General features: G+C 36.6%; 10 protein-coding genes across 15 annotated transcripts in view; 6 read left to right on the top strand and 4 right to left on the bottom strand.

The window, feature by feature from the left end:
* The first annotated feature begins 3,370 nt into the window (after positions 1 to 3,370).
* Positions 3,371 to 10,694, top strand: LOC112054105 (CD63 antigen). The gene is made up of 5 exons (XM_024093762.2): positions 3,371 to 4,540; positions 5,645 to 5,833; positions 7,750 to 7,926; positions 9,570 to 9,800; positions 10,560 to 10,694. The coding sequence occupies exons 1-5, from the start codon at positions 4,478 to 4,480 to the stop codon at positions 10,623 to 10,625; spliced, it is 726 nt and encodes a 241-aa protein (XP_023949530.1). The 5' UTR covers positions 3,371 to 4,477; the 3' UTR covers positions 10,626 to 10,694.
* A 1,507-nt stretch (positions 10,695 to 12,201) lies between these two features.
* Positions 12,202 to 21,832, top strand: LOC112054104 (CD63 antigen). 2 transcript variants are annotated; one of them, XM_024093760.2, is made up of 6 exons: positions 12,202 to 12,276; positions 13,174 to 13,427; positions 17,828 to 18,016; positions 18,872 to 19,042; positions 19,843 to 20,097; positions 20,881 to 21,832. In XM_024093760.2, exons 2-6 carry the CDS (start codon positions 13,353 to 13,355, stop codon positions 21,058 to 21,060), a joined length of 870 nt encoding a protein of 289 aa, XP_023949528.1. In that variant the 5' UTR covers positions 12,202 to 12,276; positions 13,174 to 13,352; the 3' UTR covers positions 21,061 to 21,832. The 2 variants fall into 2 exon arrangements, with proteins under 2 accessions (XP_023949528.1, XP_023949529.1); XM_024093761.2 differs by lacking the exon at positions 12,202 to 12,276 and having other exon boundaries at positions 12,918 to 13,427.
* Positions 21,833 to 23,073: 1,241 nt separating this feature from the next.
* On the top strand, positions 23,074 to 30,451 carry LOC112054109 (tetraspanin-14). 3 transcript variants are annotated; one of them, XM_052881552.1, is made up of 6 exons: positions 23,074 to 23,301; positions 25,357 to 25,508; positions 26,110 to 26,310; positions 26,987 to 27,148; positions 27,891 to 28,148; positions 29,025 to 30,451. In XM_052881552.1, the coding sequence occupies exons 2-6, from the start codon at positions 25,428 to 25,430 to the stop codon at positions 29,211 to 29,213; spliced, it is 891 nt and encodes a 296-aa protein (XP_052737512.1). In that variant the 5' UTR covers positions 23,074 to 23,301; positions 25,357 to 25,427; the 3' UTR covers positions 29,214 to 30,451. The 3 variants fall into 3 exon arrangements, with proteins under 3 accessions (XP_052737512.1, XP_052737511.1, XP_052737513.1); XM_052881551.1 differs by lacking the exon at positions 23,074 to 23,301 and adding an exon at positions 23,847 to 23,929; XM_052881553.1 differs by lacking the exon at positions 23,074 to 23,301 and adding an exon at positions 24,037 to 24,147.
* Positions 30,452 to 34,607: 4,156 nt separating this feature from the next.
* Positions 34,608 to 37,932, top strand: LOC112057271 (CD63 antigen). Its single transcript, XM_052881554.1, has 4 exons — positions 34,608 to 34,787; positions 35,312 to 35,473; positions 36,569 to 36,814; positions 37,558 to 37,932. Exons 1-4 carry the CDS (start codon positions 34,611 to 34,613, stop codon positions 37,723 to 37,725), a joined length of 753 nt encoding a protein of 250 aa, XP_052737514.1. The 5' UTR covers positions 34,608 to 34,610; the 3' UTR covers positions 37,726 to 37,932.
* Positions 37,933 to 42,537: 4,605 nt separating this feature from the next.
* Positions 42,538 to 46,276, top strand: LOC112054108 (tetraspanin-33-like). The gene is made up of 5 exons (XM_024093767.2): positions 42,538 to 42,543; positions 42,812 to 43,012; positions 43,915 to 44,076; positions 45,316 to 45,567; positions 46,079 to 46,276. Exons 1-5 carry the CDS (start codon positions 42,538 to 42,540, stop codon positions 46,274 to 46,276), a joined length of 819 nt encoding a protein of 272 aa, XP_023949535.2.
* A 4,583-nt stretch (positions 46,277 to 50,859) lies between these two features.
* On the bottom strand, positions 50,860 to 61,582 carry LOC112054101 (alpha-ketoglutarate-dependent dioxygenase alkB homolog 4). Its single transcript, XM_024093758.2, has 2 exons — positions 60,697 to 61,582; positions 50,860 to 60,036 (listed from the first exon to the last, which is right to left on the bottom strand). Exons 1-2 carry the CDS (start codon positions 61,446 to 61,448, stop codon positions 59,817 to 59,819), a joined length of 972 nt encoding a protein of 323 aa, XP_023949526.2. The 5' UTR covers positions 61,449 to 61,582; the 3' UTR covers positions 50,860 to 59,816.
* Positions 61,583 to 66,863: 5,281 nt separating this feature from the next.
* Positions 66,864 to 103,223, bottom strand: LOC112054100 (echinoderm microtubule-associated protein-like CG42247). Of its 3 annotated transcripts, XM_052881743.1 has the most exons (20): positions 102,911 to 103,223; positions 99,304 to 99,759; positions 80,792 to 80,980; positions 77,778 to 77,894; positions 77,038 to 77,168; positions 76,400 to 76,524; positions 75,613 to 75,751; positions 75,028 to 75,177; positions 74,040 to 74,211; positions 73,605 to 73,700; positions 71,613 to 71,750; positions 71,196 to 71,327; positions 70,986 to 71,114; positions 70,785 to 70,913; positions 70,286 to 70,414; positions 69,780 to 69,942; positions 69,255 to 69,437; positions 69,086 to 69,181; positions 68,392 to 68,506; positions 66,864 to 68,143 (listed from the first exon to the last, which is right to left on the bottom strand). In XM_052881743.1, exons 1-20 carry the CDS (start codon positions 102,944 to 102,946, stop codon positions 67,990 to 67,992), a joined length of 2,979 nt encoding a protein of 992 aa, XP_052737703.1. In that variant the 5' UTR covers positions 102,947 to 103,223; the 3' UTR covers positions 66,864 to 67,989. The 3 variants fall into 3 exon arrangements, with proteins under 3 accessions (XP_052737703.1, XP_023949525.2, XP_052737704.1); XM_024093757.2 differs by lacking the exon at positions 102,911 to 103,223 and having other exon boundaries at positions 99,304 to 99,842; XM_052881744.1 differs by lacking the exons at positions 99,304 to 99,759; positions 102,911 to 103,223 and adding an exon at positions 86,154 to 86,421.
* A 6,428-nt stretch (positions 103,224 to 109,651) lies between these two features.
* On the bottom strand, positions 109,652 to 116,773 carry LOC112054102 (28S rRNA (cytosine-C(5))-methyltransferase). Its single transcript, XM_024093759.2, has 6 exons — positions 116,541 to 116,773; positions 116,204 to 116,456; positions 113,438 to 113,700; positions 112,271 to 112,384; positions 111,667 to 111,841; positions 109,652 to 111,110 (listed from the first exon to the last, which is right to left on the bottom strand). Exons 1-6 carry the CDS (start codon positions 116,661 to 116,663, stop codon positions 109,711 to 109,713), a joined length of 2,328 nt encoding a protein of 775 aa, XP_023949527.2. The 5' UTR covers positions 116,664 to 116,773; the 3' UTR covers positions 109,652 to 109,710.
* Positions 116,774 to 118,267: 1,494 nt separating this feature from the next.
* LOC112054112 (phosphatidylinositol 4,5-bisphosphate 3-kinase catalytic subunit delta isoform) overlaps positions 118,268 to 144,179 on the top strand; it is a 35,989-nt gene continuing 10,077 nt past the window's right edge. The window contains exons 1-16 of the mRNA XM_052881558.1: positions 118,268 to 118,452; positions 118,653 to 118,907; positions 121,578 to 121,809; positions 122,361 to 122,590; positions 128,877 to 128,999; positions 129,828 to 129,951; positions 131,133 to 131,308; positions 132,108 to 132,317; positions 133,000 to 133,202; positions 134,088 to 134,279; positions 135,545 to 135,751; positions 137,267 to 137,410; positions 138,813 to 138,937; positions 139,858 to 140,002; positions 140,796 to 140,984; positions 141,584 to 141,726. Coding sequence (XP_052737518.1) covers positions 118,761 to 118,907; positions 121,578 to 121,809; positions 122,361 to 122,590; positions 128,877 to 128,999; positions 129,828 to 129,951; positions 131,133 to 131,308; positions 132,108 to 132,317; positions 133,000 to 133,202; positions 134,088 to 134,279; positions 135,545 to 135,751; positions 137,267 to 137,410; positions 138,813 to 138,937; positions 139,858 to 140,002; positions 140,796 to 140,984; positions 141,584 to 141,726 — 2,590 coding nt within the window. The 5' untranslated portion in view covers positions 118,268 to 118,452; positions 118,653 to 118,760. The remainder of the gene's footprint in view (positions 118,453 to 118,652; positions 118,908 to 121,577; positions 121,810 to 122,360; positions 122,591 to 128,876; positions 129,000 to 129,827; positions 129,952 to 131,132; positions 131,309 to 132,107; positions 132,318 to 132,999; positions 133,203 to 134,087; positions 134,280 to 135,544; positions 135,752 to 137,266; positions 137,411 to 138,812; positions 138,938 to 139,857; positions 140,003 to 140,795; positions 140,985 to 141,583; positions 141,727 to 144,179) is intronic.
* Positions 122,604 to 127,789, bottom strand: LOC112054630 (leucine-rich repeat-containing protein 23-like). The gene is made up of 4 exons (XM_052881560.1): positions 126,430 to 127,789; positions 125,018 to 125,615; positions 123,781 to 123,956; positions 122,604 to 123,205 (listed from the first exon to the last, which is right to left on the bottom strand). The coding sequence occupies exons 1-4, from the start codon at positions 126,657 to 126,659 to the stop codon at positions 123,106 to 123,108; spliced, it is 1,104 nt and encodes a 367-aa protein (XP_052737520.1). The 5' UTR covers positions 126,660 to 127,789; the 3' UTR covers positions 122,604 to 123,105.

The raw sequence follows: 144,179 nt of genomic DNA on the forward strand, positions 1-144,179 counted from the left end.
TTTTAACAAAAATTACTTACTAAAGGGTGAAACATAACATCATACAGTATTTCCTTCTTTCAGTTCCTCTTCGTTCAGTATGTAGTCCTTTCTATTGATCGGTTTGAAGGTGAAGCAAAAAAAAAAAACAAAATGAACTTTAAGAGCCTATTTGGTGTAGCATCGCTTTCATCATCATTTCATCATTCATTTGTCCAAAAAATAAGTATAAGCACTTGAGAAAACACAGTTATCTTGAAATCACAGACAGACACTTCAATTTTATTTATATGTATTGATAATTTAATTATCTGTTTCAGATTATATTTATAGGCCTGTCTGCTTGGATGACCCACAGATTAAAACATAAACCTTCCAATGCTAACAGGGACTCGCAAAAGATTGTAGCACCGACACGAGTGGTGACTGACTATTCAAAATATTAAAGATATGAAAATAATATTCGGGTTTGGTCTATAATTAAGCTTTTACTTTTTCTATTGTCTTTTAGTCGCTTATTTTTTAATCAATAAATATGCATAACGTACCTTACGAGCGTACTATACTTGTTTTATATTTTTCTTCTTCCTCTACGTTTCCTACTACTTCTTCTTTATGTTTATACTTCGTATTGAAAAATAGGCGGTGGTTTACCACTCAACATCAGGTGGCTATTGCCACATATAGTTTATGAGAATGACAGATGGCTAATTGTTTACAAATAATTACAACTATAACATTTTTTGTACATTTACAAAAAACAATCTGTTTGTTCCATCAACTATTAACTACCTTAATGTACTTACCCTATCTTGTCCTGCCTGCTCTAGGACATTCCGCGTAAAAATAGGGTACATAAGTCACATGATCGAAGCCCGCGTGTGATCTGCCAGAGTCACCAGTCGCTCTTGCCAAATCGGCAAAGACAAGACGACGAGACGACGAGCTTAATGTACTAAAAATAATTATCTGAAAGATACTAAGTTAACGAATAACCCAAGGCTTTAATTTGCATCCCGGAGCTTGAGGATGAACGTATGTAGGTCCAACCACCAATACTCTAAGCTCTATAGAGAAAAATGAAGGTTTTTCTACTAAGCGCTAACTGCCGATGCGTTCTTGTAAAATGATTCAACTAGCGCTTTAGAAAGGTTTAATCTTAGCATTTACTTCCACTGAAAAAAGTGTTATGCATTTTAAAAAGGCATTAAAAATTACGTATGGCTAAACTTGGAGCATCACAAAAGAAGCTGATTAACTTACTCGATGATATTTCTCAATTTCATTTATCCTATTCCTTAACTTTGTACGTGTGATTTATAGTATCCATTTTTTAATACTAACAGAGTATAGTTTACTAGTTTTTATGAAATAAAAGAATTGAGATTATTTTACTATGGTTTTATTTGTAAAAATAGATGTCTGGTACGAAATAAACCGTAACACCAGGCGGTATGTTGAAAATTTTCAGAAAACTGAAAAATATGAATTTCTCTACACTCAGCGATTTTTTTTGTAAATAATAATAAATTAAGGCTTGGTATTTGTAATTTATCTGCTTGCTTATCTTAGTCATACTACTAGTCCGTGCCACTGACAATGCATTCATGGCGGAGGCTGACGATGTTTGGTCTTTAGTCATGTCATAAAATATTATACAGAGATACATACATATTATCTTTGAGTTATAGTCACGACAAGAAAGTATCATAATCACTGATAGGCTATCAAATTGAACCGGAATAAACAAAAGAAAGTACATAGATAGTATAAAATTCTTATTGGCGTATTTTATGTATTTATTACAGATTTATTATAAGTAGGTATAGATTTAAAATTTTCATTTAATGTATGTTTTCAGCTCAAATCCATTTTTTTGTTTTATCGTATTAAATAATTTGAATATTGCGTTTTTAATATAGGTATAGTTTAGTGTGTAAAATGTTTACAAGAAAGCTATTTTTTGCATTAATGTTAAGTGACAGTTAGGTATTTTCAATTTCAATTTACGGTTTCAAATTCAATGATAATTTCATATTGTAACAGTGTTATTAATTTGTAATAGTTGTATTACGATTAATTAACACACAAAATTATCTTTGCGAACATTTGCAATTACTCGTTATAACTTATAACAAAGCATTTTGCAACTAACGCAGTTAGAAGTCAAATCAAGTCATTGTAAACAACTCTCTCAAGAAAGTGGTACATTGGTTTGAAGCTAATAATTGAGTGCTCAATAAGAATAAAACAGAATGCATAAAATTTACACTACCTATCGTCCAGCAAGTAAAAACCAATGTTAAGCTTAGTAATGATGAATTAGATTTGGTTGACACCACTGTGTTTCTTGGAATTACGTTAGATGCTAAGCTATCGAATGGACTCAGCATATGCAGTTAAAAAATCCGTCATATGACTAACATAGACACTGCTAGACTATTGTATTCAAGCTACTTCCACAGCATTATGCCATATGGTATTTTACTATGGGGTAATGCTGTTGATATTGATAGTGTGTTTGTTCTGCAGAAGAGAGCTGTTCGTGCGACATATAAAATGGGGCCTAGAGTCGTTAGGGAGAAATTTAAAGAAATAAAAATAATGACTGTGTATGACAGTATATATTTGAAAATTTTGTATATGTACATAAAAACGTAGGCAATTTTAAAAGGTGTGATTGTAATAATATTAATGTCAGAAATAAAAATAAAATTGTTGCACATCACACTAGGTTACAAAAAATTAGTAATTCTTTTAAGGGTAATTGTATACGTTTTTATAATAACCACATTTGCCACATAAAACCACTGGCATGTCTATCTTTAAGTTCAAAGTTCTTATTAAACGCAAGCTTAAAGAAAAGTTGTATTAAAGTGTTAATGATTACGTAAACGACAAAATTGCTTGGAAATGTACTACATGACAGGCTACTTTTATACCTATTGTTAAATGGTGATAAAAAAGGATAACTCTGGCTGAATTTGTTGTGGACTCTTCTCGGATCAAGGCGCATTTGGAACACTCGTAACTTTAATTTTAAGTTTTCGAATAATTATTATCACCATTATCTTAAGTATAATATTACCTGACGTTTCGAAAGAGCTTGTAAACTAAGACTATTTGAAATAAATGAATTTTGATTAATTGATTGATTGATGTGAGTTGTAACAATCTCCGTCGTACGAGTATTGCTTCACTAAATCAAAAGGCGCAATTTATTTAGAGGTACATACGACTACGAGTACCTACGTACGTTATGCATGTTTTTTTTTCAAAAAATTATACTACACCTTCATGAATGAACACAGAAAATTGTTTATATTTGCTCTCATTTTAAGATTTCAAGTTTAACTAATCGTTTCAACAATTAAAAGTTAATGACAATGCAGCCTGGGTTTTTCCTTCTATGTGTGTGCAGTGACATACTCGTAATATTGTCTTGATAAAGTGTAGTAGCCAGACTTTCTTCATTTTATACCTGCTAAAAGTTTGTCGGCCTATGCTTCTACCATAGGTACGAGTAAGTGCGTTAGGCAACTATGTACCTAATTTGGGTCATTACTTGGTTATTTTGGGACATGATGGTTTCCAGGTAACCAATTTTAAAGGAGCTGATAATTGTTCGAATCTGACTGAATACTTCATCATTAATCATCATATTATACAGCAGAAAATAATATAAGAAAATCATGTCATACTTTCAAGCCTGCTACATCTCAAAGCTTTACTTTTAGTCGGCGTGTAATGTTTATCAACAAAGAAATTAAAAATGAGATATCTTATTAGAGATAAAATGAGATTAATCGCTAGTTATTTCACACCTAATAATAATTATAGTTAACTTATTCTTAAATTAATGAAAATAAACTTGATTAAACAAACAATAGGTAGGTACATAAATTAAAATAAATAACTTATGAAATGACATGCGTTTTCTACCTTCATTTCTAAATTGTTTGTTAGTAAACAGTATCTACAGAAGTCCTACAAGAAGTACAATGTTTTCTAGTAATTTTGACTAAAATTATGATTTTTTTGAGAGGGGTTAGGCCAATAGTCCACCACGCTGACCCAATGCGGATTAGCAGACTTCACGTGAAACACTGACAGACAGACAGACAGACAGACAGACAAAAAATAAAAAAAAGTATTTTAGGCTTCAATATCGATTATATAATGCCCCCCCCCCCCCAAACAAAAAAAATTCAAAATATCTTCAATGTACACAGAGATGGAGCTGCTACAGTTTTATTTTATGTAAATACTCGTATAGATTGTTATCGATACATTAAAAATCAAAGGCAGTTAAGTCTATTCATCGAACGATGTCAAATGAATGCTCGAGCTAGCGCACTGCGTGAGCATCATGAGATAAATCCGCTTGTTTTCCTTATCAAGATTACACTAGTGATAAAAATATCTCGGTGAAAACCACACAAGTGAACGAGCTATTCGTCAATCGTCACGTGGTAGAGCTGCAAACAGACCGGACAAAATGTTGGCTAAAATATTCACCACAGTTAAATATACATTGGTTACAGTTAACTTTCTATTCGTGGTAAGTGCAGTGGAAATGTGTATGCTGTGGAAACTCGATCAACCGGACCCAGTTTGGTTTGGACTTTCATCGATAATACATATAGAAATGTTGAAGTGTCTGTCTGTGATATGTAATATACAAAATAACTGTGTTTTCTCAAGTGCTTTTAGTTTAGTTATCGTGTAAATACAAATACCGAAAGATTTTTTTTTTAATTTTTGTCTGTGTGTTTGTCCGGGCTAATCTCGGGAACTTCTGAACCGATTTTAAAAACACTGTCACTGGAAGATAGAGGAGGTTATTTGTGCAACATATAGACTACTTTTATGACGAAAAATCCATGGTTCCAGCGGGATTTCGGAAAAACTGTAATTCACGCATATATGCATTCGCAGGCGTTCAGATAATTGAATGCATGATGACATACAATTTTTTATCAGTGACTCTAACTTGTGTTTCTTAACTATAGTGACATCTAAAACCCAAGTTAGAAACGACCTTCACCCACCTGGAATTTTTTAGATTTCTTTTTTTTCTTTCTTTGATTGATTTAGATTTGATTTAGATTTGTTTTTTTAACATTCGAGTTCCTACGTTTTAAAGATATAAAATACTTTTCATCCATTATACAGAATATGGGTGAAGGTTTCCGATTAACATGCTCTACAAGTTTAAAATGTTCTCTTAGCTTATTAACCCGCCAATACTCATTGGAGCAGTGTGATGGGTCTTAAAGTCCAGCCGCTCAGAGATTACGTTTCTGACAGGTCGTGATCAAAAGGGACAAACATATTCAATTACAATTGCCTCGTTATAAAGATGAGAAGAGTTTGTCAATTTCGATCACGATTATATTACACTACTAGCTGACGCCTGTGACTTCGTCCGCGTGAAATTTAGTTTTTCACAAATCCCTCGGGAACCATGGATTTCATGGAATCCGGGATGACAATTAGCCGATGCGTTAATCCAGAGTAAAATCAATTTTCTTTCCAAATTTCAGTTAAATCGGTTCAGTAGTTGCGCCGTTAAAGAGTAACAAACATCCATACAATCCTTCGCGTTTATAATATTAGTAGGAAATAGGATGGCTTGAATAACCCGATACTAAATATGTTTCAGATAACAGGCATTATTATATTGTCTGTGGGTAGCTCAGTGCAGTCAGCTTACAACGGGTACCATGCTTTCCTATCAGAGAGGTTCTTCTCGCTGCCCGCCTTCTGCATCGCCACCGGCGTCATCATATTCCTGATCGCCTTCGCCGGGTTCTATGGTGCATTTATGGAGAACTATTACGTTATTATGGCGGTAAGTTTGCTAGAGTTACCTCTTGATCACGTGGGTTTTTAAGGTGCATTTATGAAGAGTAAAATAAAGTTTACTCTTTCATAAATTCACCATAGAATATAGCGACCACAACTTTCTGACAAAGTCAAAGATACAAAATGGAACGAACGAATATGGCCTGCAGCCATGTGGTTTGTCGACTCTTTTTCTACAGTGGAGATGTGATCTACAGCGGAGTGACAGTTCCGATCGACTATTTGATCACGTGACTTGTCGATAGTGAATTTCATTCCCATACATTTTTTAGTTTTCGAAGCGTTACCGTTTGTAGAAAGAGAATCGACGTACCCAATGCTAAGGCCCCTAATCTCTCCTATCTGGTATGTAGTTCCATGACGATAATCTGGTGAAAGCTGAATAAGAAAAATAATAACAAAATACTTGGATCGTACCCACGAGATTACCCCCATGCAATATAATGTTCAACTGTTACTGTACTAATACTCGTTGCACAATCAACGCCAAGTTAACCAAGTCAAAGAGATCAAGAAAACAGACTTTAGAAGGACATTACAAGGTACCTTGCGTATAAAAAGGTTAAGTAACCCAAAATTGTTTGAAACGCTTTGAAACGCATGGTATTATCTATACTATTAGTAAGTTTATATCGTCTAGTGTTATTTAAATACATTTAGCTGGTCCGTAGCTAAAAGCATTCGTCCAAACTGTAACATGTACGGAATTAGACGGTACTAATAACCCTTTATTGTTCAGACGTTGTGGCCTATTTTCGCAACGGAATGCTAGATTGATGCCTAAACTAAATGCTTTAGCTTTATGAAACGTAGAATCTTAAATTTTGGCAATGGTCTGGTACAGTAGCAAAAAGAATATTTAACGAAAGAAACAAAAGATTATTTCAAAAGTTGTGCCACACATCACAATACTTCACTATTGTCTGATGTTGAACCACTTGAGTAAGTCAAGATCAAAACTCAATCAGTTTTTTTTTTTTTATTCTTTACAAGTTAGCCCTTGACTACAATCACACCTGATGGTAAGTGATGATGCAGTCTAAGATGGAAGCGGGCTAACTTGTTAGGAGGAGGATGAAAATCCACACCCCTTTCGGTTTCTACACGACATCGTACCGGAACGCTAAATCGCTTGGCGGTACGTCTTTGTCGGTCATCAGTAGAAGCATCAAACACCACTGTGTCATATTTGGAACAACCTTGAAATAAGAAGAGCCTAAGAATCAGCTCTGCATTGTGCCGCATGATTCAAAGCAATTGCTGGAGCATCATCATCATCATCATTAACAACCTTTATTTGGCTTACGGTTGAGCACGAGTCTCCTCTCGGGATTAGAGGGGTTAGGCCTTAATCCACTTAACGCAATGCGGCACCGTTTGAAATACCGTTTGAGATACCTTTTGAGTTTTTAACGGCCTCCGTGGCGCAGTGGCATGCGCGGTGGATTTATAAAACGGAGGTCCTGGGTTCGATCCCCGGCTGGGCAGGTTGAGATTTTCTCAATTAGTCCAGGTCTGGCTGGTGGAAGGCTTCGGCCGTGGCTAGTTACCACCCTACCGGCAGAGACGTATCGCCGACGACGTATTAGTGATTTAGCGTTCCGGTACGATGACGTGTAGAAACCGAAAGGGATGTGGATTTTCATCCTCCTCCTAACAAGTTAGCCCGTTTCCATCTTAGACTGTATCATCACTTACCATCAGGTGAGATTGTAGTCAAGGGCTAACTTGTAAAGAATAAAAAAAAAGACGTGATATTCTTAAAATGCGAACACATAACTGAAAAGTTGGAGGTGCATGCACCGGATCGGATTCGAACCTACACCCTCCGAATCGAAGGCAGAGGTCATCTCTAGGCTCTAATCTCGAGATTCGCTACAGTAATACATAATTCTGTTCCAGTTTGTGGCGTCCATGCTGCTGATGTTCATCTTCCAGCTGTCAGCATGCATCGGTGGATACGTGCTGCGCGGCAATGCTGTGGCGCTGGTGCAGAAGCAGCTGCTCAACACCATGGTGTTGTACGACCCCCACAAGAACCTCGCCGTCACCACGCTGTGGGACGAAGTGCAGAGAGATGTAATGTTTGCATTGCATTCAATGATATTTTATAATAGAGATAGCTGACGCCGCGCGGTTTCACCCGCGTGGAATACGGGGATAATATATGGCTATCTAACACTGAAATAATTTTTCAAATCGGACCAGTAGTTCCTGAGATTAGTGCGTTCAATCAAACAAACAAACAAACTCTTCAGCTTTATAATATTAGTATAGATGGGGTACTAGCGTATCAAAACTGAGGCGGATAAATGTGGAAAATTGACTTGATTTCATTTAGTCGCTTATTAAACAACGCACGTTATTTAAACAAATAATACCTAAGATATCGTCTACAATGTCGAGTTGTGTGTTCAGGAAGTGTAAAAACTATATAGATAAATACGAGTATATAATGAAATGGAGTCGCTAAATTCGGATCACTTGTTGCGGTGATTTTGTAGGGACGTAAACTATTTAAAGTATAAAACTATCATTGGTTACATTCATTTGTAATAGGGAAGTTGACTCATATAAAATTTAATATAAACAATATTAATTTCACATAGTACATAGAATAAGGATCCGAAAAATCGATATTTATTAATAAAAGTTAGGGATTTCATTCAAAAGATTTTTTCAAATTTTCTAAACGTCAAATAACGCTGTCGTCCATTTTGTGACGTCACAATGTTACTTGATGTACTAAACGTCAAACTAATTGTCAGCTATTATTTTTGTCAAGCGCTCCGTTTGTAAGGGATTCGTTACAGTGACGTCATGAAACAGTTGAAATACAGACCATCATGGCCGACAGGCGTTTTGGCTCGTATAGGTATAAACATATTTAAAAACTTTTCATGTAGATAATTACGTCTCAGTAATCAGTAGAACGATGAAGTATTCAAGACCATTTAAAAAAAAAGTGTCAGCTAGCATATTGTCTATGCCACGCTTTCGCCCGCTAAGATCCTATTCCTAGAGCTAAAAAGTCGGGATAAAAAGGTAGTTAGAGTTAACCTGCTTCAGTCTTAGTCTGCATCGGCAATTAACATCAGAGCCTGTAGTCATGTGGCACGTAAATTCTTTTTCTACAAACGCTGACGCTTCGGAAACTAGCAAAATGTATTTAAATGACATTTGCTATCGACCAAGGTATAATACCATATGGTCACGTGACTAAGTTGTCGATCGGATCTGTCATTATCCTGGTGAGATCGCAGTCAAGACCTTAAACTTGCCAACCCGCATTAGAGCAGCGTAGTGGGTTTAAACTCCTTATTCCCTCACTTATAAAAGGAAGCCTGGCCAGGTTGTGAACCGCAAAATAAGCTGATTACAAGGATATTTATGAGCTTTTTGGTTAGCTTTGACCGTGGCTAGTTACCACCCTACCGGAAAAGACGTACCGCCAAGCGATTTAGCGTTCCGGTACGATGCCGTGTAGAATCGGAAAGGCGTGTCGATTTTCATTCTTCTCTTAACAAGTTAACCCACTTCCATCTTAGATTGCATCATCACTTACCATCAGGTGAGATTGTAGTCAAGGTCTAACTTGTAGGGAATAAAAAAAAAGTACCGTAGCGGATTATTAAAATATCCTACCTATGAGTTACCTGATGAGAGTTAAATGACACGAATATCAGAAATGACTTGAGAAACTTTATATTTCAATTTTCCAGTTCTCATGTTGCGGCGTGGTTGGCCCCAGCGACTGGTTGACCCCGCTGGGAACCAACCAATCCGGGGGCGTCCCCGTGAGCTGCTGCGAGCACCGGTGGGGTACGATCACCACCTTCACGTGCAACACCACTGATGCCTTCTCGCAAGGGTGTGGGGACGCCTTCGGTGGCTGGGTGCAGAAACACGTGGGTGCTATTGGCATATCGGGGATCGTTCTGGTGTTGATGCAGGTAAGCTGCCAGCTGCCATGGTTGCTCAGAACAATTACAGAAGGACCTGTATCGCACTCATAGTCACGAACAAAATTGTCTGTCATTTTCTGAAGAAAACGAGCTTAGATTTGGTATATATCTTATACTAAACTAGAAGTTTTTGCCTGTTTTTTACACAATTAAATTACACAAAAAGGTATTTTTACGGAGCTCTTTAACCAACGAACACGATTACAACTATTTAACATCGATACTATAGAGACAGTTTCTATAATCGCATTAGATCGTTGATCATATACTTTGACAGAAAAGTAACGTCTAGCGAGGCAGGTCCTATACAATAATTGGTCTGAGCATGGTTGTCCCAGATGGGACTTTCTCTAGTCTTTTGAAAGCGAGTAGTTATAAGTCTAATTTTGGTCTTGGTTTTTTGGTGACTTTTTATCCCCATTTTGGTTTGCAAAACACTCGTCCCAAGCTATGCATAATATAAATTGAAATGTGGTTTAGTAGTTTGTCCGTGTGAATAGTATGTTGTTTTATGACTTCCTCTATCTTTCAGTGAAAGAACCCATTAAAATCGGTCCAGCCGCTACAGAAATTGCCTTGGTCAAACTGACAGACAGAAAAATTTAAAAAACTTACTTATGTAAATAACTATAAGTAGGTACTTGTGAAAACTTAACTGTTATAAAACACCAGACAGATGATTCAATTTTAGTTATGTTTTGATGTACCTATTAATGAGTAAACTAAGATTAATGGTTTTTTTTTCAGGCTCTGGCAGTTGCAGGCGCGGTCTGGTTAGCGAATATAACGAGGCAAGAGCGGGAGTTCCCTTAATACTCGTATTTTATTTTATTTAATTAAATTAATTTATTTCTGTTAATTATAAAATAAACGTGTTATGAAGTAACATGTCACTTTAATTATTTAATTATCGTACAATATTGAAGGTGTAAGAGCCGTGATAGCCCAGTGGATATGACCTCTGCCTCCGATTCCGGAGGGTGTGGTTTCGAATCCGATCCGGGGCATGCACCTCCAATTTGTGTACCTACATTTGAAGAAATTAAATATAACATGTCTCGAACGCTGAAGGAAAAACATCGTGAGGAAACCTGCGTATCAGGGAATTTTCTTAATTCTGTGCGTGTGTGAAGTCTGCCAATCCGCATTGGGCCAGCGTGGTGGACTATTGGCCTAACTGCGTAACCCCTCTCATTCTGAGAGGACCCGAATATGGGTTGATAATGAATGATGATGATTAAAGGTGTGTGAAAAATTATTTGCAAAGTATTATTAATGTATGATCTAGGTATTTTTAATTCAAATCCATTCGTGGATATCGGTCCTCATATTTTGCACACACAATTATTTTCCTGCACCAGGTTTTTTTATTAAGTGCTATTTACTGTCATTTTTTTGATTGAGGAACGAGATTGATGTTCTTCTCAAGTAAGTTGTTATGTTTCATGAAGTCCTGGTACTTGATCCGGCTGACTGTAGGTAGTCCGGTCCTTAATCTGATTTTCTGGTATATCCGGAAGTTGTTATTACAGGATTCATGTAGGATGGTGCGGGTGACAGTTCGTTTCACTCTTGAAAGTTTGCCGCAATTCACTATAATAGTATCTTTTTTTTTTTATTCTTTACAAGTTAGCCCTTGACTACAATCTCACCTGATGGTAAGTGATGATGCAGTCTAAGATGAAAGCGGGCTAACTTGTTAGGAGGAGGATGAAAATCCACACTCCTTTCGGTTTCTACACGGCATCGTACCGGAACGCTTGGCGGTACGTCTTTGCCGGCAGGGTGGTAACTAGCCACGGCCGAAGCCTCCCACCAGCCAGACCTGGACAAATTAAGAAAATCTCAATCTACCCAGCCGGGGATCGAACTCAGGACCTCCGTCTTGTAAATCCACCGCGCATACCACTGCGCCACGGAGGCCGTCAAATCAATCAATCAATCAATCAATCGTCAATCTACGTATTACGTACACGCGACTGTCACCGTACCCATGCTATCTGAAAAATTTTATGCTTTAGTTGTTACCTTTTTAGTGAATCTAAGACTTATATGGGAATAAACGAATTATAATAGGTACCTAAACAAAACACTCTGCTAAACTGCTAAATATAAGTACATATCTACCTACTGTTGAAACATACCTACGCATAGAGGCGAATAGAGAATCATTACTTATTCCTTATCTACCTTGTTGTAGTTGTAAGTTTTGTTCAAAAACATTTTTAATATAAAATACTATTTTCAAATAAGCCGCATAGGCTTCGTGTGCTCGTAAATTTCGTGTAAATGTCGTGGTGACGTCATAAATTCAAGGTCAAGCCATGAACAGTGAACTAATGTAACGTGACGGTGTATTTACCATCGCACTTCCATACGCTCACTAATTGGCTAAAGAAAAATCGAGTTATTTTCATTCCACTACAGTCGTAGAAGTGAGGTCGATCCATGCGGTAGCTAATCTGTAATAGCACGCTAATAAGCTTAGTTTTCAAATCGATTCAAAATATATGTAGTTATTTAAACCATAACATATAAAACCACTGAATTTGCACATACTAATTCAGAGCTCATACTGATTTTGTTTTGTAATTGTCTAGATACCATCAGTTTACAAGATGGCGTAGTGTTGGTTTCAATAGATGGCGTTGTTGTCGAGATTGGTGTACATAGTGTATCTGTAGTCTACGTGACGTCAGATCCCGACAATTTCTTTTTATGAAGTTTTAGTAACTTTTCTACTATTGTAAGATAATATTGTGTAATATATTACTTAGTATTATATTCATCATCTGAAAATATAGTCCTCAGGGACCTTATTCGATTTCTCTTCTCGAACCTAGGCACTTTAACTTTAAGTTTTCGACTTTACTTACCACCATTATTAATCATGACATAACTTGACGTTTCAAAACTGCTTGTAAACTGAGCCTAATTGATATAAATAAATTTTTAATTTATTAATTTTTTTTAAATTTTATTGTTTCGACATTTCGTACCCAGTGGGCCTAATAATCTTATCACAGAATTGTTTCGTATAGAAAGAGTTTGTGGCTGTATAAATAAAATAATTTAAACAGTCTATAGAACTTGTATTTGTTCATGGTGATTTAAGTCAGCTCAAGTAAAAAAAAACCTAAATATCGATCGCCATCTACTGGATCCAATTGTAAATCTATACTATGTCATACACCAAAAAATTCCATCAATATCATTCCAGCCATTCTGAAATTACGCACGTACCTACATAAGCTCGATTATCTATTTATACATTTTTCCATTTATTAATTTACGAGTATATGTTTTCCCTAAAACAACATACGTCATTTTCGCCTAATACATTACTCGATTCTGTTAACAGTGCATACCAAAGATAAGTGTTTAAAAGTGAATAAGTGGCTCTACCTTATCAATCGTTGATAACGATCTGAAAACCACCGCAGAAGTATTATCGCTTCAGTGTAGTGTTCACTTTCATCGTGAAAAGGTGTTCACTTGCAGTGCAAGTTTAAATTCCCAAAATTATAAAGGTGTTTTAAAATGGCACGGAACAATCTGGAATTGGGCATGCGATGCATAAAGTACATGCTACTTTGTGTCACTGCCATATTTGTGGTAAGCTTCTATTTTAAATTGCGACATATTTTACCTTGTTATCTAAATGTGACGCATATACCTGTGTAGATTACAATAAACTGTATAGGTACATAAATACTGAGTAGGTATATTGATACATTTTTTTATGTAAGGCATGTTAAGGTAAGGCTACACCTGCGCTGTTTGCGTCCACCGTGACGTCTATGCGTCCTGAATAAGACCGGTCACAAGAAACCTCAGTGTACGCATGTTAGATGCGTTTATATAGTCTACTTTCAGCGTTACTATAAAATTATAGTATAAATAATAATAAATAAATAAATATACTTAAACAATACACATCAGTATCTAGCCCCAAAGTAAGCATACAGAGTAGCTTGTGTTATGGGTGCTAAGATAGTTGATATTATAATATTAATATACAATTATATATTACATATAAATACTTATATAATGTATAAATACACACAGACACTGGAAAACACTCATGCTCATCACACAAATATTTTCCAGTTGTGGGAATCGAACACACGGCCGTGGATGCAGAAAGCAAGCCACTGCGCCACGCGGCCGTCAAAGTAGTAGTTCTTATTGTGAGCTAGGTTATTGGTCTTTGCACATTATATACCTACAAACATTTTTCGTGGCAACTTTAGGGAAACACCAATGTAAGTTGAAGTACAAAATGTCCTTTGTCTAATTGGTCACACTTCAATAGGTAAACTAATAGGCTTCTACGCGTCAAATCACGGTACTTCTATACCAATAGGCCTTGTTATCTATCTGTTACAGCGTATCGATGCATTTCGCTTGTGTAGATTACAATATCGTATACATACTCGTATGTATAATACTGGGTACTTAACTTAGGTACTTTTCTGTATAATAACTATTTCAACAACCTTTCAGGTAAACCAATGATTATTTTATATTATAGATATGTTACGTGCCTACCAAATCACTGTAAAAAATTATCCGAATTTTCCGACTCCACCGAGCGCACACACAACTTTGTGTTTACTTACATTATATATTTATGTATATATAATTTTAACACTTCCTAAACACACAACTCGACATTGAATACAATGTTTAGGTTTAGTTAGTTTAGTGGTTTAATAAGCGTCTAAATGAAATTAAGACAATTATGCACATTTGTCCGTCTCAGTTTAGATGCACTAGTGCCCTGTCTTTAGTATAAAATATCCTTGAATGTATACTCGCAAGTATTGTACTGCGTACTTAACTTTTCTGTGTATTAAGTATTTCGTCAACCTTTCTGGTACACCGTATATGGATCATTGGCCTTATAAGTTTCAAACTGGATTTTAGTGTACCTACTATGTTAACGTATTCGATAAATGGAGTGTTGATATTAAACTGATAAGCACTAATAAATTAAGTGGTTAGTAATAAATGTATTAGTCAAGAAATTTCGTTTTTTTAATTGAAATACATAATTATATTTATTTATGTCGTGAAAAATAAATTATTGTCACACGATAATAGAATAATAATGTGCCCTAAAATATAAATTTGCCCTAACCATTCATACTTTATAACAGATGTTTTGACGCAGGACGCTAAATCTCAAAGTGGACGCAAATACTTCGAGTCGGTGTGGCATTTGCCTAATTGAGGAAAATGCATTTCTAAATAAATATTTAAATATGCTTTTTTCTTGTTATTACATTATCTGAAGGTTACAATACAATTTAGCGACCTCTATTGTCGAGATAAACATTGTATTTACTGGTAACTAACAGGTAGATATTACCTATTGTTAAGAATGCGTTAATTGAGTTACGATACTTTATTGGCATTGTTTTGCAATTTTTCCTAAGATTTTCATGCTGTGTTTTTAACTTAAGATAGTTTTAACGTAGATTCCTTTACCGATGAATGACAATTTTAATTTTCAAAATTGGGTCTAATTGAATGTCGAAAGGAAAATAAAGCCTATTATTTTCCTTTCGACAAAACCGTACCACGAATTTATTGAGGGTCCAGGTAAGAAGCCAGGATTTATCATTAGTGCTACCTCATGTAGAATATATAAATGTGTAGTTTAACCAAAGAAATTATGCTATGGAATACAATTTTTATATAACTAAGTGAAGCAGCAATGTTGAACATCTCAAAGATAAATAACTCTCGCTTATATGGTAATTAACATGAAACTATTAATTCGTTGTATTTACAGTTCCAAATATAGATCTACAGACTGACTAATACAGTGAACAAAATGTCTTTATTCATTAATCTATGACGTCATTGATATGACTTCTTTTTCCTATTTGATAAATGGACCATGTTCTGATAATAATGATAAGCGTTGACAAGTTTAGTGGTTACTAATACTTTTGTTAAAGTGTTTAAATCGCAACTTTTACCTGATCCCAAGATGTGCAAAACCCTGACCCAATGTATAAAAGTATATACTATTTGTTTCTGCCTGCCTTCCTCATCTTTCCTCTTATGATACTTATGATATAGATATCATGCTTATGTGTTTGAGTACAAAACATTTTGGAGCCCATTCCATAAATATAAAATGTTCAAGTCAGTCGTTCATAGAAGATTTGTCATTTGGAGAGAAACTAGCCGATTTGTCAAGTACTTAATCTTCAACAAAGCAGCTCACTGCTAACTACAGCTACAAACAGCTGTTATGCGCCCATTAACTTGACATTTAGCCTCTTGTGTCTTTAATGTCAAGAGTCAAGACTCAAGAGCCATAACTGAGAACTAAGAACCATACATTTTGCAACTTTGTAAGCTTCCCATTTCTTTGGGATACGCCCAAATATTTTGAATACTGAAAACTTTTGGAATACATACTTTTCAAATATTAACTACCCACCTCACCCTTAACTGATGTGCTGGTTGAGTATTTCTGAAGTATTTTTTTTTGGTTGGTCTAACCGTACCTACCCACCAATATCGAGGGTTCATATTTGGTGGAGGTATTCTACAGCATGAAAGGTTCTTCTAATGCTTATCTGATGAGCTAAAGTAAATCCTGAAATCCCTCTTCGGCTCCCCAGTTACTTGGCAGTAGGAATAATGGTGGATTAGCTCATGCAGGTCTCCTGAAAGAGCTTTAATTTAACTTGATTCAAGACTTTTAATAAACATAGTAAAGTTGCCATCGTGTTAATAAAAGGAGGTCCCTCACACAAAACCTTTACACGTACATTGAATTCATTCGGCCTCTGTTTACTTTTATAAAATAGACATACAGCAATACACAAGAGCTGGACAAGGGTGAATAAAATCGATACCAACACGTAAGGTAAGGTTAACCACAGGCGCGTGTCCTTGTGCGGCGGTCGCCAAGGTCGTGGACACTTGGCACAAGCTATTAGCGTGTTGCCTTTATGATCGAAGCCACAGTAAGTGGCAGAATATAGCCTGACTATTTAAGACTATGGAAATTAACAACTACGCCATAGGAGCCACTTGTGAAAGGAATACGTCGTCATTTTGGACATGTATCCTATAAAATTAATTTACTATTTTTGGTTACAAGCAAAATTTCTAAGATGTTTTAGTAAACAATACGCTGATTTTTATTTTTTACAAGTTTTTATTAGTTAGTTAGTTAAGTTAACTACAATCTCACCTGATGGTAAGTGATGATGCGATCTAACATGGAAGCGGGCTAACTTGTTAGGAGGAGGATGAAAATCCACACCCCTTTTCGGTTTCTACACGACATCGTACCGGCCGAAGCCTCCCACCAGCTAGACCTGGACCAATTAAGAAAATCTCAATCAACCCAGGGGATCGAACCCAGGAGCTCCGTTTTGTGAATCCACCGCGCATACCACTGCGCCACGGAGGCCGTCGATCGAAGCCACAGTAAGTGGCAGAATATAGCTTGTTTGTTTAAGACTATGGAAATTAAAAACTACGCCATAGGAGCCACTTGTGAAAGGAATACGTCGTCATTTTGGACATGTATCCTATTAAATTAATGTACTATCGTTGCAATGGTTACAAGAAAAATTTCCAAGATGTTTTACTAAACAATACGCTGATTAATATTAATTAGAGACCTAGTCGTTCAAAGAATACGGCGTCTGGCCTCGGACACAATCTTCGGATTTCATTCTCTCTTGTTAGATTATTGTTTTAGCTGTCTGAAACTTTGAGTTTTGTCATGTTTTTATTTTAATCCAGTCCAATCTGTATTTGGCCATGCACTCGCCTAAAAATGTTAATCTTAACTTACTCCACGCAATGACATACATTGTACCACAGAATATAGAACGCTAAAGATAACGCTTTTGTATGCTGACTTCAGGACACATTCAAACAATCTGTTGTCCCTGAAGAAAAGGGTCACGCATATGGTTACACTTTACTCCAGTTTCTAAACATCTCTAACAGCACTTAATTACTTCTAATTCCAGTTAACATCAGCCTTGATCATCTCAGTGGGCACAACGATATACGCGATCTACTACGATGTGTCGTTCTTCCTGGACTCGCAGCTGTTCTCGCCGGCCACCTTCATTATCGTCATCGGCATCATCATGCTGTTCGTGTCGCTGTTTGGCTGCATCGGTGCCTTGAAGGAGAGCACCTGCTTGGTCAACATTGTAAGTGAAATGTAAAAGCTCATTTTAAACTAAAAATAAATCTTTTGGAAAGAATTTCCGAAATAAAGGAGATATAAGCGAATGAGAATAAGAATAAGGATAAAAATAAAACACAAATATAATATACAGAAGTTCGCAATACAGTGGAAGTGTTGGCATTTTGAAATATCAATAATAATGTAAATATCAGTGGAGTGATGAAATTATTAGTTTTTATACCGTTTGATAAATCTAAAAAAAATCGTTCTAGAAAAACTGCAAGGTTTTAGAAGACACCAATATTTTAAGCATTATAACAGATTAATTATGCCCTTAAACTAAGGACCCCGTATGGGTTCTAAACTAGTCGGTCATACTTCGAACTAATATCACGTGAGTTTTAGCCGTGTTTCATAATCAATTAATATGAATAACACTCACGATAGTTTAAATTCATTATAACAGAGTAGGTAGATCGTTAGGAATCAAAGACCTTATATAAATAACTCCCTACGGATCTCGGTTACGGATTGCGTCCAACGCCGACAAGGCGAGAGATTATGGATTCGACCCCCTCATTGGACTATAATTGTCGTACCTTTTGCTAATAATTTACGACTACCTACGAGTAATTAGAGATGAAAGTCATAATTAGATCATTTCTATCATCAGCCGATGGAAGTTCAGTGCTGGACATAAGCCTCTTGCATGGGCTTCCAAATACTAGTCTTGAGTCGCCAGTGTCTAGTCGTTTCCTGTAGCTCGCTTGATGGCCTCGGTCCAACTAGTTAGATACATTATGGTTAATATTTTCTTTGTAAAAAAGAGAGGTAAATTTAGGTAAATTTTTCAAATGTCTCTTGCTCTAATTTCCAGTTCGCAGTGGTCCTTAGTCTGGTGCTAGTGATGGAGCTATCGGCGGCCATTGCAGCGTACGTACTGCGCGCGCAGGTGGCCGACATGCTGGACCAGAACCTGCGCAACACCTTGCCTTACTACTACACCAACTCTGAAGTGGAGGATGGCTTTGACTTCATTCAGTCCAGGGTAGGTTGTCATGTTTGGCTAATATCTAGAAAACAGCGAAGCAGTAGGTATAGTTAGTTTTCTGAACGAACAGGGAAAATGATTATTGCTTAAAATATAATAAAATTGTGCCGACAGGGAATTGTGGTCAGTTAACATCAAAATAATAAACAAAATACTTTTCAGAGAAGGATAAAGTGCGAGTACCTTATTGTTAATTATGGAACCGTTAAATAAATAGTGACAAATTTACTTTTACTTTGCTATTGTCCGCAAAAAAAGCAACCTCAGGAGACTGACTCAACATTGATATTAACAATTGCGTTATTAGTAGACAAATAAATCAATTGTTCACTATTTATAATGAACTAGCGGACCCGGTCAAGCTTCGCTTTGACTTTTGTGCACTTCTTCCATACTCTTACCTACCCTACTCCAACCCTACACCTATCGTACGTCTACCCTACCCCTACACTATCCCCACTCTACCCCTACCCTACTCCTACCTTACTCCTACCCTACCCCTACCTACTCCAACCCTACTCCTACCCTACCCGTACCCTATAAGTACATATTAAAATTCAAATTATTACGAATCGTTTGTATTGGAGTATATTTTTTTTTTATAATTTTTCACACCGAAAAACCATCCTAGAACTTCAACGAACATTTTAAAAAAAGAATTGGCCAAATTGGTCCAGGCGTTGTTGAGTTATGCGCTTACCAACACATTTTGCGATTCATTTTTATATTATAGATTTCTGCAAAGTAACGTCTAATTCTTTTTGTGACATTTTTTTAATGAGTAACTGACATTTCAGTTGAACTGTTGCGGCGTGGACAGCTACCTGGACTGGGGCGAAGTTCCGTCCAACGGTCACGCCGGCATCGCCGTGTCCAACATCACCGTGCCGTACTCGTGCTGTGCGCAGACCAGCGCTGAGGTGTTGGGCGATACCGAGGTGCAGCAGTGCCTCAAGTTGTACGCCAACGGCTGTCTGCCAAGGATCACGTACCTGATTTACCAGAGCGCGGGGCTTATTGGCGCTGGCGCTTTGACCATCGCTTTCATTCAGGTATTTTATGATCATTATAATCGCTCTATTGTTAATGGCATTCTGAACTTGTGCTGTCACCATAGATTTACGATTCGGTACAAGTAAACAAAATTCTATGACTATCACATATTCTGTGCTAAGCACATTTATATCATCTGTAGTATACTTCCATACATACTTACTATATATCCGAAGTAAGTCTGTCTGTTACCTTCCCAGGGCTCAACCGCTAAATCAATTTGGATGCAACTTAGCATAGAGATAAATTGTAATTTGTAGCAGAATATACAGTCTACTGTTTATCCCGGAAAAGTCCTTTGCTCCCGCGTTTTATGTAAAAAAACAGAGCTTCAAGCTAACGGTATCAAGGGAGTCCACTAGTAAGGAATATCAAAGGTTTTGTGGACCTAATACATGATTTTCTAATACATGACTCGGTGACGATCATAATCAAATGGTATCTAATGATATTTGTAGGTTAGATGCGCTTACTAGGTATCTGTTTAAAAAATCTGAAAAAAAAAACTCCTTCTAATGGTGTAATAGCAATGAATCTTGGCTGAGTAGCAAATATTGGGCGCGAGTTGTTCTTTGAGAGCATATCAATGTATGCCGAGAACAGATGATGAAAATTTAAAAACTCATCATTATCAGCTTATATTTTATGACCCACTGCAGGGTCTGGCCTCTCTTATAATGGAAGAGGAAATTTATATAGTTTACATCGTCCAATGCGGGTTGACAGGCTTGAGGTTATATTGTTAGACTCTGTAACGTGATCTTGTTATGTTTAAATTTCAGATCATAGGCATAGTTTTCTCCTTCTCCCTGGCCGGTGCTATCCGCAAGGCGAAGAATGACCGCGAACGTCGTCGCTGGGAGATCCAGGAACGCATGATCAACGCCTACACCTCCCTCAACCCCGAGAAGGAGCAGAAGCCCGTAGTGTACGTCCCCTTCCAAGGGCAAGCGACTGCGTAAGATTGGCTAGTCAGTCGCCACCTTTAATCTAAGGACGCATTTTCATTGGTCGATTTCCAAAACGCATGCCGTAAGAAGTATTATGTTAGTCGTAATATGAGAACGTGTTATTTCTAAATTGTTTATGCCTATGATTTTTGTTGAATTGCTTATGTAGGTATCTATGGCATTATTTTATCTAAGGAAGCATTTCGATTTTCAGAACGCATGCCAAAAAACGCATATTTTATAGTCGCACTTTAATTGAAAGCTATTTCTAAATTGTATGCCTATTGAACATAGATCACTTACTCGTATGTCACCTTTTTTTTCTGAAAAGCACTTTCATTGGTCGATTTCATATTATTTGATTTCATAAAATATGTCATAAAAAAAGTATTTACATAAACGGGTGTGGGATTTTTTAAATTTTTGCCTAATTTGAATGTCGTTGAATGTCAATGATCGGTGCTTTATGACCAAATCCTTTGACAGTCAACCAGCTAACACATTTTTCGTTGTTTCAATACCTAGAGTCTTTACATGCCACGTATCTCCAGCTCTTGACCAATGAAAACGCTCCCTAACTTTAATTCTTAGGCTATTGATACAAATAAATATTTTAATCCCTCATCACGTACGGCCTTTTACACAGAACAATAATGACGTAGGGTTCTGTGCTTTTTTCTTACGAAATAATAAGTAATTATAGTATCTAGTTATATCTAAGAAAATGTTAAACAGATAAGTATTGTGATAGCGGTCTGTGTTGTGAATAAAGAAATTAATTATATCAGTGTCTAATTTCATTTATTAACTAATGATTCACCCCAACTTCGCACATGTAGTAGAACATATGTATTTAAAGGTAAGCCTAATTTTTTCTCGTATGTCCTAGTAGAACATATGTCTTTAAAGGTAAGCCTAATTTTTTCTCGTATGTCCTAGTAAAACATATGTATTTAAAGGTAAGCCTAATTTTTTCTCGTATGTCCTAGTAGAACATATGTATTTAAAGGTAAGCCTATTTTTTTCTCGTATGTCCTAGTAGAACATATGTATTAAAAGATAAGCCTATTTTTTCTCGTATGTCCTAGTAGAACATATGTATTTAAAGGTAAGCCTAATTTTTTCTCGTATGTCCTAGTAGAACATATGTATTTAAAGGTAAGCCAAATTTTTTCTCGTATGTCCTAGTAGAATATATGTATTTAAAGGTAAGCCTAATTTTTTCTCGTATGTCCTATCTGCCTGCTGCCTTAATTAAAGGCTATAACTAGCAATTTATACGGAGCATGCCAAGAGTAACTTTTCGGATATCCGTCTCAATATTTCGATATTAGCCAATATAGAGAAAATCTTATAATGAATTAGGTGAGTATAATAATAATAAACCTTTCTCTTGTTTACTCTGTCCTTTGGGTTAGGGAAAACCATATGAAAATTCATTTCCTATCAGGTTTTGAGTTTATTACGTTCGGGCGGTAACTTTGAATTAAAATAAATGATAATTTATGTAAGTGTCTATATTACATGACGTTAGAAATTAATCCAACTAACGCCACTTACCTTTAATACAAAATACAAACTTTACTTCATTCAACAAAATATAAATGGATACATTTCGAATCCAAATTTTAATTACAAAGAACAAGTATTTTATATTAATTGTTGTATACTAGTTTCGGACCCATACGGGGCCCTTAGTCATAGGCGGGCATACTCCGACCTAATATGACGTGAGTTTTAGCCGTGTTTCATAATCAATTAATATGAATAACACTCACGACAGTTTAAATTCTAAAACAAGTATTTTGGTTAACAAAAAGATAATTACAATATCTAATAATCTAAGATTATGATAATCATCTCATCGTAATTCGATTACCCCACAAAACCACAAACTTTACCTCTTTATAATATTAAGGGTAAAAGGTAGGTATAGATGATTAGTAGGTATACGTGTTGTCAAAGTGTTGCTATGGTTACTCGTCCGTACATCGCTACATATTTTTCTGCGCATAGATCGACTTATAGGCCGCGTACTGTGAGTGTAGCAAGGCTCAGCCTTCACTGATGTCTTTGTTTACTTAATGGATGTAGATAATGCAGAGGTTCGCTTGTCTAAGATGATTGTTTGTCCTTATGCAAATGAATGTTTACAACGTAGGCAAGTATTACGCTAGTCGCACATTGGCTTGCACACGTACAAGGAGAAAACTCTGTCTGAACGACTTTTTTACAAGAAAGGAACAGAAAGAGGTAAGGTAACATTTTTACTCATCATAACCATTATTTTCCATATCTCTTTCAATTGGACGAAAAGCATGTCCTAAAGGGATTCGAGAGTGGAGAGTACTACATGACTCTTGTAGGCATACACAGTGGAGTGCACTTCATACATACAAAAATGCACTGCCTATCCCGAGAACTCATTACAAACCTAAGTTACTTACATAACTAAGTATGTCAAATATGAAAGAGAACGAATTTTCCATATTATTTTCCTACTTGAACGTATAGTGCCTGCACTAGTTAAACGCAAGTTTAAGAACATACAAAAGGGGGCAGCGCAATGAACTTATCAATCGAAAATAAAAATTGTAGTTCGCACGCAAGAAAAATAAACTCTTCGAACCTGCCGTAATGTTGGTCTAGCGCGGTTGGTTTTCTCTTCTCGTTACTCCTTCTGAATCACTGGTTAATCTTGAGTTTCAATAAGTTGTAAGATTTAAATTAGGTCCCTTGAATTAAACGTCTTGATTTTAAAGTAGTAATTGAAATTGGGGGAAGGTGAATTTCCAGTCAACCACGGGTGGCGAATTTCCAGTCAACTCAGGGCGGCGAATGTCCAGTCAACCCAGGGCGGCGAATTTCCAGTCAACCTCGGGTAATCCACGCAACGCCCAGTGCTAGGAGCCTCATCATGGCATTAACAACCAATGTGCAGGCAGCTTTACATCAATATTACATACCACTATTGATTTGTTCAACTTGCCTTACTTCAGTACACGCTAAATAATTCTAATGTGTTCTAATTCTAATGTGTACTTCGGTTATATTTGTTTGAAAACGAATTTCTTGAAATAATATTTTAGTCATTAGAGAGTTACGTTTTTTCAATCGTTACCATTTAGTGTGAATATGTTCGTTTTGAATCGTGATTAATATATTCTCTGTGCTTACATCCATCCAGATCACCCCATTCTATCATCCAAATCCAAACCGTAATTTTGTAACAAACATCTATACAATTTAATCATCCAAACTTTGACATTTATAATATTTACTTTGATGGTGGTGATACGAACAAGTATGGTCATAAACTTGTAATTAAAGCTATTATGAACAAACCTTCTACGGCCACTACAAACCCAGTCAAGATCAATGTTAATTTGTGAGAGAAATACCTATAAATCTTATCAAATTCACCACTTGTTTTTCTTCAGTGTGTTTTTAAATGTGTACCAGTCTCTATATACGTTGATTTATACATTACTCATGCTTCAATTTATCGTAGTTGTGTTCTTAATTGTAAATATAATACAATCTTTGATATAATACCTAATTATTGTAATCAGTTAATTGATTACTTCCGAGAATTATATTTTTTTAATGCCATGCTTTATAGTACTTACCTTCATGCATTTTTGTTTTTATGAATTATTTGAAGTTTCATTAGCATTGCGATCAAGGGCTCAAATAAACAGATGTAGTGGTCTCAGGTTCAATCCCCGACTTCAAGGCTATCAAGTCAGCTATTTAAGCTTAGTCGAGATAATTTTTTCTATCTCTATATATTTTCTAAAGATGATTTTCTTCAACCATGTTTAGAAGGGGTTTTTTAACGTATGCGAAATGACGCAGGCAAATTCTAGTATGCCTATACTAGTACATGCTAGCGCGCTTCAATAATCAATAATACGTGTAATTAAAAATTTAGTGTCTGTCTGTGATTTCAAAATAACCGTGTTTTTTCTATTGTGCTATCATAAATTATAGCTATTTACATAATACTAAAGCATAATCAAGCTATTTATAAAAATATTTGACTGTATTTCTGTTTGTCCTGGGTAATTTCTGGAACATCTGAACCAATTTTAATGAGTCTTGCATTATAGAGCAACATACAGGGTAATTTTTATATCCCGTCTTATTTGTGAAAACAGAATTTCACGCGTACTAATCCGCGGGCGTCCGCTAGTAAAACAATATAACCTTCATAACATAATGTACATTCTGCTTTATAATCATTAACACGTCAATCGTTATCTATGAAAAAAGTGTTATCAATGATATTTTGTGTATCGAAAACAGGTACCTCACTACCTAAAGTCAGTTTTAGAGACAATACCGAAGTTTCAACAGGTGTATCAAAACCACGCAAAATGAAGTTCAACAAAACGGAAACGGAGTACAACATGAAATCTGTAAAATTTTTGTTGTTGACGATCACATCAATGTTTATTGTAAGTACCATGTTGTAAGCAAAATACACATATTTTACCATCTAATTATTATCTAGCCATTGTTTTTGTCGTCTTATCTATGTCGTTGTCTCGCTGTAGGACTTATTCATTTAAAGATAAAACAGAACGAGGTAAAATTTATGTATTTGTCATGTATTTTTTTTAAATATAATGAGTCCATGCAAATAATTAGGAGTATTTAGAAAACATGCAAAATTCTGAAAAAGCTAAACTCACGGAGACTATTCTTGGCACTCTGTAGGTAGGTTTTTGACTTCCTCCATGGCGTAATGGATTTACAAGACGGTAGTCCTAGATTCGAACCCCGGCTGGGCCGATTGAGTTCTTAATTGGTCCAGGTCTGGCTGGTGGGAGGCTTCGACCGTGGCTAGTTACCACCCTACCGGCAAAGACGTACCGCCAAGCGATTTAGCGTGTCGTAATGTCGTTTATAAACCGAAAATGTGGTGTGGATTTTCAACCTTTTCCTAATAAGTTAGTCAGCTTCCATCTTAGATTGCATCATCGCTTACCGTCAGGTGAGATTGTAGTCAAGGGTTAAAAATTTGATTCTAATAAATAGCATTGTTATTGGTTTCAGATAATTGCCGCTCTGATGATCGTGTTGGGATTCTCAGTGTACTCCCATTACCACACATTCTCGTTCTTCTACGAGAGTGCCCAAAGCGGGAGATTGTTCACTCCTTCCTTGCTCTGCATTCTCTTGGGGATGTTCCTACTCATTGTCACAATGTTTGGATTTTTCGGCAGCTTGAAGCAGAGCACTTGCTTAGTCAATTTGGTACGTAAACAAAGCACTGACTTTAATCAAATTAAAAATCAATTAAAAATCATTTATTTCAAGTAGGCTCAGTTTACAAGCACTTTTGACACGTCAATTGACTATTTGTAAAGATTCTACCACCGGTTCGGAAGGCAGGTTTAAAAATGGATACAGTTAAAACTTGATATTTTAGACCTCAGTTATACGAATTCATAATTATAAGAATCGGACTCAATATGTAAAATGAAAAAGGGTCTAAAAAAAAAGAAACAAGAACATATTTCAGATCGAAATAGAAAAATACATAGGAACAAAAATGGTCACGGTAGAGCCGTTATATAATATACCTAGCATTATTTTAAAATGGAATTTTTCTGATATAATCTCACCATGTCGGTGCATAGATTGCCAAAAGATTATACTTCCTTTTGGCTTCGCCGTAGTTGGGTAGTAAGCCAACCGACATCACTACAAGTTGATCATATTGAGGGAGGGCGTATTTTTTTAGGCAATCCAAAATCCACTTTCTTTATGGATTGAAGTAGGTACGGGATTTTCGATGAACCGCAAGTCGAAAATATTATTTTTTATGCATAAAAATAATAAGGGAGAACTGTATCTAACATACCAAATACATTTCTGTATGTCTGTGTTTTGAGGTTTTTAACGTAGAGTATGCTTTGTACCATTTCAGTATGCACTGATTTTGGCAATAATGCTTATTCTGAAGTTGGTGGTAATCATTTTGGCGTTCACGCTAGACTCGAGCACAATACACGGCATGATGTACATACCAGCGTGGGATTACGCGGCAGACCCTGAGATCGAAATGGAAATGGATCGACTTCAAATATCCGTAAGGCTTTATTTTTCATTATATCTAGTCGAATTAGTCGCAGTCATCTAGTCAAATTAGCTAGCTAATTAGACGATTAGAAGCACCAAAGTCACCGACATAGCTCAACAAGTCGTAAAGCTGAAGAGGCAATGGGCGGGGCTCATAATTCGAAGACCCGATGGACGTTGGGGTCTCAAGGTGCTGGAAGAGTGACCATTGACCAATGGCACTAGAAAGCGCAGTGTTCGCCGACCCTCACCAGGTGGACTGAAAACATCAAGCGAGTTGCTGGGATTCGCTTGATCAAAACAAAAGGCCTATGTCCTTCATAAAATTTCATTCATTCATGTACTTCATAAAATTACGATCTAGTCTACTTATGTGACTAATTAGTAACTTAACTTAAACTAAACTATATAATATAATATATTATTATTATACTAAGATAATGTCCAATAACTTAATCTTAGTCTTTCACTAACTATTACGTCTTTCACTTTGTTCACGTGATCTTCCATGTAGCACTTGGATTGCCTCGATGTTTACGTGATGGTGAAGTCTTTGTTCATGAGCAAGAGACATTCTTTGAATTATTTTGTCGCCGTTTTCAATTTTAAGGTCCTGATGAATAACGTCATTTTGAATGTACCAAGGTGCATTTACAATGCTCCTGTTTACCTTGCTACTTACTTACGTGTGACATAATAAAGGGAATCCACTGCAAAACGGACAAATACTTGTATTTGCTTATTGTTTTCAGCTCAACTGCTGTGGAAGCGACTCGGTGTTTGACTACATCGATGTGCCGTTCACAAGCAACCACTCTACAACTATTGTGAGCACAAATATTGTAGGGCCGCCTATGGATGTTGTAGTGCCTGAGTCCTGCTGCGTCTCGCCCGGCGGAGAGTTCTGCCACAGACACAGGGAACGCGGCTGTAGAACCGCGCTGGTCAATCTGTTCTCACAGAACGCAACAGTGATCGGTGTGATGGGAGTGTCTGTTATGTTTATACAGGTAATCACACATTTTTTTAAAAGAATATTTGCCATATCTGGGTTAATAGGAGTGGGTACGAGATTAGAACAACGGGACGGGGATCGAACCACCAGCCCTCGGTGATGAGTCCGACCGCTCTTACCGTTGAGCTATTGAGGCTCTAAACATTATAAAGGCGAAAGGTTGTGTGTGTGTACGTATATTTTATCAGCCATTTACGCCGCACCTTCTGAACCGATTTGGCTAAAATCTGAAATGTACATAGATTTTATTGTGGATTAACATATAGGCTACTTTTTATCCCGAAAATTGATGATACCCGCGGTATTGGTAGAAAAGTCAATTTCACGCGAATGGAGTCGCGGGCGTCAGCTAGTAATCAATATAGCTACTTCTTTAGAAAATAAATAAAATGAAGTGCAAATATAAGCATTTTTGTATGTAACGTGTAGAATAAACTCAAAATTGTATTCGAACTGGAACGGGATATACATAGGTGTATCAGAGGGGTATCAACTAGTACAAAATAATAAATACATAATTACTTATTCGTCGATCTATATATATACTAATATATAAAGCTGAAGAGTTTGTTTGTTTGAACGCGCTAATCTCAAGAACTACAGGTCCGAATTGAAAAATTCTTTCAGTGTTAGATAGCCCGTTTATCGAGGAGGGCTATAGGATATATAGGATATATATTATCATCGTTTTTTTACGGGAACGGGAACCACGCGGTTAAAACCGCGCGGCGTCAGCTGAAGATACTAAAAAACTATTGACGACTACTGCATACTACTGCATTTACTTGTAAAAATAAAGGCAGTTCTAATTTTTTATTATTAATCAAACTTTTCATATCATAAATGTTTATAAATTCATAAATATTTTCAGCTATTGGGGATTATATTTTCGCTACTGCTAGCCAGATGCATCCGCAAAGTGAAGAGCGAAAGAGGTTTAATGTCATGGCGGATCAAGGAGCAAATGATCATGGCGCGCGAAGACGCGAAGAAGCAAGATGACAACAAAAGTGTTGACGACAGCGTTTATATACCACCCCATGAGTCTAGCACAGCTTAAACTCACTAGAAAAAAGCCTGTAGATGTCAGACCTTCGTAATTTTTTAAAAGTTGAAAGTTTGTTAGCCTATGCTTCTACCACCATACCTGACAATAATAAGTAAGCTAAGCAACTTATGAGTTTCTATCATGGCGATTTTAGGTATAGATCATCCAAATATAAGCGTATTTAAATAATATGCGAAGGGATGGGATGGCATGATGTTTTTTTTTTAATTGTACATAAATTAAGAGAATTAACAGTAATTTTGTAGAAGTAACAGGGTATCTGCGATGATTATTTTTGGAGCTACAGGAATTAAAAGGGTCATATTAGCGGCGCTGACACGGATCGCTCAAAAAAGCATACAAAATGGCACGAATCAATAACGTTATCGATCGCTACATTTTGATCGTTGATCGTTATATTTGTATTGGCGTTCAAGCAAAATTACATATTTCTTTGTTATTTGTGCGTTTATGTTTATATTTATAAAATTCACATTGCATGTTAGGAAGCTAAAAATATAAAAAAATTCGTCTCATTACGATAAGTAAAGCATTATTAATTGATTTTGAACTATTCTTTTCTAAGCCACCATGATCCAAACTCTACAATTATATACTCGTGCGTATTAACTTGTCACCTACCACTACCTAACACATCCATACAAACACAGTACAAACATCATTCGAGCCAAGTGTCAAGGCAAACGCACGAACTGTACTTACCTAAGGTGAGAACATGAGCTGGTAAAATTCCTGCTAGCTAGTAAATACCTTTCAGCTTTTATAAATTATGGAAGGTCTGGATCGCACAGTCTATTAGCCCACAAATGTAAATTGTGACTGTTTGAATGCTTTTCCAACATGCCTTATATACTCAGAGGCACAATTATCCGCCCACTTATGCCTCTGAGTATATATTAACGGTCAGGCTCCCAGGCCTGTCTGATTCTTCAATAACTGCAGTAATGTCGTCGGTTTGCCATTTTTCGTCCGTTGAATAAAATATTTGAACTTTGTAGGCAATAAAATTGGGATTTTTGACGACGCTATGTTATTTAACTGGTTTGATTATGAAGGCATTAAAGTTAATGGTTTAAAAAAAAATTCGAAATTCGAAATTGTGGGCGTCCTGTAATGTAAAGTAAATAAGAAAGCCTTATTTTTTAAAGATTTTATTATGTCAACTGTTTTGTTATTATTTTATTCAGCTGTCAACTGGCAGATGTGAAACGCATTCTTACAGTGATCAAGTAAGTAAAGTAGTATTTATGTAAATATTTATGCAGTATGTTCGTATATCTAGTTTATTTTTATGCAAATGCGATGCAAATATCGATATTTTATAATTATCTAGTTGCTCCATTATGTGTAGTAGAAAATCCGTATTAGAAACGACCTTCACCCATCTGTTTAATGGATGAAAAGTGTTTTATATCAAATTTAGTGCAATAAAAATATATTACGAGTAGGTTCCCTAAAAATTTCCTGGCCAAACTATTATTAACTATCATTTATGATTGTTTAGCCAAGAGTTTTTTTAAGCAACCTACTCGCAACATATTTTTTAACATCCTTGATATAAAACACTTTAATCTAGTATACAGATAGGTAAAGGTCTTTTCTAATACAGATCTCGGACTAGTACAAGTATTTACATATTATGTAAATTATTCACAGCAAATATATATAGGTATATATACAAAGAGTTTTAATTAATGACCCTTGAAACCTGCTACCTCCCAAAGCCACCACTTTTTGATAAACTTTTACTGTATAAGCCGCCTGCAGAGGTCTAGCTCTTACAGGCTCATATTAATTTCATCCTCTCTTTAGTTACGAATATATGTATAAAATTAAAAAAAAAAATTGAACCGACTTCAATGATGCATTACCTACTCTAAAAGGCGAAAAATAACATCGCATCTATGTCCTTTCTGTTGATCGGTTCCAAGGCGGTGTAAAAAATAATATAATAAAGATATAATATAATAAATAGAGCCTATCTAGCATAATATTTTGGTTAAAAAGATTTTATTTTTCTGTTATTAGTGTGTTCTAGCATAGTTACCGTAAACGCCACACTTATGGGCAATTTCGTTCACTAAAAGTTTTTTTGATTTTAACAAAAATACTGAACCGATTTTCGTGAAAATTAAATGGGGCCAATCTTTAAATATCTCTCTCAAACAAAAAAGAATTTTTGAAATTGCTTAATAAATGAAGAAGATTTTTATGGTAATAAACATGAAAAAATAGAAAAAGCATTCTCGTCGAATTGTTTCTCCTTCTTTTTTTGAGGTCGGTTAAAAATAGTTTGTGTGCAATGAAGAAAGTCATTATAAAGAGTCTTAGATATAATAATCAAAACAAATAGGTATGCAATTACCTATTTATAATATCTTAAAAATAATAATCATTATTTATTGTAAGTATAGAATATCTTCGATTATTATAAATCCACTAAGTATCTACATAAGAAAGGAAATGGTATCAATGGTTATCTTTTATCGAAAATTATCAGTTTATTGTGTATTACGTCAGAATATTTTCAGTTTTTGGAAGAAAATACTGCACACCAGTGGTTACACGAGTAACAAATAGTGTTAAAAATGAAGATTTATAAATTCAAAGCTGAATTCAATTTAAAAACAATGAGATATTTGTTGTTGATGATAACATCGAAGTTTATTGTAAGTACAAAGTTTGTTGAAGTACTCTTTGTTAGGAAATAAATAAATTGTTAATAGGCTTGGGCCTCACAACAATGATGCCTAGCATGTTTTACTATAGTATGCGCGTTATCATCTGAGTCGTCCGGTCATAAAAGTCAAAAAAGATAGGAATGTGCAGCGCGCCTACCTGCGCACCCTAATTATCGATAAACGGCTACCTGCGCACGTGCTAATGATGAGTCAATAATGATTTGGACGATTCTGATTGGTCGGTTTCTAATGTAATTGCATTGCGTATTTTTTTTGCTATAAATGTGTTTACTGCAATTAAATAAATACATTCATGTGTTACTCGTTGCGCACTATGGATACTTTATTTTCTAACGTTGATCTGAAGAAATTACATGGCGATATTAGCCCTCAAGCTCGAACACTGATTCACAACGTATTCCTGTTTCTCAATGAATTGAAAAGTGATCCGAATAAAGTGGCTTCTCTAAATTTCAACAAACCACGTGAAATGGCCGCATTTGTTTGTGGTGTGAGCAGAGCGACAGTGGACCGAATCAAGACGGAAGTATCACAATCAGGCAGTACCTGTATACCAAGAACAAATTTTAAGAAACCACAAACCGTCACTAATATTGACGATTTTGATAAAAGTGTGTTGAAGCGAACTGTAGCTTCATTTTATGAGAATGGAGAGTATCCATCCGTGGCGAAAATTTTAGAAAAATTCCGTGAACAATTACCCGATTTTAAATGCGGCAACACTTCAATGAGAATACTACTGAAGGAGGTTGGGTTCCAGTATAAGAAAAATAGCGAAGGACGTAAATATTTAATGGAAAGAACTGATATTGTTTGTGCTAGAATGGACTTTTTAAGGAAATTGGATTTACTTAGAAGAACTAACGATCAGCGACCACGTTTCTATCTAGACGAAACATGGATTAATCAAAACCATGCAAGAAAGAGGATGTGGCTTGGAAGCAACGATGAAGGAGGTTTCAAGAATCAGCCTGTGGGAAAAGGCCAAAGATTAATAGTTTGCCATGCGGGTTCTGCAAGGACTGGCTTCGTTCCAGATGCGAAGCTAATATTTAAAGCGGTGAAATCAAAGGATGCTGATTACCACACAGAAATGGATGGCGAAACATATATGGCATGGTTTTCCGAATTCCTGAATCTACTTGAAGAGCCCTCAGTTATAATTGTCGATAACGCAAGCTATCATTCGATACAGTTGGAAAAGATACCCAGATACGAGGAAAGCTGAAATTCAAGAATGGTTGACAAAGAAAAAGATTCCATATTCCAGCAACGAAATTATTGAAGAATTAATAAGAAAAGTAAAAGCCAGTAACCCGCAGAAGGTCTACGCTTTAGACCATCTGGCAAATGAACGAGGTCATGAAGTAATAAGGCTCCCTCCATATCACTGTCAATATAACCCAATAGAATTAATTTGGGCACAAGTAAAGGGAGAAGTTGCGAAGAATAATAATACCTTCAAGATAGCAGATGTCGAAAATCACCTCCACCGAGCCATAGAAAATGTCACACGAGAAGACTGGGCCAAATGTGTTAGGCATGCCGAAGAACTTCAAAACAAAGATTTACAAAAAGCTCTAATTAGAGATCACGCGCCGCTTATAATAAATTTGGCAGAAGACGAAGATTCTGATGATGAAGACTCAGATGAAGATTAATTTTATTTAGTTAATAATTATATAATATGAAATATGTATTATATTAAATCAAATATTGTTAATTTTTTTAATTTTGTGAACAAGATACGATAATAAACTTTACTTATCGATAATATGTCTTTCATTGTTACACCCTTCACTAGACGGCTCCATAAGACCCATAAGTGCAAGCGAGATAGATATAGAGAAATGATTTATGGCCCTAAGACTCAGTTGTTAACGCGCGTACTATAATGCCTTAGGTTTGAGAACTAGTTTGGTGACTTAGCTGTTTGAAAGCAAAACGTTTGGTGTGAGGTGAATGTTAACTTCGGACGAATGTCACTGTGGTATATGGCGTCCCATTGCAAAACTAAACCTATCTACTCTTACCTCATCCGGAAAAGTACTACCGTGTTAAGTATATCTAAGCGTACTCCAGTTAATAATGTTTTGGTATGGCCGGTGCAAGATCCGGTGCCCTTGAAATTATCGGTACATTAAGGCTTAACCTTAACCTCTATTACTATTGACAGGTACAAGATTGTAGGGCAAATTTAATCTAACAATATAGTGCCTTGAAATGTATAGGTATGTCCAAAGTTTAATGTTTTTATTTTCAATTTATTTATTGAGTATACGAAATGTAAGAGACATTGTAATGTACAATCGTTTGTACATTACAATGTACAAACATTTCATGATCGATTGAACAACGAGATAAAAATGATAAAAATATTTTTCTGCTTGTTTATTTATATCTACGTTGTTTTTCTAAATAACTTGTAGAAATCGTAAACCTTCAAGTCTATTAGCAGTCAGTTAGATCACATTAGGCTCTTTACCGGTGTGTGTCTTCAAGGGTCTTTTAGACACGAAAATATGGGCCTGCCATTATGTCATTAGGAAGTGTTGTCGGTCATAATTAAGTATGATTCTGACATAATCTCGTGGCGAAAATATACATAGTTTTTAATTTTCCCACGGTCATCTTACTGACACAATATCATTGTCATTTTCAGATACTCTCCGCCCTCATGATAGTGATGGGATTCACAGTGTACGCCTATTACCACTCCTTCGCGCTCTTCTACGGTGGCGTAACCAGTGGGGGGTTCTTTACTCCCGCGCTCTTCACTTTCGTGCTGGGTCTCTTCTTGCTACTGGTCACACTGCTTGGATTCTTTGGTAGTTTAAAAGAGAGTACTTGTCTGGTCAATTTGGTACGTAACATTTTTTTTTTATTTATTTATTATTCAACAAACAACACATTGAAATGAAGCCTAACCATAGTGCAACACAAACCACAGTTGGTTTTACTGTGCACTGGTTATTATTGCATAATACAATATTTAGGAACAAACAATTTGGTTAATAATAGGTATAATCAATCTGAAAATATTTGTAGAAATTAAGATTTTGGCTTTGTAGGTGACTATGTAATATTAATGGTAGAATAATAAAGCATGCAGTGTTCTGGCTCCATTATTTGCTTTCTTTTAACTATAATTTTTAAAATATCAATGAGTTTTTCGCACAGACAGTGTGGTTTTAAAGCGTTCCACGTGAAACGATGTATTAGGATAATAAAGTAACAGCTTTATTATCCTACTAATTAAAAAAAATTCATTTACGAAAAAATAATTGATGAATTTCTCGATAAAATAGTCCCGGTGCTGTATTTTAGGGTTTATGAACTTCACGAATTTATAAATGAAGTTTATTATTTTTTGTTTTCTTTTTTCAGTATGCACTTGTTTTAACAATTTTGCTTATTATGAAGTTTGTTGTGGTCATTCTGGCGTTTACTTTAGACACAGCTGCAATAAAGGAATTTTTGCATATACCAATTGAAAAATATGTTACCGACTTAGAAATCGAAATGGAAATCGATCGGATGCAAAGATCTGTAAGTATACAGTATACACTATACCATTATACATATAATTAGGGTTGCTAGGTTGCCAAACCCAATAACCGGGCAGACTAGTCAGATTTGCCGGACATTAGGGTGAAAAGGCCCGACACTCTATATAGGAACACATTATCGAGGATTTTGTGTCTCTGTACGGTCGGTAAGGTGTCGGTATAATACGACAAAAAAAATGTATCCAAAATAAGCTTTTATGACTATCGTTAAATTTTACATAAACATTGTTAAATTTTAATTAACTATAAATGAAATCGAACCAGTTTTAGTAATTTATTAGATATTAATAGTTATTAATCATTCAAATTAAGTCATTATTAAAAATTTGGTTCTATGAAATGTAAAAAGCCTAGCAAAAGCCGGACGCCTTTGACCGGACACGCAATCAAAAAGCCTATGTCCGGCTTTATCCGGACGCCTGGCAATGTTACATATGCGTGTAACTTATATATTAACGAAAAATAACTAAACAGTCTTCATCGTTATCAGTGGCGTGCATAAGGTATTTAACTAGGGCAAGCACTATAAGTAAAAATTGGAAAACTCCTTGTCGAACTATATACTATATGTATTTGTGGTTCAACATATCTTTGTATCGAGTTCTTAGGGTATGCAGTACATTTTTGCATATATGAAGTGCACGCCACTGATCATTATCAGCCTATTTTAATGGCCACTAGGGTCAGGCCTCCTTATTTACAGGAGAGGGCAGATCGAGCAGAGATTCAAGCTCTATTTACCCGTTAACGTAATTCTTTACAAGTTAGCCCTTGACTACAATCTCAATCTTGACTCAATGAACTAATGATACAATCTACAATAAAATCGGGCTAACTTGATAAGAAGAGATGAAAATCCACATCAATTTCGGTTTCTACACGATAACCTACCGAAACGCTACATCACTTGGCGGTACGACTTTGCCGGTAGAGTGGTCTAGCCACGGCCGAAGTCTCCAGACCTGGACCAATTAAGAAAACCTCAATCGCCCCAGCCAGGGAGCGCCACGGAGGTCGTCAAAATGTATGCAAGTTAAACCACACAGCATTTTTAATATTTCTTATATGTTCCCAGTTAAACTGCTGCGGAAATGAATCTTTTTTCGACTACGTGGGTATGAATTTCACGAGCCATAACTCCGTAACAGTATTCCCGACCCCCAACGGAGTTGTTACAGTCCCAGCGTCCTGCTGTATCACAGAAGGCCAGGAATACTGTTTTAACATAAAGACTATGGGTTGTCAGTCTGCTTTGATGAGCTTGTTTACGAGAAATTCCAGCGCGATTGGTATTTTGGGAATTACTGTTACTATCATGAAGGTAAAGATAATGTATTTATATATTACTATAAAAAAAATAATAAAAAAATACAACCGACTTCAAAACATAAAACGTACCCACTTAACTAAAAAGCGAAAAATAACATCATATTATGATACATTATCATTATTAGATACCTATACATACATATACCTACTGATCAGTTTGAAGGCGGTGCTAACCCGATGATGTATGAAGTCGATTGTATTTTTATATTATTTTTCCATGTTTAATGTAATTAGATTAGATCTAGGCAAGAAAAAAAATCCCCCAAGGTATGTATGTTCTGTGTGTGGTAAAACCTTGGAAGGAATAGCGTTGTATGACTGGCCTATTCATTAATATGTTTGAATCTAACAAACAAATTAATGTGTAGGCCACACACAACGCAATCACACAACTAAAATTTCTAAAAAAATGTAAGTAGCGACTGTAAACCCTTGAGGAGTTCCCTTTACTGACCTTCGGTTCCATCATCAGATCGAATCCAGACCTTCATGAAATTGTAGTGCTTTAGAGTGCCTAATGAAAAAAGTAACAAACGCTATAGCTGTTCTTGCGATTTTTGAATTGATGATAATGGGACCACTTCAAGAGTACCCTTCCTAACAAAAAAAGAATTTTCAAAATTGGTTAAGAAATGACGAACATTAAAAAAAAAACATACGCGTCGAATTGAGAACCTCCTCTTTTTTGAAGTCGGTTAAAAACAAACGATTTGCTTACAAGTGATTTGATTTCAGGTGCTGGGCATAGTATTCGCGTTACTCCTCGCTCGTTGTATCCGCCGAGCGAAGAGCGAGAGGGGACTGATAGCGTGGACAAACACCGAGCGAGAAATAGCGGCGCGCCAGCAACAGGCTCAACCTACGCAAGACATTACAAATGATAGTGGCAGCTCCAATGCATAATGCTGCTCCGTGATTCATAGCACAATATGAACAGGAACCAAATCCTTTTTTTTTTTAAAAAAGTAAAATTCCTACTTATTGACGTATTTTAACCTTAACTTAATTAGCAATCAGGACGCCTTGGCATGCTAATTTTTAGTTTTAATTATTATTTTTTAATTTTGATCATGTTTTATATTGTGTACAATAAAATATTTCTTCTTCTTCTTCTTCTTATCTTTCTAACCTAACCCCATTGTCAATCTTTTATTTATAACTATTTTCACCCTATATTATTATCATTTTAACTACAGGTCAAAGCCTCCCTCCTTTTAGGTGATGGAGTATCATATGGATATGGAAGTTGGAAAGTTGGTCATCGGAGAGCACATAAGCCTTTATCAGCATCGATACTGATCGTCAAAGAATAAGACATTATCATCCTTATCCATCCATCCAGCCCGCCAACCCGCAGCATGGTGGCTCTATGCTCTATATCATCCCGTCACTTTATATACCTAAAAATACGCAGGATATTTTTTATCCGACTTAAAAAAGGAGGAGGTTCTTGATTCGTCGAAATATTTTTTTTGTTATGGCTAATTATAGCTAGTCTGCTTACGAACTAATAGCCTATATTTGACCAAACCGTTATTTTATAGTAAGCCACAATTGTCTGAACGTTTGCTTACTACAGATACCTAATACCTACTGTCAGCTTTTATAAAATCACAACGATCTGGCACATTACTCAGTCTATATTTAACTTGCTTGCTATGTTTAAAAAAACAATGAACCTTTCGGTCCTATAGTCGAGTTATTGAGGCTTTTAGATATTTCTTCTGTGTGCTTTTTTGTTTTTTCCTTTTTTCCACTTGCATGAAAAGCATTCATGCCGGTCTAGGTTGGAGCGCGTTACCTAGAAGATGCATCACTCTTATCTTGTTTTGAAGGTGTTTAAATCATAAGTTTCAGGAACCACGTCAAGTGTGTTTTTGTCACTTAACCCCTGGTAATTGTATGAACGATTGGAATAAAATTTTTGTCTGCACGAAAATCGCCGGGTCAGCTAGTTAGCAGCTTCCTTTACTCTTCGAATTTTAAATAACGGACTTTCATACAAAGTTTCCCCACTTTTCCCCAAAATAAAAAAAAATTAAGTAATCCGATAGCCTTATAATTTAGGTTGTTAAATTAAGTAAATAATATTTTAATGGATTGCAAGTGTTTTTATTTATTTAACAAAAATATGTTGCATATTTTCATAATGTGAATTGTTTAGGTAATATCATCAATAGACAACACAGTTTATTGCCATGCGTTTATTATCATTACATTTTATTATAATTTTTATTAATAGTGTTACTTGTTATTAAACGAAAAAGAAATAAAGACTTATTAAAACTGTAAGGCGATTTTATTTTCGACTATTTCTTGAACTTTCATAATATTTATACTTTATTTTCAGTCTACCGGGTTAAATAGCCAAAAGGGGTACCCTTCAAATTCAAAATATAACATTAATTTGCTTCAAACAATGTGTACAAGATGGCAACAGATTATGAGTAGGTAGTTACAATGTTTTGTCTTTACTGATGTGCAAATTTTACAGAACTTTCTTTTCAAAATATTATTTATAAAATTTCAAGTTGACTTTTACAAGTATTATTAAGTACTAATAAAATGTCAAACTCTGATAGTCAAATGAATGTTATTTTAGATTAAAAATAATCTATACTAATATTATAAAGAGGAAAGATTTCATTGTTTGTTTTGAATAGGCTCTGGAACTACTGAATTTATTTGAATTTTTTTTTTACTGTTGGGAAGCTATCCCCAAGTGCTATAGGCAATGAAAACCACGCGGGTTAAACCGCGCGGCGTATGCTAGTGTCAAATAAATATTAATTATAATTTATTACTTTTAACACTTAGGTAATAAATAACACAAAAATTCTTGATTACATGTTTAATTATACTATTCCAGTTTTGATCTATCTCTAATTAATTTACTAGGCAATAGGCATAGTCTTCTGTTCCTAATGTTTCAACTCCTCGTGTTCAGAACGGGCTCGAAGCTTGTCGCATACTATAGCTACCTACTTGTACGTAACCGGAAGTTCTTTGAACGATATCGAATATAGAAATTCTTTCTTATATGATAGAGATAAGTTGCAGACTTGGTCTTTGATAACATTTTGCTTACCATTTTGTTTAGGTATATCCTATATTCTTCTTTGTCCTTTTACTCTTGACAGAGTGGTCGTGGTCGTCATTTGGGTGTCATGTCCTATCTATATACTCGTAACATGAACTGAAACCGAGTGTTGGAATGTGGTGGATGCGCCAATAGTGCAGCAGATGGGAATCGAACCTGGGAACTTCTGGGTGGGTTCAGAACTGGGTTCAGTTCGGATAGACGCGAATATTGGATTTGTTTAAAAGTACGACATAGATAATTAGAAAGTACGATATAGACTATCTCGTTGGCCCAATTGTTACAGATTTTGAAGATGAAATCCTAGGTTCCATTCCAATCCAGGATTTTTTTCTTACTTCCATCAAATTCTCAATGCCAGCCCCGAGTTGGAAAGTCTGTGTAGTTACACCCCCGTGCCTCGGAGAGCACGTTTGCTGTCGGTCTCGGACATTAATTGATTTAAAATTAATAAACCATTGTCATTATAATTATTAAAGCTGAAAGTCCATGTTAGGTACAGGTAAGTACAAGACAAGAAGGCTCAGAGTCATACAGTGGGGGGAACGAGCTATGCTCGGAATGTCTCTGCGTGATAGAATCAAAAATAAGGAGATCCGTAGAAGAACCGAAGTCACCGACATAGCTCGACAAAGCTGAAGTGATGGCAATAGGCGGGACACAAAATTCGAAGAGCCGATGGGCGTTGGGGTCCCAATGTGCTGGTATGGTGACCCCGCACTAGAAAACGCAGTGCTGGTCGACCCCCCACCAGGTGGACTGTCGACATCAAGCGAGTCGCTGAGAGGCGGCTCAGGATCGTGATGTTTAAAAGCCCTACAAAAGGCCTATGCTCTGCAGTGAACATCCATCGGCTGTTATGTAGATGATGATGATGATGATGATGACAAGATAATGATATAAATTTTTAACGTATCCGGTCAAGGATTCTCATAAAGCTAAGTAGGTATATTGATTATAACTATTATTATCCACTAGAAAATATAAAACAATTAGTTTAATTTATCTTATTAATTAGTAACTCACGGTTACATCCCCGTAAAACCTATACTTGTTATGTGTAAAACTATAAGCAAACATACTGATAGGTATCTACGTTCGGTCATTGAGCGATTAAGTAATGCTAGCTACATACGGTCCGATATACCCACATGCCTGCAGCTCTGACGGCATGACGTACCTACGGTAAAACTTTCCGAGAGTTGGTCGCGTTTTTTGCTTCAAGACATCTCACACATCGCGACCAAAGCACGATCAGTTTTACCGGACGTAAAGCAGCGCTGCAAGCATGTGGGTATATCGGACCGTGGGTGGTGGATATCAAAGATTTGTAAGAAGTTTTCAATATTTCTTTCAAATACGAGTATTATTAAGAGGAAAGAAACTACTGAAACTATTTCATTCATTCTTTCACCAATAGAATCCTACATGATCTCTGATGAACATAGGCTATATACCGGTATCCCACAGGAACGGGAAATATGGAATATTGGATATGGAAATATATATGGAAATTCCCATATATATATTCCCTATATGGGATAGTAATCTTTATGAGATACTCGTAGTAGTAGTATATATATAATAGTTCTGAATTAGCCTACAAGCTATTTACGCAATTGCTTAGGGTATCCCCTATAGGGGGGACACCAACGGGGGAACCAGAGGTGACAGAAAAAAGCAACACCCGAAAGTTAAGCAATTTTAACATTCGAGAGTTGATTGATTTATATTCTACCTACGGTACAGATTAACATTTTTAATATTAATTCTTTGATAGGGGGGCCCACAGAGGAAGATTGCTTTAAAGGGGGAGTGAAATAGCGTAGCATTCACTAGTTTAACATATGCCCAGTAAGTACAAAGAAAGGCAATGTCCATCCTTATCAGTGTTATCAAAATTTATTATCAGTGTTGTATGTAATGCATCCGAAATTCCGAACAAAACTAGGACAGTTTATTGGAGAAAGTACTTCACACCAGTGGTTTTGCAATATACGAGTAACAAAACAAGCAAAATGATTATTATATTCAGAGCTGAATATAGCTTGGAAAGATTACGATATATGACGCTGGTGAAAACGGCATTATGCTTTGTAAGTATTTGCTTTATTTAGCTATTTGGTGATAGATGGGCTGGTTCATTCTTTGCGCAAAGAATCAGCCTGGCTGTCCAGTGCGGAAATGCAGTCAGTATTCTTGCCACCATTCGATGTGGGCATGATTTGTCTAGTTATAATAATCAGCGTGCGAGTTGAACGCAGTCGGGGCCTGAGGTAAAAAAGGACAGCACTACACTAAAGGCGACTGAGGTGAGGCGTGCGGACTATATATAAATTAGCTTAATTTCCTTATTTGTATTCTTTAGCTAGCTATTTTTATAATATTTATTGAAGGACCAAGCATATTACCATGGGTAACGGTGCTTAAGTACTACCCATGGGAAGGAACCGTCGCCGATATAAAACTTCGCAGGGCATGCAAGGAACATAGTCTACAAAGTGCCTTCCTGTGTATATTAGCCTGAGTTATTACGCCATAAATGCCTGTAATTCCACCGGCAAGGGCAACCATGCTGGGACCGGCATAAAGCAATGCGGCAAATAAGCTTAAACATGGCAGTAAGAGAGATGCTATGCACACTAGGAAGGTTATATATTAATATCCTATCCTAATGACAACATGTCTGTCTGTAACCCTTATAAAGGAAGAGTGTACAGCTCACTATAATATGCCGTTTATTACATACAAGCATAATACACGGCGCTGATTTTAGTTGTACTTGGCTATTCACTCTTGCCTAAAAGGCTTAAATCACAGGTGACAGAAAACACTGTTTCCGAGATAACTGAAGATAATGAATGATTACATGATCATGATTGATTTCAGATACTCTCCATCATTATGATGGTCGTATGCTTCTTAATGTACAACCGTTACCAGTCGTTTGCGGATTTCTACAGCGGCGTCGAAGGTGGTGGGATTGTAACGCCCGCGATCATGACCTTTGTGCTGGGATTGCTCCTGCTGTTGGCTTCACTGTTTGGATTTGTAGGTATTTTCAAGGAGAGTACCTGTCTAGTCAATACGGTACGTGACTTTTTTAATAGATCATCATCATCATTATCATCCTCATCATCATCATCATCATCACCATCATCACTGTCAACACCATCATCATACCTGTACCAGATGGATGACCAGTACTCAACATAGACCGTTTGCAGGATCTTCCAAACTCTCTCTCTCTCTCTCTCTCTGCGAGCCTTTGTGTGATCAAAGTGGGGGTCGCCTAACAGTGTACGGAAATGACTTCCAATAGGTCGAAACCTGGGGTCACAAGGTTCACCATCCGTTAAATATTATTATTAATAATGTAATCTTGATAACCGATGTAATCCTTAAGGATAAGGTCCAGATCTACGCAGGTTGATTTTCATTAATTTTATCTGTTTCATTATTAAAGGCGAAATGCGTGAGTGTAAGATAATTGTTACTATTTACGGCGCAAGTACTGAAGCTTTTCGGCCAAAATTTGGAATAAAGATAGATTATATGAGACCCTATATTAATATGCCACATAACTTTATCGCTGAAAAAATCGGGGTTCCCACGGTTTCTCAGGGATATAACAAAGAACTGGCCGTTAGTATTTATTAGCCGTCTTCCAAAAAGGAGGAGGTTCTACGTGTCAGGATCTGATCATAGATTCATCATATCATTCTAGAGAAATCGAGGGGAACTTTCTAAAATCGTAGCACATCTAGTGGGTTTTCATTAGGTATTTTAAGCACTACCTACAATTTCATGAAAGTCTGGAGTAGGTCTCACGATGAAGCCGAAACACAAACGAGGGAACTCCTCAACGATTTACAGCAATTACCTAATTATTGGGGAACAAATGACATTTTCTATAGGGATAGTCAAACTCTGAGAGAGAATTAAGGGGATCCTTAAAGGTTATATGAACACATATTTTGTTTTTATTTCAGTATGCATTCGTTTTGGCTACTTTACTGATTCTGGATTTGGTTGTGGTCATTCTGTCGTTCACAGTAGATATTATATCCGTGAAGAACTCTTTGAATATACCTATTCAACAATATGTTACGGACTCTAAGATCGAAAGGGAAATCGACCAGCTGCAAACGTCCGTAAGTACGAGTAAATCATCAGCATATTTAGGTAGTGCCTATATAAGCCTTTAGTATGACAAGTGTTTTTTATATTTACATGATACAAGTTGCACACACAATAATAACATACCAAAGCGTATTCGGAAAAATTCAAATCAACTTGCAAGGGTCCTAATGGTGAAGAAACCTGGTAGTAACTTTCAAAAGACTCAAGAGACGAGCACCACAAGATGTCATGAAATAGACTTATGAGTATTTGGACAAATCACTGGATTTTACACCTAACGCGCCTTAATATATAAATGGTTAAAATCCAGCTGAATGTCTCACGACAGATTGCTGGAATATAAGACTAAAAAAAATCTTTATATGACAAATTTGTAGCTTGGACTCTCTCTGCCTTAACGCGGTTGAGTTTAGGGAATGTTTGACTCTGCAATGTTCGAATTATCAGGTGTAGCTATAAGGTGGAAGGGCTGGCAAAATGCCACGAACATCAGGGTTATTATGTGTCTCGGTGTCCCATTCAAATAATGAGTCACTACATCGTTATTCGTTCATCGTATTTTCATTTATGTGATCATATAACATCATCATAACTCAACACATAACATATTTTAACGGCATGACCTTACGCCATTTTACATCAAGTGGCAGTGAGTTTATTTTTATACGAAATTACTTAAATAACGAACTAAATTTCGTTAAAATAACGTTAATACTTGCTACTAACACTATTATACTAATGTCGACTTTACGTACAATTACGATAATAATATCATTTCGTTGAAAATACAATGGAAAATACTATGAAAAATGACGTGCTGAGTCATTATTTGAATGGTACACCTAGTATAGATAATTATTAACGCTGCAGAAGTAACATTAAAACAAAAATACCTGACCACTTATTTGGGGTTTCATCCATTACATTCCCTCAGATGGTATTGTTACCAGCGATTACTATAAGATGTTAATGATGATGAACGAAACCGACAAATGACAACTTTTTTGTCTCTCATTTATTTATTACTTCTTTTTTTTAACTTTTAACAATATAAGTATAAAATACAAAACATTATTAAAAAGATGTTAATGATGATGAACGAAACCGACAAATGACAATTTAATTATTTTAATCGTGATCTCCGAGGAATAGAAGTGCAATTCCGATTTCCTGAAGGCTACTATACTGAGATTTTATTAGATGTAAATCTCAATAATTTTATTCAGTATGTTTTTTTTAACTTTTCCCAGCTAAACTGCTGTGGCAGCGAATGGTACATGGACTATGAGGGAATGGCGTTTACGGCTAAACACTCCACATCTGTCTTCCCTGCGAGCAACTATGAGCAGCAAATTGTAGTGCCTGCGTCCTGCTGCATCACAAACGGCCCGCTGTTTTGTATTAACAGGAGGACTGATGGGTGCCAGATGCCATTGATCAACTTGTATATAGATATATCTTCCGCCATTAGAGCTTTGGGAATTGTTTCTATGGTTTTGATGGTAACGATAATTTAATTACGTATTGGTCGTATTTTTTTGAGCCGTGATCCCGTAAATATGACCTCTGCCTACAATTCCGGAGGGTGTGGGTTCGAATCCGGCCCGGGGCATGCACCTCCAACTTTTCACAGTAATTACACATTAGGCCAGCGTGGTGGACTATTGGCTTAACCCCTCTAATTCTGAGAGGAGACTCGAGATCAGCAGTGAGCCGAGTTGATGATGATGTTAATAGTTGCTCCCCGCTTAGTATTTGGAACACTTTAGTGCGTCGTATTTATGAAACGTAAATGAAGTCTTCTATACAGGGGTGCGATTCCGCTGTTTTAAATTCGCGTTTAATAAGATTTATTAGATTTTAAACTTTATTTCTATGGGATGCCAAAAATAAAATGTCACTAAATGCGAAGTTGCCATGGAAATGAGCGATGTCACATCGCTGTAACTTTACAGAATGCAGGGGCTGTTTATGTCGCTGGTTTTTCTTATTTTTGGCGTTTCTTGATTTCAGACAGGGGCTATAATGTCCGCAGTGGTGCTCGCTCGCAGGATCCGGCGCGCCAAGACCGAGAGAGGCGTGAGATCGTGGACCATCAGAGAGCGGATCATTATAGCGCGCCGGAACCAGACCTCGCCCGAGCCGCAGCCAACACACCAAGACGCTACAGCGACAGACGATCTTGCGCCGCCTCCATACAGTGCTACGTAATAGACAAACAAGATGCCCTTTCCTGTACATTTATATCATTACAATCAAATTAATAAAATACAAAAAATATTTAATTATATATCATTCACGAGCGTATTTTATGAAATTATTATAGTAGGTAAGTATTTTTTTTTGTAAATAAGTTAAACTATTAGGGTGCAACCTATCCGAGTCCGTGGAAACAAGTTTCAAAATAGCCATAGAGCTGTTTATATGATAGATTACGCACTAAAATCCAATTTCCGTCATTCGATTTTTCTTCGTTATCTATGAGAATACCTCGGATGTCTCTTGTATTCAAATTAGACATCTCCGCCCAGCTCGCAGCGGGACGGATGTCAAAGAATTGAGAGCTTGGAGAGCTTGGAGATCTGCAGGGTTATTATATCTCGGTGTACCATTCAAATCCAATTCCAGTCACTACATAATGTTTCATCGTACTTTAATTTTTGGAATCATCTAATATTATGTTTTCAACTAAATGAATTTATTTAGTTATTAACTTTTTTACTTTATATAATTATATAGTGGTAGTACCGTTATTTTAACGAAAAACCGTTAATTCTTGATTTTCTTGAAATAATAATAGAACCCTGGAGACGTCAGTTGCATTGCGTAACTAAGTGCAGTTACCCACTGAACCTTACTGGGTAGATTTAACTGCTTTTAGTTACCCCATTGCATCCGATCCGAATCTGTGAAACCCTACTAATATAATAATATTATATAATGGATGTTAGTTTGGATGTTGGTTACTCTTTGACGGCGCAACTATTAAAGCGATTTTAGTATTTTACTCAGGATTAACAAATAAGTTACTTTTCATTCCGGAAAAATCCATGGTTCCCGAGGGATGGGATTTGAATAAGAGGTATCTCATAATGAGAGAAATCGGATGACGGAAGTCAGCGCGTGTTACTGTTATTATACAAAAATTACTTATCGGAACATATTTTTATAGCTTCGGATCGGATGCAGTGCGTGATCGCCCTAAGTCATGTCAATTTTTTTCAAAACCTAAAAATATGTTGCATGAACCTTTTTGTGTTACTAATATGATAATATCATCAATAGACGATTCAGTTTATTGGATTTGTTATTTTTATATTATAATAAATATTATTGTGGAGCACCGTGACTTCGTCTACGAGAATATCTGTGTAAATATACATAGTACTTTTTTAGTAGATGCTATAAACTATAAATACCCTTAAATTATGGTGTAGCGGACATTTTTTGTAGGTAAATAAAATAAATATCCCACCATGCAAATGTTTTGGTTTTTTTTTTCAATTCAACAGCCTCTATTCGTCCACTGCTGGACATAGGCCTTTCCGAGAGCGCGCCACCACACACGGTCCTCTGCCTTCCTCATCCAGCCACTTCCCACTACCTTCTTGATGTCGTCGAACCATCTAGCTGGAGGGCGTCCTACACGTCTGCCCCAGCGGCCATCTGTTCTACGACAGATATGGCCCGCCCGTCTCGTTCACTCATATACGTTCTCCTACAGATTTCCTCGGTCCGGAAGCAGCATTTGGGAAATTGCGTCGGGTCTTCAAATCGTCAATACCCCAAAGCCTGAAGACAAAAGTCTTTAATGAGTGTGTCTTTCCTGTGATGACGTATGGAGCGGAAACGTGGACACTGACGATTGGCCTTATCCACAAATTTAAAGTCGCTATGCGAGCTATGGAGAGTTTCATGTTAGGAGTCTCTCTGAAGGATAAAATCCGGAACGAGGAAATCCGTTTTATTTTATCTTGAAAATTTAGGTAGCGTTTTAAATAAAAGCTCCCAGATGGTTTGACTTTTTCTGACACTTCACACAATTGTCTTCCTATACTATTTCAACTGATTTCACAAAACCGTAACAAATAATATACTTTCCTCATATACTTCGAATAGCCAATGGACGTTGGGGTCCCAAGGTGCAGGAATGGCGACCCCGCACCGAAAAGCGCAGTGTCGGTCGACCCCCTACTAGATGGACCGAGGACATAAAGCGGATTCCATGGAGCCGCTGGATGCTGGTGACCCGAGATCATGGTTTTTGGAAGTCAATAGGTACAAGAGGCATATGTCCAGCAGTGGAAATCCATCGGCTGATGAATTATTTAATTAATATTTATATGATACTGATGATGATGATGATGATGATGATGATGATGATGATGATGATGATGATGATGATGATGATATGATGATGATGATGATGATGATGATGATGATGATGATGACGATGAGAAGGAGGAAATAAGGAGGAAGACAACGATAACAATATAAGAAATAGGCAAAATGACTTTCATGATAGGAGAAATTGGTACAATAAAAAAAATATTATACCGTGATAAAATATCAACAGAGAAAACACGAGAAGATTAAATACTAAGTATATCCAAAATGATAGTCAATGAATCATTATGTACTTAAATAATAATACCTATTTACATAAATGATTCATTGACTACCATGATTACATAATGTGGCGACATGACAATATCAACTTAAAAAAAAGAATGAATTTTGAAAAATTTGATGTACCTACCTAATGTCGCGCTTTGTAATTTACTTTGTGTTTAATACAAACTTCAAAGGGCCTGTGAGTGAATGATCAATTTGAATGTTATCACGGCTAACTTTACAACTCTCATCATCATCATCATCATCATTATCAACCGATGAACGTCCACTGCTGGACATAGGCCTCTTTCATGAACTTCCAAGCACATCGGTCTCGAGCCGCCAGCATCCAGCGGCTCACGGTTGATATCTTCGGTCCACCTAGTGGGAGGTCGACCAACAAGTCAACAACGAATACATATACCTAACTGGACTGTGTGTCCTAGGTATATGTATTCGTCTACAATTTCGAGTGCAGAGTCCTCAACAATAACTCAACTCTGCACTCTATGCTCTCCATATCTGTACTGAGTATTCTTGACAGGAAGAAAACTGCCAAGGGTCACTGGCAGAGATCTCTTATAGAGATAAGTGTTTCCTTGTATACTGTTGTTCTTTTTACTTTTGTGTGTTACTAATATTGGTACAAAATAAATTAAAAAAAATTAAAAAAAAAAAAACCACAATATCTTATAGCCCGACCGAAGACTCGGACCAAGATACAAAACTAACTAAAAAAACAAATAAAAAAAAAATTATACTTTATAAGTTAGCCTTTGACCACAATTTTACCTAATGGTAAGTGATGATGCCATCTAAGATGGAAGCGGGCTTATTTGTTATGAGTAGGTTAAAAATCCACACCCCTTTCGGTTTATACACGACATCGTACCAAACGCTAATCGCTTGGCGGTACGTCTTTGCCGGTAAGTTGGTAACTAGCCACGACCAAAGCCTCTAACCAGCCAAACAAACTCCTAATAACTTACTGTTTTTACTCCTAATAACATTCGGAATCTGATGCATACCTATTCTGTCAGAAAAAAAAAATATATACGTATATTTTCGGAAATCACATATAATATATAATCAAATATAAGGAGTTAAGTGCATTTCGGGGTAACGATGCAAACGTCAGGACGTTACGGAACATTGTGAATATTTTAGGTATCAGCGGTAACGAAGGGGTGCGCGCCTCCCTCACACCCCGCAACATATTTCCGAGACGTCATAAGTTTGCATCTGACTATACCTACTATATACCTATTACAAAGATATTATTAAACTTAGGTAGGTACTTTAGTCTTTAATAATTTTATGGTTTATAGCATATCTTTAATTTATTATACTCCAAGGAATCAATGAAACACATTATCAGGAATTATTATCAGTGTTATTTTATGCATTAATATTCAATTCTATATTCAGTCTGTAGAAGAAAGTTAAACAGCAAAGTATTCAATATACGATTAAATTATAGTTACTTACGTAAAACCAAAAAAATAAAATTTTATAGATAAAAAAATGTTGGCTGAAGCTACGATGAAGGGATTTAAACGTTATTTGGTTTTTACAAACACTTTAAGCCTTGTAAGTGCCTATCTTTTTATTTACCACATATGATTATCCTTAAAACAATTATTGTTTTTTTTTTATTATTAGGTATGTTACCATTATCTTTTCATCTTAAGTAAGTATAAATAAAATTATAGTAGTAATATTATTACTTAAAAATATTTTCGTACATAAATGTACTTACTTATATTCAATCTGTAGAGAGGTCAATTCTGTACTTAAATATATTTCCAAAATAACTATCAGGGGGTTAGTGATTGGTACTGATGCCAAAAATGCAATCAGTAAAATTTTTGTCTGTCTGTCTGTATGTTCGTTATAGAAACAAAAACTACTCGACGGCTTTTAACGAAACTTGGTACAATTATTCTTCATAGTCCTGGGTAGGTTATAGTATACTTTTCATCACGCTACGATCAATAGGAGCAGAGCAGTGAAGGGAAATGTTACGAAAACGGGAGAAGTTACTCCATTTTTACAGCGATACTACTGTATGGGCTAGATTAAAGAGGTCTAAGGGCGGACGAAGTCGCGGGCGTCCTGTAGTGTGGAGGATTTTGGAGAGTCCAAACCACAGGGAGACGCGTATAAATAAAACACGTATATCTTGTTAAGTAGAGGTGCGATCGCTTCAGGCTTCGGGAGTGAAGTGTGTGGTTGATACATGGGGTGCTTTATTATATAGAGTTTGAAGCGTCCGCATTCCCTTATCTTTATTGCAGTAATAGTGTACAATACAAAAGAGACAGAGTTACATGTCTAAAGGAGATAGTAATACAATCAGAGCGAGATAACAATATTGTGAGAATAGTACAATAGACATACATCAGAAAGAGACAGTTAATATTAGAGTAGTAAAGCAATATAGAATATGATGGTTAAACATATAACAACAATACATGGTTATAACATGGTATAGTAAAGATATTTTAGTACACTATTAGATAATCTACATCGGCATGCATTTATATGCAATAATTATTGCTCTTATAACTAATTATCTAAATAGAGATAACTCTTAATCACATACAGGTATTATGATCAATGACATAGGGTTACATTAGATTAGAAAGTAAAGGTTATAACCTACTAATGGAGTAATCTAATATATACTTAATATTAACTATATTCTAAGCGGATATATTAAATATGTACAAAGTATCGTCAACTAGAATTAGTGGACTAACAATTCTTAACATGTAGTGTAAAGTAAAGCCAATCCGAATGCGTACTGTAAAAAAATCTGTGAGATCTCATGGAAAGCATACAAAGCCGTTTCGTTACTCAAAGATATAATGGAATATAGGTTTTCAAGGGTTTACGTAAGCTAAACATTGTTGGCGGTGTAATAAGTTGAAAATCAAAGAAACGGCCAAGCCATACATACACCGTGACTAAAATGTAGGATTTGTAGGGAATTTGGCTGGTGGAAAGCTAGGCTAGTTACCGCCCTACCGGCAAAGACGTACCGCCAAGCGATTTAGCGTTCCGGTACGATGTCGTGTAGAAACCGAAACGAGAAGTGTGTGTGTCAGACTTTCTACCTACTCCTAACAAGTTAGCCCGCATCCATCCAAGATTGCATTGTCACTTCCCATCAGGATATATTGTGGTCAAGAGCTAACTTGTAAAGAATAAAAAAATAAAACAAGTATTCACGCAGAACATTTTACGCTTTAATTGAGTTAGAGAGTATTATATATATAGGCTTCTATAGAATTGGCTTTCCATGACATCTAGTAATTTTTATAGTCCAAGCATTCGCATTGGTTTTATATTTCTAGCAGACGCCCCGGGGTTTCTAGAAATATAAAAGAGGTTTGTGTGAAGTATAGATTACTATTTTATCTAATTATCACGATTACTTTAAAATAAAGTAAAAAAAAAATAAGGTTTTACTGAAATAATTTTAAAGTTGAAATAAGTTAAATGATTTTTTTGTCATTTGAAATTTTTATTTTTAATTTTGTTTTTTTTTTTCAGGGACTTTCCATTGCAATGATAGTGATGGGCCACCAAATATGCACGCGTTACCAACCGTACGCTCATTTCTACGGCAGCTTACCAAACGGTGGAGTGTCCGCAGTCCCTCTTACAGTATTTGTGATGGGATTTCCTTTTTTGTTGGCTGCGCTATTGGGATACTATGCTGTTTATAAACAGTGTACCGGTTGGCTCCAGTTTGTATGTGACATTTTTGTATTTTCTCGACAGTGTGCCTCTTGTATAATATAATGTATTCATCTCCATCTCTCATATCACGATATTATAGATAGAGAGATAGAGACGAATTCGGGTCTCGCACAGATGTTATGAAAACATCGTTACAAAATAGCGCTACATGCCTTGAACTCCAAATGGATGCACAATCATCAACCAAAAAACATCCCGCCCCGGGGGGGCGTGTGTTTTGGTATAAATAGGAGGGTATTTGATGACTTGAACTTAGTTGTTGTTGTACGGAAGTGTGGATACCGTCACGCTGCCAGTCGCGTTAGTGATTTTATGAAATAATGTTTTGTGTTGTAATTATTGATTGTAAATTATTTAGTGTGGGCATGGAGAACATGTCGGGCAGGGAAGGTTAGTGTTTATGCATTCTAAAGGGATCCCTTAAACCTACACCCAAGGTCACAAGTCCTAGGACCTGCTCGAGGTGTTTCATATACCACACATTGATGGTACAATCACTGTCGCAGTTATCACTCAGGTCATACACCGTTTTTCATCGTATTTTCGTTTTAATCTATCGCAGTTATTTTAACGATATGACTTTGACTACCATTTTACATCAAGTGGCAGTGATTTTTTGTTTTCATGATCAGCTAACATGATTATTTCACTTAAATTATGAAAATAACAATTTTATAATACTACTTGCTACTACCACTACCTACTATTATACTAATGTCATGCCACTTTACGTAAAATAACAATAATTATGTAAATAGGGATGGTGACAGTTTTTTAAATCTATATCTATATCTATACTAATATTATAAAGAGGTAAAGTTTGTAAGTTTGTAAGTTTGTCACATTTTTTAAATGGGGTAATCTTCGGAGCTACTGGTCCGATTTTAAAAATTCTTTCACCAGTAGAATGCTACATTATCGGGGAGTGCTATAGGCTATATTTTATATTGGTATCAATAATATTAGCCGAGTTATCACAGTTTTTGTCATACAGGTCGGACTGAAAATGATCTTAAACAGACTTATTCGCATGCGCTGCCTTAACTATTGTGTAAAATTGAAATTAATGTATGGGGACTTTATGTATCTTTAAAAGTTCTACAAAAAAGTCCGCGACACCATATATCTATCTTCTATATATTAGCAGATATAGTACCTTTTGTGTTTTAAAAATTATTAATTTTATATACTTAGGTTTACGTCATTATTTATACAACTAAACTTTAATCCTTATTAAAATAATTTATTTAATAATCACAAGGATATTATGGAGATAAGATTTGCCCTTTACAGTATGTTAATTACTTAAATAGTTTCGGAGAAAAATTTCTAAAAGACGCAGAAATTCCGCTATATGACGCCCAGAGCTTTCATTTAGGTAGTTCCCGTTCCCGTGTGAATATGGGGATCAAACATAGCCTATGACACTCGCAAATAACGTAGCTTTCTATTGGTAAAACAATTTTCCAAATCGGTCCAGTAGATCCAGAGATTACCTCCTACAACCACACGAACTTTACCTCTTTATATTATTAGCATAGAAGTCTCTATTTCTCTTGGTCATACCACCACTCTCGAAGGAATGGACCGATTTTGCTAAGGGTAGGAATAAGATAGAGAAGTTACAGGGTAGGGAAGCGTAGGGGTAGTGTAGGGGTAGGGTAGGTTTAGGGCCGGGTTAAGGGTAGTGGTAGGGTAGGGGTAGAGGTAGGGTAGTGGTAGGCTAGAGGTACAGGTAGGATAGGGAAGTGGTAGGGTAGGGGTACGATAGGCGTGAGATAGGGGTACCTATGGCTGGGATAGGGGTAGGAAAGAAATAGAGTACGGGGAGGGTAGGGGTAGGATGGGGGTAGTGGTAGGATGGGGGTAGGGTGTAGGTAAGGTAGGGGTAGGGTAGGAGTAGGTTTGGGGTAGGGTAGGGGTAGGGTAGATGTAGGGGTTGGGTAGGGTTGGGGTAGTGGTAGGGTAGGGGTAGGGTAGGGTAGGGTAGGGGTAGTAGTAAAGTTGACATCGAAATTTACGCGGACGAAGTCGCGGGCGTCCGCTAGTTGTATATAAATTAAGAGTACGTTAATAGTAAAGCAATTTTGTAAAAGTAACAAGGTATTTGCGATCATTACTTTCGGAGCTACAGGGATTTAAAGGGTCAGATTTGCGGCGCTGCCGCGGATCCCTGATAAACGCCCCATACAAAATGGTACGAACTTATGACGTCGTAGGCAATTAATGATCGTTACATAAATTTTGAAATAAATGTTTTTTTCTTTTCTTTAGATTTGTATGAGCGTTTAAACAAAATTATTAATATATTTGTTATTTCTGCGTTTATGTTTATAGTTCATTTATTGAAAAATGTCACATTTAATGTAAGGAAGCTAAAACTGTATGAATTTTCATCTAATTACGATAAAAGATTTATAATAGGTTTTGAAATTTTATAATCTTATTTATTTTGCAAATATCCAGGCAATCTTTGCTTTTTATGTATAAATGAGTTAACATTGACCTTATTTATCCGAATTAATTATAAAAATCAATATATTCAAACCTAGTCATCATCCCCATTCGTAGAAAACAATAGCTACCTAGATAATAATAAAAATCAAAACAAAATTTATAAATAACAACAACAATAACATAACCCTGACTAAGTTTAAAAGCTTAATCGAATTAAATTAACTTAAATTTCGCCTGCTATTAAATTTCTTGGCAGAGAGAAAAACGATATGTTTTCTTAACCGATCTAGGGCTCGAATCTAGGACTACAGGATCTGAAACGGCCCAGTCTAACCAATGAACCACGGTTACATTATTTAGAGTTGGAACATCCATATACCTAAACAAGTATAATTATAACACGCACCTACCTACTTACTACAATATTTACCTACCTGTATGTTTATAACATATTCTGACATAGCTCAGCGAGTCGCGAAGCTAAAGTGGCAGGCCACACAGTTCAAAGAGCCGATGGACATTGGGGTCCTAAGGTGCTGGAATGGCGACCCCGCGCAGTGTTGGACATCAAGCGGGTTGCAGGGAGCCGCTGGATGCTGGCGGCTCGAGACCGTTGTGTTTGGAAGTCCATGCAAGAGGCCTATGTCCAGCAGTGGACGTCCATCGGCTAATGATGATGATGATGATGAAGTTTACAACTATTTATGACTAAACAGGATTATTTTATTTCAGTATGGCTTCTTGTTGTTTTTTTTGGTAATTCCTATGTTGGTTACGATGATTCTGTCGTTTACAGTAACGACTTACACCGTTCAGAACTATGTGAATATACCCATTGCACAATATGTTACGGACTATAGAATCGAAAGGCAAATCGACTTGCTGCAAGAATCTGTAAGTATACCTACTGACTTATACCTATAACGAGCAATTCTTGTTTATTGACGATTTTTTTATATAATTATTAATTAACTTATAAAACAAAAAATATGAAAATAGAAAGTTACAATTACCTACCTATAGACATCGAACCACGTGATAGCCCAGTGGATATGACCTCTACCTCCGATTCCGGAGGGTGTGGGCTCGAATCCGGTCTAAGGCATGCACCTCCAACTTTTCAGTTGTGTGTATTTTAAGAAATTAAATATCACGTGTCTCAAACGGTGAAGGAAAAACATCGTGAGGAAACCTGCACGCCAGAGAATTTCTTAATTCTCTGCGTGTGTGAAGTCTGCCAATCCGCATTGGGCCAGCGTGGTGGCCTATTGGCCTAACCCCTCTCATTCTGAGAGGAGACTCGAGCTCAGCAGTGAGCCGTATATGGGTTGATAACGACGAGACATCGAAGTCTGCTAGGGCAGCTAGCATTTGTACCAATAACTTGTAGAATTAGAGGTACTTGCAGAGTTGTTAAAAAGGTGTTTACGGATAGCGCGTACACTGAAACAGGAACGCGTAGTCAGTTTACACGTGTCTGGATGAACGTCATATCCATACATGCAGCTACGCGTACACTCATAACAATGCGTTCCACGTGAGCTATCTCACAGCGCGAACCACCGATGGGTCTGTCGGTTTATGGTCGCGCGTCAAAGAGGACGCACACGACAGGGTATAATTTGGACGGCAAAATGAATAGACACAGAATGACTGGGGCTTGCGAAAAGCTCAGCCCCCTAGCCAAGTGGCATGTCGATTCTCTTTCTACGATCGCTAACGCTTCGAAAACTAGAAAAATATATAGGAATGACAGATCTTGATCACATGACCTGTCGATAGCAAATGTCATTCCCATACATCTTTCTAGTTTTTGAAGCGTTAGCGATCGTAGAAAGAGAATCGACGTGCCACTTGGCTAGGGGGGTAGGGCCTGTAGCCATTGCCATTCGCATTGCGCTTCGAAAATTAAAAAATGTATGGGAATGACATTTGCTATCGATAGGTCACGTGATCACGTTTTCGATCGGATATGGTCATTGCCATACATTTTTCTGGTTTTCGAAGCGTTAGCGTTTGTAGAAAGAACTACGCGTTACACAGGAAAGCGCTATCCGTAGGTACACAGCTTTAGATTCGTCTTATTTTAGTCGTGATAGATTTGTCAGCAGATTTTTTATTACCTAGTTAAATGTAATTAATTTTTAATCTGACACATCAAGACTGGTAGAAAGTGGACTGACGACCTCAAGTCAGTCGCAAGGATTCGCTGGATTCAGGCGGCGAAATGTTTGGAAGTCCCTACAAAAGGCATTTGTTCTGCAGTGGACATCCGACGGCGGCGGCGGCGGCGGCCGATATGATGATTATGATGATTTTTAATCAATATTATTTTTTCTCAGCTAGACTGCTGCGGCAAAGAATCGTATTTGGACTATGAGGGCTTAGTGTTCAGATACAGAAACTACGCAATCTTCCGTGGGCCCAACGGACAAAAAGTTACTGTTCCACGTTCTTGCTGCAAGGCAAGAGAACTTATAGACATAGACACGCAGGAATGTCCTCGTGTCTACCAGAGGGTATTAGGTTGCAAGTTTGGCTTGGCCTCTTTCCATACAACAAATTCACTAGTGTTAAACATATTGGGGCCTATTAGTATTACTATGCAGGTAACAATAATTTTATTACTTAAGTACTAGTAAACGCTACTTTCACGAGAATTTCTGTTTTTCACAAATCTCCCTTAAAAATCCATTGTTTCAAATTCAAAATTCATTTATTTCAAGGCTCAATTTACAAGCACTTTTGACACGTCGGTTGACTATTTGTAAAGATTCTACCACCGGTTCGGAAGGCAGGTTCTGCTGAGAAGATACCGGCAAGAAACTCAACATTTCTATTAGGTACTAAGGTAGAGGTAGGGTAGGGGTAGGGGTAGGGGTAGTGTAGGGTAGGGATAGGGAAGAAGTGCACATAAGTCAACGCTAAGCTTGATCGGGACCACTAGTATTATTATAAAGAGGTAAAGTTTGTGGCATTGTGAGGTTGTATTGAGTAATCTCTGGATCTGCTAAACCGATTTTGAAAATTCTTTTACTACCCACCCACGGTTACCCAAGTTATTTTATACTTTACTCCCGTATTTCTACAGGAACATCAACTACGCAGGTAAATAAACTGGGGCGTCTGCTAAATATAGATTTATACATATAACATTTGCACTTTTTGTCTACCTACTACAAGTTTCTCCATTTCAGATAGCGTGTATTATCTTCGCATTTATGCTCGTGCGGAATATTCGCCAGGTGAAGAAGCACAAAACAACGTCGGAGACGGTGATAGCGACGTGCCAGAACCAGGCAGGTCTTCCGCCGATTTACGAATACGCTCCTACAAGTAACTTCGAATATGGTATTGCGCCTCCACCATATTCGCGCTAGAATAGGCTAGTTGCCACTTTTTTAAATGGTCTTAAAATGTTAATAGGGATGATGACAGTTTTTTAAATTGTATATCAATTAGGGGTATGCTAATAGTAAAGCAATTTTGTAAAAGGAACAGGGTATCTGCGATCATTACTTTCGGAGGGATTTGATGGGTCAGATTTGCGGCTCTGCCGCGGATCCCTAAGAAACGCCCCATACAAAAAGGCGCGAACTAATGACGCGTCGTAGGTAATGTAATGATCGTTAGATTTGTATGTGCGTTCAAACAAAATTACGAATATCTTTGTTATTTGTGCGTTTATGTTTATAGTTCCAGTATTAAAAAATGTCACATTTAATGTAAGGAAGCTAAAACTGTATGAATTTTCATCTAATTAAGAGTTTTTTAATAAATTTTGAAATGTTATAATCTCATTTATTTTGCAGATATCCAGACAATCTTTGCTTTTTATGTATAAATTAGTTAACATTGACCCTATTTACCCGAATGTATCATAAAAATCAATATATTCAAACCTAGTCATCATCCCCATTATCGTTCTACTAAATTTGAAAAAAATATCATATTTTTTTGAGACGTGAATACATATAATTTTAATTTTTTTTTGACAATACTAAAGTTGCTGTCAGGCCATCATGGTCTATATTTTATCGTTTCATGATGACTATAATAAATCCCGTTCAAACAAAGCGTTTGACAAAAATTGTTCGTTATAAACCCATATTTGGCTCACTGCTAAGCTCGAGTCTCCTCTCAGAATGAGAGGGGTTAGTGTAAGGCCAATAGTCCACCACGCTGGCTCAATGCGGATTAGCAGACTTCACACACGTCATTCACATTAGAGAATTAAGAAAATTCTCTGGTATGCAGATTTCTTCACAATGTTTTTCCTTCACCGTTTAAGACGCACACACTGTGAATGAAACATAACTGAAAAGTTGGAGGTGCAGGCCCCGGACCGGATTTGAATCCACACCCTCTGGAATCGGAGGCAGAGGTCATAGCCATTAGGCTATCACGGCACATACAAATTGACAAAAATATTAGTCAATAATTACTTCGTAACATACTTAATAGTTCAAGTACATCAGTCATTAAGTAACATTATGACATCAAAAAATGGACAACAGCGTTTTAGATGTTTGGAAATTTTGCAAAATTACATTATTTTAAAATTAAGTTTTATAAGAAATCCTTAACTTTTATTAAAATTTCATTTCCAAATTACAATCTTCATTTAATTATGTCTACTAAATAATTAATAATAATAATAATAAATAATTAAGTAGGTACTAATAAACTATCAAGTTAAGGCAAACAAATGTTATTTATGATTAAGGTCTATTTCAAATATTTATAAATATTATGTCCACATTTTACACAGGGGTAAGGTACTCATATAGTCCAATGTCTATACTGTGTTTATACATACATAGTTTTTGTAAATGTTTGTTTTTAAAATTTCTCGATAACATTGTTTTATTTCAACATGGCAATCTACTACAGAGGAAGCAATACTTTAGCTTTAAATTTCACATGTATCCTTATATCTCTCACAGTGATCCCAAAACTGTTTACCTTTGTCTCTGATTTCATGTCCTATGGCTGCATGTGTGCCATTGTTCATGAAAGGCGGTGTAAACTCTCTGTATGCTATGCATACTCTCCTAGATGGTATGTCCTCCCGCAGGACACAATGTTCCCAGTGGTACCTGCATTCACCATATATAACTGTTAGGGACCTTCTGTAAAGTAAAAAAATATAGTTATTACTATAAGCTTAGTTTTAATAAAGCCTTATACAATAAACCATGTTTTTTGTTGCACTGGATGTTGAAAAAAGCAATGCAGAACTTCTGTTGGTGTTGATGTCTAAAATAATAATTGTTGGTAATAATTAAAGTCTGTTTCTTATTTTTTTATTAATTTTGATATCTCATATCTTGTCTCTTAAATAATATTACTAACATTCCCATTCATCTCCAACTAGTCAAAGACTGTTAGGATTTCAACAATAATCCAGCAGGTGGGGATCGAACCACAACCTTTGGGTCATGAGTCCAGCCCCTTTACCTTTGAGATTTTGATCTATAACAATGCACATCAGTAAGCACTGGCGTAATATATCTTTGCATCTACATAGATGCAAAAATATGCCTATTCTTAGGACTTAGTAAGAAACTTGAATTGGAGAAACCATTTTCCATTTTATATAAATAGTATGTATATAGTACTTAAAATCCTTAAACAAGAGCATACTACTGAGATTTTTGCTGGCTCTTTTCAATAGGATCTGCCTTCAGAAACACTCAATAGAGTTACTAAAACAGACAAACTAAAGTTTCATGTGCTTAAACTAAGCCTATTGAAACATTTTAATTTTGATCAAAGCATTTATAACTTGCCTTATCAACGGTATCCTAATGATAACATCCATATCATTAACAGGTTTACAAAATTCCAGCATACTTGTTTCTTTTTCTTTACATTCAATATTTATACTACCATCTGCTTCAACCAACGGTGGGTATTCCTCAGCACAATACAGATTATATTTCTTCTTATCACCTTTATAAGGTGTCATGGTAAGGACAGAGTCTGCTAAACAGTTGACCGTAACTATTCTCTCACCCCACACCCAGCAGTCATCAATATGTGGGTCAATTGACGCACCTTTGCTCGGATCATACTCCAAAGAACACTGTTCTATAACTTCATAGCCTGCCAATAAATCTATACTCTCAAATCTATCTTGTAAATACTTTGAAAAGGAAGGGAATCCGTCAAACTTGCCAGCAACAATTTTCTGTTTTTTGAAATTAGTTTTTGGTCCGTAGTTTTGTTTACGGCGTCCACTCTGCGAAATATCCCATGGGACTTCGTCTATGTTCTTCACAAGTTCCTTTTCTTCGTCTACAGATATAAAATCTAGTTTTATGTACACACCAGGATAGTGTATACTCGTACCTTCGTGATTCGGGTGCTGTTTGTATAAATCAATGTCCCAGCCGCTCCAGGCTTTATCACAAAGCGGGCAGTACACATAACCTTTCTCCTTATCGAGAGGTTTTGTTTCTTTCAGAGTATTTGCACCGTAATATGTTTCGCAAACCAGACATGTTCTGCATCCTTTGCAACCGCAAGGGCGAGGTTTCATTTTACTTACAGTACTATTGCACAATATTGCGTGAAAAAAAATCAATAATGACGAATTTCAAAAAGATTTAATAATTAATTTTTTTGAATTATTGAATCGTTTCGTTGCATCTTACACGTCAAAGTCAAAACAAAATCAAAATTAAATGTCAATTTTGAAGAATACAATCACAGCTGTCTTCTGTCAAACTTTCAGACAAACTCAAGGAACTATGCTTTCGATCACCTCAGACTAATTACATCAGGACCTGGACTTGTTAGACGTTACTCCTTTGTCAAAGTATAATATAATATTACCAGCGATCTAACGCGTACATCATAGACCTATTAAGACTAACTGGACTGTATACTCCCGATGTAAAAACGAACCAAGCAGGAAGGGTAGTAGTAGCCGGTGTCTTTCTCTAATAAGATGACATTAAATTATTATATCCTAATAACTAAGAGAATCTATTATAAAAAACGCTTAAGACAAACGATATGACAGTTGACAAATTGACGAAAAAATGTCATTGAAAAAAATAATTTTAAATAATAATGTTTTCTTTTAATTATTTTGAGTATATCTAGCAAAATATTTAAAAACATTACAATGTTGACTTAAATAAATAAGAAAGATTTTAATGAAGAAAAAAGATTTCTTTATGCCAACAATATGAAATAACGAGACACACGTCAGGTCGGATTTGCCTCACTACGAAAACTTAAAGTCCAAACGAAAATATATTTTATAAACTTGTTCTTAAAGTTCATTTTCTATTCACACATTTTTCCAGTACACGTACGTTTTAGTCATGTTTATATATTATTAAATAATATTATTAAATATTTTATAAAATTATTATTTATCGCATTTTAGTTTAGTCGATGAGTTAGAATAGAAAATAGAATTAGTATAGAAGTTAGAATAGAAATAGAAAATAGAATAGTGAGTTAAAATAGAAAAATTAATACATACATTGTATTTTTTATTTATTTTCTAATTTAAATGTAGTGATACATAGATCAAAGCAAGAAAAATTTCATCAAAATTGCTATGAGTCGTATTCAAACCTGGGATGGAATAGCGTTGTAAGACAAAAGTTAGCTTCTATGAATCGATAAGGAGTTGTCTTAACTGTTCTACGTCTTTATCACCAGACCTCTAATAATAGTCACAACCCATCTAGTTGAAAAGTTATCATCGACGCAAATTAATCAAGCTAAATCATATGGTAACTGTTTCGCCTTCAGCATCAGATCGATTCCAGACCCTCATTAAATTGAAGTGCTTTAGTGAAAATATTAACATTCGCCCTTACGATTTTAGAAGGTTTGTATCGTTTTCTCCAGGATCTCGTCAGTAGATACAGATATGATGACAATTGGACCACCTGAAGAGGAAACCCTATCAAACAAAAAAAAATCAAATTATTGACCAGAGTACGAATGATAGTACTGTCTCAATTGTTAATTGTAATTTAACCGATCCAGTTACAAGTATTGTAACGCAGTCTTTTGACATTTTTACAACCTGTACTAATAGTACAAATATTTCTATACCTGACCGCAGTACCAATCCTGGTACTGTTACAATTGAAAATTTTTTAAACTAGAAGATACGACAACGGAGATGCACTGTAACATTAACCTTGTACACCAAAACATACAGAGCATCAACGGCAAGGAATTAGAAGTTGAACTATTTGTAGGAAAATTCAATATACACATTTTATGTATTACGGAGCATTGGCTCACTAACTCACAGCTGTCAGTTCTTAATATTAATAATTATTCATTGTCAAGTGTGTTCTTCAGAAGGGCTGGTCATGGTGGCTCCTTAATTTTCTTACATAATAACTTAAAATGTAAGGATAGAAAAGATATAGTTAGTCTTTCTGTGGAATGCATTGTTGAACTTTCTTGTGTGGAGTTGGAACAAATTATTATAGTATGCGTGTACCGACCCCCTCCTGCTGACTTTGATCAATTTGAAGAGGTAATGGAAGATGTAATGAGGCGATTGTGCACATCTTCCAAACAAATACTGATTTGCGGCGATTTTAATGTTGATATTCTAACAGAAAACACAAAATCTGTTAGATTTCTTAACTTATTCAAATGTTTTGATTTGACGCATGCTTTTAACGAACCTACTAGGATAACCGCAACTTCAGGTACCTGTCTAGATAATATATTTTATAATTGTGTGCTTGAGAAAAAGAAGATAATAAATAAATTAAGCTCTGATCATAGTGGTCAAATAATTACTATCTTAAATAATAAAACCAATAGCAATCAATGGGTAAAGTGTAGGCCAATAACTGAAAGTAAATTAAAGCGATTTAAAAACACAATTATTTCTAAAATTCCAAGTCTTGCATTTGAAAATAATCATCCAGACATGCTCTTTGGTACACTTTTCAAGTCAATAGACAGAGAGTTTAGTAAAATTTTTAACTTTAAACGCATTAATGCTAGCCAAAAATTAAAGTTTAGCGAATGGGCTACTGTAGGCATCTATAAAAGTAGAGATAAATTGTACGAGTTGTACGAGGAAAAACAATATAATCAAACGCGAACTTATTTAGATTATGTAAAAAGTTACTCAAAAATTTTTAAACGTGTTTGTATTCTTGCGAAATCGTTACACATCAAACAGAAAATAATTGAGTCTGAGAACAAGATACAAACCACCTGGAATATAATTAATAGAGAATCAGGAAAAATCAAACCGCGGGATATGAGTTTTGAATTAATTGTCAATGACAAAAAGGTAAACACTGATATCGAGGTTGTTAATGCATTTGAAGATTTTTTCCAGAATGTTCCTATCTTGTTAACTGATTCACTAGATTCGTCTGCTACGGAAGCCCAGAGACTATTAAGAGGCAATGTTAAAGAGTGCAACGTTCTTTTTGAATTTCACCACATAACTGTATCAGACATTAAAAAATCTTTCAATTTATTAAAATTAAAAAGAACCGGAGATCTGTGGGGCATGTCAGTGAAAGTAATATCTAATATAATTGATATCATTGATCCCCACTTAGCTATTATTTTTAATGAATGTGTGGACTTAGGTATTTTTCCGAACCTAATGAAGCATGGCAAATTGATACCACTTTTTAAATCAGGAGACAAATCAGATCTTAATAATTATAGACCGATTACAATATTGCCAACACTTAGCAAGGTCTTTGAAAAAATCATATTAAATCAACTTTTATGTCATTTTAATTTAAATAACTTGTTTCATCCTGAACAGTATGGTTTTACAAAAGGTCGCAATACAACTGATGCAGGGGCTAAACTTTTAAAACATATTTATGAAGCATGGGAAGGTTCTAAGAATGCTATTGGTGTGTTCTGTGATCTGTCCAAGGCGTTCGATTGTGTTGACCATAACACCCTTCTACTCAAGTTAAGCCACTATGGCATCAAAAATGTTGCACTCGATCTCATTGCCTCTTATCTCAGTGATAGAACACAGAAGGTATGCATAAATGATATAAAGTCGCATGGTTCCACTACCATAATGGGCGTCCCACAGGGTTCAATTCTGGGTCCTTTTCTATTTTTAGTGTACATAAACGATTTACCATACCATGTCAGCGGCATATGTGAGATTGTACTGTTTGCTGATGATACATCCTTAATTTTTAAGTCCGACAGAAATAAAGATAACTCTGACGACGTAAACCGTGCCATATCGCATGTGTCGCATTGGTTCACTGCAAATAATCTACTTTTGAATGCCAAGAAAACAAAATGAATTGAGTTTATATTGCCAAATGTTATAAAACTAGATAAGTCTATAATGATCGATGGTGAAACACTGGAAATGGAGAGTTCCACAGTTTTCCTGGGAGTGACCTTGGATTGTAAACTTCAGAAAAACTGTCTGGTAAACTTAGCTCAGCGGCATTTGCCGTGAGAAAAATAAGACAGTTTACTGATGTCGATACAGCTAGGCTTGTTTATTTTGCGTACTTTCAAAGCGTAATGTCTTACGGTATTTTATTGTGGGGCAAAGCTGCCGATATATAATCTATATTTGTACTTCAAAAAAGGGCAATTCGAGCAATATATCAATTAAAATCACGCGAGTCCCTTCGTCAAAAGTTTAAAGAAATAGGTATACTAACAGTAGCCTGTCAATATATATATATAACAGTATAGTATATGTAAGACAAAATATTAATTTGTACAAACGAAAAGGAGATCTAAACCCACGTCTTACTAGACACGGGCATAAGTTAGTTATTTCAGCACATCGTCTCCAAAGAGTAAAAAAATCTTTTGTAGGTTTGGGTGTACTCTTCTATAATAAGATCCCCAAGACTGTGATGGACCTGCCAATGCATAGCTTTAAGCAATGTGTTAAAAAACATTTACTTAGTCGAGGGTACTACAACATTGATGAGTTCCTTAATGATAAAGATGCTTGGAGGCCGTTGGATCAGCTTCCACCTTCACACAGGAAGTAAAACTATAAGAAATGTAAACAGTAATTGTTATCAATTGTAAATTATAATACTGTATGACTTTTTCAAAAGAGCAACTGTTGAGTTTCTTGCCGGTATCTTCTCAGCAGGACCTGCCTTCCGAACCGGTGGTAGAATCTTTACAAATAGTCAACTGACGTGTCAAAAGTGCTTGTAAACTGAGCCTACTTGAAATAAATGATTTTTTGATTTTGATTTTGATTTTGAAATTGGTTCAGTAGTCTTCGAATATTTGCACACACATAAAAAACAACAACAGTTATTTTTTTTTGTACTACTCGAAGACTACTCTTATTATGGAAGTCGAATATCAATATCTAAAAAGGATCGATTCTTCAATCGAATACCAAAACATGGATCGAGTAATCCAATAATCTGTGTAACGAATCTAAGCGATGTGTTTGTTATGTCTGTGTTACTTGATCGATGTTTTGCTGTTGCGGCTGAAGAATTGATTAGTTAGATCGTTGATCTTATAGTTTGACAGAGATAACGTCTAGCGAGGCAGGTACCTATACAATTCGTCTAAGAGTATCTACGAAGCTTTTATACACACATTAGTTCTCTACCTTGGAGGATTACACTGTGTCATTTTAGTGATGTCCTTTCTTTGGAAAAGTAAATAACCGTTACCAGGGTTTTGTATACTGAAATTACTAGCGGACGCCCGCGACTTCGTTCGCGTGAATTTCAGCATTTCACAAATCCTGCGGGAACCATGGATTTTATTATACATATAAATCTTTCTCTTCAATTACTCTATCTACTAAAAAAACCGTATCAAAATCCGTTGCGTTGTTTTAAAGATTTAAGTATACACAGGGACAATTTGAAAGCGACTTTGTTTTAAACTATATAGTGATGATTACAATGCTAAAAGTAATATAAAAATAAAAAGGTAATGAAATAAAATACAATTTATTGTTTTAATAATAGGTAGTTTAATTATGCGAATAGCTATAATTAATTGGAAAATAAATAAAACCGTATAAAAATTATATTTGAATTATTATCTGACAAATCATTATATTATATGTATTAGATACTAGGTACATAATTAATAACAAATTCATACAGCAATACAAAAAAAAACTACTACTTTTAAATAAAAAGAAATAACTACTAACAGTAAATAAAATGTACCTACCATGTTATAACAATTTTTTTATTTAATTCTACACCAAATTGTTAAAAATTAGGTGTAGATGGTAAGATTGTGTTAAGTTTTACATAGATTAATATGACTGTGTTAGGTGACAGTATAAAAATCTTACTGTACCTATTATGTAAATTGGTATTGATTTTAATTTATAAGTTTAGTGTAAATGAAAATCGCTTAATAAACATCTTAGTGGCCCGCCACTTATTGCTGTAAAAAAGTGCGTCTTATTTTATATTAATGTATAAACCCTCATCGGGGTATAAATTACTGTTGTGCTTCTATTCTCATATAATAAACTTCCTACATTTATTTATTAGAATCTTGTAACTATAATTAATAAGTAATAAGTTAAATTTAATAATACTCTACTAAAACAATATCTGGAAGTCCAACCTAGAATTAAAGTTTAATTTATTTGTGTATTTATATATAAATATTATCACAAAATAAATCTTAATCGTTGTACCATTAAACAGTGCATTTATTTATTTTTAATATGCAAGTTAGAATGGCAGTGAGTGAAATGACGCTTGATATTCTTTAATATACTTCCTAATTAATATAACAATAAAATATAATAAATCTCATCAGATCTTCTAGATTCAGAAGCGTATTCTTCTTGAAATTTTACTGCACGTCGTGCAGTGTAACGTAATACATCTCGTGATATACTCTTCACCAGAGACGTTACGATAGAGGGAATAATATTCCTTAAAGACCCTTAATATGAGTCACATAATCAATATCCTCCAGTTCTACAGTTCCTTTCAATCAAGCTCATCGTATTGCAGTACTCGGAACGTAGGGTAATAAGCGAGCGCGGGGGGCGGTGGGGAAGGAGTCGGGGGTGCCAACACGACTGCCGGAGGCCGCAGCCCCTGCGCTGCTTGATGCTAATCATCCACTAGCTCCCACAGCATGAGAGCAGCGTCTGAGCCACCGGACGTCACAAGGCAACGGTCGTTAAACAGAAAACGAGCTGAATATATAGATCCAGTGTATGCTTTCACTTCATTGTACTCTGCTTTGGGACTGGCACAAGGATATCTGCAATAATGGGAATAACATTTAATTTAAAATGGTTACTTGAAAATCAAGCTACCTACCCTACTGCCTTAAAATTTGTAGGTATATAGGTATAATAGGTAATCGGGTCAACAATATATTTGGGGCCACCCCTACAGTTGAGACGAATATATTTATCAGAAATAGGTAAATCAATCAGAATATTCAGATTTAAAGTTCGTTCAATATACAAAAGACTAAGTGTATCAATTAATACGATATGTTTTTACCTGAATAGCCGTAGATAACCATCAGAATCGCCGCTAATAAGAAGATCGTGGGCAGCTGAACGACTAGCGGCCGTAATAAGTGACGTCATAGGATAAAAGCGATTATTCCACATTCCTAAAAATAAAAACACACATATAATATAAAACAATAGTTTCTAAACACGAGCCGTGATAGCCTAGTGGATATGACCTCTGCCTCCGATTCCGGAGGGTGTGGGTTCGAATCCGGTCCGGGGCATGCACCTCCAACTTTTCAGCTGTGTGCATTTTAAGAAATTAAATATCACGTGTCTCAATCGGTGAAGGAAAACATCGCGAGGAAACCTGCATACCAGAGAATTATCTTAATTCTCTGCGTGTGTGAAGTCTGCCAATCCGCATTGGGCTAGCGTGGTGGACTATTGGCCTTACCCCTTTCATTCTGAAAGGAGACTTGAGCTCAGCAGTGAGCCGAATATGGGTTGATGACGCAGTTTCTAAACTTATAGTACCTGCGCAATCTTATTATAAGCGGCTAAAGGTTTTTTTGTCACCAATGGTTGCTTGCTTATCTATATAGCCAATGAGGTTAAATTGCCATGTGTAGGATAGGGGTAGGGTTGTGTATGTGAAGGTTAGGCGGAAGGGTAGGGTAGAGTTAGGGTAGAGTAGTCAGGTTCGCTAGTATATAAATAAATAAATAAAAATTATTTACCAGAAACAAGAAACCCGACTGTAGAATTGTATGTAAACCATTTTACATCTTTCATTGCTATAGGACTCTTCTCTGGTGATAAAGCTTTTATATCCCCTGCAAAGATGGTATTCGTAAAATAACAAGAAAGTTAAAGAAGATATTAAAATTTCCATGGAGGCTCACTTACAGAATGATAAATCGTAGTCAGCAGTAACAGTTTGCAAATAAACACCATCAAGGCTCCAATCCAGTTGAACAAGTGGTTGAGCACCTCGAATTTTATTTGATTTTTTATATGAAAAGCCATCTCGAGATACCCGGAATAGATATATACTTCCATTTTGAGATCCAATCGCAAGAACATCACCAGCTAAAATATAAAGACATGATAAATTAATCAAATAATCTGATAGGTACATTATATTCTATACTCTATAGCCTGACCATTAAGCATAAGATGCGAGCCACGAGTTAACTCGTGACAAAGATATACGACAATATAAAACGTATTTTTCTACACGCGATATAATGTCGTTGATGCACGCTAGGCCTACAGCAAAAAATAATAAACGTCATCATTTTGCGAATAACGAAATAATTTAACTTCTACTAACCTACTAATATTACAAAGACAAAATTATTCTAGCCCAGATGTTTATATTTTTGGTCACGCTATAATACAAATATTTTATGTTATTATTATTGGGTTTACCTGAGTTATACTGCAAACAATTAAGTGGAGATCCACAAACTCTCAGGGTAGCAACATGAGCTCCAGCATCAGCATTTAAAATCACTAAATGGCCCTCTGTACTACCCGCAGCCAACGCCCCACCTCCAGGATGCCACGCTAATGATACGCATTCATAGCCAACCTGAAAAATAAATAATATATTTCTAATTATAAGCGGCTTAAGTTTCTGTTTGTCGCTATTAGTTTATAGGTTACTTGCGTAACTGAACTAGCCATTGGGGTGATGTTGCCACGTGTAAGGAATTGGTAGGGCAGGTTTATGGTAGAGTTATGGTAGGAGTAGAGGTAGGGAAGAAGTAAGTGGACACACACCAAAGCAAAGCTTGACCTAATCCGCTAGTCGAATATAGTTGGGTGAGATTTAATAAATATTAAGTTTATTAGTTACCTATTATATGCAAAAAAGGGATAAATCTCTTAGATATAATATACGCGACATTTAAGCGAAGCGTTGTAAATCCTACCTGTGTAGCAAATATTAGTTTGTGACCTTTCCATAATGCAATGTTTTTATCGTGACCAGCTGTCGCAAACATTTCGTCATCCGGATGAACAGCTATGCCCATCAATGGTCTGTGATGCCCGAATATCACCTTCAATAAAAACCCAAAATAGATAAATAAAGAGTAAACGCAAATGGTTTTTATTAGGTAGGTATACATAATGGCGATAAGTATTTTTTTAAAACCACAATTGAACTTTTTTCCTCGACCGACTTCTGAAACCACCATTGTTACGAGGACTTTTATAGCATAATATCCAGTTGTAAGAGGGAGAGTGGCGGAGTGGCTTAAATACTGATGTAGGTGGATTGATTATTTTATAATAATGTCCCTCATTTAAAAACGACCATTCTATATGAAGAACCGACGATAATTATGTTGGTATACCGATATCGTATAAGTCTTGTATCGATTATCGTCATTTCACATTACTAAGTAGAACTTTTGAACCTTAACTTACTTGGTTGAACCTTCGCTGAAGAGATCCTTCCATAATATTATTTTTTGTAGTACCTATGTATAAATTACCATCATTCCTTCCCGGTCTTTGAGGGTAAATACTACGAACTCCACCAGCCGATTCAGTCAACTGTAAAAATAATGTTATTTATAATCAAATAAGTACAATTAAAACATTTTTTTTACAATTTCCACTTCTTACTTTGGTTTCTGTAATCCGTTTATAGTTTTGTAAGGAATCCCACGCTGCTATTTTTCTGTCTTTCTCACCGCCAGATATCAAAGTACCTTCCGAAAGCATTACTAAAGAACTGATTCCTTTTATGTGGGCCTGTAGGATTAATTTTCAGTTTATTATAGACTACTTTCAAAGTAAATTATTACAACAAAAATACAATAATTGATGATATACCTCAAACTCCATTCGAACAAAATAAGCCCCATCACTATCGACGCTATAAATCGTTATAAAACCATCACTATCAGCAGTCACCACGTCGCCATCTTGTTCAAACTGCAATGCAGTTACTTGAGTCCGAGCAGGCTGAAACCAAATACAAGTAAACTTAGTTCACATCACTAAATTATGATGACAGAGAAGGAGCTATAGATAATAGAGGTCAACGGGTTCTACGCGTTTTACGCCTGTTATGTAAATGGGCGGGAAAATTAAACTAGTTTTTTTTTGTCGTTGTTTATTATTAGTGTTACTTGAATTAAAATTTAAACGAATTTTGAAAAAAAATAAAATTAAGAAATCTTGTAAACTTCAGTATAATTTTTTTAATTAATCTTATAATTAATTTAATTAAAATAGATGTTAACTCACAGGTTTTATAATGTCAGTTCGTTCGAAAAAGCCATCTTTCCTCCTGTTCCAAAAGGCAAGATGCCCCTTGCCATGCGTGATTAGGAGATTGTCGTCGAGTGGGTGGAACGCGGCGCCGGTCAATTCTTCTTGTAACGTCTGGAATTATGTTGACTTGTTTAATAATCGGTGCACAAGGCCCCTAACTAGGGTAGGCACCAAAGGTTTCCCTCCCCAAAACCCAAAATCCATGCACAAGGTCCCTAACTAGGGTAGGCGTCATAGGAAAATTCCCTCCCCAAAACCCTGTACAGGGTCCTAATGCGTGTTCAGGGTAGGCAGTCAATGTTCGCATGTATGAAGTGCACGCTACTGCTAATAACCTATTATTCATATTTTGACGTCCACGTGGTGCAGTGCTTTTTGCATCCACAACTGTGGGTTCGACTCCAACGACTGGAAAATATTTGTGTATTGATGATTTTAGTTAATGTGTGATATACAATGCGAGTCCTTGCGACAATATACATTCCGAATGAAGAAAAGCGTAAAGTCTGCGGTCTCACAGAATTCCAAATCGAAATTGCGCATTATTAAAACGAATATGGAAAACGAGCGAATGCGGCCGGCCTAAATGACGCACATGCACTTCACACCAATAGAACTCAATACAAACTTATGCTGGACCACAGAATACATACTCGGACAAGTAATTTTCCAATTTTCAATTGTGCATACCCTAGTTAAAACCCTTGAGCACGCCACTGTCCTCATGTACTTATGTTTTATTCCTAACGGATTAAATTCTGCGCGAACGTAACGAATGCGAGCCCTGGCGACAATATACATTGGAACCCTCGTGACTTTAATTTTAAGGTTTTCGTCTTTAATTACCCACTTAAATCATGACATAACTTGGCAATTCAAAAGGATCGGCATCCACCTTTACACAGGAGTATTCGTAAAACCGTAAGAAATTGTAATGTTGTTATCATTTTTATATCTATTTTTAAATTATTTTTATAAAAAAAAAAAAACTTTACGATACGAATGAAGAAAAACGTAAAGTCTGCGTTAGTCTCACGGAATACCAAATCGAAATTACGCATTACGAAAACAAATACGGAAAACGATTGTATGTGGCCGGCCATAAATGCACTAAAATCACGCAATAGAGAACAAACAATAGGTAAACTATCCATCTCGATTATTGAACTGGTTGTAAAGCAACGGAGCTTTGTAAACTACACGGTAACACACAATTTTAAGCTGTAATACAATAAACTTATAGAGTAAAGTTTAATTGGCATAATAATGATAAAATTATTGCTACGAGCTACGAATGAGCGTAGCAGTGGCGCGTAGCGGTGGGCGTGGTGTTTTTAGTGCAATGAACTTTTTATAATTAGATATAGAATTAAATACTGCGTACCTAGCTCATGATTGTATCTAAGTTTTTTGTTAATTATTTGGTTAGCGGCTCTGGGTTCTAACCCTTTTGAGTTTTATCCAATTATATCAGAGTTATTGTAGGAATTTAAAAAAAAAATCGTCAACATTCGCTTGAAGAAGTGATACTCAGTTATGAGATGCGAACAGAACAAAGCGAAAACAAAATGAAACTTAAAGAAGGAGGTTAATAGCTTCAGTTAATGGATACACCCTTTGTATTTCGCCTTTTAGTGCAGTTATCTTTGTTTTATGAAATTGATTGATTAATTTTGTGTTTAGTGCCTCAGAATCGCTTCACTGCCAATAATTAGCTACAATTATTATGAATTTACTACCTTCTAAATATCTCATCAGATAATGACGAAACCAGAAGGCTTATTAGAACTAAACGTAACTGAGAAGCAAAGATTTGCTATTAGCTTTACTTGAATGACATATTTATCTCGATTATTTTCATTTTAAAACAAAACTAGGCTATTTAAGGCAATACAGCATGTCATACGAATGTTATAGATATATTAGATGAGATGGGTAGATAAAGGTTTTCAATGTTAAACTTACCGCAACTTTGCCAAGCAGGTGTCCCCACTGCCACTGCCAAACCGATAAAATGCTTTCACGGCCGGCGTCCACTGCCAACACGTAACTACCGCCGTTCTGTTCAGAAATAGAAACCTATTATGGTCAGATTTACTACATACTAACAGACGCCCGCGACTTCGGCCGCGTGGAATTAAGTTTTTTACAAATCCCGCGGGAACAACATATTTCATAACATATATCTATGTTCTGTGGTTGATATAATTCAACGTACAAGCTGAGAGAAGGCCACGGCCGCCACGCCCGCCTCGAACTCCGCCATGCCGAACACATGCAGCGTCTGCAGCGTGTCCGTGCGTCTGCAGCGTCGTCTGCGCCCCATGCGCTGCCCGTTCGCGACCAGCTCGCGTGACAGATGAGCTCCACTAATGGCAGTAGCGAGTAACATCAACGTACAAGCTGAGAGAAGGCCACGGCCGCCACGCCCGCCTCGAACTCCGCCATGCCGAACACGTGCAGCGTCTGCAGCGTGTCCGTGCTCCAGATGCGCACGTGCGCCTGCGCGCGCCGCCCGCGCCCCGCGCGCTGCCCGCTCGCCACCAGCTCGCGCGACGGGTGCAGCTCCATGCTGGTGAAATACATCATGTACTCGTAGTAAACTAAGCGGAAACTGTATGTCAACAGCCTAGGCTGTCAATAGTCATTATCAACCCATATTCGGCTCACTGCTGAGCTCAAGTTTCCTCTCAAAATGTGAAGGGTTAGGCCAGTAATAGTCCACCACGCTGGCCCAATGCGGATTGGCAGACTTCACACACGCAGAGAATTATGACAATTCTCTGGTATGCAGGTTTCCTTACGATGTTTTCCTTCAACGTTTGAGACGTGATATTTTTTTTTAAATGCACACAGAGGTGTATGCCCCGGACCAAATTCGAACGCACACCCTCTAGAACCGGAGGCAGGGGTCATATCCACTAGGCTATCACGGCTCTTCATACAATACATCATGTACTCGTAGTAAACTAAGCTATGTTTTACAGAAATGGAAACTGTATAGACTACAACCTTTGTTTGCCCTTGAACAAAAGTTACATGTGAAATGAACCTACATGAATAACTCGTAGAAGGCTGTTACTATATCAGATAATAACTCTGAGCACTATGCCGTCATTTCTGAGCGGTACAGGTGAGTTGGTTCATTTCACAGGTAGTTTTTGTTCGTTATCGATCTGTCAATCCCAAACATTTTTATAGTTTTTGAAGCGTGCATGAATGTGACTAATTGCGTATAAATTTATTTCAATTATAAATTATTGATAATTTATTAAAAGGCCCAATGGCATCAATAGTTAAATGCGTAAAATGTAAACTCTATGTGCTCTGCGAAATGATTCTTCTGCAATCAACGATCAACACAGAACTTTAATAATAGCATCCTTACCACTGTATATCCTCTGTGTGGCCCATGTAATGCCGCTGCGACTCCTCGTCTCTGTCGTACATGACGGCCACGGCGGCCACGTAGTACAAGAGCTCGCCGGTCGGCAGCACCCACAGGTTGCGCCGAGAGTCCGCGCCGCGGTAACCGTATCTAGGGGCATTATTTAATCTATGATAGTTGTACATATAAATTGGTCTTTAAAATTGCTAAGTGCGACCAGAAAGCGCAGTGTTGGTCGACCCTCCACTAGGTGGACCGAAGGTTGCAGGGAGCCGCTGGATGCTGGCGGCTCGAGATCGTTTTGTTTGGAAGTCCATGCAATAGGCCTATGTCCAGCAGGGGACGTCCATCGGCTGATAATGATGATGATGATGAAGTGCGAGTCGGTCCCGCGCATATTGGGTTCCATTATCTATACGACGCAGTCGGGTTAATGTTTCTTGCATTACCATCATACAACACATGGCCGCCTAAATTACACAAGCCTTTAGTACGATTCTGGTCTCTGAAATAATTATTTTCAAGGCTACCTCTTTTCTCATAAAATCAATTATGCTTAGGAAAGTTACAGAAATGTCAACTTACACCCATTCAAGTTGCATTTTCTTATCCGGCGGTGAGCTGTCAATGGGAGCGTGGTGGATTGGTGGGTAGAACGTGCGTCGCAGACCACGGATAGTAACTCTCATAGGTTCCTCCTTCAATACTTCCAGTAGAGTATAGTCTGTGACATATAATTATTATCACTACTTTCTCAAAAAGCTGTAGGTAATATTATCGTTTCACAGCGGGACTAAACGACCATTTTGGGCTCTAGGGGCTAAAGTATTTTTAGCGCCCTAGCCTACGGCTCTGGCCCTAAAAATACAACAATCTACTATTTCATCATTAAAACTGAGGCAAAAAATAATATTTTTATTGTACCTAGAATAGTGCATCTAATTATTTCAAGATGTTATTACGAAGTTAATTTTGTACTAGCGAATGCATCGCGGTCTCATCTGCATAGTTCCCGTTTCTGTGGGATAACGGGAACAGTATATTCTATACTTTTATTCGCTGATAGCTTAAAATTGATAGATGAATTTTGACCGATTGTTATGATATTTTTGTGTATATTCGGTAGGTTTTAGAATAGGTCGTAAGCCTATCCCCACTTCAGTTACACTCCTACCCCCACTCTATTTTTAAATCACGATTTTAGTTTTAAAGAATGGCAGAACAACGTTTGCCGAGTCAGTTAGTCTCCTTATAATAATCACCATCATCAATCTATTTTAAAGGCCCACGGCTGGGCTTGTCCTTTCTCATTAAAGTAGAGGAGATTTGGAGCCTAGACTCACCACTTTAATAATAATATCTACAGATTTACCTGAATTACGGACAATTTCGCCCTCAGGCGCATACAACACCCGTGGCCGGCTTTTGCTGCGCGCCCGGCGGCCTCGCGTGTCTTCTGACACTGGCATTGCTGCCACTGCTCCTCTGGACCGCGATCTGGACAGTTTAGCTCTTATACTAGCTGTGGGTGGACTTTGGCGTGCTGAGCTGTTTTAGGCTCAGAAGGAGAACATTCCCCAAAGGGAAAGGGCATGATGATGAGAGTCAAGAAGAAAGGAAAACACATCTAAGAGACTATGATAGTAAGATTTGTTATTTTATAAAAGCTTTATGCTTCCATCATAAATTATAACGACAGGCAACCATTGAGTTTGGATCATGGTGCTATTAGTAGTTAACAGAAGATACCCTTAAATATCACCTTTATCAACGTTTTTAAATTTCGGAACATAGCTTTGGGAGGTAGCAGACGAGACCCTTAAAGTTTAATCTTTAAAGGTATTTTTCGAAGGGTTGCCATCAAGCTAGAGCCATAGCAACAATTATGTAATATTCCAAGTTGTTTTAACTACCTCAATTAAAAGATATTCCAATCCAAAAACCTTAGTAAAAGGCCCAAATTTGTTTCAGCTATAGCTCGATAGACGTAGTTGCTGTGTTACAACTAACCTTCTTATTGGTGACTCGATAGGCAGTGGGGCGCTTATTCCAGGGCTCAATGCAGGTGCCACCATTGCAGTGCCCAAATAAAATGTCTCCACATCTGCGAACTCATTCCGCAGCTGCGAAAAACTTCGAACCTGCAAAAAAATTGAAATTTAGCTTTACAAATTTTTACAGTCAAAGTTTTTGAAACTGTAGCGTTTATTTTGTTTTTATACCTCAACATTGTATTTCTAATTCATCTCTCTCTGAGAAAGAATACAATATGGAACTTAAGCTAACTTATCCTAATATTTATCGTGTTAAATATAGAGAGATACAGGCGAATTCGAGTTATAAAAAACATCTTTACAGAACAGTGCTACGTCGCTCACATGCTGCTAAATTGTACTGTACTTTTGATGATTAGATTATTTGATTAGTTACGTTGAGAAATTATAGCAAATAGGCACACAATTTCGTGAGTTCATTGGTCTTACTGTATGTTTCCAAGAGTTAAATATGAAAGCGTAAATATCTCTATTTATATAAATAAACGACCAAATTAAACAATAAGTACACGCGTTTTAGTGTTAGCGCTGTTCATATGAATTAGATATTCTAAGAAATTTAATGTGAACTTTAAAGTGTAATTGGTGATTCTATCATTTATATCTACTCGTGAATGATCATCATCGACATATGTTAGGAAATGTTGATCAGGTAAAAGGCAATATTTAGTATTTAAATGGGAAACGTAAAGTTACCTCTTGTCCTGTTATTGTGTACATTCTCTTAGCGCCGCTCATTTTCAGGACTTGTCCCAGGTCTTCCAGAACTTCCTCGAAGGGCTGAGTCGTGCGTAGGTTCAATAACACACGGCACTGTGTGCAAAGAAACAGATGATAAATACTTAACAAATTGCTTTTGAGACTTTAAACCCTTGGTCATCAGATACATTTTTTTTTATGTCTGTCAAATTGATCCATGCGTCAGGTGACCCAAGAGCTTATTTGGCCGAAAGGATAAGTCTTGCCAACAGAGTGGTAAAAGCGCCTGCGTATTGGGTACCTGACCTATGGGTGAACAATTCGATTAGGTGCTTATTGAAATAAATGGATATTGGAAGATATGATGCTGAAGATGATTTTAACTAGGTATAATACCAGAGGCCAAATCATGATCATCATATCAGACGATGGACGTCCACTGCGAGTTGCAGGGATTCGCTGCAGGCGGCTCAGGATAGTCATATTTAGAAGTCCCTACAAAAGGCCTGTGTTCTGCAGTGGACGTTCATTATATGAAGATGTTGACGACAATAGTGATTCAAACATTCGTATCTTTTTACAAGTATAACTGGGCATCGTTTGAGTACTTTCATTAAAAGCAGTATCATTATCTGCTATTTATTTATTTATTCTCTTTCTATTATATGCGTACGCTGTACCTACGCTATGAATAACAGTATACAGAAAAATAAAAGATTAATCGTCGCGTATTAAACGTTCACTGTGAAACCATAATAACAGCCTGCAAGTGACCTCAAAAGAGCTATCGGAGCTGGTACCAACATCAAGGATTTCTTCATTGGAAACGTTTATTAAAACACGAGACTGTATTTAACGACTTTACGGTCACAACAATAGCTCTACACTTTATTATACGGTGCTGATAAGGAATGAATTAAAAAATTATACACTTTATTACAACGTATGGTCATATTAATGTTTTTATTTATGTAAGTTGATGTATATAATAACCAAACCATAGCCTTACAATAGAATCATAAAGTCACTGATTAAGCATTAAGTCGCGAAGCTGAAGTAGTAATGGGTGGCGAACCTAAAATAGAAGAGCTGATGGACGTTGGGTTCCCAAGGTGCTGGAATGGCGACCCCTTATCGAAAAGCATACATTGTTGGTTGACCCCTCACTTGGTGGACAGACGACATTAAGCAGGTATAAATGCATGTTGGCATCTCAAGACTGATGTTTGGAAGTCCCTACAAAAGGCCTATGTCCTGCAGTGGACGTCCATCGGCTGAATAATGAAAGAACATCATTAATATATCAGTGATGACCTATGGTTCCGAGACTTGGTCGCTAACTATGGGCCTCATAAGAAGGCTCAGAGTCACACAGCGGGCGATGGAACGAGCTATGTTAGGAGTATCTCTGCGTGATCGAATCAGAAATGAGGAGATCCGCAGAAGAACCAAAGTCACCGACATAGCTCAACGAGTTGCGAAGCTGAAGTGGCAATGGGCGAGGCACATAGTTCGAAGAGCCGATGGACGTTGGGGTCCCAAAGTGCTGGAATGGCGACCCCCCACCAAGTGAACTGACGACATCAAGCGAGTCGCAGGTATTCGCTGGATGCAGGTGGCTCAGTATCGTGATGTTTGGAAGTCCCTACAAAAGGCCTATGTCCTGCAGTGGACGTCCATCGGCTGATATGATGATGATGATGAAACATATATCTAACAAATATTATAAACGCGGAAGTTTGTGTGGATGTTTGTTTGGATGTTTGTTTAACGCCGCTACTACTGAAGCGATTTGGCTGAAACTTGGAATTGAAATGGATTTTACTCTGGATTAAACCATAGACTACGTTTCATCCCGGAAAAATCCATGGTTCCCGCGGGATTTCTAAAAAACTGTAATCCACGCGGACGAAGTTGCAGGCTGCCTGTAGTCAGCGAACCCCTGCGATTCGCTTAATGTTGTCAGTTCACCTGGTGGGGGGTGGACCAACACTGCGCTTTCTAGTGCGGGGTCGCCATTCCAGCAACTTGGGACCCCTGCGTCCATCGGCTCTTCAAATAAATATAAGAGTATATATATTGATGATTATACGAGCAGCTCGTGCCAGATAGTCAGTCAGTTATCCTTAATATGTTGATAAATTGCTAGCGGAAGATGTGGCGTGCTCACCCTGTATTTTTTTTTTTTTACTCATACCCTACCCTGTATGAAATATATTGCGTGCAACTTTGTCGTTGTTACTACGTACGTATGTTTTATTATGCGAGACGATAAATGTTTTTTAGAACATGTAGTAAAATGTAACCACAAAGAAATTATATTAAAGTTTTTCAAAGTGTAGATTTATGCATGATAACTAAGAGTTTAATATTCCGCTACAACGTTGAGACTCTAATTTGAATACAACACGGTAAAATATTACATGACATATATCTCGTAATTAAAAACTTTGATAATATTCTACGATATTACTTCAAAACATACGTGATGTGACTCAGTTATATTCACTCAATTGCTTTCTACTAATGATAATTTTATACTATAGATCAGTACAAAATCACCGCAAAAAGTGAACCGAATATTAGGCGCATAATATATAGAGTGCACACATGCACAATTTTGTCCTTAATTCCATTGCATATGTATATGTATACATAGTTTTTACACTGAAAACACAACTCGACTTTGTAGACGATATTTAAATATTATTTGTTAAAATAACGTTCGTTGTTGACCACAACACTGAGTTGTGTATAAATTCTCTTTTGAGCGCCTAATTTTTTATGCGCTAGTAACACATCCAACAGTTTTTAATATCATTGCACTTAGAGTTTAATATTATTTATTCCTTTTGTCACAGAACAAAATAATGTCAGTAAACAAAACAAGACTGCTAGTACATGCGTGGATACGGGTGTAAGCGGGCCACGCCCCCTTGCTACTTCTATTGCTATAACAGTTAGTGTTTAACGCTGTCTGTTCTGTAGTCCTGGTAAAGTAAATAAAGTACCTGTATAGAGTGATCCATGTTGTTGATGATCCGTATGACCCGCCCGCTGGTGTTCTTGCCGCCGCCGGGGGGAGGCGCGTCCGACTCGGCAACTGACTGCTTCCGTGTGCCGGCACGCGACCAGCCGCTTGCACCAGTCACCGTGCCGCCCGCGTACCACATGCCGTTCTTCTTGCCGTAGCTTGCAGCCTGGTTCATCATTCACCATCATCATCGTCATCATCAATATTATTAGCCTATTTTAACCACCCTCTACAGGATGTAGCCAAGTAGCACGTCGATTCTCTTTCTACAAACGCTTCGAAAACTAGAAAAATGTATGGGAATGACAGATCCGATTGACAACTTGATCACGTGACCTGTCGTTAGCAAATGTCATTCCTGTACGTTTTCGAAGCGTTTGCGATTGTAGAAATAGAACCGACGTGCCACTTGGCTACAGGCCCAGGGCTCCTATTCTTATAGGAGAGTGGAGTTTATACCCACTACGTTGCTCCAATGCGAGTTGGCGGGTTATAATGTGAAATTCATTAACGACCACAATCAAATGTGACTAGTAATAATAGTGACCAGGACCGCTTAAAGGGCTCTCCTAGGCACGGGGGTGTAACACCACCAATTTCCCAACCCCGGGCTGAGAATTTGAATAGTGGGTCTAAGTTCTACAACCCTGTTCTTAGGAGGGAGGAGGAAAATAAATAAATAAAATAGGGCTTATAATTATGACGTTTATTTCATGTAAGCTTAAAAGCTTGCTTTACAAGCACCGAAATATTAAGTTTAACTATTTGTAAATACTTTAGTTACCAGTTAGGAAGAGTTATCTCCAAGATTTTTGAGGGAAATAAACGTCTTGAATTTAATATCGAGGCTATAAATGTAATTCAGTTATAAATGATTCAAAAAATCAAATATAAGATTTTCGTTATGATGATATGAATGAATAAGGTGAGATATTCTGAGATTCTATGATCCCACCCCATAGATTCTATGTTAGAGATAGTTCGATCGATGATAGAACTTAGTACAAGTTCTATCGCAAGATACTCTTTCAATTACACATGTTTGTTTACGGGGCTGAATTTCGTACGGCTTTCACTACATTTATGTATATAGTTTGAATCGGAGACCCTGACACGATTCGCTTGATTCACAACTTAGCAAACAATACTGCATAAGCATATGCCTGCGGGTAACGTATCAAACACTATTAGACTGCCAGCGGCTTTATCCGCGTAGTTCCAGTTCTTGTGAGAATTTGGGGATAAAATATAGCCTATGATAGTCACAAATAATGTGACTTTCTAGTGGTGAAAGAATTTTCAATATTGGTTCAGTATATCCAGAAATTGCAACTGCAACTCACAAACGTTTTATTAATTTATAATATTTTACTCGCTAGATAAAACTTATTCATTACAGTAGAGGTCTATTTTCAAAAATGTTAAATTCAAGTAATTAATTTAAAATATCAATTATACATGTAACTAAGTTTAATTAATTAATATAAGTTTTGGTGACCTGTAGCTATCTATATTATTAGATTTAAATTTTTCATTATTTATCATACAACAGAATTTACAATCTAAAAATAATTTGTATATAATATCTGGAGCCTAGGTATGACTCCAGATTTGTACAAATTATTAATTAAAACATGGGTATTTACATTCATTCTTGAAATTACACGTTCCATTTTACGCAAAACGTTTATCCGAATATGACGTTTATCCCCTTTAACTTACTCGTACTTCAGAAAATAGGAGTTTGGTAAAGCGGGATAAGCTACTCGTACATTGCTTTCAGGTTAATGTACGTGCTATCACCCCTAATGCAAGTTAATCCCAGGTCATTTTATAGAGTTATTTAGTTTAAATGCGTTCAAACAAATTATGTTTTATTGGTTAAAAATTCAAAACCTCAATGTCACTTAAGTGTTTTCGTAACTGCATAAGTGTTTTTCTTCCATTCTAAAATTTCATGGGGAAATTAGCAATTAAATTCTTTAGCATTCCGACCTGTTGTTGCAACATTTTTTTATAGGTAAACCAAGGTATTTAACCTACTTTACTTATGACGTCCGATTTCATGCCAGCTATAACTAACATTGTTCGCGCGAAATGAATTCTGTGCTACGTATTTAAATGGTGAATGGAGAATTTCATAAAAACAATACTTATGCTCCGAACTACTAAGTATTTTATGACTTTCATTTCAAGAAACTGCTACTGTTTTACTGCAATGTTTTTTCAAATACAAGAAAACCATTGTAAAACGTAGACGGGGAATTAAACGGTTTTGTCTATTACAATTTGAAAATAAAATGTTGTTAATCATTATATTATTACACAGTTAAAAATGTGTTTGTGCATTATAGAACAATAGAGAGGATTATATAACTTATAGATTGTTTAATTATGATCCATTTCTGCACCTGTTTGTTAAGCGGAATCTTAACTATACTACTACTAGCGGACGCCCGCGACTTCGTCCGCGTGAAACTCGATATAAACTTTCAATACCCCTACCCAGCTCTACCCCTACCCTACCCCTACCTTTTCCTGAAATTTCTTTGCTATAAACCTCACGAAGCCCGAGATCTTTCCAAGGAATGCAAAACCGTGGAAATCGGTTCGTGCGTTTTGGAGTTATAGCGTCAGGAATGAAAACCCGACTTATTTTTATATAGTAAAACAAAAAACAAGATTTCAAATAATTTTTGACAGTTAATTTTAAAATACGTATGTCGAAATTGAAAACTAACTTTTTTAAAACTAGGTTATGTATAATAACTATAAGAAAATCGTTTCTAAACACTAGACAAGCATATAATTGCCAATACTACGTAACTACGTTTGCTACGTCTGCTACGAAAAATTCGTAGCGCTACACAGATTCATTTTTTATCTCTCATCTATTTAATTGTCCTTTTTTAAATTTTTAACAATGTTAACAAAATATCAAAAAAAAACACTATTTGAAAAATTTAAACCTCTGGCTGCGGGATATTTGAGTGCCCAAGCAACCGGTGGTCAGAGCTCCAGAGTGAGGAACCTCACAATAGATTAATTGATGATTTTTCGCAGCAATGCCAGCAACATAGAAATATTCCAAGTAATCGTTTGATACTAAAAACGTTGCAGTTTAGAACTACTTCAAAATATTGATAAACACTCTACCAACTACGGCCGACGAATAGTCGAGAGTTCAAATCTGCAAACGGAAATTAAAAAAAACTTTAATAAAAAGAAGACCCTGAGAAGTAAAGACCCCTAACTAAGCTAAAACATAGAACATAGACAAAGCGATAAAGTTAAATTATAAGATGTAAAGAACTCACCATATTGTCTATGATTATCAAATTTTCGGCACTTTTAGAGTAATACCGAATTCTTATTCGCGATATCTTGCTCAAAGCCCGACCGGGGCAACCGACGGGCAATCACTGACGATGGTAAACAAAACCCTCGCGATAACGGTCGAATTATGCTGACGTCCTTGGCCGATGCTACCTGACGGTGGTCAACTTGCCCGATAGCCAAGGTCGCTTCTTATCGCATGTACACGCGTGTAAGTAATTAGAAAGTACAATCACTGTGGCCTTCTAGACCGCGCAAGATTTAGGAAAAGGGTTCTCTCCGAGCCATAGGGTTAATTATAATGGATATTGTTCGGCGTATTGAAGAGAGTGTTATGTCGCGGACGAGGTCAAGTTAGAAATTGCTGCATAGCAAGTACACTGCGGTGTTTTGTGGGTTTAGTACGAGTGGAAATGTTTTAGATATTTGTTGCTCTATGAATTATTGTTTTTCTTTGAATATTACCAAACTACTATTATAAGATATGAGCCGTGATAGCCCAGTGGATATGACCTCTGCCTCCGATTCCGGAGGGTGTGGGTTCGAATCCGGTCCGAGGCATGCATCTCCAACTTTTCAGTTGTGTGCATTTTAAAAAGTTAAATGTCACGTGTTATTATACATAAGTCGTTTTATTATACGTGTCTTAAACGGTGAAGGAAACCTGCATACCAGAGAATTTTCTTAATTCTCTGCGTGTGTGAAGTCTGCCAATCCGCATTTATACAGGCGTGGTGGAGTATTGGCCTAACCCTTATCATTCTGAGAGGAGACTTGAGCTCAGCAGTGAGCCGAATATGAGTTGATAAGAGGTAAGATTTCATATTTTGTTTGTACGATTTATCTCGGAAACAACTTGAATCCATGCAAAAGAAATCTCAGTTGCATTGTATGGATCGTGATCGTATGGACGAGAGAATATCAAATTTCCGGGCAGTGTCTACCCTCATAACTATCATTAACGCATTGATTAAACGCTAATATATAGTTAATATCAAAAAGTTTCGTTTAGGGCTTAGGATTTTCGAGGGCTGTGATCCATCGCTTAAAGCGAATATTCGGAAATTTTGTCGAAGTTACTTAAGTCACTATTAACTTAATCCTAAAAATGTAAATGGATACATTACTTTTTATTTTTTATTTATCAATATGTCTGTTATCACTACCCTCATTATAGAAATAACTTTACGCAATATTTATTAGAACATTATGCGGCACACGCAAAACATTGAATATGTATAAAGAAAATAATTATATGAACACAACACACAACAAGATTCGGTCATTACTTAACGGTACGTTAAATACTTTGGTCGTTAGCTAATGTATAAAATATACATTTTCTTTTTTACATAAAGCCTCTACGTGGTAGATTGATAACTTTGAGGTTCTTAGTTCTATGGCGGCTAATAGATTGGGAGCTAGTGACTGTCAGATCGACTTTATTTTATACAAGCTGAAAGTATATCACGGGCTTTTACCATAAGTACGATACCCAACTATGGAGTTGGTTCCGTTGGAAGGTAGCAGGTTTCAAGGGTACAAATTCTCAACAGTTATAATGCGTATGTTTTTCCTCGACATATGGGAAACATAGGGGAAACTTTTTCACCGGTTGCCAGTCACTCATGGCAATCCCTCGATATCGATTTTTTAAGATCCTTCGTAAATCAATTCGAAGAAGACTTAACGGAAAAGATTAGGGTCTCTAGTTTCCATGAGGCTACGTGTCATGATTTCTCATGATAGTCCATACGTCCTGTCCAGAAATATTTATTTGAGAGTCTAGACCCTTGAAACCTACTATCTATTTTTGGGTATCTTCCAAAAATATCCTAACTCTATAGTTGCCACCGACAAACTTTTTACTTTTACAAAGCTCTGGATATCCTATGCTCTTAGATTATTAGGTACTCGTTCATTCAACATTCACCAATTGATTTTAAGCTCAAGAGTATCTACAGGAGGGACTACATTTATTAATTGATTTTATAACTACTTACAGGCGGCAATGGCGTGTAGACTGGCAGGGATATGATGGTGAAAGGCTCCTCGTCGCTGTCCACCATGGAGTCAGCTGGATACAGCCAGCGGTATCGGCTCGGACGCCACACTTTCGCTCCTTTGTACACTTTTATGTTTAGAAGTCGCTTGCTCTTGCACTATCACGTCTCGATGAATATATTTTAAATCACGACTTGATTTGAGAATTTGGATTTTGTCAGATGTTTCACATAAGTTAAATTTTATGTAGTTTCAATGATAGTTCTTCAATTAATATTCTATTAAATAGTCAATAAGATCTAGTTTGATTAGGAAAAGTTAAGTAACATAAAAAAAACGTTGGTTTAAAAGCAAAAAAGAACTCCTTTAAAAGCAAAAAAGAAACTGTTGTCGATGAAAATAACTCTTTCGACAGTAAACAACTCGGCCTTCTGAATAATAGTCCTTCGCACAGGGCTCAAACCCATGACGTCTAGAGTCTGGTCCCTAAGTTGTAGAACTATCGTGTTTCATATTAATTGTTGAAGGAAAGCGCAAGGTATGGAAATCTGCAATAATTTTGTTGAAAACGAAACTTACCACACTGGAGAAGTTTAAATGATTAATCTAAGCTCAGAATTCACGTCTAAAGGTCCGTTCTACAGACACTGCGTCACAGACAAGTAGCGTGACAGACATCCACGTCTGAAGGTCCGTTCTACAGACAAGTAGCATTGCAGACATCCACGTCTAAAGGTTCGCTCTACAGACAAGTAGCATGGCAGACATCTACGGTGTCGGTGGCACCCTAGATATAAACGGACCTAGGACAAAGGAGACCTGCGTCCTTACCGTGAGTCATTACAAAAACCTTGAACATAATTTTTCTTGGGCATTTGAACTTCAGCAAAGGTGCTGAACGCGAGTGACATTTACGATACGTATCTGTTGTTGTTTGTTTACCGTTCTTGTTGCTGATAAAACATTTACACATTTTTATTTCGTTTTAAGTTTTCGTGTATGTTATCCATTTCACAAATTACCATAATACCATCTTGATATTCAAAATATACTTTATAATTTAGTATTTGCAACACGTCCGGTTTCGGACGAAGGTATACAAGATAGCTATGAAAAAATTGTATACCTACATAAAAAGCGTCAATAGGTGCCAGAATCAACACCGAAAGGTCGTTTGTTCGCTCCCCGCGCGCTGGATTTTTGTCGTACCCACTCCCAGCAGTTTTCATGACTAATAGGGTACGGGATTGTCATATTAAAAAAATCATGGCAATTATTCTTTTCAAATAGAAAAAAAATCTCTCAGCTATTTTGGACTTGTCGTCACCGTGGTAACGACAACTTAGAAAAAAAGGCAAATGGCCACGAGAACCTCTAACCCGATGGTGGTCGGATCTTTTCAAAGATGTGCCTTTTACAGTGCCATCAAAATGGTACCGTATTCGATGGAGGAGCATTGTTTATCGAAAGATGACTCGCTAAGGTGGTCGCGTTCCTCAGTCGAGGAACCGACTGGAGAGAAAGAAGACACATTTTTGCACACAATATAATAATCAAGCAGGTAATAGGGAGCCGCTGGATGCTTGCGCCTTGAGAGCGTGGTGTTTGTAAGTCTTTACAAAACGGAGAGCCAGTGCTGTGTTTACAAGGTTTTAAACTAGGGTAGGCTCTATACGTACAAATTGTACAAAATGGATAATTACACCTCCAATACAGGTACGTAATGAATCCTCAGGGTATGCATTGCGTTTATGAACGCAACTGTGTCCAGCAGTGGACGTCCGTCGGCTGATAATGATGATGATGATGACAAAAAATTCAGATTAAAAAAAAGAAATCAATAAAACAAAAGGTATAAGAATGGAATGCGATACATAACTCTTTAGTCTTTACCGCCCGTATTTTATAGCCAACTTTTCCGAATTTCCGATACAGTTTTGTCCATTTGTGCCATGTGATGACGTCAGACTATCCATTGCATCGAGCATTTGCATAAAACGTATATATAAACGTTATACTACAGTACATTTGAACGGAAAATTGCTGGGCACGTGTTATTAGTTGATATTCCACCTTGAGTTCACTCGAGCCTTGAGATTAACTTCTACGTTTAACTTATCAATACGTAACATGAAATATACATTGATAGATACGGTTCTAGGTTTTTGTTGACTCATGTACTGGTAATTAGCATAGCTATTGATTGGTTTGTAAATAATTATCTAACCTGAATTCAAATAATTCTTTTAAATTGAGTTTATTACAGTTGCGATTAAAATTTTCTTACTGTAGCGCTCCTCAGTTAAGTTTTTAATTAACTCATTTGATCGCGCCATTATTGTTTTTATAATTTGAATTGGAAAGATTGCGAATTCTGCAGTCTATTCAGTCGAAATATATACTTTTTTCAGTTATGTAAGATTTGATATTTAAGATTAATATTCAATAAATGTTTCCTGGGATTACAGTTTCTTAAATTCTTATGGATTACATAATCCCTAGTCCCCAGAATTTATCTTTTTTGTGTAAAATAATTAACGAATAAAAAATATATGATCCGAATGTTATTAAGATATTCCATATAATTTTTTTTTACTTTATAAAAATTAAACCAATTTCTTGATATTTGGTACACAAAGTAGCAAACATATGACAGTTAAGTTATTTAATAAACAAAAATGTTAAATACACGCATATCTGAAAATGTTAACGTAAGAGAAGTGTTTTGATTTATCTGCTAAATCTGTAGCTCCTCATATTCCGGTATCGCCTATTATATATTTAGTATGCAAACATATTATTACAAGTTATTTTAATAAACAAAAATGTAAAAGACACACACATCCGAAAGTGTTAACGTAAGAGAAGTGTTTTGATTTATCTTCTTAAATCTGTAGCTCCTCATATTCCGGATTCACTTATTATATATTTAGTATGCAAATATATTATGACAAGTTATTTTAACAAACAAAAATGTACACGCACATCCAAAAATGTTAACGTAAGAGAAGTGTTTTGATTTATCTGCTTAAATCTGTAGCTCCTCATGTTCGGGCATCACCTATTATATTTAGTATGCAAACATATTATGACAAGTTATTTTATTAAACAAAAATGTTAATTACACGCACATGCGAAAATGTTAACGTAAGAGAAGTGTTTTCATAAACGAGTACTTATCGCTACCCGCGTTAGCTTTTAGCGTTTTCTGTTCTATGGCTATACCTATAGCAATCCCCCGGCGTCACCTCCTGAGCTGTCAACGGTAAATATCGAATGTGTCACGCGACCGTTACTCAAGTCACGTAACTACATGAAAATTATATATGAAATATAAAGAAATAAAGTGAATGAGCATTTTTTATATAACAAGTGTGTATGTTTAATAATCTAAGTGTGTGTGTATGTTTATCGATCTTAACTTTCAGTAATTTTCTGCCTATGGAGGTACTAGGGATGTGTTCTAGACCTAGTCCGAGGTAATGCCATTTATTTCTGCAACAGAATTCTCGTAGCGTCACCATAGTTTGGTTGCCTCGGTTATCCTGTGTTTTGTAGCTTTGGATCATGACGTCATAGGTTGGCTTATTTATAGGCCCACAGGAGACTTCTACCTATAGTGTTTTTCAAGTAGCAAGGGTACGGAGACAGATCGTCTCGCTCTTGAATGTTGGGAGCATTTCTCGATAATAGTACGTATTATGAACGTCATAAGACAACTATCGCCGTACCCATGCTATCTGAAAAACACTTTAGTATCGTTACACAACGTTAATTATTATTTATTTGTTTAAAACATTCCAGTCGCGCTTTTTTAAATTCTCGCACCCCTGGGCCTTTCATTGTTGTAAATTTTATTATTATTTTTTCTATGTAACAATACTAACAAAAATGAAACGTCAAGAGATTTAAGAATAAATGACTTTTTTATTTATTTATACCCCAGCTGGCCTATTTCCTTTTTTGGTTTTTATTATCAACCCATCAAAATAAAAAACAACTCAAATGTCAAAATATCATCCACATACTATATTACAAATTACAAATGTTATCCGGTACATACGGTGTATATCATATAGTATGTAGATGACACTTTGTTGTCCACTTCAATAAGTTGATAATAAAGACCAAAATAGTGAATTAGGCCACTGTAATCACTGTAATTATCGGTAACTGTCATACCCATCGTATGCTAAAACTTTTGTAGGATTATAACGTATAAAAAGTCAATTGTTTTCCGAGTTTAAATACCTACGTTTTTTAAATTAAACTATTTATTTAAAATCAATCAACCAATAATAATTAGGAATTTACCAAATTATAAACATAATATTAAAAGCAATAATAAATAAACATTAGGCACACTTTATTACCAAACGAATGGTATCAAACGAAAAAACTATCACTGTATCTACAGAATTCACTTATACCACAATCACCATGCAAGCTCAGTATCGGAAATTCAATTGCAACCGATTATAAAGATACGTCGTGTATTCGAGCCGCCATATAAGGTACTAGACCCAAGTACAACAGCTGATGAATCCGCACCAACAAAACAAAACCTTCACTTCAACTAACAGAAGACCGTAAACGCCAATGTTCAAAAAAGAAAAACAGACCGTAAGACATACGCTTAAAGTTGTAAGTTGCACAAAAAAGCTCTGCGCTTAGAACGGTTCGGTTACAACGACTGCTTAGATTTGAATACGGCGTTGGCACAAGGCGGTCGGTTCACCAAGGTCACTCTCGGCTAATCCACGCAACCCTACCAGCACAACACTAAACCGATATAAATCGAGAGTTCATAATTAAAAGCCCTTTATGGTGGTCTCACGTGCTACGAATATTAAGCAAAGCTTGCGACACGCGACTCGATAAGCGCAGGATTACGCATTACAAAATTAAATGAAATTAGGCGAAGGTTGGACCAAACGGCGGACCTTGATCCAAATGTTTGAATTGCCCAGTAATTTGCTAGACATGATTGTTATTCGGAACGTTGTAAAAACTATTAAGAACGATTTACATGTTAAACATAACGAATTAAAATAATTGGACCGGCTAAAAAGTAACGGACCAAAATACTTATTTAGGTACGCGGCCCGTTATGTAATGTTCGTCAGAAGTCTAAGAAAACGTTACAATTTACATAAAGTCTATGTATTGAGTGATATAATCGTAGAAGTAAATGTGGTTATATTTATAATATCACGACAAAACCTGCTTAGCTATTAATGGCTTAATGACGTATAAATGTGCGTGTGAATCTATAATATTTCCTATATTTTTTATTGTGCTACCTATTTTCGAGAGAATTAGAGGAATTCATCGAAACAAATAGCCTTTTAAGGTTCCGTCACAAAATACCCTGTGAAATTCAGCATTTATTCCGTATTAGTTTCTTGCTTTGGCGTCATTGGAGTAATAATTAAATTTTTAAAAATTCTGAAAATATTTTGTTGATAATTTTAAAAGTACAATTTCCATAAGGTACGAGTATTACCTGGCTAACTTGGTAGATCCAGAGTGCGCAGTGTGATTAACAACGTAGTACTTCTGTCAGTTCTTACTTCAGTCAATTGAGTCTTAGCAAGGATAAGGAATAGCAGTGCAATAATTTTACAAGAAATCTAGCTGTGTTTGCATGAAATTGTGTCTTAAACATGTAACGCAAAAATCATGGATGTTTTCGAAATAGTAAGCAAGTTTTAATTTCGAAAGTCCAATTTATCTCTATTCCAAATTTTATCCAAATCTATTCAGTGCATAGCCTTGAAAACGTTACATACAGACTTTCTTATTTATAATACTAGCGGACGCCCGTGACTTCTTCCGCGTGAAACTCGATGTAAACTTTCAACTACCCCTACCCTACCGTACCCCTACCCTACCCTACCCCTACCCTACCCCGTTTTCTAATTATTATTAATATGAACTTTATACAATAACAGTAAGCTCAAATTGACTACGTTTTAGTTAGAAAACATTTGTATGGGCAAAAGAAAAGGGCTATTTTTATGGTTTTTCCGGCAATAATTCGAATTTTTCTTGCCATAAAAACCATCCCAGAACTTGAACGAACATTTAAAAAAAGAATTGGCCAAATTGCTCCAGGCGTTGTTGTGTTATGCGCTTACCAACGCATTTTGCGATTTATTTTTTATATTATAGATTAAGTATGGATGGAAATGCATAGGGTGGGCTTTCTTCGCATGACCACACTGTTGGAGGGCTGTCGAAATTAGGGATATAGGTCAAGCGTCCGATAGCGTTTAAGCTCGGCACGTGATACGAAATTGCAAGGAAGTGAAGTTAAACTATCGACGGCACGGAAATTTACGAATAGCCTTTTGTATGAATCCGTTCTTGGGTAAACAAATAACGTTTGCATTTATATCATGAGAGTACAAATTGGTAATGCCACTTTGTTTGCATTATATTGTTATGCAAACAAAGTGGCAGTACCAAGTTTTAAGGTTATGTTTTTTATCTGTATTTCGATCTATGTATTGTACTAGTTACATAAAATACTAGCGGACCCGCCCCTGTAGCCAAATAACACGTCGATTCTCTATCTACGATCGCTAACGCTTCGAAAACTAGAAAAATGTATGGGAATGACATTTGCTATCGACAAGTCACGTGATCAAGATCTGTCATTCCTTCAGGCTTCGGGAGCTGGTCAAGCTTTGCTTTGACTTATGTGCACTTTTTCCTTATACCTACTCTACAATACTCTACCCCTACCCTACACCTAGTGGAACTTTTTGCACTCCACACCCAGTGGAGTGCAAAAAGTTTTTAACTTAGGCATGCACTATGCGGTACGTCTTTGTAGGGCTAGCCACGGCCGAAGCCTCCCACCAGCCAGACCTGGACCAATTAAGAAAACCTCAATCAGCCCAGCCGGGGATCGAACCCAGGACCTCTATAATATAAATCTACCGCGCATACCATTGCGCCACGGAGGCCGTTGAAGATAATAATGACGTTGTTACACATGCTGCATCATTTGCCATCAATCAAGCTAAGTGTGAATTCTATATTAGGTACCCCATCTCCTGTTGACTTATGCCTTGAAACTTTTATAATATATACCTAATACTTTGATCGTTAAGATGCCGCATTTTTGTTTTAGTAATATGAAGAAGCTTGTTACGTAAAAATCGATCAAGTACACGTTAGGCGCTTATATACTTTTAACTTCCTGTTTTCTAAGCAAGGTTTCAGGAAATTAAAAAGTATTTCGTTGTATATTATATATTTTAGGGAAACACTGTATTTTAAATTAAGTGACGATACCACACGTTGCTACGACGAGCTACGAAGCTCTACGACGAGGTACGAAGTTCACAACCAGCATTTATGGACGAGTATTAAGAGCTACGAAGTGTAATAATACTAAGCTGATAAAACACACACACACATAGCGAGTGTCGTAGGAAGTAGTATTAAAAAAATGGAGGAATGTGTGTTTTTTAACCGACCAACTTATTAACCCACTAAATACACAAAAAAATACTTAGTATCGTAATAGGTAACCCCAATCTACGGAAGAGGGTGTATCAAGTTTCAAGAAAAAATGCAACTTAATTAAAATAAAGTATTAGCTAACAAAAAGATTTTCCTACGGCCATCTTTCACCACAATCATCAGACCAGCTTCATCATTCCGCTCAAATTTTATTTCAAAAGTCAGGATGTAATTCTAATTTAGCTTCCAAGATTTAACTTACACATATTTGTACTAACAGGGCAAATTTAACAAACATGATTATGACATGAAGTCAAGGGCTAACATGCTGAATAAGAAAGTGTAGAAGTAGCACGTAGGTACAAGAAGTAATAGTATCTACTTGTAAGTACGAGTCTATGTACTAGGAATTGCCTTGATGCATATTAAGTGCAAGGTGGTGCATTGCCCCCGCCGTAGTGTCGTTGCCAAGTTTGCTGTATTGTAGGGTGACCGATAAATCTTTATTCTCAGGACAGTCTCACGTGTATAAAGTCACAAAGCCAAATTTCATTTATTCAGTAAGAGATTAATGTTGAATCAGCAATTATTTGTACTAATACTGTATTAATACTAAAATAAACCGAACAAGTCGGACACACCCATCGAGTTAGTTAGATAGCTACTACTAGTTTCCAATTCACCTCTATTATTCTCTGTCTAACATGATACTATAGAATGAGAAAGGCAGAGGGGAACTCGAATTCGCACTTGCGAGTTATACCGAGCATCTTTACTGAATAATGCTACAGGAATTGAATTGCGTTTATGCCAGGCTTTTCCCGAATTTCAGACCCCCTTTTAAATGTACTTTTTTTACTTTTTTTGACATGTGGTATAACAATGTTACTTGTTAATAAATATCCTATGAGTCTTGATTCCCTTGAAAGTGTCGAAATATGCAGTTTTTGCTCTTATAAACGCACGTATCTATTTTTACGTATTAACTTAGAAATTTGAGTTTTCACAACTTCATGGGACAGTAGGCTTGAATATATGGATTCAATTTCAACTTAATATCTTATTTTTATTTTACTTGTTTTTGCCAGTTTATTACTACTGAACTTTATATTATCAAAACATTTAAATACAATTACGCACATACAGTTCACGTCACATTATCTTTTAAAGTCGGTAAAGTAAAACAAGACAGTAAGTAAAACTAAAACTCGTTGCGACCCTACTTTATGAACTAGTATATACAAGTGGCCGATTAATGTTCGTATACAGTTGCTTTAAAAAAGTTATAAGGACTCTTGCTCCATACAGGTAATTTCTACATGAACTGATGGCCAATGTTAGGCTGACACATGTCAATTTGTGAAAGCATATTTAAACAGTTTTTTTTTCAGCCAGCCAATGCTTTTCCATAGGTAAGCAGTCCAACTGTGGTTAGAACTTGAACTGGTGGCTTTGCAAGATTTCAAGGCTTAAGACCCTTAACCGCCCAAGTAGCCCCACAAGGCGAAGATCAAATTTCTCGAATTTGACTCCTATGAAAATTATTTACCTACACTGCTGACTGTAAAATCCTGTTAAGTGATTTATTTTAGCCAATTTTCAGAAACCCTAATTTAGCCGGTCATTTGACCGCAGTGTTTATCTTGACGTGCTTTGACCTTGTCAGTACAGGGCCGGCGGAAAAGGTACTAATGTAAATAATTCTACACGGGTTTCCATCAACTTTCGCCACAAAACAAGCGTAGGTCCGCATAATTGTTTTCATAATTTCCTGTCGCATATAAAATTGTAGCACCGACGGACTAGGCCGCAATCATCGCCTACTGTTCGCAGGTTTGAATTTAAATTAGAGTCTAGTACAGCTGATTAAATTTTCAAGAATTTGTTCGTTTGTTTAGTATGCTTAAACGGATTAAATATTTAACCCGTCATGTAATGTGCAGAGAGTCCCTTTCATCCAGAAAAAAATACTGATTCCAGTGGATATAATATAAGTCGCGAAGCTGAAGTGGCAATGCGCAGGCCACACAGTTCTAAGAGCCGTTGGGGTCAAAAAATGCATGAATGGCGACCTCGCACCGGAAAGCGCAATATTGGTCGACCCCCCACTAGGTGGACCGAGGATTAATACTCGGCTCTAATTTAAGCAACTTTGTTTTTTAAATGTCATTGTTAATTAGTGTTTGTTGGGGCTGACACGTTTTTTATTTTATAAGTCCTTAGGCACTAAAAAATAATAATAAAAAAAAATCTTATCCCTAATAAATAACAGATGAGATATTTCTAATGCCGGATTTTAGATCAAAATATTATTTACGAGGAAATGAAATTATCCCACTTATCAAGTTTGTATCTATGTTTGTTACTCTTACTGTTTTAGCTGAAATGTAGAATGAAAAATGTTAGAACATACTCTAAATTAACAAAAAAGTTACGGTTTATCCCGTAAAAATATATGGTTTCCTTGGAATTAGTGAAATACTGAATTTCACGCGGATGAAATCACGGGTAATCATTAATTACCCATATTATTTATTATCTTTTATAACAAATAAAATAACTTTTGAAAAAGTTTATCGTTGTATATTTCAGACGAGTCCTAATTTTTCTTCTAATATAAAACCATTAACCACCAAACAAGCGAAGTGTGCGCATAAATTGCACAATTTCCTGTCGCCCAGTAAATTACTTTCGACCGTAATTCGTTAACAATTAGCGAGTTATAAAGTTAGCGGTTAAAAGTAAGCTAACTTTCGGCAGTTGGGTACGCAATCAAAATGCAAATGTCTGCGACGGTGCGTGGTTGTTATCCCATGACCCAAATCACAAGGACGTGGCCTCGTGGATTATTTCTATGAGTTAGTGAACGTTGCCTAAATATTTAGCTCCACCGATGGTAACAACTTCTAAGGTACACAATAATTTATCAGGGCAAGACCTCCCTATTTTTAAGGCCCAAGCAAGAAGAGGGGTGTTTTAAGTTTGGCGTATCTGTCTGTTTGTCTGTCAGTCTGTTTATGGCACCAAAGCTCCCGAACGGATGAGGCGATTTTAATTTAGTTTGTTTCGTGTGAAAGGTATTTTACGTGCGAGTGTTCTTTGACAAGTTTGATGAAAATCGGTTGAGCCGTTTAAAAGTTCTGTGGGGTTAAAGTGGGGAAGATTAAACGAATATCGGCAAATATACTCGAGTGGTGTCTCAAATGCAAGCACACTGAAAGAGAATATTGATGACTTGATCGAGAGTGTAATTAATAATTTCATGATCTTCGGGGGGGTTTTCAAAGTTTTGAATTTTATGTTATTAGGTGAGACATGTCCTCTCATCAACTTAGCGTAGACCCACCACTCTGCTCAAATGGGTTGGTGGGCTTAAGTTGAATTCGCCAAAAATGTTATAATTGCAAAAATTGGAAGGATACAATAGGCGAGTCTAACCCTGCTGATGTTAATCCCAATTTTCCACCGTCTCTCAGCCTATCTGGCTCTCACGATAGAGTATAATATAGCCGAACCAAAGACACTGTTTTCAAGCCAGATGACAGCTCACACACGCAGTAGCCATGTTAGCACGTGTTTCTCACCAGCCTCCCTAGCAAAGTGACACGTCGATTCTCTTTCTACGATCGTTAACGCTTCGAAAACTAGAAAAATGTATAAAATTGATCTTGATCACGTGACTTGTCGATAGAAAATGTCATTCCCATACATACATTCCCATACATCTTTCTAGTTTTCGAAGCGTTAGCGATAGTAGATAGAGAATCGACGTGCCACTTGGCTAGAGGGGCAGACCCTTGCAGAGCTGAGAGTAGAACGACGTGACGTAAGAGATGGTTGAGGTGTGTGACAAAGGAATGACAAAAGAGATGAAGCTCTGTTGTCGTTTCGCGTCATCCTTTCACATCCCAAATAGGATGCAGATAGATCCACTGGGTTTTAGTGGTTTTGTACTCAATCCCGGCTGTAGATTGTGCAGATGTATATGCAGTCTTCGACCGGGATGCGTAGAAGCATTTCTTTCTTCTTTTGTAATGTGTGTGTGTATAAGTAACTAGCTGACGCCGTGCGGTTTACCCCTGTGGAACCATGTGTGTGTGTCCCATTCCCGTAGGAATACGTGGATAATATAATATATAGCCTATAATAGCCTTCATCGATAAATGGGCTATCTAAAACTGAAAAAAATGTTCAAATCGGACCAGTAGTTAGTGAGATTACGCGCGATCGCGTTCAAACAAACAAACAAACAAACTCTTCAGCCTTATAATATTAGTATAGATTGGAAGACTGCGACATATTGTGCATAAGAACAAAGAGATGGTGATGATGAACTTAGAGCTAAATTCCGGTGCTAACCGGTAACCAGTAGAAAGTCTTAATTAGTCTGATTAGTAACCACTGAGTTATTGCCGGCTCTTCTCTATAAAATCATCTTTCTGAAGCGGTGGTAGTGTCAATACTTAGCATTAAGTTATGACAGGATTTGTATACTAAGCCTACTTGAAATAAGTAAATGAATTTGATTTGATTTTAATTATTTTGATTTCATTTGATATGAAGGTAGAAAATTACATGTTATGTACTCATATGTAGATTTAGTAAACCGTAACGATTACCCACCTAAATGTATTCGTTTAACCCATTTGGTATGGATCACGCATGGCACATATTAAAATAGCGAAATTAAAATACATTGTTTCTAACTACAACAGTTATAGTAATTAATTCTTACATTTTCTTACTACAAATAAGTGTGTCACCTAGATGTTTAAGTTGGTCATATGTTAATTATTCGGATAGATATTTAATGTAAATTTTCAATAGACGCTGGTGTCTTGAGCAAGTTCATTATAAATAATGAATAATCTTAGAGAAAATTTTTTTCTTTTTATTATATGCAAATAACCGACAAATCCAAGTGGGAATACTAGCTAAACTTGGTAAAACCCCTACATTTCATTCTGAAACTTAAGCATTTTCAAATGTTGACTCTACAATGTTCAATTGTTAACTTCACATTACGCCTACTAACAAAGAATAGCGGAATAAAATAATTACTGTTTATAATGTTTGTTTAAATTGTGTTAATTAAGACATAATAATTCCACCTATGTGAGCTAAATATCAAATATCTTTTAAATATTAGAATAAAGGATTAAATCTGAAGTAATTAACCGACTTCAGTTTTGAATAATGTTGCACAATAATTGCTTATAAATATTTTAAGCGTAATCACTAAGCATAGACTATTCAGTAGTTATTAGATATATGATAAATTATCGTCAAAATTATTTTGAAAGGCAGTCATAAGTTTCCATAATATGATGATATTGTATGAAAATACCATTTTGACTTCTGAACTTTACCTAATGATAAAATATACAAGGCCTTAATTGTCTTCCACCATATACTCGAACGCGTGTACAGGCCGTTAAACCTTGTTATATACCTTCTTTGAACTAACAACAACATTGATTGGCGATGTATTTTTTTTTGCAAAGTACGAAATTATTCTACCATGAATTTATCCCTTTCTTTAAGGAGTAATATCGAAAAGATAACTATAGATTTATCGTGTACAAAACACAAAAAAGGTACAAGTAAAATGCATAGATAATTTAAATGTCTGTTCTGAAATAAGTTAATGTGTAAAAATATATCTAAACTCACCTTGAAAGTCTTGTAAGACGAAACAACGTACGAAGCACCGTCCTCCAACTCTTCAAGTCTATACTTTCTGTCACCATCCATCCCGAAGATGAATCTCGCACCACGTGGCAGTTCCAACCTCTCGGACAATCTATCGAGTAGCGCATCCATGGACACCAAATCCCTACCCAACTTGAATCGAAACTCGACGCCTGGATGAAAAGGGTCCCCATTTCTATAAAAGGTTACTCTTCTAGCTTTCCAATAGTTCAAATTTGCGTAGCGGCTCGCCGGTTCCGGACGATCGGGTCGTAAATTCGGACGAGTCGTTTCCGAGCCCTCGGAAACGTCGTCCGGACGCTGTGGCGGGGACGGCGGTCGCGATGGACGCCAATCAGGGGACTTCTCGTCATCGGACGGCGGTTGCGGTTCTGGGTCGGGTTGCGGCTCGGGCGCTGCGACCGGTTCTGCGGTAACCTGTGGACGGAGGCGAGGTTGACGCGGTTGCCGCTTGGTCAGCACGCGACGCGACATGACCGCTGACCACTCGGCCGCCGACTGGGCGGGTGCCGACGCCGCGGCCCTTCGTTTTATCAGCTGATAACTACGCATGTGATGCATAGCATGGCTTTCATTCATGGCATCCATTAAATGTATTGCCTTTTCGATTATTAACGAGCTCACACGATATTAATCGTGATATTATGTAGCCGTAGCCTAGATCCAATGCGTAAACAATAATGAGGTAAGTTACAAAATACCTATTATTACTGGAATGTTTATCTGCCTATATATTTTTAATACATCACTTAATTATTTTTGATATTTTACTGAAAAGATGCTCATTAATTATGGTGTGAATATCATGTTATTATTTCATTATATTGCAATTGTTGTAATAAAAATGTTGATTTATTTCATTTTCACAACTACCAATAATAGATATTGCCAATACTTAATTTTTATAGATATACATTGAAAAAATTAAAGTTTACTTAAGTGTTTTAAAATTTTATTTAGGGAATGTAATTTGTGAACATAATTGACTAATTAACCGGATTATCACAATAATGCAACAATAAAAACAAAGTAGGCTACCTAAAATATAATAATATTTATTTAATACTTTCTAGATGAAATTTTTTACTAAAATTGTCTACATCAGTAAATAAAATTGTACTTTAGACTTTTTATTTATAAGTTCACTGCAATCTCATCTTTTGTGAAATGACAATACAGTCGAAGGAAGCGGGTCAACTCAAAGAGGTACAAGTTTTTATTATACCTGCCTATACCTTTGTTTACGTCTAATAGTTTGGCGGTACGTCATGTTGGTAGGCAGGTAGCTAGACATCACCGATGCATATCACCAGACCAAACCTGAGCCTATCTAGAAAATACATAAGACTAATTTTGTCCGAGGTCCGAAAATTGAACCCAGGACTTTTTTTATTCTTTATAAGTTAGCCCTTGACTACAATATCACCTGATGGTAAGTGATGATGCAATTTAAGACGGAAGCGGGTTATCTTTTTATCTGTTAGAAGGAGGATGAAAATCCACACTCCTTTCGGTTTCTACACGACAACGTACCGGAACGCTTAATCGATTGGCGGTACGTCTTTGTCGGTAGGGTGGATTTAGTTTTACCAAGAGCGCCAGAGAGGTCGTGTATTTGTACACGTTTTTTGACAGAAATTATATACTTTATGAGTTCCAAAAAGGGAATACAATGGTTAATATTCTAAAACGGTAGCGTTAAGTCTAGGTTTACTAAAATATTACACCTTGAGTCATAATAAGCATTATATATTTAGTTTTATTCATCTTAGATGTTCTAGATAAGCGTAACGAGTCCCTGGCGCGTGACTGAGTGAGCCCAGTCACGACCCAAGTTTCACGTTTATGTAAGTTACATTTTTTTTTTAATTTTCATGTTGTATATGAATCATGGTATTCGAATCACTTGAATTGAAAAATGGTGGTGGTAATTTTACGTTTAATTTATACATTAGCGGACACCTGCGTTTTCGTCCGCGTTAAATTCTTTTTTTTACATACCCCACGAGACTTATAGATTTTTCAGAATAAAAACGAGGCCTACCTCAATAACTTCCAATATTCCAGTGAAAGTCCCATAAGAATCGATTCAGTCGTTCTAAAGATTAGGCAGACAAAAAATTGGAAAAAGTTCGATTGTGTTTTAGTAATATGTTAATAAAAAATAACTGTAAGTATTCGTAAAAACAGTTATATTGCAATCGCAGACATACCTTTCAATTGTATTTATATCCATATGGATAAATAATAATGAACATTTTTGTTTTGTTTATACTTAAGTCAAATGCAAAAATCGGATTTGCTATAACCAATAACCATTATAATTCGATCTTTATATGAATTACCGATTTGAAGTATATACTAATATGTTGTGATAGATCATGGTACAGGTATTTTGCCGGCCTGGATAAGATGGTAATTTATGATTTATTATTACCATAAAGAAATGTTCACAAATTACAGTTTTCAAGTTATTAAGATTAATTGTTTTTTTTCTTTAATGTTGCATGAATCATTGTATTTGAATCACCCGAACTAGAGTCATGGTAATGGTAATTTACGATTTCTTATCAGGACCGGATCTAGGGGGGGTAAACCAGGGCACTTGCCCCGGGTTGCAGTTAAATGGGTGCGTTAGAGTTAGAATACATATTTATTTGAAACTAGCCGACGTATTTAGCGCCGCGTAGTTCTCGTTACCGTGGGAATACGTGGACAATATACAGCGTCTGACGCTCACAAATAACGTGGTTTTCTAGTGATAAAAGAATTTTAAAATCGTTTTAGTAAAAGAGTACCAACACAACAAACTTTACCTCATTATAATCTTAAAAGTGTACCTATTAGTGAGATTGTGTAACAGTTTACCTCAAACATTGTTATGGGGATGGAAATAATTTTTGTCAGACATCATAAATCCCCTGTTTTTTTTATTACTACCGTAAAGAATTAATTATTAATTTACGATTTATTATTGCCATACTGAAGTCAATAAATATCAAATTAATCAATAAATTACAAATTTACGTATTTTAAAGAAGATTTATTTAGGTGCACATTATTAGAGGATTACTATTGTATTATTTTCAAGTTACATATACTCGTAGGTAGGTGTTGAATGTATGTGGGTTTGTTTATTCCGCTAAAACTTTTAAATGTTTGAACAGATTTTAAAGCATGCGGTCTTGTTGTACTCGTTATAGGTACGGTGTACAGAGTGAAACAGTGTTAATTAAAAATAAATCATTATGAGTGTAAGGACAAAGTTACCTACCTATTCGTATTTTCATATTCACATAATAAAAGGCAAAGGCGCCACATATTAGGTATGTACTAAAATCATAATTACATAAAACATTACATAAATAATCTAGATAAGATACAATATACTACAAAAAATAGAGTTATTGCAGTCCGTAGTTCTTTCAATAATAATAATTCCATTATTGTTTAAATTCATTGTTTATTTAAATTAAGAATAATGTCAAGTAACCTACTCAAGTATTTCTAAAGTTGTATAAATAAATAATATTCCACTAAATTAAATTAATCACAATTAATCACTCACCACTGCTGCTGCAGCCATCGACTCCTCGGAAGTCATTTAACTAACAAATAACACTTCAAAATACCGACAACACAAAGAAACACTCAATAAAATGTACTACGAAATTCCGAACTCGAGTAAAATGCGAGCGTGAGTAGCAAAAATTTGCCGCCAAAAAAGAATGATCAAACAATAAAGGCGAGTTCTAATAAAGATTACATTATTATATGCATTTACATAATTTCGGTATTATAACTGGTGGTATTATAATGGTTTATATGAGTGGTTGGGAAATAAAGGATTTCCTCGCAATAGGAGCGAAGTCGTCCGGCTATGTTTTGAGAAAGCAATGGAGTGACCGGTTCGTGGTAGCATGGCGGGGCGGCGCGGGCAGCGATCCCGTGAGCTTTTCACCCGCACGACTAGTAACTAATTGTTTGTACGTTTTCATTTTCTTCTAACACACACAGACTCTAATTAAAAGTATTTTTATTTAACTAGCAATGTTTGCAATATCTTGATTGACATTAAATTTCAGTTACAGAGTACTGGAGGATTGAATTGTTTGTGCACACGTTAAGATGAAAACTCATTTCATTCAAAACTGGCCCCACAATACTATTAGTATTGTGGGGCCAGTTTAAGCCATCTGACTTTACAAGCCCTATCAGATGATTTGACCTAATTTAAATGAAAATAATCATCGCTTCCAAAAAATATGCCATTTGTATGCCATATACGGTAAGAACTCATATTACAATGCGTTCAGGTTCTGGTTCAAACTCAGGTTCAGTCTGGAGCATTTATGTCTTCATGTGGTTGTAATTTCACTTGCGGCCTTAACATCCAAAGCAAAATACAGCAATACTGCACGGTGGTTGAAATAAGTGGTAAAACTTTCCCAGGTAAACTCTGAGAATCAGCGAATAATTGGCTAGACCCATCGTAGCGCATTTGTTATCGAAAGTTAGTTAAATCGAACGCTCTCGTCGATTTATTTTAATGTAGTGTCATGGTCGAAGCCTATGAGACTAAACAAATGTGTTTAGTCTCATAGGCTTCGACCATGACTAATCATTTGGTAGACTAGTATGGATGAAAAACCTTCCAAGCTTACAATTTTAGACAGCAACACGCCCTATATGAGCCGACCCTAAAAGAAACTGGCCGCACCGTCGTCACGCACAATTGTCGCCAATCGGTCATAGTCATATACAAAGCTGTATTAGTTCAAAGGTGGCGTGCCTGTATTTTTTACGTCTCCCTTTTAACGGTTGTTTGCTGTTTGTTATCGGTTTCATAATAATTAAAGGTAATTTTCGAAGAAATTCGCTTTTACTCGTAGAGGTAATCAAATTTACTTCGAATTTGTTATCATTGAAACTTTTGTGTACGATTAGGTTCAGACTAACTACGGATAGGTAAGGTGATCAAGTTACTCATAAAGTGGACAATAAAGACACAAACAAATAACGAGTTTTTGTTAGGAATACAATTTAGAATATTTTTTTACGTATATGTTGATTATGAATATTATAATTAAACTATAATTGATTTCTCAGCAAAATACCGACGAATCCATTATCCAAGCAGTAACGTCCCAGAACTTTGACACTACAAGTTTCACTGACAAAACTGAGCATACTTAAGTGATTGCTACTTTACACATAACAATTCAGTTCGTTTCATGTAGGATGGTGCGGGTGATAGTCCGTTTCACTCTTGAAAGTTTGCCGCTATTCATTATTATGTAAGTATTATGAACGTTATACAGGCGACTGTCACCGTACCCATTACGGTTATCAACCCATATTCGGCTCACTGCTGAGCTCGAGCCTCCTCCCAGAATGAGAGGAGTCCATGCTATCTGAGTCAAAGTCATCAACACCAGAATTGGAACACCGACTATAATTACTAGTAATTTAACTCACTTACCCATTGACTTAGTGTTACTTAAACCTAATAACTAACTTTTGCCTTTACTTTGACATTTCGAAATTGATTAACTGTACTTAAGATTAATGTTGTAGTTACGTTACATAGTAAAGAGCACGCAAGCTGACTTGCAATTGCTTTCTGGACTTAAACGCATAAAATAAAAGTATTTACCTACGTTCCTAAGTAGGTTAAATAACTTTAAAGGTATGTAAATTACATACTCATATATGTATATCGAAATAGTAGATACTTATATAAAATCACAACAAACAAACAAACTTTTCAGATGCATTATATAGTGCCATTAAGATTAATAAACCAAATGTTTTTTTAATAAAAAAAATATAAACTTTTTTATATAGGTAATAATAAGAATTCCTCTTAATAATAATCTTTATTGGCTATACGTATGGATGTTTGTTACTCAAGTCTTAGAGGCTGAGAGTACCTATTCTAGACACAGAAATAGCTAGAGGACGGAATAGCACACCTGACCGTCCTTGCGACATTTCTACAAGAACCAGATATACATGGGTGATATTGCGCGGCAAAAGCAGTGTTATCAATAGCATAAGTAAGTATATTTAATCGAGATTTTAAAAAATACAATTTAAAATTATTAACCAAACCTAAACAGAAACCAAACTGAAATCTAATTCAGGATTTCCCAGTCATAAAGCAACGTTTTACATAACAGTGCTAGAGTCAAGAGAGACGTTCGTTAATTCGTTATCAACCCATATTCGGCTCACTGCTGAGCTCGAGTCTCCTGTCAGAATGAGAGAGGGGTTATGCCAATAGTCCACGCTGGCTCAATGCGGATTAGCAGACTTCACACACGCAGAGAATTAAGACAATTCTCTGGTATGCAGGAGAGTCAAACAGCATTTATGTATGTAACTGAAAATATGCTTAGAAACAAATTCATATCACGAGAAAAGCAATTTCACAGGTATTCAGTTCAAGCAGAGTGTATAATACGATCGTTATGTTATATGTACTCCACGTACGAATAATAATGAAATGTTCCACGGTAATTCTTCACCATTAAGTATTTAAATAATTTTTGTATTAGCATAAACGATTTGATTCTTAGTTGCGCCTTTCGCGTGATGTAGGTTGGTACCTGCATGGAGTAAATAGGCTGGGTGTTATTATTATAATAAATATCTGGGTGACTTGAAACGGTGTTGGCCTATTGGTTAGATTCATTGGCTTTCATTGGGGCGTTCAGGGTTTAATCTTAGGCATACTAACTTTGCCGATCTTTGTATATTTGTTGCATTTTTAGGGTTCCGGACCCTATCCTTTTTTACAGAAATGCGTAGAGATATTAAGTTGAAATTTAACGTTTGAGTGCTACGCTTCGTAGCATTCCGTAGCGCCAATATTTGAACAATCAACAGTGGAATGAACGACGCGCAACGTATGAGTGCTACGATTCGTAGGCTTTTCGTAGCACCAATACATGAATGATCAACAGTCGATTGTAACGACGTTTGGGAGCACCTAATATCTGACCCAATCGTCGACGATAGCTACGAAAATGCTATGTAAGCGTAGCAATGCTTCGTAGCACCAAAAATAGAATGAGCAACAGAAACAGTCTATTGAAGGGTCGTTTGAACATTCGCGTCTGAAGCTCCTAGATTACATCTCCTTAAATTCCTTAGTCATGGTACCTACCTACAACTAAGGGTCAGTGTATATCTGGCGAAGCAATGCTTTTTACTATTTATTACCTGCTAGGTAATAAATAGTAAAAAGCATTGCTTAACATAAACATAACATCATCATTAAACAACCCATATTCGCTCATCTCTCAATGAGAATAGGTTAATAGTACACCACGCTGGACCAGTGCGGTTTGGCAGACTTCACACACGTAGAGAATTTAGAAAATTCTCAGGTATGTAGGTTTCCTCACGATGTATTTCCTTCACCGTTTGAGGTTTCAGTTATGTGCATGTTAAATTCTTAAAAAGCACATAATTAAAAAGTTGGAGGTGCATGCCCCGGACCGGATTACAACCTTCGCTCTCCGATTCGAAGGTCATCCACTGGGCCATCACTTCTCTCATAACGTCATCTTTAATAACATAATTATTATTCAGTAGTTAAACGTTATTTTGGACTTTAATGAAAACTCAGATATTCAATAGTAAAAAATAAGTGTTGCACACACTACAGTTAGATATACTTCGTCAGATATGCACCAGCCTTTATAGCGTTTAGGTACTTAAATTGTTTACCTTAGCGTGTAGGTACTTAAACTGTTTACCTAACAACCACTAAAGTGCGGGGTGTCATCAATAAACAGCCAATAACGGAAGCGCTATTAACCATTAACGGCGCAAACTCAATTAACTTTCAATCTTATTTACGTGCATTAAAGTGTATTTTACTTTGAGAGTAAATTTTAACTGTCGGTGACAAACGGTGACTGACACTGTCATAATAATCGCGCATCTTTCCGATTGGCTGGCTGGGTTGCCAGCGATAACGCCCATCCTAACAAAGTTAAACGCCCAGCATCGCGTTGCTAAGCAACTCAAGTTGTAAATCAAATGATTAAGTGAAAAAAAAAAAATTTAACGCATATTTCTTCTAAAAGGAATAATTTAATACTGTCACTACTTGATGGGCTATCAAATATCGGTGCGATCACGAAATTATTAAGCCATCTTTAGCGTTTTCTATGTTCTATAGAAAAATATGTACCTATATTTATTCTTTCATGAAAGCTACTGAATGGATTTGACTGCTTGGAATGATGATATGCACTGGATTAACATAGACTCTTATCCCGAAAAAATTCATAGATACCCCGGAGTTTGTAAAAGAACTTAATTTTACGCGGACGAAGTCACGGGCGTCTGCTAGAATATATAAATATAAGAGACAAATATGGCGTTCGGAAATTGTATATGTGAGTAGTAGAGAGATACAGTATATGTGAATAGTAAGCCCTATTACATAGTCATGTAAAAGGCCTAGATTTTCATCAGTTATACGTAAAGATTAAAGCATTTCATGTTAATACACAACAGTGGAATAATATCATAGGACGATCTTTCATGTCGTTATTTGGGTCAACACATTCAATCGACCTTCGGGTTTATGCTTATTTTTTATGTCATTTCTTTGATTCCGCGGCCTTGGTCTAATTAGGACGCGTAGGAAAGTACCTTACTTAACACTCTCACTTTTCGAATAACTCGGTCGAAAACGATTATAAATGCTTAGTAGTTTCTATGATTTATGATTGAATTGTTAACTTAGCCATCTTACTGTGATCGGAGTACCTATTTAAGGCAGCGAAGTTGAATTTTCTCATAAAGTATTTATGTTAAATCAATTATTGCCCTGAGAAAAATAAGCTACATAAATGAGCTACGTATAACGTACGTAAGGAGCTTGCAAATTACTACTTACTACGGGTGCAGCATACGTGAAATAAATGATATGTTTTCTGTGCCGTAGGTATCTAATAGTGCAGCATACTTGCTGTGCTGTTTAGAATCAACAGTATGTTACTTAAGGATCTTGTAACCTGATTATACCTACATGGTGACGGCTACAAGCGTAATGGTTTGCTTCGTATTTCAAGTATGACGGTCCAGGAAAATTTATCGTACCGACTCTAGTTACGTCATATCCAGAAAATGTGGACTTATCTACTAATTGTACCACCCAGACCGAATTTATGAGGGTACAAAAATACAACAAAACTTTTCAAGAAATGGAAGGTAGTGTCCTTTTTGAGTTTAGTGATTGGTGGGCCCATTGCCATGCACCCTATTATAGATAGGGATTTAATAACTTTATGAGGTCTACATATAATTTCTAAGGTTAATGCAAAAAATATTTAAATTCTAACCTACACACAAGTCGTATACCTAGTAATTAGTGGGCTAGTATTATAAAAAGGTATAACTACTTATCAGTGTTACATATTACTCGTAGTTAGTTATTTTATACATAAATATAAAAGGGATTTGTTCGACTTATGCGATCAAAATAAGGACGCACGAAAGTGTTCGTGACACGTAAACAAGCGTGTCGCTGCAACGATCATAACACACCCTTTTTCATGGAAAATGAACTCTATTTCTATGTTATACAGTTCTAATTAGCTGTAATAAGTATTTGTTCATACTGTATTAGTTACACAATCTTGAATCACTTTTTAACCGATTTTCAAAAACGAGGAGGTTCTATTTTCGGCTGTATGTGTATGTTTTTCAATGCTGTAGCTGCTGTGGTTAACGATTTACAAAATCAGATTTTTGTTAAACATTGCGGATTAAATCACCAATGTATCATCTACGAGTACTATTGTTATGAACAATATTTTATTTGTTTTGTAGTAGAAGCTTTGAGTGCAATAATAATTATTTATCTTTCATTAAGATGATCCGATTAAAAAAAATGACCTGTAAATAAAATGTATGTAACTGAAGTGCACATTTTAAAAACGAGGTTTGTAAATTGGTATATTTGTTTCTACTCTTTGTAGTTACAAAGTTACTGGAAAAAATGTATTGGAGGTGTTGTTAGTAAAATTAGGCAAATAGACTGATATTGTATTACGTTATAAAATAAAAAGTTGGACACACACTTTAAAATGTTTTTTCTGGTATTGAGAATTCAGCACTAAACAATTTATGATCAATTACACTACAAAACTTTATTGCTTGTTGCTTCACAACTCAAGAACTAAACACGAGTAACCAATAACCCTCTTATTAGTATATTAGTACTATCACTGTCATAATAAATTTGTACAAATACCTTCTTTAAATAAAAAAAAAAAACACGAGATTTATTTTAATAAAAATCTTTATTAAAATCATCATAAAGCAAATAGCAGTACTCCTACATCAACTATTTTCCGAAACCCGCTTTTTCTTTTTCTTTTTTGGAACTTCACACGACTGACTGATTTCTGTTACAATAACATCGGTGTCACCTTTTCCTTTTTTAATTCCGTTCTTATCTTTTATTCCCACAACTTCTGAGTCTTCAGTTAGATCATAATTCATGTTTTCTCCATCTTTCTTTCTTTTCTTTGATTTTTTCGTGGTCTCACCAATACCATCGTCAATTACTATTGCACTATCAATAGGCTTTTCTATTTCCTTTTTGTGTTTCTTCTTTTTTGTTTTCGGCACTTCATTTGGTGCTTCATTATTGTAAGTGTCTTCAACTGATACTTGAATTATTTTATTGTTTTCATTAGATTGGTTTATTTCTTCTTCGTTATTTTCAAATGATATGGATATTTCTTTTTGTTTCTTTCGTTTATTTAACTTTTTTGAATTTTCTTCTTCTATTTTAGATGGAATATCTTCTATTACTTCAGTTACTGGTTCTAATAATTCATTGTCAAGATTTTTAGATTTCTTTTTCATCTTTTTCTGTGTTACTTCATCATTATTAAGTAACATTTCTGAAACAATGCCTTTCTCTGCCTCCGTGGGGTAATTTATTGGCTGTTTGTCTTTTTTCTTTTTCTTTTTTGGGATTTCTATTTCATTTTTATTTTCTATGTAATTTAATGATATTTGTGAATTTTCACTTGTTTTTGTATTAGTATCAGCTTTGTCATCATTTTCTTGATTTTCATATACATCTCGGGATATTTCACTGGTTTCTATGGCTTTCTTTCGTTTTTTCTTCTTGCCTTTCAGAATATTGCTTTCATCGTTTACATCTTCAGATAACAATTCTGACTGTTCGATATTAACAGTAGATTCTATGTCTTTATGTTTCTTTTTCTTACTATTTTTGGCAACTTCATTTTCACTAATATTTTCGTCTTTTACTTGTATAATAGTTACATCTTTTCCGTCTTTGTGTTGTTTAGTTATATCTTCCAATTTCAGAGCCATCTTAGCGACTTTATGGTCGTCTTCTAGTGTTTCCTTATCTTTCGAATCTCTATCTAAAACTGCCAAAAAGAAACCAGTAGTGAAATCACTATCGGGTTTGGCGTAAAGACACCTAGTCCCCATACTACCGTACATTCCTGAACCGAAGTTGTTCCATTGATCTTTTAAAAGTTCTTTTACATCTTTAACCCTCCATTTCGCTCTTGAAGCTTTGACAATATTAGTGATTACCCTCTCATTTTCTTCGGGGAATATCGAGCACGTGCTGTATACGATTCTTTTAGCATTCGGAAATGCATTCATGGCATGTTTCAAGAATTTCTCTTGCAAAGAAGTGAGCTTAGCCAGCCTCGTTTCATCAATATAGTTGTGGACGCTCAGTTCCATGCCTAAAAATGGGAAAAATTGTAGTAAGATATGATTAAAAGTAAGCTTTATTAATACGTTACTAAACACAAAATTCGAGTTGACTTGAAGTAGACTTCTTTTAACAAAGTAGGTACCTACTGGCCGATTCACTATTTTGGTCTTTTTTATCAAACTGTTAAAGTAAACATTAAATTCATTGACAAAATGTCATTTACCTACTGTGTGATATGCACCAGTAAGCACCGGATGACATTTTACATAGAATCTCAATTTCGTGTATGCCAATTAACATACGTCAAAGCTAGTGTATAAGCTTGCTGATTATTCTATCAAATAATATTTATGGATTTAGCCATAGCAGACCGTAATTTAGACAATTTCTTGTAAACATTGTTTTAGAATTTAGATATAAGGTCGACCATATTCACCAAACAATTGTCAAATTATATTCAAGGATTTCGGCAAAGCAAAGCAAGGTTTTTGAACAATCTAAAATTTGATTCTACCCAAATTAGTTTTTTGACCTCTCAAATTTTCAAATTTTGCCATAGTTTCTTAATAGAAATTTAAATTTACCAGATCCTGAACAACTTGGATCGAGGAGGATGTACTCGACTTCATCAAGGTCTCCTCGTCTGATCTCCAACGTGTCTTTATGTAGCGTTTCCACGCATTTGGACCCTGTCGCTTCTACGTATTGGCAGAGAGTCTCGTATCTCTTTTCATTTCTCTCAACTGCGTAGATTTTTCCCTGTAAAATCAGAATAATAAATACTGGTATGGTAAGACGCTATCGCTGCCGTATCTTCTAATGCTTATAGTCAAGTTAATTTTTCGTGAGTAGCTTCATCTCGATGAGTCGGTCAACTTTTTTATTTACGAAAAATCTTGATTCTGGTAGCTGAAAAAAAATCTGAGCGTCGGAACGAGATAATGTACCATGCAATTTGTAGGACATTGTGGCTGTTAAGTTGCATAACTATTAATTAATCAACAAGGAAGGAAAGCTCAGCATTAGGTATGTTGCCCAATGTAGGGATCATCGTCGTCGACCTAGTGATTCGAAGCCACATGGGGTAGCCAATATACCAACGAGGCAATGAATGAGGTAGATAATCTGTGAGTAAGGTAAGGTAGTAAGTACTTATCTAAGAGAACGTGCATTAACTTTACTAATTACCTGATTTCTCAAATAGGCCGCGAGTTGCGTGGTCTTCATACCGGGAGCAGCACACATGTCCAATACTACGCTTCCTGGTGGCGGTGCTAGCAGGTGTACTGGCAAAGCTGTTGCCTGGCGAAGAGTTTCTCACTATTATAAACTTGTAAAGATGGACATTTATAAAGTTCAAAAACAAAGCTCTTGGTTTAGTAGATTGACTGAAATTCTAGGGGTTTAGATACTACTGCCGAGCTTAGTCTACCTATACTAATATTGTAAAGAAGGAAGATTTAATTGTTAGTTTGCATTGGAAGGGTCCCAAGTTACTGAACGGATTTGAAAATTCTTTCACTGTTGGGAAGCTAAGCCATCCCCGGGTGCTATAGGCTTTATTTTATTCCTGTATTCTTACGGGAACGAAAACGTGAAATCTGCTAGTACCCGTAAGTTATAAATGAAAAAAATAACGCTAGAGGTGCTTTATCCAAACTCAATAGTTGCCAACCATACTTTTTTACCTTACATTATAAAATTACAAAGGTAGGTATGTCCTTTATAAGCTCAATTGCTTTCAGACGGTTGTAAAAGTAAATAGCTCAATACAGAGCCTCAGTAGCTCTACTGCTAAGCACACTGACTTAAACACAAGACTCCTTATGTTCGATCTGCACCCATTTAGCCTAGTAGGTAGGTATGTATCTAAAAAAGTGCGTTTTTCAACTACTTTTTTAGCAGATCCGGAAAAATATGAACAAGGCGTGCAGTTTGCCGTGGGTTACTAAATTATTTGGTCGAAAATATAGCTCTCTCTCTGTCGTCCCACAGCTAAGAAAAAGACGGCAATCTTTCGATTCCCACTATTAGTTAACAATATCTTTTTCTCTTCACAAAATGTCTTAGACACATGTTAGGCTTTATCATCATCATTATCGACCCATATTCGGCTCACTGCTGAGCTCGAGTCTCCTCTCAGAATGAGAGGGGTCTTGTGCGGATTTGCACACTTCACACACGCAGAGAATTAAGAAAATTCTCTGTCAGGCAGGTTTCCTCACGATGTTTTTCCTTCACCGTTTGAAACACGTGATATTTAATTTCTTAAAATGCGCACAACTAATGATGCTAGGCTTACAGGGACAGTATTTTATATAATTACAGAAAAAATATTACTGAAGACTATTTTACCTTATCCTGCAATATAATCTTGTTCTCCAAATACAAGTCATGCTCATGAAGTTTGGTGGTAGGAGAGAACACAAATATTGTCTTCACATGATAGTCTTGTGTGAAGTCATACTCTGTCAGGCTTTGTATTTGCTGCAGATAGTCATTGTAGGAGCCGGACGTGCATCTGATGAACTTGTACCCATCATCTTGGAATGCCCTTATAGCGTCAGAAGTTGTTAGGAGATTCGTGTTTATGCGGACATAACGAGGCCTGCGAACATCTGTTAATAATATTTTTTATTGGACTATAGCATTTATTTGACCTCATTGCCTATGTGGCTACATATTATAGGCATTAGTTACTATATTATTTTAGAAAATTACCATTAGAAGCCCAGAGTTTCTTTAAAGTGCATACTAAGCCTAATCCCAGTAATTATTTAACATCTGAACTTTTCAATCAATCATTACATCCATTTTGTAGTCCAAGTTTCAAATCCTATGAAAGACAGGAGAGAAGCGTACCGCTGCAGTGAGCCACTAAAAATCATATGTATTTGTGGTTTGAGTCCGTTATTTTATAAAAATAGGCTGATTATCGTGATGACAGATTTAAATTCCATTGTTTTGATATAACTCTGTTGCAGGCTTAGCCCTGGCTGCTCAAGTTTTCCCTACCATCTATCTACCCTCCCTATGGGTATCTTCAAGTCAAGAGTGAATAGGAATCTTCTGTGTAAGCATGTTCCAACATAGACAGCATCATTGTTAACCATCATCAGGCATGATTGCGGACTGCAGTCAAGCTCTTGCTGAACAAAAAAAAGGTCAATTAACTAATTTATACATAAAAAGCAAAGCTTGCCTAGATATTTGCAAAATAAATAAGATTATAAAATTTCAAAATCTAATAAATTTTTTTTATCGTAATTAGATGAAAATTCATACAGTTTTAGCTTCCTTACATTAAATGTGACATTTTTCAATAAATGAACTATAAACATAAACACACAAATAAAAAGATATTAGTAATTTTTTTTGAACGCCCATACATACAACCTAACCTAACCTAACCTAACAATCAGCGAGCCAACGACGTCACTAAATCGTGCCATTTTGTATGGAGCGTTTTTCAGGGATCCGCGGCAGCGCCGCAAATCTGACCCTTTAAATCACTATAGCTCCGAAAGTAATGATCGCAGATACCCTGTTACTTTTACAAAATTGCTTTGCTATTAGTATACTCTTAATTTATATACAATTTAAAAAACTGTCATCATCCCTACTATACATTCACTCTTGTATACTGTTAATGTAATATAAAATAATTAATAATAATAAACCAGTTTATGCAATGGAAATTTTGTTTTTCCATATGGCTCTTCAATACTAATCTCAAGAACTTCTGAACAGATTTTCATGAAGATATTATAAATTATGTTTAACCAACATCAAAATTCAAAATATTCCTGGATACTTTTTATCTTCATCTCAAAAGATTTTTAATTGCATTTGTTAGCATGCAAACTCTAACCAAAACTACTAAACAGATCTTGTTGAAATTATTTACAACTTAAAACTACATAATAAAAATGAAATAATAAATGTATTTGTGACTATCTATTTTATTTGCAAAAAAATAAACATTTCTCTTTTTTTCTAATATAATACTGTAAATACATGGGAATGTCATAAACATACAAAACAAAACATATCAAGAGTAGTTTTTCTATTTCTGGAAGCCTGTTTATCTTTTCATGTAGATTACAAACAAGTATTTTTTTTTTTTATTCTTTACAAGTTAACCCTTGACAACAATCTCAACTGATGGTAAGTGATGATGCAATCTAATATCAATCTCCTATCAAGTTGGTCTGCTTCCATCTCAATGATGGAAGCTGATGGAAGCAGACTAACTTGTTAGGAGGAGGATGAAAATTCTCTTTCATTTCAGTTTCCACATGACATCATACCGGAATGCTAAATTGCTTGAAATATTCTATTATTTGTTTGATGTTTTGCTCTTCTAGTACAAGAATTGATTCTTTTAGATATAGTTTTTACAAATTTAATTTATTTAACTTGAATCACTTCATCTTTAGTAAACTAGAAGTTGTTGACCATTTTGTATGTTATTCAACTACAAACTGGCATTTTTAGAGTGTTTGTTACACAGCGAAAACCTCAGTCCGTGATCAAACAAAAGATTGATTCTATAGAAACAGATTTTTTAAAAGCTTTAGATCATTGATGTTATACTTTGACAGAGGGATAATATCTAGTGAGGCAGGTCCCTAATAATTCATCAGAGGTTTATAGACGCAACTGTGCTTGGTCTGTTATATCACCACTATAAAACAGACTTCCAGGAATTGATCAACTACAATTAACTAATCCTCCTTCAAATTTAGAGCACTTTTCTCCGACTCATTCGCTTCTTTATATGAATGCTGGTCTATTTCATTTCCATCATCGTCATATTCTTTTTCATGGTAAGCTTTGTACGCATAAAGACATATAATAAAGTTAACTACAACTACAGCAGCGACCACAGACCAAACTGTTCTCGTAAAGTGATCAACCGAGTAATAGTCTGTTAATATATGACGCACTCCGAAAAACGCTACAAAAGGCAGTGTGAACATTGCCACACTATAGAGAAACAGATTTGCTAGAGCGAGTGCAGCCAGCTGAGTCTGCTTCGGTATTAGTGGACCCTCAGTATTTTCAGCCATTTCGATGGTGTCTTTAAAGGATTAGATCTGTAAAAAAACAAAAAATTACCTTTAGATTTCTGATCGCCTTGAGCTTCAGTGTATTTCTCGAATCTTTCTTTGTACGACAAAATTGTTTGCTCGGGTTTACTTTTCCCCGGCAGTGATTTTTTCCCGTAAATAAGCTCCGCTGTGAGAACCCTCGCCAGCCAGGGGTCTAGACGTGGCTCGTTCTCAAGAATACCAGTGCTTTCAAACATATTTTTGATATCGACAGCATGTTTAATACTTTCATTTATCAGTGCGTAAAGCACGTTAGTTCTCTGCAAATACGTAATAATTGTAATATAAATACTTGTTTATGTTATTTAGAATTGCTATTTACAACTAAAACAACTCATACTTACAAAATGCTTGAGTTTATTGTCGTACAACAAAGTTTTTACGCTGCCACCCTCTTCAAAAACTTTCTGAACAATATTAGCTGCTATTTTGAAATGTCTTGGTACTTTCACTGAATGCTCAAACATTTTATTTAAAGCCAAAAGGTACAAGAGTTCATTTTCTAATCGAAGAAAACCAAAAATATATAACCTAATTTTTTTGGTATGACATATCACGCGATAAACGTCAAAATCGTATCAATCAAAGTCAAACCAGAGACTAGTTGGAGCGTTCAATATAAAATCTAACTCTCAATACTACATAACAAATCGATTTAACAAAAAACATGTAAAATAATCATGGCGAGAATCGAGAATAATTTTGTGGCAAACTATTACATACTACATTTTATTTAGTTTTTGTGCCTATGGATAATTAATATCAATTTAAGATTGTTTTATATTATTTTATTTTTTAATAGAAGTATGTATTTTTCTCAGACCAATTATTTGCTAAGAGCTTTTTTTTACTATAGATTATGATCTATGATTATGGTACAGAAAAGTAAACTCTTAGTCTGTGATAATCTATATTGTTTTTGCTTTTAGCTGTCTAAAGCTAGTGATGAGCAATTTTTTTATCGATTCAACTCACTAGAAAAAATATGCAAGTCGTTAGCATCAATGTTCATCTCGCCTCATCGCATATTACAAGTAGTGGTATAAACTGATACAATTTTGACAGAGTCATCGTTTAGACTGGTCCACAAACAATGATATTTATACTCGAGATAGGGCACTAGCGCATTAAAACTGAGGTGGCCATAAATGGCTTAATTTCATTTAGTCGCTTATTTACGAACGTTATTTCAACAAATAATACCTAAATATTGTCTAGAATGTCAAGCTGTGTTTTTAGGAAATGTAAAAACGACAAAATTATGCTTTTTAGAATTTAAACTATCGTGAGTGTTATTCCGACTAGTTTCGAACCCATACGGGGCCCTTAGTCATGAGCTGGTTCTTGCATCGCGGCACGATCCAAACTGGATCGTGCCTCGAAACTAGTCGGGCATACTCCGACCTAATATCAGTTTTAGCCGTGTTGCATAATCAATTAAGACAAAATTATGCATTTACGCACTCAGTGGAGTCAATAAATGTTCAGATTCTGTTCAGATAGTAGATATATTATACTCAGGGGATTAACTACCACCGTAACAGCCACTGCATATACCCGATGAAAAAAGTGATAATGTGGCATTTTTCTTCAGGAATGTGGATTGGATTTCAACTCCTACAACAAGTAAACAAAACATTATAAAAATAATTAGTCGAAAATGACATTAATTGTTAATAAAAAAATTAAAACATTTAGTATTGCATACCAAATGATATTTACAAGCAGATTACCTGTGTATTTATTCGTATTTCCATAAATCTTACACATAACCTCAAATTCATAAATGGACTTGAATTTTTACGACCGATATAGCTATTAAACAAAGCTATATATATTTTTTTTACTTTTAAGGATTCTATAAAGTGTAATTTATTTGTATTTTGGAACAGCACAGAACGTCATTATAGTTATTATAAATTATTTTCTAATTTTTCCCCATACAAAAAGCTGCTATTTAGGAACCATCTATTAAAACATCACTTTGACAGTTGCCAACCCCATTGGGTTAGACAGGCGAAATAAAAAAAAAAATTATCATCGTAAAATAAAATTAGGTACATCACTAACCGAATTAAATAAACCACAGAAGAATGAAGATATCCTATCCGTGATATTTAATCTTTATTTACAAATTACTTAATGCTGAACAAAATTACAAAATAGAAATAAAATAGAAGTTACTTGTGTGAATATCTTCTTAAAAATAAAAAGTTCGGCTCAGCGTGAAAAAATAAGTAATTACAATATCTCAAGGTATACTAAACTTACGCATTGTAATAAATTGTGTTTACAATATTTTGTACCATTGTTGTTTGTGTAATAATATTGACAGTTTCATTTCGAATGGCGATTTTTCCCCATAATCAAAATACCAGGAAATTCTATGATTCAACACCGCCGCATCGGTGTCGGTGACTAACGTTTAATGCATGTTTTTTAACTTTTTGTTGCAGTTATAAATACGAAGTGTTTTGATATGCGAAACAGGAAATTGCTGGAGCGTTCTAGGATGTTGTGTATGCGTTGATAATTGTGTGAACTGGTTGAGAATCACATAAACAATGGTTCCCGCACCGAGCTGTCCCATTGCGTGGGACTACTGGACCGCCACACCGTCAGATTACGTGGAGCTAACATGCCTGATGCCAAACACTATATTCCTCTCCCTGAGAGTAAGCTGGAACGCTACGCTCCATGGAGTGAAAGAGGTAATGATTCGAATTTCGAACAGATTTTGGGATGACTCATACTTTATTTGCAGGAAAACTAGGTCAAGCTGTTGTGTAATGTGTTGTTCAAAACAGAAAGCTACTCTGACAATGCTATATTATGCATAACCTTTTTAGCTTTGGCTGTGGGAGATGGTGTTTCCTCATACAGCTATTAATCTGCTAGGGAATGACTTTTAAACATTATAAGCCCCAGTGTTTCCTTGGACCATATTATGGAATAACATAAAGAAAAAACTTTTATATATATATCAAAGTGAACAGTTCTTATCATGGTTATTTATTGAATCAGCTGGGTTATTTACTAACTTGGTGTTTTGTGAAAACAAAGGCAACCAAGCCTGATAGATTAGTGTGTTTAAATTTTTTTTGACATTATACTATTACACAGCTTGAATACATAAGCACAGCCTCATAAATAAGCCTCTATCATAAACAGCCAAATAAAGATACTCCTACCCAGTTAGAAAGTTGCTTTAAGAATGTTGCTAGTCATTCTTAAGTAATATATAAATGTGCATTTATTCATCACACAAAATCTCAAAAACCACTTGATGTTCAAAGCTGACAGAAAAAAGCTAAAAATTTTGTCATAGGGCCGGATTAAAGAGGTACAAGGTATAGGTAAGGGTGGACGAAGTTGCAGGCATCCACTAGTCTGTTATGGATGGGAAACTTAGAAATTATAGTAACTTATAGAGATAACCCGTATATTTGCTAAGAAAAAAAGAAGAATATCCTCAATCAGCACAATGATTCTGTTTTTTTTTTGTTTTGTGAGGTCCTACTTCAATCTTAACAGGTTGCACTGTTGTCACATAAGGTATTAGTTAAGATTTTCTGTTATGCTCTTAGTAAAAGCTGTAATTTTTGTCAGAGAATAAAAGAATCTCAATCTATTCTGGAAGTCTGCTTCAAATCTCTCTATTACTTGCTCAAAGACCTTGGTATCAATATAACAACAGCAAGTTCTATACTGTAAAGGGTAACCAAAGCTGCTCTAGTAGGCTATTACTAAATTTTCCTAGGCATGCAGAACAACACATGCGGAGAAAGGGTGTATTAGTTAACTGTCATGGACGTCCTTGACCCTACGCCGTCATTCACAAGTCCGGGCACCTGCATAGTGAATCTATGGAATGATAAGACATTTCATTTAGTGGTCAGATGACAGACTGAGCTTCCAGCTTCCGTTTTCCCTACCACCTACAAAATGGGTATCTTCAAGTCAAGAGTGAATAGGTCTTTTTGGCAAGCACATTCCACCATTGGCTGCATCATTGCTTATTGTCAAGCATGATTGCAGCCAAGCGCTCACCTATATATGTAAAAAACTACCTTCAGTTTTTTATACCAACATACTGTCTGTCTCATTACCATTACATCCTAAGCAAAACATACTTAAAATATTTTAAAACAATATAGATTATAATCTTCTGCATCACAAAAACAATCTTTACACATGATTCTTGGGTTATTCCAAAGTTAACTAGGTCATTATTGTGTAATGTGTTGTTGAAAACAAAGATAACTTGACTTTTAATTATTAGAAAGTAGATCACATTGTTTATGTTTTTTATGAACTCTCATAACACTTGTTTTTCATATATGAGTCATGAGTCTAATAAGCACATAATAAGCTGAGAGAATAGCATAAGTCATACCTTGAAATTTTTTCTTTTTCTTCATTATCAACCCATATTTGGCTTACTGCTGAGCTCGAGTCTCCTCTCAGAATGAGAGGGGTTAGGCCAATAGCCCACCATGCAGGCCTAATGCGGATTGGCAGACTTCACACACACAGATAATTGAGAAAATTCTCTGGTATGCAGGTTCCCACATGATGTTTATCCTTCACCGTTTGAGACATGTGATATTTAATTTATCAAAATGCACACAACTGAAAAGTTGGAGGTGCATGCCCCAGATCGGATTCGAACCCACACCCTCCGGATTTGGAGGTAGAGGTCATATCCACTGGGCTATCATGGCTCTCTTCTTCTTACATGAGTGAAAAAAAAATATATATTGAAAAAAAATACATAGGTATTTCCAATTTGTTTTTAATGTAGGATTCTTAAAACAGTAGCTAATCTACATTTTGGCAAAAAATATGTTATCACACTGTAGTGAGTAAATAGAAATCTAGTGTCTTCAATGAAATAACTAATACTAAATAATTTCATTAGCGAGATACTTGTAAAACAAGGACAGCAGAAAACTTTTCAGTCAAATAAGACACCAAAATACCTATAATTATGACTACAACTACAACTCAACAGAGTTTTCAGTAGATTCTACAAAGTCTGAAGGCTTATATAGGTTGTTTCATCAAAATTTGATGTAAGGAAATTAAGAAGTAATAAAATCACATGGATTGTGTCCATTAATTATTTGTAGTGGCTACCCTATTTAAAATTTTGTGCACACTTTGTGTGATTGTCAAGGATGTTTTTAGAGGAAGGTTTGATTGATTAAGCAAGTCATCTTATTGTAAACATTCCTAGGTAATAAAAAAAAGTCTTCCACAGTGGGTCCCCTTAGCATTTTGTATTTCTTTTTAAGCAATTTTGTAACACTGTTTGCATGCATATTTATCCATTAGTTATAAATATTACAGATTTTTTTATCACAATAATACATTTTCAGGAGTTATGGGACCTAGCCATGAAGCAGCCCCTTTTCGGGATGCTGCGGGAGATGTCGGGCTATGTGTTCCAATTCATCAACTCCTTGGCAGTTCCTGAAGAGGTTGACGATGAGAACAAAAGGGTGCGTGACATCAAACCAGCTCTCGGAGTGCTTATGATCATTGAACGATCAATACAGAGGCCTGGAGAGAACTTGTTAAATACACAAATCAGTCATTTAATTGGAAAAGGTAAAGTTAATTACTAGCAGTTTCACTTGCTTAGTAACCATAACCCACTGATGACAAGACTTTTTCAAACTTGATCCTTGGTCCACCAAAATTGGTCCCCAGTTTCATCGGCTCTTTAAACTATGTGGCCCATTGCTACTTGAGCTATGTTGGTTTGTGACTTTTTGAAGTTATTTGGTGTATCTCCTCATTTCTGATTCATGCAGAGATACTTCGAGCATAGCTCACTCCATCACTCACAGGGTGATTTTGAGTCTTATGAGGTCCGTAGTTGGCAGCCAAGTCTCCAAGATCCATATGTAATCATTGGATCCATTGTATAACTAATTAAAGCAATTAATGGCCGCAGCTAGGGCGCGCCCGCACGCATGTGCATGCTGTTGGCGGCAGCACACGGTGAAAGGTGCGCAGAATAGGTTGAGCACAAATAACGTAACACTGTCATTCGTTCATCGATACTATTTTCATACCCATACTATTTTCATACTGAGGGCTATATATGAAAAATCGATTCTTAAGGACTAAACTCCAAAAATAATCGTTTGTTTCAGGTTTAAATGAATTTGATAATTTAAGAAGTTCAGAAGTGAATGACTTTCGAATGCGAATGCGTTACTTAGCCGAAGAGAGTCTACTAAAGAGAGCACAGAGTACCAAACTAGAAAGATTACGATACCACTGCCCACCGAGATTAGCTGATCATCCTACAGTTCCACCGAGTTTACACAGTCACCTTAATAACAACTGCTTCATACTTGTGACTAAAGTGGCCAAGACAGAGGTTAGTATATTTATAGAGCATAAAGTAATATTATAATGAAGAATGATTTGTAAAGAACTCTTGTTCAACAGATCCTTGTCCAAATGTTTGTATTTTTATATATTTAATACTTAGTAGTGGACACCCGCATCTCAAAGCCCTTCAGGAAACATAGATTTTTCTGTGACAAAATTGCCTTTATGCTAATATTTTATCTCCATTTTGTTATTTTTATCCTGTAGAGGCTTGCTGTTATTTGGTATGTTTTTAATTATATAACAAGAATTTTTAAAGCTGCTTTAAGTCATCAATAATACAAATAAAGCTACTTTTGATATTAAAAGTATTTGTTTATTTTTTAAATGGTATTCTTATTTATATTAAAAAACAGAACCTAGGTTGATATTATAACAGTCACAAATTAATTATAATAAACCTTACTGAAATATATTTTTGAGGAGTTTCTCTTCTAAATTAACTTAAAATGAGAACCAAGAAAATAAAACATTTCATCATAACATCAAAACATCACCCAATCAGTCTATAATAGAGCCGTCTTCCTTCTCTTCTACCATTTCCTCTTCATCATTCTCGCCTTCCTCGATCCATTGCTTTAAAAGTTCTTTTGCTTCAGCCCTACACAAATGTAATTTTTATTACTGGTTTACTCAGTTATCGCAAAATAACTTACAGTTAAGAACACAAATTTAGCAAGGGATATTGTTAGAAAAGAACGTTATAATTTTTTAAATTAATTTTTAAAAACTGAATATATTTTGTCTTTAAGAATCCAGTATGAGAGAATTTCGAATATTTAATGGCAATTTATTGATTCAAGTTTGATAACTAAAAACGGTTTCAGACTAACGTTTTATACGTTTTATCCATATTGAGTCACGGAGTCAGATATAAAATCCTAAATGTACCATGTGTGTAAGCGCATAGCGTAGTCGATGCTGAATCGATATCGATCGTATACGCGCAGAATAAAACGCTAGTCTGAAACGCCCGAAAACTGCAATTGAGTAATAACTAATTAATATAATATAATATAAACATAATTAACACATAGACTTCTATGTGTTGTTAATCCAGAGTAAAATCTATTTCCATTCCAAGTTTCAGCCAAATCGGTAATCAGTAGTTGCGACTTTAAAGAGTAACAAACATCCATACAAACTTTCGCGTTTATAATATTAGTAGGATCTTACCTTTCTTCAGGAGTAACAACTCCTTTATTAAGTCTCTTTAGCCGTGGAAGCGAAGCTAAAACTTCAATTCTCAATTCAGCTGGTTCTTCTTCCTCCGCTACAACTGGATTTTCTTCACCTGTGCCACCCATGTATGGACAACCTTTCAATATTAGTGTTTCCAGAGCAGGCAAAACCTTTAAAAGAAAACGGAACAAAACTGATTCTATGATATGATAATGACGATTTCAGGCACATTTTTTTTATTCATCCCCCCAATCCATCCAACAACAGAACAGACAACGCCAAAAGCTAAAGCTTTTAGCAATAGAAGTAACAAGGGGGCGTGGCCCGCGTACACCCGGGTGTGCGGAACATCGCAAGCGTGTCCGCGCATGTACTAGCAGTCTTGTTTTGTTGTGTTACAAAAGGAATAAATAATATTCAACTCTAAAGTAAGGGTGACATATTTAATTTTTCACTAAATATTAAACAGCCATTTAGGCCCTGGGTACGCTGGGTTCAATACAAAGAATTGAAACTTTATAAATCTAGTTACCTCTTATATCTGTGCATCCAACCCTGGGTTTGATTCTAACTTCTCTAAATAGGTACAGTTGGCCAAAGATATTGACATAATTATGTCTATATATCGCTCTCTTTCGTCCCACAACAACTATAATAATTTTCGAGGTAGGTACCTTTCTGTTCGTCTACCTATATAGGTATGGAGCTAGGTAATTGAACTGACGTCTAGCAAAAAGTACTTTATGTTGAGGGTAGTGGAAAGTACGTTCTGCGCCTTAACTTTATTTGCTGAATGATGGGATGCGACTTGCTCTTACGATGAGGTTCTGTTGGGAATCTACGCCACTTTCTCAGCATTACTTTAATGAGTGCTCTCTGCGCTCTTTCTACTTCTATCATGTGAATAACCGCATTACCCCCCCATGCAGGTTTGCGTACAATAGATAAGCAGTAATTGACAGTGCTGTGTAAACATTGGAAATGCTTTTTTTTATTTTGAAAGGAAAGGATTAAGGAATGTATTTTTTAAAACATTTCTAATATTCATCATGATCATCATCATATCAGCCGATGGACATCCACTGCAGGACATAAGCCTTTTCTAGGGACTTCCAATCACGATCCTGAGCCGCCTGCATCCAGCGAATTCTTGCGTCTCGCTTGATATCGTCAGTCCACCTGGTGGGGGGCTTATTTAAAATTGCTGATATAATTGAAAATGTTAACTTACCCGTAGCTTCTTAACTTGTCTCAGGGTAGCAACCTTACAGTTGCGTAAATTTATGTACTGCAACTTTTTCAACTCAGAATTGAAACCATTCAATAGTTTGATAGGATTCTTACGAACGTGTAAAATTCTCAAGTTCACAAGTCTCTCTATTCCAACCAGAGAGGTAATCTCATTCCCGGCTAAGTATAAACTGTCTAAATTGGGAAAATCTATGCTTTCTATATCTCGGACCAAGTTGTGTCTGAAGTCTAAACACTTTATGTTTGGCATTTTTTTTGCAAATTCGATTTTTTTTATCTTATTATATCCTACTTCCAATGTGCTTAATTCTGGTTGATAAACGTCTTCAACGGATGTTAAGAAGTTGTTGTTCATAATGATAACTTGCATATATTTCATTCTCTTGAGCGCAGCCGAGTATAGTAAGTTTTTATCAGCATGTATCAACACAAGAAACGGTAGTTCGGTCACTGCTTGTAAATTTTCCAAATCCAAACAGTTATCGGAAACGTCCACAAACTGTAAGTGTTGAAATGATTTGATCGCCGATATGTTGGTTAGACTCATCCCAGTGCATGCTGCTTTTAAATACGTGTATCTATAAAGTAAATAAATAATAAATAAGCACATCGCCATCTAGCACCAAAGAAAGCGTAGTTAGTGTTATGGGTACTAAGACTATCTTAGTCTCATCTTAGACTACTTATCGAGTAGGCTTACTATTTGACCTCCTCTATTTTCCACTGAAAGTCCCTTAAAATAGTTTCAACCGTTCTACAAATTAGCCCAGATAAACAGACAGACAGGCAGACGAAATTGTTTTGAGTATCGTGTATACTATAACTCTGTTTTAGACGAATATCTTAGCATTCCTTGGATTCACAGCGCGGGTGCCGGGTCTATCGCGTGGTAGAGAGAAAATCTCCGAGCAGAGTCCTGGACTTGTGACCAAAGGACGTAGGGTTAAGGAAATCCTTCAAATACTTGTGATTATTGTGAAATCAAGGACAGACACTTCCATTTTATTAATATTTAATATTGATATTGATGTAGTGTTCGCTCAGGATAAGACAACGCGAGACTGGTGACGCAATTATGTTGCCAATTTTACTGTTGTCTTTTACCTGCCTAGAGATGGATAGAGTTAGACAAGATAGCGGGCACTTGATTATTTCCGAATATGGCCATGCGCAAAGTTATCTTGCATGATATACATATAATACTAGCTGACGCCGCGCGGTTTCACCCGCGTGGTTCCGGGAATAATGTATAGGCTAAAACTTTCCTCTATAAAAGGGCTATCTAACATTGAAAGAATTTTTCAAATCGTACCAGTAATTCCTGAGATTAGCGCGTTCAAACAAACTCTTCAGCCTTATAATATTAGGTATAATAGGTTAAACGAGTCTTACCCATCGCCTTCCGCAGTTTTTCCAAGTAAGCTGAGCCGAACGCTAACTTCTGATCTATTCAGCCGCCTCTCCGGATAGACAATTTTGTCTTCAACGCTTACTTCCTCTTCCTTAACTTCTTCTTCCTTAGCTTCTGTGTTCTCCTCTTCTATCTCTTCTGGTTCTGCTTCTGTTCGTGATTTTGAAATGTCAAAACGTGATTTTAACATACTGGCACCTGTTAAAGACATACACCTTCGTCTATAGCCCTATTTAAATATAAAAGTAAAGTTAAGATAACTTTTTGCAAGCTTTAAAGCGTCTGGCAGAAATTATACTGTCGTCGGGAAGTGCCTTGCAGTGTTGATTGTTGATTATTAACCACATTCCATAAAACATATATAAAAATCAGCGCTCAGAGTATAAGTAAAGTGAGTAAGGTTTTTACGTACCTTTAGCACCTGTAAATTGGCCCTCGATCCACGCTTGTGAGCATACGTTACGTTTGGATTATATACTAAACTACTTTATCCCATCTATTTCGTTACTCAGAAAATAAGTAATGTCTGTGGGCCCTGGGATCTTATTCTAAAAGTTGTTATTTGGAATGGAGCTAGTTTCTAATTAGGAACGGATTTCAAAAGTCAGATTAAAGCCGGTGATACACACGCCAGTAAATGGTATGCTAGGTGCTGGTAAGCTGGCATCGCGTGATACACAGGCTTGTGTCTAGTATGCCACTTTCTAGAAAGATTGTGTAGCCGTGGGTAAAATATCTTTGTTAAAAATTGTGCGATTTACTAGCAAAAACGTTGTCTGTCTTGTGTAAGTCTGTCATACCACGTCCTCTCAAGGAGACAAAATCAAACGCCTTGCGATCTACTGCGTACGTCTTGTACGTCACCGGCTGAAGAAGGTCTAAGTGTCGCCGCACAAGGGCCACACGCGACAGCCACATACGCCCCCACAAGAAGCAAGAAGGAGCCACAAAAGTAGCTACAGCGTTTAATGGCTGCTACTTTTCGACTCTTAACAGGTTTACTGAGATAAGGGAGAGAGGGGAGCGGAATCGCGCGAGTGGCTTGTGGCAGCGTTTAATGTCAGCGTTTAGTGGCCGATGCGGGCCGCAAGAAGCGAGCAGCGACGATTGTAGCGTGTAGCCGCCGTTTTGTGGTCGTGGCTGGTGGCCCGTGTGCGGGAGTCCTAAGGGCGGACTAAGTCGCGGGCTTCCGCCAGTTTTATTTATAAAGGAATTTCAAGCTTCAATAACTCCTCCCCTCGATGCCGGAATAAACTCCGAAATGTCATGGGTTTTGATGCCTGCCCGTTGGACAACTGTCGTACTAACAAAATACAGCTTTTAAATTGACATATTGGAGGAGAATGGGCATATTAATCATATTTAAAATGTATGACAAGTGTTGTTTGAATAAAAATTTATTCTCCTTATATCTTTCTTTGAGATAGGTGTGTATCGTAGGTACAATATAAGCTATTAGGGTAGAACAATAGTCCAAAGGTCGGAGATAAAATCATAGAGCCGATTTAAATCAGTTTTATTACCTTACGTTCTTTTCTTTAGAAAACGTATTATCTAGTATATATAGACACAATTAATACGAATGTAATGTAAAAATTATGGAGCAATAGAAATCTTGTTTGTTTTGATATTTCTGTCAAAATGAATACCGTAGTGAAGTGGTAATGACATACATCACGGTGTCAATGTTTTATTATGGTTTTTTAAAAAGGCTTATTACGAAATATTATGACAACTATTTTCCATTATTGAAGGACCTCACCAATGGTCCTATACTCACAAAGTTGAAACCATATCTGTCTCCATATCATATGATGTTGATATCATAGGTTTATATTTAATGTAACTCTGTCTGTCTGGATGTGTCTGTTACCTATGTCGTAATAAATACTTTTATGACAAAAATTCTTTTAGAATTGTTCCTTTCCCCTTGATTTAGTCAGTTTACAAAAAAAAAATCATCATAATCGATCCATTTGTTAAGCTAAGATGCCAAGTATTTTTTTAACACAGGTGTTAATAAGTCTCCTTATAATAAAGGTACTTGAAATTCCTCCTTTTAAATGATCCCGTGTTGTTATTTCATAGACAAGTTAACCCTTGACTGTGATTTCACCTGATGCTAATGACGACTGACGTCTTATGTGAGGTGCGGTCTTGTACAAGGTATATTGTACCCATATCTCTGACGGTTTCTACGCGGCATCATATGCCGTGACGGGTAGCAATGACAGTGATTGTACTATAATTTTGAGGTAGAGAAATATCTCGAGCAGTTCCATCAGACCTAACCTAAGCCAATTTGGAAAATATACCATCCAAAACTGGCCGGAGCCGGACCTCTCTGTTGAGAACCACAGCACCAACTGCACTAGAGAGGTCAAGTGGTGATGATGATGATGATGATGACAATAAACGCCTGTTACAGTTCTCCTTCACATCGAACGTGTCAGTGAGCCTGACGCCGCAGCAGCACATCGAGACGATACTGAGGAAGAAGGCCAACTCGCTCAACATGCGCGGCGAGAACCCTCGCAACTATGTGCTTAAGGTAATTATTTACTTGTAGTTATTTTTATTTATAAATATCATCATATTTGAATAGCCTAGTTAGCCTTGTCTAGGGTAGACAGGCAGATAAATATTTGAAAAAAGAAAAGAGAGTAAAAGAATACAACAAAACAATTTTTCTGTTCATGTCTCAGTAACTCAATTTATGTAATTTTTAATAATTTAAATTTAGTATATTTTCTTTTTAATTTTTATGATATGTAGTTATACATTTTTAGGTACGTAGTTTTAATATTATTGTAAAACTTTATAAAATTGAATGAATAAAAGTAGATAATAATGTATTTTTATCTCAATTTATTCATCATTTTTGCCATTTACCGCTTATAGTTCAATTTAGTACAGAAAAGTTATTTCACATGATGTAATAATTTTATTCAGATTTTTATCAATAGGTTACTAGGTAACAAGTATACTTATATAAGAAAATTAAAAAAAAAAAAAACAATTCTACCTATGAGTCTGTCACCCAAAAATTAATTAAAGCTACATTCAAAATTAATAAAACCGATCAATAAAAAGAACTTACAATATTATATTTCGCTTTTTAGAGTATTGCATCTTTAAAGTCGGTTAAATTTTTTTTTGTTAAAACAAAAAAAAAACTATTTATGTATAAAAAAAAATAATTAAAAATGTGTGCGTCTCGGGACGCTCGACAGAAGTGATAACTTGAACCTGCTGCCGTATGCGTGAGAGAAAGGGAGGCCAGACAGAGTGGCGACGTAACGCGTTACGTTACTAAGCGGTTTAAGATCCCATAAGAAGTAATCACTTCAAAAATTAATAAGTTACCAACTCATACAAGGTTTGCGGTCGTGAAGAGTACCTGCTCGGCGACCACCCCCTCATCCAGTTCCTGTACATCCAAGAGACGCTGTCCAGGGACGGCGTGCCGCAAGTCATGACCGTCGGCATTGACAGTATATCATGTAAGTGATACTTTGACACCGTGTCACCGGCCTCCGTGGCGCAGTGGTATGCACGGTGGATTTACATGACGGTGGCCCTGGGTTCGATCCCCGGCTGGGCCTATTGAGGTTTTCTTAATTGGTCCAGGTCTGGCTGGTGGGAGGTTTGTGGCTAGTTACCACCCTACCGACAAAGACGTACCGCCAAGCGATTTAGCGTTCCGATATGATGTCGCGTAGAAACTGAAAGGGGTGTGGATTTTCATCCTCCTCTTACCAAGTTAGCCCGCATTCATCTTAGATTGCATCATCACTTACCATCAGGTGAGATTGTAGTCAAGAGCGGCTAACTTGTAAAGAATAAAAAAAAACCGTAAAATTGCAAATACCGTTAGATTATAATATATCTCGCGAGATTGTAAACTGTCTATAGATTGTGAACCGCAACATGCTACATACAATTTAACGTGTTCGGTAGATTAAAAGCATTTTTTTTTTTTATTTGTACGTTCACAAATAAAAAATTAAAAAAACACTTTTTTTGTATAAGTAAGCGCTTAGCTGCAATCAATCTAACCTAACCATTGGTTTCTGAGCCACTCAAGTTACGGTTTTTAGGAGTAAGTATGGAGTTCAGTTCATAATTTCGCGAGATCAATATTATAAACTGACGATATTTACAACTTTACAGTATCATATGTATAGATATTGTTGTAAGACAAGTGGGTTTTGGTTTTAAACAAGGATCTTTTAATCGATTTCTGACATCAATATAATACAATTCATTTAAAACGATAATTTTCTGTAAAGTAAACTCTTAAGTTACTGATATTTTATGAATACAGATTAGTTAATTAGTCTATTTTTAAGGATTTTAACGCGCTATGCGAACAGGGACTGTGACGTCACGCATGACAAAATACACTTATCTATTAATTGCCTGTAGCATTAACATGCGACCCACGACATATCGTGAAATATTGTCGACCAATAGCGTCGAACCGTTAATAAACTCGTAGCTCTCTCTTTCGTTGCTAGAAGAGGAAAGATTTAATATTGCTCTGTATTTCGTTGCGATAACAGGAAAGAGAGAGATATTTCCGGCTCGGTCGCCATTGGTCGACTATATCTTTTCACTAGATTTATGTTATGGGTCGCATGTTAGTTAAAATAATACATACAAATAATAAATTATTTTATAGTGGGCTCCGATGTCCACTACCCTTCGCTACCTGAGCGGACGCGGCTTTCTTCAGATCAATCTAACACTATAAGGAAGAAGAAAAACTACGAGTCGTCGTGGAAGATCGACAACAACTACTCATGTATTGTGCACAGTGTCGGTGGACTCAACGTGGACCCTGGCAGACCGGTTGAGGTAATTATCTGACTATCAATTTGTTTTTAGTTATATTTTTTGGAAAGGAGCGTCGGTGGACTCAACGTGGAGTAGAATTATACTAGAGTTCCTGAAACCTTCTTGTAACGAAAAACATAATACACGTTTACTTACAATCGTTAAAATTGTATGTGCGTGTTGAACGATATGTTTGTATTTATCGTGTAAATGTAATGTTGGATTTAGTAGTCTGAGACGGATATGACGTTGCTCGATCTTGTGTTGGCTCGTGTCTACGCTAGGTGGTGCGACTTGTTTCCGATTTACGACGACGCGATTGTTAATTGGGGGTGGAAGCGGCTTGTGATGTAAGGCGCTCGCCGTACGGTCGTCTTCAGTGGTCTCGTGGTGTTCGACCCGTCCACAAATTTTGTTGTGTTTCTTCATGGGTTACTTAGGATAGGCGGGGAGGATAACTAAGGATAACTTAAGCAGTGAATGGTCAGTGTTGTCTAGTCGAAAGGAATACCTTAAACCTGCATTCAGAGTCACAAGCCAAGTGGGACTGCTTAAGGTATTCTAGGGTCTTATTTTGGTTACAGTTTGATTTGTTAATTAAGTTGTTCTGACAAATATTGCGAATCATAACCTTTAACATTTGTTCAATATTGGTTTTCTTATATTTGTAATCCAATTCTGCGTCTGCTAAAAGTAATTTATATAATTTTTTTAATAGGACGCTTTTTTATATTTATATTATTACACCGATTTCCTAAAATCGATATCTGGTCATTGCATCGAATCGCTTGTGGAATAGTCAATATATTTTATTTTACAGGTGGTCTGTCAAGCGGGCATCTACCACGGCGGCAAGCCGCTGTGCGAGCCGCGCAAGACCCGAGTGGCAGTCGTCACCATGGAGGGCGAGGCGCAATGGAACGCCATGCTGCAGTTCCCCATCAAAGTGTGCAACGTTCCGCGCATGGCGAGGCTTTGTTTCGTTATTTATGAAATATCCAAGGCTAAGAATAAATGGAAAGCCAATAAGGTTAGTATAAATCACACCAAAGATCTACACTGAACGAGGCGAATGGCTATGCATTGTGCAGAATCATATCTCGGCGAGACTGTTTTATCTGTCCTAATCTATCCTAAAGATCTGACATTAGAAGAAAAGTCCTGCTATTTGTAAAAATCTAGAGTTAGTATAGGTTCGGTCAGAACGTAAACAAACGTCAGTGTTTAGGTTATAACCTGTCATTTCACTGAACTAGTTCAGGTATTTGTTCAATTCACTAGATTTGTTTAGGGAAAAGATTAAATCGTATTTTTTACATCCTCCGTGATTTGATCAAATCCCTTAGGGAATTGACCAAATCCTTGTTTTATGATATCTCTGCAACAAATATATTCTTGAGACGGCGTGTATAGGTTCTGTTTTGTTTAATTCTGTAATTTTCTGTAATTAATTTAGAATTAAACAAAACAGAACCTTATTACAAAGAGGTTCTTCACTCTGGAGCCCAGACCACCGGTTGCTTGGGCACTCAAATCACCGCAGTGAGAGGATAGATTTTTTTTTTATTTAAGAAGTCGATCAAAAAAGAAAATAATTAAAAAGATATCAATAAAAACCACAGATGTTTTATCGACTCAGGATAGACTCTACTTGGATTCGTTGAGTTTTTGCGACAAAAATATATAAATTATCGGGCGCTATTGTTTCACAGGACTCAGTAAACCGTCTAGCGTGGGCCAACACCATGGTGTTCGACTACAAAGACCAGTTACGGACAGACGGCGTCACGCTGTACATGTGGACGCACGTGGCGGACGGCACGCAGGGCGACGACCTCTTGCTGCACCCGCTCGGCACCGTCGTGTCCAACCCCAACACGGAGTCCTGCGCCGCGCTGCAAGTGCGGTTCTCCAAGTGAGTGGAAGGTGGAATTTGGTAGTTGAAACCTTTTTTTTTAGTCAAACTTTACGCTTGACTTGGACAGTAAGTTGGTGGATGTGTTACAAAAAGTGTTATCGATGACTTTTACGATGCGTGCTGCCATCTACAGGCGTAATGAAACAGTGTTTGTTGTTTTAAACTACCAGTAGATGGCGTTTTTAGAGAACTTTGAAACAATCCCTTTTTGTACACTTCAAGTTAAATTACGATGTAGTTTCGTAGACATTTTTTAAATAGGTTACACGGGTTTTCACACATTAGCGCGTCACTAGATATCTAGTAGAGTAGTAGTAGTTAGGCACGCAGGGTTACGACCTGCTGCTGCACCCGCTCGGCACGGTCGTTACCAAACCCACCAACACGGAATCCTACGCCGCGCTGCAAGTGCGGTTCTCCAAGTGAGTGGAAGGTGGAATTTGGTAGTTGAAATCTTTTTTTTTTTTAGTCAAACTTTACGCATACTTGACTTGTAAGTCAAGCGGATGGTCTTGGTTGGGCAGTAAGTTGATGAATGTGTTATGAAAAGTGTTATCGATGGCTTTTACGATGCGTGCTGCCATCTACAGGCGTAATGAAACAGTGTTTGTTGTTCTAAACTACCAGTAGATGGCGTTTTTAGAGAACTTTGAAACAAACCCTTTTTGTACACTTCAAAACCAGTTGCGACGCAGAGACCTGAGGCTCATAGATGGCGCTTTGTTTTTTATTTTCGAAAGAGGTTTTACTTCATTTTAGACCACACAAGGTCTAAAACACATTCGTTTTTTTTTAATACACTTCATATGACGCAAGCATTATTCAGTTTTCATTTTAGATTTTTTTTTCAAATATAAAGTAAATTGTAAATATTATTTTCAGCTACGACTGCCAACATCCAATCCTATTCCCGAAAGCGGAGTCTGTGAAGGCGTACGCAGATCAGCTCGAAGACGAAGCGGGCGACGCCGCGGCGAAGCTCAGCGAAGACTTTGAGAACCTTCGCATCACAGCCGAGAAGGACCCGATGTATGAGATGCACGAACAGGAAAAGAAAAATATATGGGCTTCAAGGTAAGTTTTGGGTTTCTTAATATTCTGTATAACTAGGTCGCTATCTATGTGTAAAGGTTAGGTGCTTAGGCTTAATGAAATTAATAGTAGTAGTAATATAGTGTCGACCTGTGATAGGACTATTGTAAGTGACAGTGACAAACTGTATACAATGATTTATCATTATGTGATGTTCGATAACCACAGCTTATACTATTAACGTCTGCCTTTTTAAATAATCTTTAGTTGAAATTAAATCTAATCTTGCCTTCACTCAATACTTTTCAACAATAGATGCAAATAAGAGTTGTTAGATGTTCAAACTGTCAGAAGTTTAATCTAAGCTATATCATAGGTCAAGCAGGTAAAAGATTATCACCCTTGCCCGCAATTCCGCATTGGGGTTGAGTCTAAGCTAGTCTAAGGTTACTCCTAAGTAAAGCTCCATATCCCCTTTTCTAAAAGGGGAGACTGGACCCGGTACAGCTATCTACGTTGTAACTCTAGTGCTGAATAAGGATGATGACAGTTTTTTTTAATTGTATATAAATTTAGAGTATGCTAATAGTAAAGCAATTTTGTAAAAGTAACTGGGTATCTGCGATCATTACTTTCGGAGCTACAGGGATTTAAAGGGTCAGATTTGCAGCACTGCCAGGAATCCCTGAAAAACGCCCCATACAAAATGGTAAGAATTAATCACGTCGTAGGTACATAATGATTGTTAGATTTGTATGGGCGGTCAAACAAAATTACTAATATCTCTGTTACGCACAAAGCGTTTATGTTTATAGTTCAAATATTAAAAAATGTAACATTTAATCTAAGGAAGCTAAAGCTGTATAAATTTTCATCTAATTACGATAAAAGATTTTTAATAGATTTTAAAATTTTATAATCTTATTTATTTTGCTAATATCCAGACAATCTTTGCTCTTTATGTATAAATCAGTTAACATTGACCTTATTTACCCGAATGTATCATAAAAATCAATATATTCAAACCTAGTCATCATCCCCATTCGACATAAACTCGCAGGGTATAAGCTGCGCATCGATACGTACACACGCAGTACACTGGAAGTGCGCGGGGTGTCGAATCAGTGCGGGGGACGGTATACGGCTGGAGAGTCAATCGCCGCTCTTTTCTTTTGACTTTTGGCGCTATACTTTCGTGCTAGCACTTATAATGCGCCTCCAACACGTCCTAAAGAACACGACCGTCTCTGTCAAGAGCGCAGCGACAAAGAAGAAGACTGTCATAAAACATCTGTCGTGTCCCACAGAGAGTATTTCCGGATAGCAGCCCCCGAGTTGCTGCCGAAGCTGCTGTCGTGCGTGGAGTGGACGGAGCGCGCGGAGGTGGCGCGCGTGGTGCGCATGCTGGCCACGTGGCCGCTGCTGCGAGTGGAGTCGGCGCTGGAGCTGCTGGACTACGCGTACGCTGACGCCGCGGTCAGGAGCTTCGCTGTCAAGTGTCTGGCCAAGATCAGGTATTTTTTTTTATATTTTTAATCTATTTCAGCATGCCTAAACCACGGACCAAAGCATTGTATGCCACACCTGCGTTGCGATGACGCAAGAGGACAACGCATGAACCCAGTCAAGTCAACAATGAATCGAAACAACGATCTTGCCTCGATTGTTTTCAATCGCATTTTTAATACGCTCGGTATTGAAGTTTCGCAAGTTCCTAGTTTGCGACTAAGAGACTACTATCTATTAATTCGTCGGCATTTTGACGCATCTGCTGACTAATCTTATTTCTTGCCACTCTTTCATGAGCTTAAGTGTTTTGTCTCGGAACTTTTTGGTTCCTTTCGTATGGTGGGTCTTATAGAACCTTATGGACAGTTTTCACCAACCTATTGTTCAAATCGTCCACAGTATCGCAATTTGCTAGGCAATCATTGGTTCTGAAGTTCTAGTTGAAAGGACTCGGGGTGTTGAATATGGGCACGAGTAGATCGGAGCGTAGACTTCACCAGATACAGATACATACATAAATATTTAATGTGCCTCTAACCATTTGGTGATCGCTTCCAATTTTCACCCTGTGAATCACAGTAACATCGTTGAATATTTGCCATCTGGTAGACAAGATAAATTCAATATCGTTTTTTGTTACCATATCGATATCAACCCATATTCGGCTCACTGCAGAGCTCGAATCTCCTCTTAAAGCGAGAGGGGTTAGGCCAATAGTCCACTGCGGATGGACTGATGATGGACTGCGGACACTGTCTCAATGCGGATTGACAGACTTCACACACACAGAAAATCAAGAAAAAAAACCCACACCCTCCGGAATCGGAGGTAGAGGTCCTCTGGGCTATCACGGTTATACCATTACCATATACCATACTACACAGATTAATCAATAATAGGCAGATGGAACGCACGGAAAACGCCGGTATCGTACCCGTCACAAATATGAATATCAAAAACAAATACATTCTCGACGCAAAACGACGCATCAGTAATTATTAGTCGCATAATAATATTGATATTCAAGAAAAATGGCGTCTTATGTTTGTAAATATTTTTAAAATTGTTAACAAAAACTAAAGAAATAAGAGTATTGTTTATTGGTAATTATTGATTATTATATTAATTTAAGTAATTGTTGTTAATGTTAAATTTTGTAATACAAATTATGAAAAAAGTTTGTTTATGCGCGGTTTCTTCGGTTCTTGCGGTGATGTTTGTTTCTTTTTGTGGATTGCACCGGCTTCACACGTTACTTGTAAAGACTCCCTCTGGTTACTATGTGCCATACTTTTATAGAATTAAAACTATGGTTTTATATAGTGTTTTCCATAATGTTGTAACTCGTGTAAATGACGGAATGGAACGGAACGGTCCCAACTGGTTGGAACGTATCCGGTATCCCTAATCATGAGTTTGCCCATGCAACGTTGCTTAACCAAACTTGCACTGACCGATTCACGTGAATTTTATACGTTTTTCTAGTCTGTAATACTAAATGTTGCTTTTCTTCTCTACAGTGACGAAGACCTCCTCCTGTACCTGCTTCAACTGGTGCAAGCGCTGAAGCACGAGTCCTACCTCATGTGCGACCTGTCCGTCTTCCTGCTACAACGGGCCTTCGACAACATGAACATCGGACACTACCTGTTCTGGCATTTGAGGTAGGTATATTTGGAGTTCATAGTGATTGTCATTTGTACGTTCGCACATAAGAAAATACTATACTTTTTGCTTTAACTGGTTTATTTTGTTATCTTAAATTCGTAACACTTTGAAGTGACAATAAATATAATAATTTTACTAATGCTTCATATATTTTAAGGTGTTAGATTTGTGTACACTTTGTAAAACAGTCTGTTTTCGTTGTTCGCGCTGAAAGTCGACCTGTATTCTCTTTGACGTTTTGGGTGTTACAGGCGCAATCTTGTGTCGTCTCCTACATCAGCTCGCGAATATGAATTTAGTGCGAACATAATTTATTTTGTTTATTTAGGTCATGTTATCCTGGATAAAATATCGTTGATTGATTTCCAAAATAAGACACCTTCGCATGCTTATTTTGTCATAATGCTAAGCGTTTATGGATGATTATATCCGACAAATTAAAAACGGGTAATGACTAACGAGAGATATATACCTATCACAGTTTTTACTGTCCGTATGTACGGAACACATACCACAGTATAAAAGTGAATAAATATTATGACCTAACAAATGAACTAACTAAAAATGGTGATGTGGTTAGTACGTCGTAGAAGTAGGTGTGAGAGGTTTACCAGCAAAAAATGTTTATAACTAGATTAAAGACCTTGGCCTCTCTAGAACTGCAATTAAATCTATTCTGCAAAAAGTTCGGCTAGGCAGGGAGAACAACACGAATGGAAAAGAAGATTGGTAATCGATTGTCAAGAAGAATTCCTTCGAATCAGGTTAAGGAAAATTAACCCTACATCAATCGGTCACAAGTCCAGGACTCTGCTCGGAGTTTTTCTCTCTGCCCCTCCACCCGCACGGTGAATCCATGGAATACTAAAATATATATAATAGGTCTCTGGTCGCGAAAACACGAACTAATAAATAAAATGAGTGTATTTTTAAATATTTTAGAATTTAAACTATCGTGAGTGTTATTCATAGTAATTGATTATGAAACACGGCTAAAACTCACGTGATATTAGGTCGGAGTATGCCCGACTAGTTTCAAACCCATACGGGGCCCTTAGTCATGAGCTGGTTCTTGCATCGCGGCACGATCCAAACTGCGAAGCGGCTGCGCGACGCGCTTCTGCACGCATTGCGCGCGCGGAGAGGGGTTGAGTGGTGGGGAGTGAAGGTTCCGTTACACTCTCCGACGGTTCATTAATGTCATCTTCATTAGACTCGTCTTCTTGTAAGCAAACCGAACTAACGCTATCTTGTTCCAAGTTTGTTGTATGTGACAATGAAAGAAATAGCGGTTTCCACGCTGTGGGCAGCAACCATCCATGATCCCGATTAAAAAATAAAAAATATTTAAAAATATATTTCATTTTGTCCTTAATGTTGTTTTATTATTGTGTTCAGGTCTGAAATGCACGTGCCGTCCGTGTCAGTGCGCTTCGGGCTCGTGCTGGAGGCGTACTGCCGCGGCTGCCAGGACCACATCAACAGCCTCATGCGACAGATATCCTGCCTCGACAAACTTAAATGTAAGTTCAAAGTTGCTAGTTTCCATAATAATTACATAGAAGTAAAAATATCATTATAGTATTATCATTATAGTATAGAGAGCCGTGATAGCCCAGTGGATATGACCTCTGTCTCCGATTACGGTGTGGGTTCGAATCCGGTCCGGGGCATGCACCTCCAACTTTTCAGTTGTGTGCATTTTAAGAAACTAAATGTGTCTCAATCGTCACGTGTCTCAATCGGTGAAGGAAAACATCGTGAGGAAACCTGCATACCAGAGAATTTTCTTAATTCTCTGCGTGTGTGAAGTCTGTCAATCCGCATTGGGCCAGCGTGGTGGACTATTGGCCTAATCCCTCTCATTCTGAGAGGAGATTCGAGCTCAGCAGTGAGCCGAATATGGGTTGATGACGATTATCATTATAGTATTAGCATTTTCATTTATACAGGGTGTCCCGTAATTAATGGATAAAACGCAAACGGTAGATACACCACCTAACTATCTAATACTAATTTGAATAGTTTTCCAAAAATCCCTAATTAGTTTGAATCCCTTTGAATCATTTTTTTCAATGCTATAGCTGTTGTAATTACGATTTTAAAGATCTGATTTTTGTTCCTTCACTTCCTAGCTTTGAGTTATTATGCCACTCTGGATGCTGCCAGCTTCGATTTCCAAACAAAATCCCCACCTTTTGGGGAATTCTTTGTAATGCTGTTATAGATAATAAATAAATTGTTCATAGATCGTTCACTCGTCGTTCTCAATCGCTCAGTTTACAAACCAGAGTCAAAAAGCGAATGATAAACAGAAAAAAAAAACACCCCTTGTTCAAATTACGTTTAATATTTGACGGGCCGGTTTTGTAAACGCCGTTAAAATGAAAGTCAGTGAATTCGGGTCTAAGATGTTAATTTTAGTGGTACGTTTATATTCTAGGGGCGAATCAATGCATTCGCAAAAAGAAAGAAATAACAAAGGCGCGCGCCGCACTCCGTCAGCACCTCGAAGAGCAGCACTGTCTAGAGACGCTCTCCGACTTCGTGTCGCCGCTCATACCGAGCTTAGTCTGTAAGAGAATCAAGTGAGTTCATTTATTCTTGTATCTACTTCATAACATTTAAAAAAATCATATCAATAATCGAAGTTTAAAGATAGTAAGGCTTTATTTGATATTTCATCATCTTCATCATCATATCAGGCGATGGACGTCTACTGCAGGAATACTTGGTCTAAAAGTATATTTATTTGTGAAAATGTGTTATTAAAATATTACATTTAAATATTCATATTATTTTAAATTTATAATTGCCACCAGTTTCTTATCAAATTAAATCAGTTATTTGTATTATGTAATATTTTTTTCCAACTTTTATTACGTACTAGCGGATGCTCGTGACTTCGTCCGCGTGGAGTTCAGTTTTTCACAAATCCCGCGGAAACCATGAATTTTTCTGGGATCAAAACTTGTTAATCCAGAGTAAAATCTGTTTCCATTCTAAATTTCAGCCAAATCGCTTCAGTGGCCGCAGCGTAAAGGGGGAACATACATACATACACAGTTACACACTTTCATACTTACACACGCATAAACTTTCGCCTTTATAATATTAGTGTGATTATTATTTCCAACTTCTCATCATCGTCATATCATTATATCAGCCGATGGACTTCCAAACTTCACGATCCTGAGCCACCTGCAACCAGCGAATACCTGCGACTCGCTTGATGTCGTCAGTCCACCTGGTGGGGGGATCGATCAACACTGCGCTTCTAGTGCGGGGTCGCATTCCAGCACTTTGGGACCCCAACGTCCATCGGCTCTTCGAACTATGTGCCAACTTCTATTAATTCATTATATTATCTCGTGTCAACAGGCCTGAAGGTTGTCGCGTGATGGACAGCAAGATGCGTCCGCTGCTGCTCGAGTTTGAGAACGTGGACCCCACGGGCAGCGACATCCGCATCATACTGAAGGTGGGCGACGACCTGCGCCAGGATATGTTCACGCTGCAGATGCTGCGCATCATGGACCGGCTGTGGAAAAACGCAGGATACGACTTTAGGTACGTGCTCGTGGTGAACTGGATGTCAAAATGTTCCTTAGGGCCTTATCATACTAGGATGCGGATGCAAAGCGGAGCGGACGCGTCGCGGAGGCGTGGCGGATTCGAACCGTTTCCATCGCGGTTTTGTAGCGAAATAACGACGTACTGTACAATTGTACATTCAGTAATAAAATGGATTCTGACGAGGAAACACTGGCGTTTTATTTATTTAAATTTATTTTAGATAAATCAGATTTCTGGCAAAAAAACTATTGTTTGCATTTTTCTTTCCAAACCAAACTCTAAAACCAGCCTAAATCTGGTTTATCGAAAGTCTGCCCTTTGAAGTTGACAGACCAGAGCTAAGGTAATCATGAGTTCCACTTAATTCAGCTATGAGATATCACTTGCTTAAATAGCATTATAAAATTGATCACTGATGGGCTCTGGGTTCTTGCTTGGCTCATAAGAGCTACTAAAACTAAAGCTACTAAAATATGGCTACTAAAACTAAAGCTACTAAAATATGGCTACGCTAGAAAACTTGCCTTGTTGCCCTTCCGGCTCAATCGGATAAGAGAAAAAAAACAAATATTTAATTGTGACGATGTTTTCAGATTGAACCCCTACAACTGTATATCGATGGAGTACGCGGTGGGCATGATCGAGGTGGTGGACGAGGCGGAGACGGTGGCCAACATACAGAAGCAGTCCGCGCGTTTCAACGCCACCTCCGTCATATCCAGGGTCAACTTGTTCCGTGAGTGCACTGTTTCCGTTTACTGTCCTACTACTGCATATCGAGGTGGTGGACGAGGCGGAGACGGTGGCCAACATACAGAAGCAGTCCGCGCGCTTCAACGCCACCTCCGTCATATCCAGGGTCAACTTGTTCCGTGAGTGCACTGTTTCCGTTTACTGTCCTACTACTACATATCGAGGTGGTGGACGAGGCGGAGACGGTGGCCAACATACAGAAGCAGTCCGCGCGCTTCAACGCCACCTCCGTCATATCCAGGGTCAACTTGTTCCGTGAGTGCACTGTTTCCGTTTACTGTCCTACTACTGCATATCGAGGTGGTGGACGAGGCGGAGACGGTGGCCAACATACAGAAGCAGTCCGCGCGCTTCAACGCCACCTCCGTCATATCCAGGGTCAACTTGTTCCGTGAGTGCACTGTTTCCGTTTACTGTCCTACTACTGCATATCGAGGTGGTGGACGAGGCGGAGACGGTGGCCAACATACAGAAGCAGTCCGCGCGCTTCAACGCCACCTCCGTCATATCCAGGGTCAACTTGTTCCGTGAGTGCACTGTTTCCGTTTACTGTCCTACTACTGCATATCGAGGTGGTGGACGAGGCGGAGACGGTGGCCAACATACAGAAGCAGTCCGCGCGCTTCAACGCCACCTCCGTCATATCCAGGGTCAACTTGTTCCGTGAGTGCACTGTTTCCGTTTACTGTCCTACTACTGCATATCGAGGTGGTGGACGAGGCGGAGACGGTGGCCAACATACAGAAGCAGTCCGCGCGCTTCAACGCCACCTCCGTCATATCCAGGGTCAACTTGTTCCGTGAGTGCACTGTTTCCGTTTACTGTCCTACTACTGCATATCGAGGTGGTGGACGAGGCGGAGACGGTGACCAACATACAGAAGCAGTCCGCGCGCTTCAACGCCACCTCCGTCATATCCAGGGTCAACTTGTTCCGTGAGTGCACTGTTTCCGTTTACTGTCCTACTACTGCATATCGAGGTGGTGGACGAGGCGGAGACGGTGACCAACATACAGAAGCAGTCCGCGCGCTTCAACGCCACCTCCGTCATATCCAGGGTCAACTTGTTCCGTGAGTGCACTGTTTCCGTTTACTGTCCTACTACTGCATATCGAGGTGGTGGACGAGGCGGAGACGGTGACCAACATACAGAAGCAGTCCGCGCGCTTCAACGCCACCTCCGTCATATCCAGGGTCAACTTGTTCCGTGAGTGCACTGTTTCCGTTTACTGTCCTACTACTGCATATCGAGGTGGTGGACGAGGCGGAGACAACAAATAAACCTTATCCCAATAATTACTATTTTCGACATCTGCTATCTTGAAGGTATTATTATTCTTCGCAACTTCTCCCTTTACTTGTGCCCAAATTAATTCTATTGGGTTATATTGACAGTGATATGGAGGGAGCCTTATTACTTCATGACCTCGTTCATTTGCCAGATGGTCTAAAGCGTAGACCTTCTGCGGGTTACTGGCTTTTACTTTTCTTATTAATTCTTCAATAATTTCGTTGCTGGAATATGGAATCTTTTTCTTTGTCAACCATTCTTGAATTTCAGCTTTCCTCGTGTTTCTTGTGGGTATCTTTTCCAACTGTATCGAATGATAGCTTGCGTTATCGACAATTATAACTGAGGGCTCTTCAAGTAGATTCAGGAATTCGGAAAACCATGCCATATATGTTTCGCCATCCATTTCTGTGTGGTAATCAGCATCCTTTGATTTCACCGCTTTAAATATTAGCTTCGCATCTGGAACGAAGCCAGTCCTTGCAGAACCCGCATGGCAAACTATTAATCTTTGGCCTTTTCCCACAGGCTGATTCTTGAAACCTCCTTCATCGTTGCTTCCAAGCCACATCCTCTTTCTTGCATGGTTTTGATTAATCCATGTTTCGTCTAGATAGAAACGTGGTCGCTGATCGTTAGTTCTTCTAAGTAAATCCAATTTCCTTAAAAAGTCCATTCTAGCACAAACAATATCAGTTCTTTCCATTAAATATTTACGTCCTTCGCTATTTTTCTTATACTGGAACCCAACCTCCTTCAGTAGTATTCTCATTGAAGTGTTGCCGCATTTAAAATCGGGTAATTGTTCACGGAATTTTTCTAAAATTTTCGCCACGGATGGATACTCTCCATTCTCATAAAATGAAGCTACAGTTCGCTTCAACACACTTTTATCAAAATCGTCAATATTAGTGACGGTTTGTGGTTTCTTAAAATTTGTTCTTGGTATACAGGTACTGCCTGATTGTGATACTTCCGTCTTGATTCGGTCCACTGTCGCTCTGCTCACACCACAAACAAATGCGGCCATTTCACGTGGTTTGTTGAAATTTAGAGAAGCCACTTTATTCGGATCACTTTTCAATTCATTGAGAAACAGGAATACGTTGTGAATCAGTGTTCGAGCTTGAGGGCTAATATCGCCA

The sequence above is a fragment of the Bicyclus anynana genome, chromosome 5 (genome assembly GCF_947172395.1).
Source record: "Bicyclus anynana chromosome 5, ilBicAnyn1.1, whole genome shotgun sequence".
Classification (NCBI taxonomy): Eukaryota; Metazoa; Arthropoda; class Insecta; order Lepidoptera; family Nymphalidae; genus Bicyclus; species Bicyclus anynana.

Excerpts from the sequence above, each read along its gene's own strand:
- LOC112054100 (XM_024093757.2), bottom strand. The coding sequence starts at position 99,816 with ATGTCGCGTCGCGTGCTGACCAAGCGGCAACCGCGTCAACCTCGCCTC. Across the intron at positions 77,895-80,791 it reads ACATGGATCACTCTATACAG|TGCCGTGTGTTATTGAACCT; the intron begins GTACTTTATTTA and ends CTTTGCACACAG. Across the intron at positions 71,328-71,612 it reads GAACTGACATTATAAAACCT|CCTGCTCGGACTCAAGTAAC; the intron begins GTGAGTTAACAT and ends ATTTGGTTTCAG.
- LOC112054102 (XM_024093759.2), bottom strand. The coding sequence starts at position 116,663 with ATGTTTGAGCATTCAGTGAAAGTACCAAGACATTTCAAAATAGCAGCT. Across the intron at positions 116,457-116,540 it reads ACAATAAACTCAAGCATTTT|AGAACTAACGTGCTTTACGC; the intron begins GTAAGTATGAGT and ends ACGTATTTGCAG. Across the intron at positions 111,111-111,666 it reads TCCAAGTTGTTCAGGATCTG|GCATGGAACTGAGCGTCCAC; the intron begins GTAAATTTAAAT and ends TCCCATTTTTAG.
- LOC112057271 (XM_052881554.1), top strand. The coding sequence starts at position 34,611 with ATGGGATTCACAGTGTACGCCTATTACCACTCCTTCGCGCTCTTCTAC. Across the intron at positions 34,788-35,311 it reads GTACTTGTCTGGTCAATTTG|TATGCACTTGTTTTAACAAT; the intron begins GTACGTAACATT and ends TTCTTTTTTCAG. Across the intron at positions 36,815-37,557 it reads TTACTGTTACTATCATGAAG|GTGCTGGGCATAGTATTCGC; the intron begins GTAAAGATAATG and ends ATTTGATTTCAG.
- LOC112054108 (XM_024093767.2), top strand. Across the intron at positions 43,013-43,914 it reads GTACCTGTCTAGTCAATACG|TATGCATTCGTTTTGGCTAC; the intron begins GTACGTGACTTT and ends TTTTTATTTCAG. Across the intron at positions 44,077-45,315 it reads TCGACCAGCTGCAAACGTCC|CTAAACTGCTGTGGCAGCGA; the intron begins GTAAGTACGAGT and ends AACTTTTCCCAG.
- LOC112054109 (XM_052881551.1), top strand. The coding sequence starts at position 23,887 with ATGTCCAGTCAACCCAGGGCGGCGAATTTCCAGTCAACCTCGG. Across the intron at positions 27,149-27,890 it reads TGGATCGACTTCAAATATCC|CTCAACTGCTGTGGAAGCGA; the intron begins GTAAGGCTTTAT and ends TATTGTTTTCAG. Across the intron at positions 28,149-29,024 it reads TGTCTGTTATGTTTATACAG|CTATTGGGGATTATATTTTC; the intron begins GTAATCACACAT and ends AAATATTTTCAG.
- LOC112054101 (XM_024093758.2), bottom strand. The coding sequence starts at position 61,448 with ATGAAACCTCGCCCTTGCGGTTGCAAAGGATGCAGAACATGTCTGGTT. Across the intron at positions 60,037-60,696 it reads ATTAGGATACCGTTGATAAG|AAGGTCCCTAACAGTTATAT; the intron begins GCAAGTTATAAA and ends TTTACTTTACAG.
- LOC112054105 (XM_024093762.2), top strand. The coding sequence starts at position 4,478 with ATGTTGGCTAAAATATTCACCACAGTTAAATATACATTGGTTACAGTT. Across the intron at positions 4,541-5,644 it reads CAGTTAACTTTCTATTCGTG|ATAACAGGCATTATTATATT; the intron begins GTAAGTGCAGTG and ends AATATGTTTCAG. Across the intron at positions 5,834-7,749 it reads ACTATTACGTTATTATGGCG|TTTGTGGCGTCCATGCTGCT; the intron begins GTAAGTTTGCTA and ends ATTCTGTTCCAG.
- LOC112054104 (XM_024093760.2), top strand. The coding sequence starts at position 13,353 with ATGGCACGGAACAATCTGGAATTGGGCATGCGATGCATAAAGTACATG. Across the intron at positions 19,043-19,842 it reads TTGACTTCATTCAGTCCAGG|TTGAACTGTTGCGGCGTGGA; the intron begins GTAGGTTGTCAT and ends CTGACATTTCAG. Across the intron at positions 20,098-20,880 it reads TGACCATCGCTTTCATTCAG|ATCATAGGCATAGTTTTCTC; the intron begins GTATTTTATGAT and ends TTTAAATTTCAG.
- LOC112054630 (XM_052881560.1), bottom strand. The coding sequence starts at position 126,659 with ATGTCTTTAACAGGTGCCAGTATGTTAAAATCACGTTTTGACATTTCA. Across the intron at positions 125,616-126,429 it reads AAAACTGCGGAAGGCGATGG|ATACACGTATTTAAAAGCAG; the intron begins GTAAGACTCGTT and ends TTTACTTTATAG. Across the intron at positions 123,957-125,017 it reads GACAAGTTAAGAAGCTACGG|GTTTTGCCTGCTCTGGAAAC; the intron begins GTAAGTTAACAT and ends TTTCTTTTAAAG.